Genomic DNA, 144,179 nt, shown 5'->3' on the forward strand with positions numbered 1-144,179 from the left:
GGGGGGCTTCCTTTACCTTTGGCGAATTTCTCTGAGGCAAGGTAGGCTTTATTTTCTATCTCTAGGGCTAGATAGTTCTTAGGCTGTGACGAGGCGCCTAGGTCTGGTCAGGAGCGCTCCACGGCTATTTCTAGTGTGTGTGATAGGATTAGGGCTTGTGGTCAGCAGAGCTCCCACATCCCAGAGCTCATCCTGTATGAGGTTTAACTATCAGGTCATTCCGGGTGTTCCTAACCACCAGGTCATAACAGCCCCCTTTCTGTATAGTACCATCCACACAGTATACTGACTCCTTAGTAGCCCCCAAACTGTTGCATGGCTCCAACAATGTATAATGACCCCCACACTGTAACCTCAATACTGTATGATGGCCCCTTAGATAGCCTCCATATACAGTAGCATAATGCACCAAATAGTCCACAATATAGTATAATGCAGTCCCCATAGGCAGACTCTATAGCATAAGGCAGCCCCCATAGGCAGACACTGTAATAAGGCAGCACCCTCATATAGGCAGACCCTGTAATAAGGCAGTACCCCCATAGGCAGACTCTGTAGTACAAAGCAGCACCCCCATAGGCAGACCCTGTAATAAGGTGGCAGACCTTGTAATAAGGCAGCACCCCCATAGTCAGACCCTGTAATAAGGCAGCCCCCATAGTCAGACCCTGTAATAAGGCAGCCCCCATAGTCAGACCCTGTAATAAGGCAGCCCCCATAGTCAGACCCTGTAATAAGGCAGCCCCCATAGTCAGACCCTGTAATAAGGCAGCCCCCATAGTCAGACCCTGTAATAAAGCAGCCCCCATAGTCAGAACCTGTAATAAGGCAGCCCCCATAGTCAGAGCCTGTAATAGGGCAGCCCCCATAGTTAGAGCCTGTAATAAGGCAGACCGCATACTCAGACCCTGTAATAAGACAGCCCCCATAGGCAGACTCTGTAATAAGGCAGCCCCCATAGTCAGACCCTGTAATAAGGCAGCCCCCATAGTCAGACCCTGTAATAAGGCAGCCCCTCATAGGCAGACCCTGTAAGAAGGCAGCCCCCATAGTCAGAACCTGTAATAAGGCAGCCCCCAAAGTCAGAGCCTGTAATAGGGCAGCCCCCATAGTTAGAGCCTGTAATAAGGCAGACCGCATACTCAGACCCTGTAATAAGACAGCCCCCATAGGCAGACTCTGTAATAAGGCAGCCCCCATAGTCAGACCCTGTAATAAGGCAGCCCCCATAGCAGGGCCGGCTCCAGGTTTTTGAGGGCCCCGGGCGAAAGAGTCTCAGTGGGCCCCCCCTTTAACACATACCCCGATTCATGATCGCATATAAACACAGCCATGTAGTATATAACACTGCCCACGTAGTATATAGCAGCCCACGTAGCATATAGCAGCCCACGTAGCATATAGCAGCCCATGTAGTATATAGCACAGCCCACGTAGTATATAGCAGCGCAGCCCACGTAGTATATAGCAGCGCAGCCAACGTAGTATATAGCAGCGCAGCCCACGTAGTATATAGCAGCGCAGCCCACGTAGTATATAGCAGCGCAGCCAACGTAGTATACAGCAGCGCAGCCCACGTAGTATATAGCAGCGCAGCCCACATAGTATATAGCAGCGCGGCCCACATAATATATAGCAGCGCAGCCGAGCCCACGTAGTATATAGCAGCGCAGCCCACGTAGTATATAGCAGCGCAGCCCACGTAGTATATAGCAGCGCAGCCCACGTAGTATATAGCAGCGCAGCCCACGTAGTATATAGCAGCGCAGCCCACGTAGTATATAGCAGCGCAGCCCACGTAGTATATAGCAGCGCAGCCCACGTAGTATATAGCAGCCCATGTAGTATATAGCAGCGCAGCCCACGTAGTATATAGCAGCGCAGCCCACGTAGTATATAGCAGCGCAGCCCACATAGTGTATAGCAGCGCAGCCCACGTAGTGTATAGCAGCGCAGCCGAGCCCACGTAGTATATAGCAGCACAGCCCACGTAGTATATAGCAGCGCAGCCCACGTAGTATATAGCAGCGCAGCCGAGCCCACGTAGTATATAGCAGCGCAGCCCACGTAGTATATAGCAGTGCAGCCCACGTAGTATATAGCAGCGCAGCCGAGCCCACGTAGTATATAGTAGCGCAGCCCACGTAGTATATAGCAGCGCAGCCCACGTAGTATATAGCAGCGCAGCCGAGCCCACGTAGTATATAGCAGCGCAGCCCACGTAGTATATAGCAGTGCAGCCCACATAGTATATAGCAGCGCAGCCCACGTAGTATATAGCAGCGCAGCCGAGCCCACGTAGTATATAGCAGCGCAGCCCACGTAGTATATAGCAGCGCAGCCCACGTAGTATATAGCAGCGCAGCCCACGTAGTATATAGCAGCGCAGCCCACGTAGTATATAGCAGCCCATGTAGTATATAGCAGCGCAGCCCACGTAGTATATAGCAGCGCAGCCCACGTAGTATATAGCAGCGCAGCCCACATAGTGTATAGCAGCGCAGCCCACGTAGTATATAGCAGCGCAGCCGAGCCCACGTAGTATATAGCAGCACAGCCCACGTAGTATATAGCAGCGCAGCCCACGTAGTATATAGCAGCGCAGCCGAGCCCACGTAGTATATAGCAGCGCAGCCCACGTAGTATATAGCAGTGCAGCCCACGTAGTATATAGCAGCGCAGCCGAGCCCACGTAGTATATAGTAGCGCAGCCCACGTAGTATATAGCAGCGCAGCCCACGTAGTATATAGCAGCGCAGCCGAGCCCACGTAGTATATAGCAGCGCAGCCCACGTAGTATATAGCAGTGCAGCCCACGTAGTATATAGCAGCGCAGCCCACGTAGTATATAGCAGCGCAGCCGAGCCCACGTAGTATATAGCAGCGCAGCCCACGTAGTATATAGCAGCGCAGCCCACATAGTATATAGCAGCGCCACTCACTCAGGCACTTTTAGGACTAGGAGCTCCTCCTGAATCTGCCTCATAACTTCAGCAGCACGGCAGCCAGCCAGGGGCGGAGAGCAGAGCAGAGAACTCTCTCTCTGCCCACAAACAATGTCACACTGGCTGCGTTCTCTTAACCCCTATGTGTGCCTGCTTGGCTGCACTGACTGAGTGAGAAGATGCTTGTGTCAGAGCTGGCACATAAGGGTTAAGAGAACGCAGTCAGCAGTGGCTTTGTGGGCGGAGAGAGCACGTTATCTCCTGCTCTGCTCTCCCAGCTGTATCTATGACAGCGTGAGTGGGCCCCCCTCTCTCCCCAGGGCCCCGGCATTTGCCTAGGTGCGCCGGGTGCTGACGCCGGCCCTGCCCCATAGTCAGAGCCTGTAATAGGGCAGCCCCCATAGTTAGAGCCTGTAATAAGGCAGCCCCCATACTCAGACCCTGTAATAAGGCAGCCCCCATAGGCAGACTCTGTAATAAGGCAGCCCCCATAGTCAGACCCTGTAATAAGGCAGCCCCCATAGTCAGAGCCTGTAATAGGGCAGCCCCCATAGTTAGAGCCTGTAATAAGGCAGCCCCCATACTCAGACCCTGTAATAAGGCAGCCCCCATAGGCAGACTCTGTAATAAGGCAGCCCCCATAGTCAGAGCCTGTAATAAGGCAGCCCCCATAGTCAGAGCCTGTAATAGGGCAGCCCCCATAGTTAGAGCCTATAATAAGGCAGCCCCCATACTCAGACCCTGTAATAAGGCAGCCCCCATAGGCAGACTCTGTAATAAGGCAGCCCCCATAGTCAGACCCTGTAATAAGGCAGCCCCCATAGTCAGACCCTGTAATAAGGCAGCCCCACCATAGGCATACCCTGTAATAAGGCAGCCCCCCATAGGCAGACTTTGTAATAAGGCGGCACCCCTATATGCAGACCCTGTAATAAGGCAGCCCCCATAGTTAGACCCTGCAATAAGACAGCCCCCATAGTCAGACCCTGTAATAAGTTGTCACCCCTTTATGCAGGCCCTGTAATAAGGCAGCTCCCACAGTCAGACTCTGTAATAAAGCAGCCCCCATAGTCAGACCCTGTAATAAGGCAGCCCCCATAGTCAGACCCTGTAATAAGGCAGTACCCCCATAGGCAGACCCTGTAATAAGGCGGCAGGCCCCCCATAGGCAGACCCTGTAAAAAGGCGGCAGATCCCCATTGGCAGACACTGTTATAAGGCGGCAGACCCCCATAGGCAGACAGTGTAATAAGGCAGCACCCCTAGGCAGACACTGCAATAAGGCGGCAGCCCCCCATAGGCAGACCCTGTAAAAAGGCGGCAGATCCCCATTGGCAGACACTGTAATAAGGCGGCAGACCCCCATAGGCAGACACTGTAATAAGGCAGCACCCCTAGGCAGACCCTGTAAAAAGGCGGCAGACCCCTATAGGCAGACACTGTAATAAGTTAACCAAAGAAATTGTAGGGACAAACAAAATCCTCCAGAGTGGATTCTCATAGAAAATAACTTTATTAAAGTACATAATTTGAATTAAAAACCATTAAAAATTGGAAATGCAACTCAACCACAATAATGATGAGAAAAAGCGCAAACACTGTACATGATAATGATATGGTACATAAAGTGCAACAATACAAATTATGCAGAATAGCGAACATCAAGTAATAATCCGACAGACAGTTTAAAGAGAGAAAAAATTGACAATATAAATGGAGTAAAGGTGAGTATAATATCAATACTAGTCATAGAAATAATATGGCCATTCAAGAATATGGTGTGAAGATTAGGTAAAGTGCATAGTGCAGACAATTTGCAATGAAATATATAGAGAGATAAATCAATCCAGTATCTAATTGCATATCAAATCTGTCCGTTTTTCATCTGAAGGCTAAGAATATAAAGAAAAAATTCTTATTTTAATTATTGAAGCAGTGTAGTAGGATCAATGAGAGCCAAAGCCTTCAAAGGAAAAACAGAGCATAATGTGCACACCATGACCTGAAATGGTTAAATAGACCGCTGTAGCAGCAAATGAAAGTATCAAAGGTAATCAAGGTACAACCTGTCTGAAGTCACGTACCAGTGTACCCCTTAACGCGCGTTTCGATATTCAATCTTCCTCAGAAGAGGTGCAAGACACTGTAATAAGGCAGCAAGCCAAGGCAAACAGGATCATGGGGTGCATTAAAAGAGGTCTGGATACACATGATGAGAGCATTATACTGCCTCTGTACAAATCCCTAGTTAGACTGCACATGGAGTACTGTGTCCAGTTTTGGGCACCGGTGCTCAGGAAGGATATAATGGAACTAGAGAGAGTACAAAGGAGGGCAACAAAATTAATAAAGGGGATGGGAGAACTACAATACCCAGATAGATTAGCGAAATTAGGATTATTTAGTCTAGAAAAAAGACGACTGAGGGGCGATCTAATAACCATGTATAAGTATATAAGGGGACAATACAAATATCTCGCTGAGGATCTGTTTATACCTAGGAAGGTGACGGGCACAAGGGGGCATTCTTTGCGTCTGGAGGAGAGAAGGTTTTTCCACCAACATAGAAGAGGATTCTTTACTGTTAGGGCAGTGAGAATCTGGAATTGCTTGCCGGAGGAGGTGGTGATGGCGAACTCAGTCTAGGGGTTCAAGAGAGGCCTGGATGTCTTCCTGGAGCAGAACAATATTGTATCATACAATTATTAGGTTCTGTAGAAGGACGTAGATCTGGGGATTTATTATGATGGAATATAGGCTGAACTGGATGGACAAATGTCTTTTTTCGGCCTTGCTAACTATGTTACCTCGTACACACGAGGCTCAGCTCTGTGCACCTCGCACACACGCAGCTCCACACACCTCATGCACATGCGGCTCTGCTCTGTACCCCCCTACACATGTGGCTCCGCTCCGTACACATGCGGCTCGCACACACGCAGCTCCGCTCTCTACACCTCGTACACACACGGCTCTGCTCCGTACACTTCGTACACATGCGGCTCTGCTCTGTACACCTCTTACACACGTGACTCCACTCTGTACATCTCGTACACACGTGACTCCACTCTGTACATCTCGTACACACGTGACTCCACTCTGTACATCTCGTACACACACGGCTCTGCTACATCCACACTGTAAACCCCTCCTGACCCCACACATAAACTTCCCCTCATCCAGCACCATGACAACCAGTACAGCAGAGTCCTGCATGCGCTGAGGCCCCTGATCATGTGACCCCTGACTCCTCCCCTCCTGTGACCTCATCACAGGTCCTGTGCGCACAGAGCAGCCATATATGTGGTGTGCGGCTCTGCAGGTGAAGGTAGGTGCTGGAGATTCACCATTACTGGGCGTGGGGGACATTAACCCCTTCAGCACTGAGGAGGCTCTTTTGGGGTCTTGGTGTGGTGTGTACAGTGACGTAACAGCTGCGGACAGAGGGGTCAAACTGGTTACAGATAAACCGTCGTCTATTAGAGCTTTCTGGTAAGCAGTGTTTTCCGTTTTCCCCCTCATATATGGAGATTTTGGGGTCCCCGTGGAACGCCCATCAGGACCGTGGAGTACTTGGTACCAGGTCCGGTACTTAAAGGGGATGTCACTGTGACAGCGACCTGGTCCGCGGCCCTGGGCGCCCATGTCCTTAACCCCTTAGTGACAGAGCCAATTTGGTACTTAATGACCTAGCCAATTTTTGCAATTCTGACCACTGTCACTTTATGAGGTTATAACTCTGGAACGCTTCAACGGATCCCGCTGATTCTGAGACTGTTTTTTCGTGACATATTGTACTTCATGTTAGTGGTAACATTTCTTCGATATTACTTGCGATTATTTATGAAAAAAACGGATATATGGCGAAAATTTTTAAAATTTTGCAATTTTCAAACTTTGTATTTTTATGCCCTTAAATCAGAGAGATATGTCATGAAAAATAGTTAATAAATAACATTTCCCACATGTCTACTTTACATCAGCACAATTTTGGAAACAAAATTTTTTTTTGTTAGGGAGTTATAAGGGTTAAAAGTTGACCAGCAATTTCTCATTTTTACAACACCATTTTTTTTTAGGGACCACATCACATTTGAAGTCATTTTGAGGGGTCTATATGATAGAAAATAATGAAGTGTGACACCATTCTAAAAACTACACCCCTCAAGGTTCTCAAAACCACATTCAAGAAGTTTATTAACCCTTTACGTGCTTCACAGGAACTGAAACAAAGTGGAAGGAAAAAATGAACATTTAACTTTTTTTTTGCAAACATCTTAATTCAGAACCAATTTTTTTTATTTTCACAAGTGTAAAAACAGAAATGTAACCATAAATTTTGTTATGCAATTTCTCCTGAATACGCCAATACCCCCCATATGTGGGGGTAAACCACTTTTTGGACGCACCGCAGAACTTAGAAGTGAAGGAGCGCCGTTTGACTTTTTCAATGTAGAATTGGCTGGAATTGAGATCGGACGCGATGTCAAGTTTAGAGAGCCCCTGATGTGCCTAAACAGTGGAAACCCCCCACAAGTGACACCATTTTGTAAACTACACCCCTTAAGGAACTTATCTAGATGTGTGGTGAGCACTTTGAACCCCCATGGGCTTCACAGAAGTTTATAACGTAGAGCCGTGAAAAATAAAATCGCATTTTTTCTACAAAAATGATATTTTGGCCCACAAATTTTTATTTTCACAAGGGTAACAGGAGAAATTAGACCACAAAAGTTGTTGTGCAATTTCTCCTGAGTACGTCGATACCCAATATGTGGGGGTAAACCACTGTTTGGGCGCACCGCAGAGCTTGGAAGAGAAGGAGTGCCGTTTTACTTTTTCAATGTAGAATTGGCTGGAATTGAGATCGGACGCCATGTCGCGTTTGGAGAGCCCCTAATGTGCCTAAACAGTAGAAATCCCCCACAAGTGACCCCATTTTGGAAACTAGACCCCCCATGGAACTTATCCAGATGTGTGGTGAGAACTTTGAATGCCCAAGTGCTTCACAGAAGTTTATAATGCAGAGTCGTGAAAATAAAAAATATATTTTTTTTTCCACAAAAAAGATTTTTTAGCCCCCAAGTTTTTATTTTCACAAGGGTAACAAGAGAAATTGGACCCCAGAAGTTGTTGTCCAATTTATCCCGAGTACGCTGATGCCCCATATGTGGGGGTAACCCACTGTTTGGGCGCACGGCAGAGCTCAGAAGGGAGGGAGCACCATTTGACTTTTTGAGGGCAAAATTGGCTGTCGTGTTTGGAGACCCCCTGATGTACCTAAACAGTGGAAACCCCCCAATTCTAGCTCCAACCCTAACCCCAACACACCCCTAACCCTAATCCCAACCTGATCCATAATCCTAATCACTAACCCTAACCATAATCACAACCCTTACCCCAAAACAACCCTAAGCATAACCCTAATCAAAACCCTAAATCCAACACACCTCTAATCCTAATCTCAACCCTAACCTCAAACCTAACCCTAATCCCAATACACCCCTAATCACAACCCTAACCTTAACCCTAATCCCAAACCTAACCCTAATCCCAAGCGTAACCCTAATGCCAACCCTAACCCTAATACCAACCCTAATCCAAACTCTAATCCTAATCCCAACTCTAACCCTAACTTTAGCCTCAACCCTAGCCCTAACTTTAGCCCCAACCCTAACCCTAGCCCTAAGGCTATTTTCACACTTGCGTCGTTTGGCAACCGTCGCAATCTGTCATTTTGGACAAGAAACGGATCCTGTAAATGTGCCCGCAGGATGCGTTTTTTGCCCATAGACTTGTATTGCCGACGGATCGTGATGGATGGCCACATGTCGCGTCCGTCGTGCACTGGATCAGTTGTGTTTTGGCGGACCGTCGGCACAAAAAAACGTTCAATGAAACGTTTTTTTGTACGTCGCATCCGCCATTTCTGACCGCGCATGCGTGGCCGTAACTCCGCCCCCTCCTCCCCAGGACATAGATTGGGCAGCGGATGCGTTGAAAAACTACATCCGCTGCCCACGTTGTGCACAATTTTCACAACGTGCGTCGGTATGTCGGGCCGACGCATTGCGACGGCCCCGTACCGACGGAAGTGTGAAAGAAGCCTAACCCTAAATGTAGTCCCAACCCTAACCCTAAATTTAGTCCCAACCCTAACCCTAAATTTAGCCCTAACCCTAACCGTAGCCCTAACCCTAGCCCTAACCCTATCCGTAGCCCTAGCCCTAACCCTATCCGTAGCCCTAGCCCTAATCCTATCCGTAGCCCTAGCCCTAACCCTAGCCCTAATTTTAGCCCCAACTGCTCTTCTCCTGCCGGCCGGCAGATGAAGACAGATGGCGGGCGCACTGCGCATGCTCCCGCCATTTTCTTTTGCCAAGAAGACCAGGAGGAGCAGCAGGAGGACCCAGGGACACAGGTGAGTATGATAGGGTCCCCGAATCCCCCTATTTCTCTGTCCTCTGATGTGCGATCATATCAGAGGACAGAGAATTACACTTTACATTTTTTATTTTTTTTTGCGGTCGCCGGTAAACAGTTAATTACCGGCGATCGCAAAACGGGTCGGTAAAACCGACCCCGATCATGTTCTTTGGGGTCTCGGCTACCCCCGGCAGCCGAGTCCCCAAAGATTCTCCTGGTGCCGGCCGGCGGGCGCACTGTGCATGCGCCCGCCATTTTGAAGATGGCGGCGACCATCGGGAGCCACGAGGAGCATCGGGGGAGATAGGTAGGTATCGGGCTACCTGGGACCCCTTTTCTCTGTCCTCTGATGTGCGATCACATCGGAGGACAGAGAAATTAAAAACGCGTTTTTTGTTTTTTTGGGATTGCCGGTAAAAGGTTAATTACCGGCGATCGCAAAAGCGGGGTCGGTAAAAAAAACCCCGAATCATGAGAAAATCCGACTCTGAGGGGCGCTATTTACTTCTTCCAAGGCGCCGTTAATTAACGGCGCTGTGGTTTAAGTTCCCTTAGCGGCCGCCGTAAAAAGGCATATCGGCGGTCGCTAAGGGGTTAAAGGGGTTTTGAATAAAGTTTGTGTTTGTGACGCCACCTGTGGTTCTCGGTCAGTGATAACTGACGCTGCTTAAATGGGTCCTCTGGGGGTGATGTTATGGCAGCTAAGATGGTATTACTTCCCACAGGTGAAGCTGGGTCCCCAGGGTGTATAGATGAAGATGGTCGGTGGTATAGCAAGAAACGATGACACAGGTTTTCAGTCTCTTTATCTGGTTTACTGAAGGATTCAGGCAGCCACAGTCCAGGGTACTGGATCACAGGTACAGGCAGGGTTCGGCCGGCTTAAAAGCCAGTTGGAAGTCCCCCTTACCAGGTGGGGTTAGAAGCCTTCCTTCTAGCGCTGTGGTGCTGTAATCTGGCTTGGGCCTCTCACAAGGTCCTCACGTGTTCTCTCTGTCCTCCAGGTTGGTAGGACACTACCCGCATGACAGGCAGCTTGAGCCTTTTTACAGGGTCTCTATCATGACCCAGGATCTATACGCTACTGTGTCCTCAGGTGTAAGGACAGACAGGTGACTTGTAGTCCAGCTGTCCTGCCAGTTTCTACTGTGCCACTTGGAGTACGATACAACCCCGTTCTTCCAGCTACGGGTATCTGCGCTCAGTAGGGAGGTAGTCCAGTCGCAGCTAACTCCCCAGTTCTTCAATCTCCTGCGTTTCTCTTCCCCCTCCACGCTCTCTACAGCTTGTCCAGCGTTCTGTTCTATCGCTTTCCTTTCAAGAGTTGCAGCACCCTCGTGACTGTACGGCTCCTTTATCATACATTCTGCCTCAGACTGCTCCAGCCTGCTGTCTGGCACTCACTGACTGACCTCACTTTCCCTCCCGACAGATTATATATAGGGGAGCCAAGCTGGATCAGAGCTCCCCCTTCTGGCCTGGAGTATGAACATGTTGTATGCTTGTGTTTACCTGATAATAGAGATCCTTCCTCGCTTCCAAGCGTGACATCACACTCCCCGTGAGGAAAGCAATGTCACTGTAACAACCAGGAACCTGGGGTGTTACAACTGCCATAGAACAAGCAGCATAGATTTTCCCATGTAACATCTGCCCCAGATTCCTGCGGCTCCTGTCAGCATACTTCCCAACTTTTGAAGAAGGCAAAGATGGACAAAGGTAGCGGTGGCAAATTTTAGGCCACACCCCTGGCCACACCCATTTCACAACTAGTCACACCCATATCCACACCCCAACCACACCCATTTAGCACTGCTGATTACACTGTTTCATAAACAATAATTATAAACAGAAAAAATATGGCCACACAGTGCTCCATATTGTATAATGGCCCCACATGATGCTCCATACTGTATAATGGCCCCACATGATGCTCAGTACTGTATAATCGCCACACATGATGCTCCATACTGTATAATGGCCCCACATGATGCTCAATACTGTATAATGGCCCCACATGATTCTCCATACTGTATAATTGCCCCACATGATGCTCAATACTGTATAATGGCCCTACATGATGCTGCGTACAGTGTAATGGCCCCACATGACAATACCAGTGTACAGTCCGGGCTGTAGATGTGTCCCAGTAGCTCTGTTTACAATGCAGTCAAAGATTTCACCACCTGTCGCTGTCCACACTGCTGCCTCACAGATCCTGCACACTGCAATGTAGCCCAGCTCTGCGAACTCTTCATGCACTCAGACAACACCACTATCTACTGACTCCACTCCATAACTGTTGTAGTATATAAAGGATATATATACATATATATACACTGTGCCTAGACTAACAGGCACTGCACTGGATTGCTTAACTGCTGCCAGTACTCCTGGTTATAATGCATTGTACTGTAAGCACAGCAAGGCCAGCTGCATGTATGTGTGCAGTACACACACACGTACCTCAGAATGTCCTCTCTGAACCACCATCCCGGAAGAAGAAGATATGGAGGAGGCGTGGCCTAATACAAGGGGGGCATGTCAGCTGCTTCTGCCGGCTGTGCGGGAGAAGTAGAGTCCTGTGCGGGACTGCGGGGCACAGCCTCAAAATTGGGACAGTCCCTCAGTATGAGGGACGGTTGGGAGCCTGTCAGTGATTGACCTTGTGCTTTGTTTCTCTGGTCTTAGTAAATACAAGTCGAATTGGGACCTGCAGATGCCTATAATGGGGGATGTGTCGCTTGGTAACAAGGGGTGAGATGCGAGATGGAAACATTTCCCCGTAAGAATAGTGGCCCTAATAACACTGGCTTGAGACTCGGACACACGACCTTGCGCAGTTACATAATTTCTGGTGAAGGTTCCTCAGTAACATTATAGGAGTTCCTATCCTTACAGTGAGCCCCTGCGGTGACATCCAGGAGACCCCACAGAATTCAAGAACTCCAATGGGGACATTCCAGCTTGTCACTCTCCATGACTGAAGAAATGGACATGTCTGTGGTCGCTGGGCCGGGCCGTCTCCCCTGTATCTGTAGATTATGGAGCTGACACTGTCAAGATTGTGTGATCACAGACCCACTGATGGGGGTTACAATTGTTACAAATATCATCAGGGGAAACTTGGTCAGTGACCTCCAGCACCGAAGATGACATTTTGCAAAAGACTTCTGGAAAGGAAATTCAGCCAGAATTGGAATCTTTAGGGAACCTGCCTTTTCCGTGGCAAAGTAGGTGGCGGGTAAATGTGTACGCAGAAGTATTTCCCATCCCGCATATTAGTCACCGTTAGCTTCTGAATATGTCTTCATAGATAAGATTTTAACCCCTTTCTGACATCAGAAGTACTATCCCGTCGAGGTGGAGTGGGCCCCTATGACCACCGACGGGATAGTACGTCATATGCGATCGGCAGCGCTCACGGGGGGAGCGCCGCCGATCGCGGCCGGGTGTCAGCTGCTTATCGCAGCTGACATCCGGCACTATGTGCCAGGAGCGGTCACAGACCGCCCCCGGCACATTAACTCCCGGCACACCGCGATCAAAGATGATAGCGATGTACCGGCGGTACAGGGAAGCTTCCCGCAGAGAGGGGGCTCCCTGCGGGCTTCCCTGAGCCCCCCGCAGCAACGCGATGTGATCGCGTTGCTGCGAGGGTCTTACCTCCCTCCCTGCCTGCTACAGCCCCGGATCCAAGATGGCCGCGGATCCGGGTCCTGCAGGGAGGGAGGTGGCTTCACAGAGCCTGTTCAGAGCAGGCACTGTGAAGCCTGCAGCGCTGCAAGTCAGATCAGTGATCTGACAGAGTGCTATGCAAACTGTCAGATCATTGATCTGTGATTTCCCCCCCTGGGACAAAATAAAAAAGTAAAAACATTTTTTTCCAAATGTGTAAAAAAAATAAAAAAAATATATTCCTAAATAATGAAAAAAAATATATATTATTCCCATAAATACATTTCTTCATCTAAATAAAAAAAAAAACAATAAAAGTACACATATTTAGTATCGCCGCGTCCGTAACGACCCGACCTATAAAACTGGCCCACTAGTTAACCCCTTCAGTAAACACCGTAAGAAAAAAAAAAAAAAAGGCAAAAAACAACGCTTTATTATCATACCGCCGAACTAAAAGTGGAATAACACGCGATCAAAAAGACAGATATAAATAACCATGGTACCGCTGAAAGCATCATCTTGTCCCGCAAAAAACGAGCCGCCATACAGCATCATCAGCAAAAAAATAAAAAAGTTATAGTCCTGAGAATAAAGCGATGCAAAAATAATTATTTTTTCTGTAAAATAGTTTTTATCGTATAAAAGCGTCAAAACATAAAAAAATAATATAAATGAGGTGTCGCTGTAATCGTACTGACCCGAAGAATAAAACTGCTTTATCAATTTTACCAAACACGGAACGGTATAAACGCCTCCCCAAAAGAAATTCATGAATAGCTGGTTTTTGGTCATTCTTCCTCACAAAAATCGGAATAAAAAGCGATCAAAAAATGTCACGTGCCCGAAAATGTTACCAATAAAAACGTCAACTCGTCCCGCAAAAAACAAGACCTCACATGACTCTGTGGACCAAAATATGGAAAAATTATAGCTCTCAAAATGTGGTAACGCAAAAAATATTTTTTGCAATAAAAAGCGTCTTTCAGTGTGTGACGGCTGCCAATCATAAAAATCCGCTAAAAAACTCGCTATAAAAGTAAATCAAACCCCCCTTCATCACCCCCTTAGTTAGGGAAAAATTAAAAAAATGTATTTATTTCCATTTTCCCGTTAGGGCTAGGGTTAGGGCTAGGGTTAGGACTAGGGTTAGGACTAGGGTTAGGACTAGGGTTAGGGCTAGGGTTAGGGTTAGGGCTAGGGTTAGGGTTGGGGCTACAGTTAGGGTTGGGGCTAAAGTTAGGGTTAGGGAATAGGGTTGGGATTAGGGTTAGGGGTGTGTCAGGGTTAGAGGTGTGGTTAGGGTTACCGTTGGAATTAGGGTTAGGGGTGTGTTTGGATTAGAGTTTCAGTTATAATTGGGGGGTTTCCACTGTTTAGGCACATCAGGGGCTCTCCAAACACGACATGGCGTCCGATCTCAATTCCAGCCAATTCTGCGTTGAAAAAGTAAAACAGTGCTCCTTCCCTTCCGAGCTCTCCCGTGTGCCCAAACAGGGGTTTACCCCAACATATGGGGTATCAGCGTACTCAGGACAAATAGGACAACAACTTTTGGGGTCCAATTTTTCCTGTTACCCTTGGGGAAAATACAAAACTGGGGGCTAAAAAATAATTTTTGTGGGGAAAAAAAAAAGATTTTTTATTTTCACGGCTCTGCATTATGAACTGTAGTGAAACACTTGGGGGTTCAAAGTTCTCACAACACATCTAGATAAGTTCCTTAGGGGGTCTAGTTTCCAATATGGGGTCACTTGTGGGGGGTTTCTACTGTTTAGGTACATTAGGGGCTCTGCAAACGCAATGTGACACCTGCAGACCATTCCATCTAAGTCTGCATTCCAAATGGCGCTCCTTCCCTTCCGAGCCCTCCCATGCGCCCAAACAGTGGTTCCCCCCCACTTATGGGGTATCAGCGTACTCAGGACAAATTGGGCAACAAATTTTGGGGTCCAATTTCTCCTGTTACCCTTGGGAAAATACAAAACTGGGGGCTAAATAAATAATTTTTGTGGGAAAAAATTTGTTTCATTTTTACGGCTCTGCATTATAAACTTCTGTGAAGCCCTTGGTGGGTCAAAGCGCTCAAAACACATCTAGATAAGTTCCTTAGGGGGTCTACTTTCCAAAATGGTGTCACTTGTGGGGGGTTTCAATGTTTAGGCACATCAGTGGCTCTCCAAACGCAACATGGCGTCCCATCTCAATTCCTGTCAATTTTGCATTGAAAAGTCAAACGGCGCTCCTTCCCTTCCGAGCTCTCCCATGCGCCCAAACAGTGGTTTACCCCCACATATGGGGTATCAGCGTACTCTGGACAAATTGTACAACAACTTTTGGGGTCCAATTTCTTCTCTTACCCGTGGGAAAATAAAACATTGGGGGCGAAAAGATAATTTTTGTGAAAAAATGATTTTTTATTTTTACGGTTCTGCATTATAAACTTCTGTGAAGCACTTGGTGGGTCAAAGTGCTCACCACACCTCTAGATAAGTTCCTTAGGGGTCTACTTTCCAAAATGGTGTCACTTGTGGGGGGTTTCAATGTTTAGGCACATCAGTGGCTCTCCAAACGCAACATGGCGTCCCATCTCAATTCCTGTTAATTTTACATTGAAAAGTCAAACGGCGCTCCTTCGCTTCCGAGCTCTGTCATGCGCCCAAACAGTGGTTTACCCCCACATATGGGGTATCGGTGTACTCAGGACAAATTGTACAACAACTTTTGGGGTCCATTTTCTCCTGTTACCCTTGGTAAAATAAAACAAATTGGAGCTGTACTAAATTTTTTGTGAAAAAAGTTAAATGTTCATTTTTATTTAAACATTCCAAAAATTCCTGTGAAGCACCAGAAGGGTTAATAAACTTCTTGAATATGGTTTTGAGCACCTTGAGGGGTGCAGTTTTTAGAATGGTGTCACACTTGGGTATTTTCTTTCATATAGACCCCTCAAAATGAATTCAAATGAGATGTGGTCCCTAAAAAAAAAATGGTGTTGTAAAAATGAGAAATTGCTGGTCAACTTTTAACCCTTATAACTCCCTAACAAAAAAAATTTTGGTTCCAAAATTGTGCTGATGTAAAGTAGACATGTGGGAAATGTTACTTATTAAGTATTTTGTGTGACATATCTCTGTGATTTAATTGCATAAAAATTCAAATTTGGAAAATTGCGACATTTTCATAATTTTCGCCAAATTTCCGTTTTTTTTCACAAATAAACGCAGGTAATATCAAAGAAATGTTACCACTGTCATGAAGTATAATATGTCACGAGAAAACAATGTCAGAATCACTGGGATCCGTTGAAGAGTTCCAGAGTTATAACCTCATAAAGGGACAGTGGTCAGAATTGTAAAAATTGGCCCGGTCATTAACGTGCAAACCACCCTTGGGGGTAAAGGGGTTAAACAGCTATTCAGCTAGTCTGCTTTGTGTTGCTCCATAAAGAAAAGGTTACGTTTGGCAGAAGTTACCTGTAACAAGTACCACTGTCTCCCCCATTAAGCGTTTGGATCCCCCAGATCTTTCAAGGTGCGATAGAGGACCTTGACCACTTTCTTGTGTGCCATGGTACATTCTTCCCAAACAATTAATTTGCAAGTCTGTAGTACTTTATCTTTCCCTGAGCCCTTAGTGATATTACAGAGTTTCCAAGAGCGCTAGATTTAAGGGCAATCCTAGTGCTGAATGAGCCGTGCGTCCTCCATCAATGAGAGTGGCCGCAATCACAGACTAGGCAACAGCCAAAGCAATGTTATTTTTTGAGCGAATTTCTGCTAGAAGCAAATTAATCCAGAAACTGTAGGAGAGATCAGTGCAAATAGGGTCTTAAAAGACACAAATCATAAATAAACAAGAACTAATTATTCTCAGTGCGTACATGTAATCCCTTAAAACTTCACTTTTAATAATCTATATATAAAACCCTGACCCAATGTAAAACTTGGTTAGATACCAATATAATAGATGCAAAATATATATACCACCGAAAGATAACCTGTTAAGGTCCTACACACAACCTACTGCTCAAACCTGCCTAGCTGTGGAGGTTGGCACCCTAAGAAACGATTTATTGGCGCCTACACTCAACGCAGGCTGTCCCTTACTTCCCTACAATATCCCTCTCGATACAGGTGGGAAAACAATATAGTGAAGAGCAGTGGTGAAGAAAGAACACAAAATGCCCACAGATACAAAAAATATCTAAAGGCCTTAACAGGCACCCCCAAATATTATAATGATCCAACACACCACAAAAATAGCTTATATCATAAACCACTGTACAGTCCAAAGGTAACTATGCTCGTCCCCTGTCTATCAAGGACAAATATTCATGTCATCGCAAGCCATAGCCCATTCAGGACCCCTATACAAAACTGAAATGATATTGAGAAAGATGATGAAGATGACTTAGCGTGTGCTGGTGTCGCCCCGACGCGTTTCCCCGTAGAGCACGGTTCATCAGGAGGAAATAGTGTGGTCATTGATAATACTGGATGCCATATAGATGAGTAGCATATACCGGCGGTCCAAATGTACGGACTTAAATAACTCACATTGAATCTGCGCGCCTGAATAGGCCCCGCCCCCTCATGAATACAGCGGGTTTTCAACCGGGTCATAATATCAAGTCCCCCGATATGGATAAAATAAAGATGCCCCCATTCCTCTAGTGCTTTGTAACAAAGAGCGATATGTTGCTATGCACAAAATGTGATTAACAATATTTCTATGCGGTCAGTTACCTCCGTAGTCCCTTCACTTCCGGGTCACCATCCAGCTATGCCGCATACATCCCCTTTCCTGTACTGCTCATGCGCATGACTCCTTAACACCGGAGTGAGACGCACTACCATCCTAATCTCAGATGGCTTGCGTACCACATGGAGCCTGCGCAGTGCTATAGAGAGGTGTGGTCTGTTGGCAATAGGCGTTACAGCTGGACATAATATATGAAATACCACTATCCTTTATAGATACCCCCTCCTATTCCCCAAGTATACCACTAGTTTCCTCCACACTCCATCTTTTTGGCTATATGCCTGCTCTGTATTTATTTATTATGTTATAATTTGTTAATATTGGTTTAAATAAAATTTGTATGATTTTATGATCATGGTTTTTGGGATTTTGTTGCTCCGTTCTCTTGTGCTGTGTATGTTTTGGAGCTCCCTGATTTGTCCTGAGGATTTGGACTATAGTACTAGGGGAGGTATACGAGTGCACTCCTGGCCACAAATACACTATAAGTTTTTTGAGTTTTGTGTCAAATATCCTTTATAGAGATTGCGTTTCACTACGTGACCATACGGCATGCTTATATTCTATAAGAACAATACAGAAGGTAATAAATAAATAAACAATTCGAGAAATCCGAGGAATAGAATTCATTCAAAGAAATACATGAGGATATGAATTCATGTTAGCTGCCATAAAGAGATATTGATAGCTTGCTTAGATCAAATTTATTTACTCAACTTTTGGGGTCACAAGACACCTACAATAAATGCTGAAACAAATGCTGAAACAAAAAAGCCCCAAACAGGCAATGTATCAAATTCATATCCCTTCAATCGGGCACATGTTCAAAGCATGTAAGGATATGAGGTTACTACGGAGGATAACCCAATCATCCTTTACAGTTTTATGGAAAGCTAGGACGAAAAACACAGGTAATCCATTTTAATGATTTTCAAATGAAGCATGTATAAGACAAGCACTCGTTGAGGCCCCTGGGAGACAATGATTGCATTCTATATATCCATTCAGCCTCTCTCCGCTGTATGGTTCTATCTAGATCACCCCCTCTAATTTTTGGTTTTACCAATTCAATCATACTGAATGAAATACAGTTAGGTCCATATATATTTGGACAGAGACAAAATTTTTCTAATTTTGGTTATAGACATTACCACAATGAATTTTAAACAAAACAATTCAGGTGCAGTTGAAGTTCAGACTTTCAGCTTTCATTTGAGGGTATCCACATTAAAATTGGATGAAGGGTTTAGGAGTTTCAGCTCCTTAAAGGGAACCTGTCACCTGAATTTGGCGGGACCAGTTTTGGGTCATATGGGCGGGGTTTTTGGGTGTTTGATTCACCCTTTCCTTACCCGCTGGCTGCATGCTGGCTGCAATATTGGATTGAACTTCATTCTCTGTCCTCCATAGTACACGCCTGCACAAGGCAAGATTGCTTTGTGCAGGCGTGTACTATGGAGGACAGAGAATGAACTTCAATCCAATATTGCAGCCAGCATGCAGCCAGCGGGTAAGGAAAGGGTGAATCAAACACCCGAAAACTCCGCCCATATGACCCAAAACCAGTCCCGCCAAATTCAGGTGACAGAGTCCCTTTAACATGTGCCACCCTGTTTTTAAAGGAACCAAAAGTAATTGGACAATTGACTCCAAGGCTATTTCATGGACAGGTGTGGGCAATCCATTCGTTATGTCATTCTCAATAAAGCAGATAAAAGGCCTGGAGTTGATTTGAGGTGTGGTGCTTGCATTTGGAAGGTTTTGCTGTGAAGTAAACATGCGGTCAAAGAAGCTCTCTATGCAGGTGAAGCAAGCCATCCTTAAGCTGCGAAAACAGAAAAAACCCATCCGAGAAACTGCTAAAATATTAGGAGTGGCAAAATCTACAATTTGGTACATCCTGAGAAAGAAAGAAAGCACTGGTGAACTCATCAATGCAAAAAGCCCTGGGCGCCCACGGAAGACAACAGTGGTGGATGATCATAGAATAATCTCCATGGTGAAGAGAAACCCCTTCACAACAGCCAACCAAGTGACCAACACTTTCCAGGGTGTAGGCGTATCAATATCCAAATCTACCATAAAGAGAAGACTGCATGAAAGTAAATACAGAGGGTTCACTGCACGGTGCAAGCCACTCATAAGCATCAAGAATAAAAAGGCTAGACTGGACTTTGCTAAAAACATCTAAAAAAGTCAGCACAGTTCTGGAATAACATTCTTTGGACAGATGTAACCAAGATCAACCTCTACCAGAATGATGGAAAGAGAAAAGTATGGCGAAGGCGAGGTACAGCTCATGATCCAAAGCATACCACATCATCTGTAAACCACGGCGGAGGCAGTGTGATGGCTTTGGCATGCATGGCTTCCAGTGGCACTGGGTCACTAATGTTTACTGATGATGTGACACAGGACCGAAGCAGCCGAATTAATTCTGAGGTATTCAGAGCCATAATGTGTGCTCAGATCCAGCCAAATGCAGCCAAACTGATTGGTCGTCATTTCATACTACAGATGGACAATGACCCAAAACATAAAGTCAAAGCAACCCAGGAGTTTATTAAAGCAAAGAAGTGGAATATTCTTGAATGGCCAAGTCAGTCACCTGATCTCAACCCAATTGAGCATGCATTTCACTTGTTAAAGACTAAACTTCAGACAGAAAGGCCCACAAACAAGCAGCAACTGAAAACCACCGCAGTGAAGACCTGGCAGAGCATCAAAAAGGAGGAAACACAGCGTCTGGTGATGTCCATGAGTTCAAAACTTCAGGCAGTCATTGCCAAGAAAGGGTTTTCAACCAAGTACTAAAAATGAACATTTTATTTAAAATTATTGAATCTGTCCAATTACTTTTGGTCCCTTTAAAAACAGGGTGGCACATGTTAAGGAGCTGAAACTCCTAAACCCTTCACCCAATATTAATGTGGATACCTGTTATGAAAGGCAATTCAGTACTACAATGGACATAGCGGTCAGAGCACATACAGTGATCTGACAATAACCCAAAATCATAGAACGAGCTCTGAGACGTGGGAACTCTGCAGACCGCAATCCCTAATCATCACCAAACAACACTAGAGGCAGCCGTGGATTGCGCCTAACTCTGCCTATGCAACTCGGCACAGCCTGAGAAACTAACTAGCCTGAAGATAGAAAACAAGCCTACCTTGCCTCAGAGAAATACCCCAAAGGAAAAGGCAGCCCCCCACATATAATGACTGTGAGTAAAGATGAAAAGACAAACGTAGAGATGAAATAGATTCAGCAAAGTGAGGCCCGACTTTCTTAACAGATCGAGGATAGAAAAGGTAACTTTGCGGTCTACACAAAACCCTAAAGAAAACCACGCAAAGGGGGCAAAAAGACCCTCCGTACCGAACTAACGGCACGGAGGTACACCCTTTGCGTCCCAGAGCTTCCAGCAAAAATTAGACAAGCTGGACAGAAAAAATAGCAAACAAATAGCAAAGAAGAACTTAGCTATGCAGAGCAGCAGGTCACAGGAATGATCCAGGGAAAAGCAAGTCCAACACTGGAACATTGACAGGAAGCCAGGATCAAAGCATTAGGTGGAGTTAAGTAGAGAAGCACCTAACGAACTCACCAGATCACCTGAGGGAGGAAACTCAGAAGCCGCAGTACCACTTCCCTCCACCAACAGAAGCTCACAGAGAGAATCAGCTGAAGTACCACTTGTGACCACAGGAGGGAGCTCTGCCACAGAATTCACAACAGATACCCTCAAATGAAAGCTGAAAGTCTGCACTTCAACTGCACCTGAATTGTTTTGTTTAAAATTCATTGTGGTAATGTCTATAACCAAAATTAGAAAATTGTTGTATCTGTCCAAATATATATGAACCTAACTGTATCTTGGAGGTTACCCCCATGGCAGCTATTCATGTGACGAGCAACTGGGGTGTTCCGTTTGTGCCTTATATTTCCAAGATGCTCTCCTACCCTCACCCTGAGTTCCCTCAGGGTCTTACCTATATAGTCCAACGGACAGGTACAAGTGGCTTTATAGACTACACCAGTGGACTTAGTTTCCAAAATCCCTCACTGAGAACACCTTCCCATTTGATGCACTTTTGAAGGTCTTTCCTTGAACCATGACGTCACACCTTGTACAATTACCTCATCTAAAGAAACCCAAAGGTCTTCTATCCAGCCACGTCCCTGATTTTAGGTGGTCTCTGGTATAGACTGTGCACTAGACGGTCCCCTATCGATCTACCTCTCCTGTATGTTACACTCGGTCTAGGGGGTAAATACTTTCTCAAAATCGGGTCTGCCAAAAGGATCCCCCAGTGTTTTTTAAGCACCTGGTAGACCCTCTCTGATTGTCCGTCAAAAGTGCCAATCAGCCTAACAATCCCCCCCTCTCGTGAATTGGAGGTATCCTTAGGTCTCAACAGGGACTGTCTCTCTGTTCTCAAAATCTCGTTGAATGGACCATCCAGAATTTTACAGGGATAGTCTCTTGCCCTAAAGCGTTGGTATAGATCCCTTGCTTGTTCCCTATATGAAGTCTCATCCGTACAGTTTCTCTTAATTCTCATAAACTGCCCCTTCGGTATTTCCCTCTTAAGGGGAACCGGATGGTGACTAGTCCATCTCAACAAGCTATTTGTAGATGACGGTTTCCGATATGTGCAGGTGCTGATACTTCCATCGAGTTCCTTGGAGATGGTTAAGTCAAGGAAATTAATGCTCCTATCATGGTACTCGTGAGTGAAACGAAGTCCGATATTATTGACATTAATTGTCTCCACAAATTGCTGGAGCTCAGCCTCTGGGCCAGACCACAACACCAGAATGTCATCGATGTATCTGGCCCAGAGGCTGATATAAGAGCTCCACCATGGTTTCTCCTCCCCAAAGATTATGGTTTCCTCCCACTAGCCCAGGAAGATGTTAGCATACGTGGGGGCACAAGGGCTCCCCATCGCAGTACCCCTGAGCTGGTGGAAGTACTTCCCATCGAAGAGGAAGTAGTTGTGGGTCAGACAGAATTGCAAGAGTTCCTCCACAAATAAATTATGCTCACGACATTCTATTGCTCTTGTCTGTAGATAGTGAGTAACAGCTTCCATCCCACAGCCATGTGGGATGCTGCTGTAGAGGGCCTCCACGTCTATTGATACAAGCAGAGTGTCAGTTTCCACTGAGATCCCCTCCAGCTGGTTCAATAAGTGTGATGTGTCACGGACATAGGAGGGCAAAGATGTAACAAAAGGCCTCAGGATCCTATCTAGATAGATCCCACTATTCTGCGTCACTGAGTCAATTCCTGATATAATTGGGCGACCTTTGAGGGGGGAGAGGCCCTTATGTATCTTTGATAGGGCATAAAATGTGGGCCTAACTGGATTATTTGGCACCAGAAACTTCCATTCGTTCAAAGACAATAGATTCCCCTCCTTGGCCCTATCTAGTATGTCCATCAATTCTTCACTATACCTTGTAGTTGGATCATGACTCAAGATCTCATAGGTATTTGCTTCATCCAACATCAGATGACACATTTTTAAATAGATAGACTGGTCCATGAGCACCAGGTTACCGCCCTTATCTGACGCCTTTATAATGACGTCTCTGTTTTTCTCCAAATTCTCCAGAGCCATACTTTCCTCTCTGGAGAGATTCGGGCATCCATGTTGATTGATACGAGGTATTTTACATAAATCAACCTCTACCAATTTGATAAAGATGTCAACACTTGTAGTTTCATTCATGGGCTGCATCCTGGTACTCCTATTTTTTAGATCCGTGAAAGGACCCTTACCTCTCTCCTGCTCATTTTCCCTCAATAGGTCAGATAGAGCCCGTAGACCATCCATATAATCTTCTGATAAACCTAATCTTTTGCACTGTTCTACATCGTGTTTCTGGAAGAACAACTTCCATTTTAGGTTTCTGCCAAATAAATTGATGTCTTTAACCCATTGGAAACAATTAAACGCCCCTGTTGGTACAAAATTTAAGCCCTTCTGTAAGACAGAATAGTCATCCCCAGATAGAGTGTATGATGACAGATTAATAATTTGTCCTTGACTCACAGTTGTCTTTTCCGTAAATCGTAACCTGTTGTCAACAGGCCTCGATCTAAAAAAGAAGATTGCGAAGGTGAGGATGAGGATGGTCCAGCCACACCAGTATCTGGCCGACCCCCTCTTCCAGTGCCTTTGTCTGTAATGATTCTTTGGTGTCCGCCATTTACCTCTTGTATATTTACTGTTGTGAGTTCTGTTTTTGGGCTCCCTCTGGTGGTTACTGATGGTACTGGGTGACTTGTCTTTCCTGGGTCTCTGGGTTCCACCTGTTCCATCAGGATATGGGACTTTCCTATTTAACCTGGCTTTGCTGGCATTTCCTCGCCGGTTAGCAATGTATCCAGTGTGTCTTGTTACCTCTGCTCCCTGCTCCTAGAATCTTCTGGTCAAGCTAAGTTTGGATTTTCCTGTTTTGGTGTTTTGCTTTATTTGGTTTTTAGTCCAGCCTGCAGATATGTGATTATTGCTGCTGGTTGCTCTAGTGGGCTGAAATTGCTCCTCATGTACCATGAGTTGGCACATGAGTTCAAGTAATTTCAGGATGGTTTTTTGAAGGGTTTTTCGCTGACCGCGCAGTTCACTTTTGTATCCTCTGCTATCTAGCTTTAGCGGGCCTCATTTTGCTGAAACTGTTTTCATACTGCGTATGTGCTTTCCTCTCATTTCACCGTCATTATATGTGGGGGGCTGCTATTTCTGTGGGGTATTTCTCTGGAGGCAAGAGAGGTCTGTGTTTCTTCTAATAGGGGAAGTTAGATCTTCGGCTTGAGCGAGACGTCTAGGATCATTGTAGGCACGTTCCCCGGCTACTTTTATTTGTGTGTTAGGTTCAGGGTCGCGGTCAGCTCAGGTTCCATCGCCCTAGAGCTTGTTTGTATCTGTGCTTGTCCTTTAGTGATCCCCTGCCATTGGGATCATGACAGTATAACCGGCCCACAAAGTGTTAATTGTATTGGGTGAAGTAGGAGGATAAGTAGTCTGAGGAAGTTTTTTTTTTTTTTTTTTCCCTCAGAGTTTGCTGCCTAGCCTTATTGCAGCCTGGCTACTTCCTCCTCCTCTTAATCTTTGAATGGCTCTGATCCCAGCTGTTTATCATGGACGTCCAGAGTTTGGCTTCCAGCCTGAATAACCTTGCCGCTAAGGTTCAAAATATACAGGATTTTGTTGTACATGCTCCTATGTCTGAACCTAGAATTCCTGTCCCAGAGTTTTTTTCTGGAGATAGATCTCGTTTTCTGAATTTTAGGAACAATTGCAAGTTGTTTCTTTCTTTGAAATCTCGCTCCTCTGGAGACCCTGCTCAGCAAGTAAAGATTATTATATCTTTCCTGCGGGGTGACCCTCAGGATTGGGCATTTGCATTGGCACCAGGGGACCCTGCGTTGCTTAATGCGGATGCGTTTTTTCTGGCATTGGGTTTGCTCTATGAGGAACCTAACCAAGAGATTCAGGCTGAAAAAGCTTTGTTGGCCCTCTCTCAGGGGCAAGATGAAGCAGAAATTTATTGTCAAAAATTTCGGAAGTGGTCGGTGCTTACTCAGTGGAATGAGTGCGCCCTGGCTGCAAGGTTCAGAGATGGCCTTTCTGAGGCCATTAAAGATGTTATGGTTGGGTTCCCTGCGCCTACTGGTCTGAATGAGTCTATGACTATGGCTATTCAGATTGATCGGCGTTTACGGGAGCGCAAACCTGTGCACCATTTGGCGGTGTCGTCTGAACCGTCACCTGAGATAATGCAATGTGATAAAATTCAGTCCAGAAGTGAACGGCAAAATTATAGGCGGAAAAAAAGGTTGTGCTTTTATTGTGGTGATTCAGCTCATGTTATATCAGCATGCTCTAAACGCACAAAAAAGGTTGATAAGTCTGTTGCCATTAGTACTTTACAGTCTAAGTTCATTCTGTCTGTGACTCTGATTTGTTCATTATCATCCATTTCCGTCGATGCCTATGTGGATTCAGGCGCTGCCCTGAGTCTTATGGATTGGTCATTTGCCAATCGCTGTGGGTTTAGTCTGGAGCCTCTGGAAGTCCCTATTCCTTTGAAGGGAATTGACTCTACACCTTTGGCTATGAATAAACCTCAGTACTGGACACAAGTGACCATGCGTATGACTCCTGTTCATCAGGAGGTGATTCGCTTCCTGGTACTGTATAATTTGCATGATATCCTAGTGCTTGGTCTGCCATGGTTACAAACTCATAATCCAGTCCTTGACTGGAAATCGATGTCTGTGTTAAGCTGGGGTTGTCAGGGGGTTCATGATGATGCACTTCCGATTTCTATCGCTTCATCTACTCCTTCTGAGATTCCTGTGTTTTTGTCTGACTATCGGGATGTTTTTGAGGAGCCTAAGCTCAGTTCGCTTCCTCCTCACAGGGATTGCGATTGTGCTATAAATTTAATTCCAGGCAGTAAATTTCCTAAAGGTCGTTTGTTCAATCTGTCAGTGCCAGAGCATACTGCTATGCGGGATTATGTTAAGGAGTCCTTGGAAAAGGGACATATCCGTCCATCTTTGTCCCCTTTGGGAGCAGGTTTTTTTTTTCGTGGCCAAAAAACATGGTTCCTTGAGGCCTTGTATAGATTATCGTCTTTTGAATAAGATTACCGTAAAATATCAGTATCCTTTGCCATTGTTGACTGATTTGTTTGCTCGCATTAAGGGGGCTAAATGGTTCACTAAGATTGATCTTCGGGGTGCGTATAATCTTATACGAATAAAGCAAGGTGATGAGTGGAAAACCGCATTTAATACGCCTGAGGGCCATTTTGAGTATTTGGTAATGCCTTTCGGACTTTCTAATGCTCCTTCAGTCTTCCAGTCCTTTATGCACGATATTTTCCGTGAATATCTGGATAAATTTATGATTGTGTATTTGGTTGATATTTTGGTTTTTTCTGATGACTGGGAGTCTCATGTTCAGCAGGTCAGGAAGGTGTTTCAGGTCCTGCGGGCCAATTCCTTGTTTGTAAAAGGCTCAAAGTGTCTCTTTGGAGTCCAGAAGATTTCTTTCTTGGGGTATATTTTTTCCCCTTCTACTATTGAGATGGATCCCATCAAGGTTCAGGCTATTTGTGACTGGACGCAGCCTACATCTCTTAAGAGTCTACAGAAGTTCTTGGGCTTTGCTAATTTCTATCGTCGTTTTATAACTAATTTTTCTAGTGTTGTTAAGCCTTTGACGGATTTGACTAAGAAGGGTGCTGATGTTGCTAATTGGTCTCCTGCGGCTGTGGAGGCCTTTCAGGAACTTAAGCGCCGGTTTTCTTCTGCTCCTGTGTTGCGTCAGCCAGATGTTTCGCTCCCTTTTCAGGTTGAAGTTGATGCTTCCGAGATTGGAGCGGGGGCGGTTTTGTCACAGAGAAGCTCCGATGGCTCAGTGATGAAGCCATGCGCGTTTTTTTCTAGAAAGTTTTCGCCGGCTGAGCGGAATTATGATGTTGGTAATCGGGAACTTTTGGCCATGAAGTGGGCATTTGAGGAGTGGCGTCATTGGCTAGAGGGTGCTAGACATCGTGTGGTGGTCTTGACTGATCACAAAAATTTGATTTACCTTGAGTCTGCCAGGCGTCTGAATCCTAGACAGGCTCGTTGGTCACTGTTTTTCTCTCGTTTCAATTTTGTGGTTTCATACCTGCCAGGTTCAAAGAATGTGAAGGCGGATGCTCTTTCTAGGAGTTTTGTGCCTGACTCCCTTGGAAATTCTGAGCCCTCTGGTATCCTTAGGGATGGGGTGATTTTGTCTGCTGTCTCCCCAGACTTGCGACGTGCTTTGCAGGAGTTTCAGGCGGGTAAACCTGATCGTTGTCCGCCTGAGAGACTGTTTGTTCCGGATAATTGGACCAGTAGAGTCATCTCCGAGGTCCATTCTTCTGCGTTGGCAGGTCATCCTGGAATATTTGGTACAAGAGACTTGGTGGCCAGGTCTTTTTGGTGGCCTTCCTTGTCGAGGGATGTGCGTTCTTTTGTGCAGTCTTGTGAGGTTTGTGCTCGGGCTAAGCCTTGCTGTTCTCGGGCCAGTGGATTGTTGTCACCTTTGCCTATCCCGAAGAGGCCTTGGACGCACATTTCCATGGACTTTATTTTGGATCTCCCTGTCTCTCAAAAAATGTCCGTCATCTGGGTTGTGTGTGATCGCTTTTCTAAAATGGTTCATCTGGTACCCTTGCCTAAGTTACCTTCCTCCTCTGAGTTGGTCCCTCTGTTTTTTCAGAATGTGGTTCGTTTGCATGGGATTCCTGAGAACATCGTTTCTGACAGGGGATCCCAGTTTGTGTCTAGATTTTGGCGGACGTTCTGTGCTAAGATGGGCATTGATTTGTCCTTTTCGTCTGCATTCCATCCTCAGACAAATGGCCAGACTGAACGAACTAATCAGACCTTGGAAACTTATTTAAGGTGTTTTGTTTCTGCTGATCAGGATGACTGGGTTACCTTTTTGCCGCTGGCCGAGTTTGCCCTTAATAATCGGGCTAGTTCTGCTACCTTGGTTTCTCCTTTCTTTTGTAATTCGGGGTTTCATCCTCGTTTTTCCTCTGGTCAGGTGGAACCTTCTGATTGTCCTGGAGTGGACATGGTGGTGGATAGGTTGCATCGGATTTGGAGTCATGTGGTGGACAATTTGAAGTTGTCCCAGGAGAAGGCTCAGCAGTTTGCTAATCGCCGTCGCCGCGTGGGTCCTCGACTTCTTGTTGGGGACTTGGTGTGGTTGTCTTCTCGTTTTGTTCCTATGAAGGTCTCTTCTCCTAAGTTCAAGCCTCGGTTCATCGGTCCCTATAGGATCTTGGAAATTCTTAACCCTGTGTCGTTTCGTTTGGATCTCCCGGCATCGTTTGCTATTCATAATGTATTCCATTGGTCGTTGTTGCGGAAGTATGAGGTACCTGTTGTTCCTTCGCTTGAGCCTCCTGCTCCAGTGCTGGTGGAGGGAGAATTGGAGTATGTTGTGGAGAAGATCTTGGATTCTCGTGTTTCCAGACGGAAACTCCAGTATTTGGTCAAGTGGAAGGGTTATGGTCAGGAGGATAATTCTTGGGTGGTTGCCTCGGATGTTCATGCTGATGATTTGGTTCGCGCTTTTCATAGGGCTCATCCTGGTCGCCCTGGTGGTTCTCGTGAGGGTTCGGTGACCCCTCCTCAAGGGGGGGGTACTGTTGTGAGTTCTGTTTTTGGGCTCCCTCTGGTGGTTACTGATGGTACTGGGTGACTTGTCTTTCCTGGGTCTCTGGGTTCCACCTGTTCCATCAGGATATGGGAGTTTCCTATTTAACCTGGCTTTGCTGGCATTTCCTCGCCGGTTAGCAATGTATCCAGTGTGTCTTGTTACCTCTGCTCCCTGCTCCTAGAATCTTCTGGTCAAGCTAAGTTTGGATTTTCCTGTTTTGGTGTTTTGCTTTATTTGGTTTTTAGTCCAGCCTGCAGATATGTGATTATTGCTGCTGGTTGCTCTAGTGGGCTGAAATTGCTCCTCATGTACCATGAGTTGGCACATGAGTTCAAGTAATTTCAGGATGGTTTTTTGAAGGGTTTTTCGCTGACCGCGCAGTTCACTTTTGTATCCTCTGCTATCTAGCTTTAGCGGGCCTCATTTTGCTGAAACTGTTTTCATACTGCGTATGTGCTTTCCTCTCATTTCACCGTCATTATATGTGGGGGGCTGCTATTTCTGTGGGGTATTTCTCTGGAGGCAAGAGAGGTCTGTGTTTCTTCTAATAGGGGAAGTTAGATCTTCGGCTTGAGCGAGACGTCTAGGATCATTGTAGGCACGTTCCCCAGCTACTTTTATTTGTGTGTTAGGTTCAGGGTCGCGGTCAGCTCAGGTTCCATCGCCCTAGAGCTTGTTTGTATCTGTGCTTGTCCTTTAGTGATCCCCTGCCATTGGGATCATGACAATTTCCCCCTTCCACGATAGCCAGAGAACCCCTCTGTACGTTCTGTATCTGAGGTATCGATATCAGATGACGATACCTCAGTGTACACTCTCGGTTGATATTCGTAAGCTCGATTCTCCTTGAACTCAGTAAGATCCCGCAAAAATTGATTATGCTTGTGGTCCTTCAAATTTGTTTGAAATTTTTCCACAAATGTCTGTAATGTATTCTCTCGTTTCACGAATTCAGGATCAGATTTATATTTCTGAACCTTCTCAATAAGACTATTAAGTCTCTTAGTGGATTCTTCAAAGAGCTTTTGTTCCTCCTTCAATAGGAGTTGCATAAAGCGAATCGAAGCTTCCACGGACTCTTTTGTCCACGCCGCCAACAATTGGGGATTAGCTGTACGTGGTGAGGATAACAAAGCAAAATCTGTGTAATAAATACAATAAATAATCCTATAAATAATCCCAATACAGCAAAAAGGACTAATAAAACGTAACTTTTAATACTCAAAAAGTAACCTAAAAAAACACACAAATCACCCAAGTGAAAAATAAACCATAACAGGGGCTATGTCTCTACCATATAACGTAATGGTCCATAGAGACTAGTGAGCCCTCTATAGGATAAAACAGAACTCGACTGCAATAACAACAGCCCGAATCCTGATTGCTGAGGCAGTGAATATGACAAAGCTGTGCCACCAATGTTTATATATGGACACAGCAAATCTACTGCACTCAGTCACATAAGACCAGAAAAAACAGTCCTAGCATATATTGTAAATAATACTTGCTGGTGTTTAATAAATATACATATAAATAAGGAACGGTCTCACCAATTCCAAAGCGAGGGCAACGGAGCACCAGATAATCCCCTGTTAGGTAGACATCCAGGATACGAAGGGATGACAGTCCCTATATCAATCCCTATGGGGCTATAAATAGTCTATCCTGTTGTGAATTCTGTGGCTGAATTCACTCCTGTGGTCACAAGTGGTATTGCAGCCTCTGGGCTTCCTCCCTCAGGTGTTTTGGTGAGCTCGTTGGCTGCCTTGCTATTTAACTCCACCTGAGTCTGTCTTCCTTGCTCCTTGTCAATGTTCCAGTGTTGGATCTGAGCTACTGCATCTTTCCTGTGGCCTGCTGCTCTGCTAGATAAGTGTCTTTGTTTTAGTTTCCGTTTTTTCTGTCCAGCTGTGCTATTCTCTTTTGCTGGAAGCTCTGAGACGCAAAGGGTGCACCGCCGTGCCGTTAGTTCGGCACGGTGGGTCTTTTTGCCCCCTTTGCGTGGTTCTGCTTTAGGGTTTTTTGTAGACTGCATAGTTCTCTTTGCTATCCTCGCTCTGTCTAGAATATCGGGCCTCACTTTGCTGAATCTATTTCATTCCTACGTTTTGTCTATTCATCTTGCTAACAGTCATTATATGTGGGGGGCTGCCTATTCCTTTGGGGTATTTCTCTGAGGCAAGTCAGGCTTGTATTTCTATCTTCAGGCTAGTCAGCTCCTCAGGCAGTGCCGAGTTGCATAGGTAGTGTTAGGCGCAATCCACTGCTGCTTTTAGTTGTGTGAGGATAGGTTCAGGTATTGCAGTCTGCAGAGATTCCACGTCTCAGAGCTTGTTCTATTGTTTTTGGGTTATTGCCATATCACTGTATGTGCGCTGATTACTGCACACTGTGTTGCCTGATAGCACAGCATAACAGTACAAGGAGCCAAACCAATGATTCTCAATAGAGGGAAAAAGGAAGTCCTGACATCATTTTTTTTTTTTTCTTAGCTCTGTCTTCAGTCTTTTTTTTCCCCTAGACATTAGAGTGCTTCAGGACACAGCTGTGGACATGGATATTCAGGCTCTGTGCTCCTCAATGGATAATCTCGTTATAAATGTACAAAAGATTCAAGATACAATTGATCAGAAATCTATGCTAGAACCAAGAATTCCTATTCCTGATTTGTTTTTTTGGTGACAGAACTAAGTTCCTGAGCTTCAAAAATAATTGTAAGCTATTTCTGGCCTTGAAACCTCATTCTTCTGGTAATCCTATTCAACAGGTTTTGATTATTATTTCTTTTTTGCGCGGCGACCCACAGGACTGGGCGTTTTCTCTTGCACCAGGAGACCCTGCATTGAGTAATGTTGATGCGTTTTTCCAGGCGCTTGGATTGCTTTACGATGAGCCTAATTCAGTGGATCAGGCTGAGAAAAATTTGCTGGCTTTATGCCAGGGTCAGGATGATGTAGAAGTATATTGTCAGAAATTTAGGAAGTGGTCAGTACTCACTCTGTGGAATGAATCTGCACTGGCGGCTTGGTTCAGAAAGGGTCTCTCTGAAGCTCTTAAGGATGTCATGGTGGGATTTCCTATGCCTGCTGGTTTGAATGAGTCTATGTCCTTGGCCATTCAGATCGGTCGTCGCTTGCGTGAGCGTAAATCTGTGCACCATCTGGCGGTATTGTCTGAGAGTAAACCTGAGCCTATGCAGTGCGATAGGACTATGACTAAAGTTGAACGGCAAGAACACAGACGTCTGAACAGGCTGTGTTTCTACTGTGGTGATTCCACTCATGCTATTTCTAATTGTCCTAAGCGCACTAGGCGGTTCGATAGCTCTGCCGTCATTGGTACTGTACAGTCTAAATTCCTTCCGTCCATTACCTTGATATGCTCTTTGTCATCGTATTCTGTCATGGCGTTTGTGGATTCAGGCGCTGCCCTGAATCTGATGGATTTGGATTATGCTAAACGTTGTGGATTTTTCTTGGAGCCTTTGCGGTGTCCTATTCCGTTGAGAGGAATTGATGCTACACCTTTGGCCAAGAATAAGCCTCAGTACTGGGCCCAGCTGACCATGTGCATGGCTCCTGCACATCAGGAAGTTATTCGCTTTCTGGTACTGCATAATCTGCATGATGTGGTCGTGTTGGGGTTGCCATGGCTACAAACCCATAATCCAGTATTAGATTGGAACTCTATGTCGGTAACCAGCTGGGGTTGTCAGGGAGTACATGGTGATGTTCCATTTTTGTCTATTTCGTCATCCATTCCTTCTGACATCCCAGAGTTCTTGTCTGACTTTCAGGATGTATTTGAAGAGCCCAAGTCTGATGCCCTACCTCCGCATAGGAATTGTGATTGTGCTATCAATTTGATTCCTGGTAGTAAATTCCCTAAGGGTCGTTTATTTAATTTGTCCGTGCCTGAACACACCGCTATGCGCAGTTATGTGAAAGAATCCCTGGAGAAGGGACATATTCGCCCATCGTCATCACCATTGGGAGCAGGGTTCTTTTTTGTAGCCAAAAAGGATGGTTCGCTAAGACCGTGTATTGATTACCGCCTTCTTAATAAGATCACTGTTAAGTTTCAGTATCCCTTGCCATTGATATCTGACTTGTTTGCTCGGATTAAGGGGGCTAGTTGGTTTACTAAGATTGATCTTCGTGGTGCGTATAATCTGGTGAGAATCAGGCAGGGAGATGAATGGAAAACGGCATTTAATACGCCCGAGGGTCATTTTGAGTTTCTGGTGATGCCGTTCGGACTTGCCAATGCTCCATCTGTTTTTCAGTCTTTTATGCATGACATTTTCCGTGAGTATCTGGATAAATTCCTGATTGTTTACTTGGATGACATTTTGATCTTCTCTGATGATTGGGAGTCTCATGTGAAGCAAGTCAGAATGGTTTTCCAGGTACTGCGTGCTAATTCCTTGTTCGTGAAGGGATCAAAGTGTCTCTTCGGTGTGCAGAAAGTTTCATTTTTGGGGTTCATCTTTTCCCCTTCTACTATCGAGATGGATCTGGTTAAGGTCCAGGCCATCCAGGATTGGACTCAGCCGACATCTCTAAAAAGTCTGCAGAAATTCCTGGGCTTTGCTAATTTTTATCGTCGCTTCATCTGTAATTTTTCTAGCATTGCCAGACCATTGACCGATTTGACCAAGAAGGGTGCTGATTTGGTTAATTGGTCTTCTGCTGCCGTGGAAGCTTTTCAGGAGTTGAAGCGTCGTTTTTGCTGTGCCCTTGTGTTGTGTCAACCAGATGTTTCTCTTCCGTTCCAGGTCGAGGTTGATGCTTCTGAGATTGGAGCAGGGGCGGTTTTGTCACAGAGAGGTTCTGGTTGCTCAGTGTTGAAACCATGTGCTTTCTTTTCTTGGAAATTTTCTGCTGCTGAGCGTAATTATGATGTGGGCAACCGAGAGTTGCTGGCCATGAAGTGGGCATTCGAGGAGTGGCGTCATTGGCTTGAGGGAGCTAAGCATCGCGTGGTGGTATTGACTGATCATAAGAATCTTACTTATCTCGAGTCTGCCAAGCGCTTGAATCCTAGACAGGCCCGTTGGTCGTTATTTTTTGCTCGTTTTGATTTTGTGATTTCGTACCTTCCGGGCTCTAAAAATGTGAAGGCGGATGCTCTGTCTAGGAGTTTTGTGCCCGACTCTCCGGGGTTATCTGAGCCGGCGAGTATCCTCAAGGAAGGAGTCATTGTGTCTGCCATCTCTCCTGATTTGCGGAGAGTGTTGCAGAAATTTCAGGCTAATAAACCTGATCGTTGTCCGGCCGAGAAACTGTTCGTCCCTGATAGGTGGACTAGTAAAGTTATCTCTGAACTTCATTGTTCGGTGCTGGCTGGTCATCCAGGAATCTTTGGTACCAGAGAGTTAGTGGCTAGATCCTTCTGGTGGCCATCTCTGTCACGGGATGTGCGTGCTTTTGTGCAGTCCTGTGGGATTTGTGCTAGGGCTAAGCCCTGCTGTTCACGTGCCAGTGGGTTGCTTTTGCCCTTGCCGGTCCCGAAGAGGCCTTGGACACATATTTCGATGGATTTCATTTCTGACCTTCCCGTTTCTCAAAAGATGTCGGTCATTTGGGTGGTCTGTGATCGCTTTTCTAAAATGGTCCATCTGGTGCCCTTGGTTAAATTGCCTTCCTCCTCTGATTTGGTGCCTTTGTTCTTCCAGCATGTGGTTCGTTTGCATGGCATTCCTGAGAATATTGTTTCTGACAGAGGTTCCCAGTTTGTCTCGAGGTTCTGGCGAGCCTTTTGTGGTAGGATGGGCATTGACCTATCTTTTTCCTCGGCCTTCCATCCTCAGACTAATGGCCAGACCGAACGAACCAATCAGACCTTGGAAACATATCTGAGATGTTTTGTTTCTGCTGACCAGGATGATTGGGTGTCATTTTTGCCGTTGGCTGAGTTCGCCCTTAATAATCGGGCCAGCTCAGCTACCTTGGTCTCTCCATTTTTCTGCAATTCTGGGTTCCATCCTCGTTTCTCTTCAGGACAGGTTGAGTCTTCGGACTGTCCTGGTGTGGATTCTGTGGTGGACAGGTTGCAGCAGATCTGGACTCAGGTAGTGGACAATTTGACCTTGTCCCAGGAGAAGGCTCAGCTTTTCGCTAATCGTAGACGCCGTGTGGGTCCCCGACTTCGTGTTGGGGATCTGGTTTGGTTATCTTCTCGTCATATTCCTATGAAGGTTTTCTCTCCTAAATTTAAACCTCGTTTTATTGGTCCGTATAGGATTTCTGAGATTCTCAATCCGGTGTCTTTTCGTCTGACCCTCCCAGACTCCTTTTCCATACATAATGTATTCCATAGGTCGTTGTTGAGAAGATACGTGGCACCTATGGTTCCATCTGTGGAGCCTCCTGCCCCTGTTTTGGTGGAGGGGGAATTGGAGTATATTGTGGAGAAAATTTTGGATTCTCGTGTCTCTAGACGGAAACTCCAGTATCTGGTCAAATGGAAGGGTTATGCTCAGGAGGATAATTCCTGGGTTTTTGCCTCTGATGTCCATGCCCCAGATCTTGTTCGTGCCTTTCATGTGGCTCATCCTGGTCGGCCTGGGGGTTCTGGTGAGGGTTCAGTGACCCCTCCTCAAGGGGGGGGGGGTACTGTTGTGAATTCTGTGGCTGAATTCACTCCTGTGGTCACAAGTGGTATTGCAGCCTCTGGGCTTCCTCCCTCAGGTGTTTTGGTGAGCTCGTTGGCTGCCTTGCTATTTAACTCCACCTGAGTCTGTCTTCCTTGCTCCTTGTCAATGTTCCAGTGTTGGATCTGAGCTACTGCATCTTTCCTGTGGCCTGCTGCTCTGCTAGAAAAGTGTCTTTGTTTTAGTTTCCGTTTTTTCTGTCCAGCTGTGCTATTCTCTTTTGCTGGAAGCTCTGAGACGCAAAGGGTGCACCGCCGTGCCGTTAGTTCGGCACGGTGGGTCTTTTTGCCCCCCTTTGCGTGGTTCTGCTTTAGGGTTTTTTGTAGACTGCATAGTTCTCTTTGCTATCCTCGCTCTGTCTAGAATATCGGGCCTCACTTTGCTGAATCTATTTCATTCCTACGTTTTGTCTTTTCATCTTGCTAACAGTCATTATATGTGGGGGGCTGCCTATTCCTTTGGGGTATTTCTCTGAGGCAAGTCAGGCTTGTATTTCTATCTTCAGGCTAGTCAGCTCCTCAGGCAGTGCCGAGTTGCATAGGTAGTGTTAGGCGCAATCCACTGCTGCTTTTAGTTGTGTGAGGATAGGTTCAGGTATTGCAGTCTGCAGAGATTCCACGTCTCAGAGCTTGTTCTATTGTTTTTGGGTTATTGCCATATCACTGTATGTGCGCTGATTACTGCACACTGTGTTGCCTGATAGCACAGCATAACACTATCCCCCAAAGCTCCTGCCCTTACAAGGGCAGTCCACAACTACCCCTATACATAGGAAGCCCTGCACTCTCCCTTATAAATTCATCCCTACGCGTTTCATCCAAGACAACTCTTCAGGGGACATGCTTGCTTGTAGAGAAGGAGTGCCTAAATATTAAAGTAGAGGGACATAAAGTCCTGCCGCCCTCTATGCTGTCAAGCAGAGAGTGGGGCGAGAGAAGGGCCTTATTAAAGGAGCCAGGATGTGAAAAAAAGCATCTACTGACCTCCCATAGGGCAGACAATTAGTCCACATTAGCATAACAAACTGTTACGGAAGGCAGCGAATACACACTGCAGATACTGTTGTGAATTCTGTGGCAGAGCTCCCTCCTGTGGTCACAAGTGGTACTTCGGCTGGTTCTCTCTGTGAGCTTCCGTTGGTGGAGGAAAGTGGTACTGCGGCTTCTGAGTTTCCTTCCTCAGGTGATGTGGTGAAGTCGTTAGGTGCTGCTCTATTTAACTCCACCTAGTGCTTTGATCCTGGCCTCCAGTCAATGTTCTAGTATTGGACCTGTTTCCTCCTGGATCGTTCCTGTGGCCTGCTGCTCTGCATAGCTAAGTTCCTCTTTGCTATTTGTTTGCTGTTTTTTTTCTGTCCAGCTTGTCAATTGGTTTTTTTCTGCTTGCTGGAAGCTCTGGAACGCAGAGGGTGTACCTCCGTGCCGTTAGTTCGGTACGGAGGGTCTTTTTGCCCCCTTTGCGTGGTTTTTGTAGGGTTTTGTGTTGACCGCAAAGTTACCTTTCCTATCCTCGCTCTGTTCAGAAAGTTGGGCCTCACTTTGCTAAATCTATTTAATCTCTACGTTTGTCTTTTCATCTTAACTCACAGTTATTATATGTGGGGGCTGCCTTTTCCTTTGGGGTATTTCTCTGAGGCAAGGTAGGCTTATTTTCTATCTTCAGGCTAGCTAGTTTCTCAGGCCGTGCCGAGTTGCATAGGGAGCGTTAGGCGCAATCCACGGCTGCCTTTAGTGTGGTTTGAGAGGATTAGGGATTGCGGTCAACAGAGTTCCCACGTCTCAGAGCTCGTTCTTGTTTTTTGGGTTATTGCCAGGTCACTGTATGTGCGCTGGCCTCTATGTCCATTGTGGTACTGAATTACCTTTCATAACAGTACTGGAGGCCAAAAGTACTAATGATTCCCAATAGAGGGAAAAAAGAAGTTCTGAGACCATTTTTTTTTCTTTGCACTGTGTTTTGCCTTTTTTTTCCCCTAGACATTTGGGTGGTTCAGGACACAGGTGTAGCAATGGACATTAAAGGTCTGTTTTCATGTGTGGATCAGCTCACGGCAAGAGTACAAAGTATTCAAGACTTTGTGGTTCAGAATTCTATGTTAGAACCGAGAATTCCTATTCCTGATTTGTTTTTTGGAGATAGAACTAAATTTCTGAGTTTCAAAAATAATTGTAAACTATTTCTGGCTTTGAAACCTCGCTCCTCTGGTGACCCAGTTCAACAAGTTAGGATCGTTATTTCTTTTTTGCGTGGCGACCCTCAGGACTGGGCATTTTCTCTTGCGTCAGGAGATCCTGCATTAAGTAATATCGATGCATTTTTCCTGGCGCTCGGATTGCTGTACGATGAGCCTAATTCTGTGGATCAGGCAGAGAAGAATTTGCTGGCTCTGTGTCAGGGTCAGGATGAAATAGAGGTATATTGTCAGAAATTTAGAAAGTGGTCCGTACTCACTCAGTGGAATGAAGGTGCGCTCGCAGCTATTTTCAGAAAAGGTCTCTCTGAAGCCCTTAAGGATGTCATGGTGGGATTTCCTATGCCTGCTGGTCTGAATGAGTCTATGTCTTTGGCCATTCAGATCGGTCGACGCTTGCGCGAGCGTAAATCTGTGCACCATTTGGCGGTATTACCTGAGCTTAAACCTGAGCCTATGCAGTGCGATAGGACTTTGACCAGAGTTGAACGGCAAGAACACAGACGTCTTAATGGGCTGTGTTTCTACTGTGGTGATTCCACTCATGCTATCTCTGATTGTCCTAAGCGCACTAAGCGGTTCGCTAGGTCTGCCACCATTGGTACGGTACAGTCAAAATTTCTTCTGTCTGTTACCTTGATCTGCTCTTTGTCATCGTATTCTGTCATGGCATTTGTGGACTCAGGCGCTGCTTTGAATTTGATGGACTTGGAGTATGCTAGGCGTTGTGGGTTTTTCTTGGAGCCCTTGCAGTGTCCTATTCCATTGAGAGGAATTGATGCTACGCCTTTGGCCAAGAATAAGCCTCAGTACTGGACCCAGCTGACCATGTGCATGGCTCCTGCACATCAGGAGGTTATTCGCTTTCTGGTGTTGCATAATCTGCATGATGTGGTCGTGTTGGGGTTGCCATAATCCAGTATTAGATTGGAAATCCATGTCTGTGTCCACCTGGGGTTGTCAGGGGGTACATGGTGATGTCCCATTTCTGACTATTTCGTCATCCACCCCCTTCTGAGGTTCCTGAGTTCTTGTCTGATTACCGGGATTTATTTGATGAGCCCAAGTCCGATACCCTACCTCCGCATAGGGATTGTGATTGTGCTATCGATTTGATTCCTGGAAGTAAATTCCCAAAAGGTCGACTGTTTAATTTATCTGTGCCTGAGCACGCCGCTATGCGGAGTTATGTGACGGAGTCTTTGGAGAAGGGGCATATTCGCCCGTCATCGTCGCCATTAGGAGCAGGGTTCTTTTTTGTAGCCAAGAAGGATGGTTCACTGAGACCTTGTATAGATTACCGCCTTCTAAATAAGATCACGGTTAAATTTCAGTACCCTTTGCCATTGTTATCTGATTTGTTTGCTCGGATTAAGGGGGCTAGTTGGTTCACCAAGATAGATCTTCGTGGTGCGTATAATCATGTGCGTATTAAGCGAGGCGATGAATGGAAAACTGCATTTAATACGCCCGAGGTCCATTTTGAGTATCTAGTAATGCCATTCGGACTTGCCAATGCTCCATCAGTGTTTCAGTCCTTTATGCATGACATCTTCCGAGAGTACCTGGATAAATTCCTGATTGTGTACTTAGATGACATTTTGATCTTCTCGGATGATTGGGAGTCTCATGTGAAGCAGGTCAGAACGGTGTTTCAGGTCCTGCGTGCTAATTCTTTGTTTGTGAAGGGATCAAAGTGTCTCTTTGGTGTTCAGAAGGTTTCATTTTTGGGGTTCATCTTTTCCCCTTCTACTATCGAGATGGACCCTGTTAAGGTCCAAGCCATCCATAATTGGACTCAGCCGACATCTCTGAAAAGTCTGCAAAAGTTCCTGGGCTTTGCTAATTTTTATCGTCGCTTCATCTGCAATTTTTCTAGTATTGCTAAACCATTGACCGATTTGACCAAAAAAGGTGCTGATTTGGTCAATTGGTCTTCTGCTGCGGTGGAAGCTTTTCAAGAGTTGAAGCGTCGTTTTTCTTCTGCCCCTGTGTTGTGTCAACCAGATGTTTCGCTTCCGTTCCAGGTCGAGGTTGATGCTTCTGAGATTGGAGCAGGGGCTGTTTTGTCGCAGAGAAGTTCTGATTGCTCGGTGATGAAACCATGCGCCTTCTTTTCCAGGAAGTTTTCGCCTGCTGAGCGAAATTATGATGTGGGCAATCGAGAGTTGCTGGCCATGAAGTGGGCATTCGAGGAGTGGCGTCATTGGCTTGAAGGAGCTAAGCATCGCGTGGTGGTCTTGACTGATCATAAGAGCTTGACTTATCTCGAGTCCGCCAAGCGGTTGAATCCTAGACAAGCTCGTTGGTCGTTATTTTTTGCCCGTTTTGACTTTGTGATTTCATACCTTCCGGGCTCTAAAAATGTGAAGGCAGATGCTCTGTCTAGGAGTTTTGTGCCTGACTCTCCGGGTGTATCTGAGCCGGCGGGTATCCTCAAAGAGGGAGTAATTGTGTCTGCCATCTCCCCTGATTTGCGGCGGGTGCTGCAAAAATTTCAGGCTAATAAACCTGATCGTTGCCCAGCGGAGAAACTGTTTGTCCCTGATAGGTGGACGAATAAAGTTATCTCTGAGGTTCATTGTTCGGTGTTGGCTGGTCATCCTGGAATCTTTGGTACCAGAGAGTTAGTGGCTAGATCCTTTTGGTGGCCATCTCTGTCGTGGGATGTGCGTACTTTTGTGCAGTCCTGTGGGATTTGTGCTCGGGCTAAGCCCTGCTGTTCTCGTGCCAGTGGGTTGCTTTTGCCCTTGCCGGTCCCGAAGAGGCCTTGGACACATATCTCTATGGATTTTATTTCAGATCTTCCCGTCTCTCAAAAGATGTCAGTCATTTGGGTGGTCTGTGATCGCTTCTCTAAGATGGTCCATTTGGTACCCTTGTCTAAATTGCCTTCCTCCTCTGATTTGGTGCCATTGTTTTTCCAGCATGTGGTTCATTTACATGGCATTCTAGAGAATATCATTTCTGACAGAGGTTCCCAGTTTGTTTCGAGGTTTTGGTGAGCCTTTTGTGGTAGGATGGGCATTGACTTGTCTTTTTCCTCGGCTTTCCATCCTCAGTCTAATGGCCAGACCGAACGAACCAATCAGACCTTGGAAACATATCTGAGATGCTTTGTTTCTGCTGATCAGGATGACTGGGTGTCCTTTTTGCCTTTGGCTGAGTTCGCCCTTAATAATCGGGCCAGCTCGGCTACCTTGGTTTCACCGTTTTTCTGCAACTCTGGGTTCCATCCTCGTTTCTCTTCAGGGCAGGTTGAGTCTTTGGACTGTCCTGGTGTGGATACTGTGGTGGACAGGTTGCAGCAGATTTGGACTCATGTAGTGGACAATTTGACCTTGTGCCAGGAGAAGGCTCAACGTTTCGCTAATCGCAGACGCTGTGTGGGTCCCCGACTTCGGGTTGGGGACTTGGTTTGGTTATTTTCTCGTCATATTCCTATGAAGGTTTCCTCTCCTAAGTTTAAACCTCGTTTTATTGGTCCGTATAGGATTTCTGAGGTTCTTAATCCTGTGTCTTTTCGTCTGACCCTTCCAGATTCTTTTTCCATACATAACGTATTCCATAGGTCATTGTTGCGGAGATATGTGGCACCTATGGTTCCATCTGTTGATCCTCCTGCCCCGGTTTTGGTGGAGGGGGAGTTGGAGTATATTGTGGAGAAGATTTTGGATTCTCGTGTTTCAAGGCGGAAACTCCAGTATCTGGTTAAGTGGAAGGGTTATGCTCAGGAAGATAATTCCTGGGTCTTTGCCTCTGATGTCCATGCTCCCGATCTTGTTCGTGCCTTTCATATGGCTCATCCTGGTCGTCCTGGGAGCTCTGGTGAGGGTTCGGTGACCCCTCCTCAAGGGGGGGGTACTGTGTGAATTCTGTGGCAGAGCTCCCTCCTGTGGTCACAAGTGGTACTTCGGCTGATACCCTGTTATTTACATCTTTTACTAGCACTTGCGGATTACTGCAAACATTTTTTCAAACTGAGTGTTTTTGGTTTTACTATTCTCTTTTGTGTCTTCAGGTTTCTTGGTGGTGTGTGAACATGTTCTTACAGACTTGTTCACTGTGCAAGTAGCCCATGTGTTCCTGTTTCCATAATTGTTCTCTTGTGTCTACAAGACTGGGGAGTTCCACCACTCCTCTTGGGCTATCTGCACAAAAGCTGTTCTACCCTGTATGCACACATGGATTTTTCCTCTCTGAACCCTGTTCACACAGGTAATATACAGATGATCAGGTTTTTAAATACATCAGATAGGGATTGCATACACTAGTTAGGATTGCTCTGATATGGGTATACCGTGAAGATTGGTAGAGCAGCTTAGTATACATTTTTTGCAAAAAACGTATCAACCAAATACCCTGTTATTTACATCTTTTACTAGCACTTGCGGATTACTGCAAACATTTTTTCAAACTGAGTGTTTTTGGTTTTACTATTCTCTTTTGTGTCTTCAGGTTTCTTGGTGGTGTGTGAACATGTTCTTACAGACTTGTTCACTGTGCAAGTAGCCCATGTGTTCCTGTTTCCATAATTGTTCTCTTGTGTCTACAAGACTGGGGAGTTCCACCACTCCTCTTGGGCTATCTGCACAAAAGCTGTTCTACCCTGTATGCACACATGGATTTTTCCTCTCTGAACCCTGTTCACACAGGTAATATACAGATGATCAGGTTTTTAAATACATCAGATAGGGATTGCATACACTAGTTAGGATTGCTCTGATATGGGTATACCGTGAAGATTGGTAGAGCAGCTTAGTATACATTTTTTGCAAAAAACGTATCAACCAAATACCCTGTTATTTACATCTTTTACTAGCACTTGCGGATTACTGCAAACATTTTTTCAAACTGAGTGTTTTTGGTTTTACTATTCTCTTTTGTGTCTTCTATTTAACTCCACCTAGTGCTTTGATCCTGGCCTCCAGTCAATGTTCTAGTATTGGACCTGTTTCCTCCTGGATCGTTCCTGTGGCCTGCTGCTCTGCATAGCTAAGTTCCTCTTTGCTATTTGTTTGCTGTTTTTTTTCTGTCCAGCTTGTCAATTTGTTTTTTTCTGCTTGCTGGAAGCTCTGGAACGCAGAGGGTGTACCTCCGTGCCGTTAGTTCGGTACGGAGGGTCTTTTTGCCCCCTTTGCGTGGTTTTTGTAGGGTTTTGTGTTGACCGCAAAGTTACCTTTCCTATCCTCGCTCTGTTCAGAAAGTTGGGCCTCACTTTGCTAAATCTATTTAATCTCTACGTTTGTCTTTTCATCTTAACTCACAGTCATTATATGTGGGGGCTGCCTTTTCCTTTGGGGTATTTCTCTGAGGCAAGGTAGGCTTATTTTCTATCTTCAGGCTAGCTAGTTTCTCAGGCCGTGCCGAGTTGCATAGGGAGCGTTAGGCGCAATCCACGGCTGCCTTTAGTGTGGTTTGAGAGGATTAGGGATTGCGGTCAACAGAGTTCCCACGTCTCAGAGCTCGTTCTTGTTTTTTGGGTTATTGCCAGGTCACTGTATGTGCGCTGACCTCTATGTCCATTGTCGTACTGAATTACCTTTCATAACAAGATACACTCTGTATAATGCAAAGGTAGAAAATGCCATGTTGGTATAAAAATACAGAGGAGGGGTAACACTTACTCAGACACCATAGCGTATGCCAGACTCCACGTGGGACGCCTGATTCCAGAAACAATACAAAAACTTCCTGTCTTGCCCAATGAAACAGGAGGTTGCCGCTGTCAGGAAACCACAAAGCGAGATGAATACTCAGCCTTAGATAATAATAATAATTTTTATTTATATAGCGCCAACATATTCCGCAGCGCTTTACAGATTATAGAGGGGACTTGTACAGACAATAGACATTACAGCATAACAGAAATACAGTTCAAAACAGATACCAGGAGGAATGAGGGCCCTGCTCGCAAGCTTACAAACTATGAGGAAAAGGGGAGACACGAGAGGTGGATGGTAACAATTGCTTTAGTTATTCGGACCGGCCATAGTGTAAGGCTCGGGTGTTCATGTAAAGCTGCATGAACCAGTTAACTGCCTAAGTATGTAGCAGTACAGACACAGAGGGCTATTAACTGCATAAAGTGAATGAGAACATGATGCGAGGAACCTGTTTTTTTTTGTTTTGTTTTTTAATGATCTATAAATAGGCCACACAGGGATCGTTAGGTTAATGCATTGAGGCGGTAGGCCAGTCTGAACAAGTGAGTTTTTAGGGTACGCTTAAAACTGTGGGGATTAATCGTATTAACCTAGGTAGTGCATTCCAAAGAATCGGCGCAGCACGTGTAAAGTCTTGGAGACAGGAGTGGGAGGTTCTGATTATTGAGGATGCTAACCTGAGGTCATTAGCGGAGCGGAGGGCACGGGTAGGATGGTTGACTGAGACCAGAGAGGAGATGTAGGGTGGTGCAGAGCCATGGAGTTCTTTGTGGATGAGGGTAGTAGTTTTGTACTGGATTCTGGAGTGGATGGGTAGCCAGTGTAATGACTGGCACAAGGTAGAGGCATCGGTGTAACGGTTGGTGAGGAATATGATCCTGGCAGCAGCATTCAGGACAGATTGGAGTGGGGAAAGTTTGGTAAAAGGGAGGCCGATTAGTAGAGAGTTACAATAGTGCAGACGAGAATGAATAAGTGAAACAGTAAGAGTTTTTGGAGAGTCGAAAGTAAGAAAAGGGCGAATTCTAGAAATGTTTTTGAGATGCAGGTAAGAAGAGCGAGCCAGTGATCGAATGTGGGGGGTGAATGAAAGGTCAGAATCAAGGATGACCCCAAGGTCATAGATAAACAAAGTCCGGCATACATCACCAGAATGACAGCTGAACAGTGATAAGGGATGACTAAACATATATAATGGCTGTACGTGGTGAGGGCTGTATATTTATACGTAACCCCTTAGGGACAATTTGGTTTTTTATATAATTTTCTAAACCTTTCACCTCCCACCACGATTTTATATTTTCTTTGTATCCCCAATAAAGTTCCTTTAAAAAGTGTTTTTAATGAGGAGTTCTCTGAGGGTAGTGTACTAGTGGAAAAAACCTGGTTGGCGTCCTGCGCCCATAAGTCAGTGTTGATTACCACCGAAAGATAACCTGTTAAGGTCTTATCCAAGAAATACAGTTAGATTAGCACTCAGATTGAACATGTGAGTTTAATCTATCTATTAAAGATGCATATAATATTGAAAATCAGCCACAGCGGATCCACAGGTCAGCAAGTAACCATCAGACATCACACTGTAGAGGGACGTGGTGGACAATATTCTGCGCTGTTGACCGAATGGAGATGTGTATCCAAGTACGGTACAGTAAGATGGTGGTTTATTTCAACGCATTTCGAAGTATATAACGTCTTCTTCAGGAAAAAACACAGTAGAAGCAAATAATGTTTTACCAGTACCTCCTGGTGCATCAAGGAAAAACAGTCTCCCATTTCCACTTTGAGTCTGAGCCATAATTGCCAAATACGCCGATCAGTGGTCTTCAACCAAAAGAGGCTTATTTATTGTGACAAATTCTTTCAACTTTTCCAAATCGTGGCTTTTTTTGTCTCAGACTATCTCTGTCCATAACACAAAAGGCTGGTGGAACTGATGCTGGTAAACCTAATTCTTAGAGTTTTGCTATTGATACATTTGCATCTTTCTTCTAGAGTCAGGAGGACTTTGTTGAATATGTTGGCAGTGAAATGTACGTCTAAGTCCGGATTAACTCTCCTGTGCACTCCTTGATATGATCATTAAGATATGTATTTGTCCCAAAGAGCATGAGGATTGGAAGGTGCACAGGTTGTAGTTATTATAGGGAATTGGTTTAGAAGTTGAGGTGGAAAGCGAATGAGGGATGTCTCCTGCAATGTCATGTCCCAGTGTGGATCATCTTCGATCAGTCCACACTTTTTTAGCATTCCACCCTGTAAGTTTGACACAGTTTACAATCACCTGTTTTTAAACCTGTGACAGATGCTGGCCCGAAGACAGTGTGAAGCAGTAAATGTAGGTAGTAGCAACTCTGCTTTGTTTGGATAAACTGTATACACGCATCCAAGAACATCACTGGAACGTCCGTTCCATCCTTGGAACCTTGCACCTTGTATCCTTTTGAAAATAGTTTTCTCAATTTATTCCATGTATAATATTTTGGAACGTCTGAATATAATAAACTCGCAAAAAGATCTGCTTAACACAGGAGAAAGAAAGCTGTTAGTGTTTTATTAGGTGGAGGAGCCACTCTTTCACGTGCATTGTTGGTAGTGAAATTAACTCGTCCATTTTCAAGTTGGACGCTTAGATGAATTACAGTCGGATGTCTTTCATGGATGGAAAAATATAGTAATCGCCACATGTATTCGTTAGTATTTATTTACCTTTCCAACTGATCACATTTTTTATTTGTGTAGCTGAAAAACTGCCGTATCTCTGCCCTTGTTAGCGTATTTGCAAGTATGTTTGATGGACTTCACAGAATTCCAGTATTTCACGTTAAATCAAATATTTTTTAAAGCAGTGGAGAGTAAGGTACAACCCATCGGTTATCCATTTCAATATCTGTGCACTGATAAACCCTTTTAAATCTGATAGTTGCGGTATGTCTTCCCTATCCAAGTTTCCATCTATAAAGATTATAACCATCATCTCCTGTCTGTGTTTCTTCAATCAAATGGTGAGATTACTTTTTAGTGCATTTTCCTTCCTTCATGCATGGCGATCTTGGGTTAAGTGCCCCACATGGCCCGTGGGTGATGTTTTTTGTAAATAGCTTCAAAAAGTACCATGTCCTCTTCTGGGTTTCGAATCTAAGCTGAAATAACGCTGTCCATTTGATCAGGGCATATCTTGTCCGTTAGCCATATCAGTATGTGTTGTCACGATTCCACCCCTCAGTGTGTCTGGGATGCAGTTCCTGACAGTTCGGCGATCCAATCTGGTACAGGGGCGTGCTGAAGCTCTCATTGTGTTGATTGACAGCTCGACTATCCATTCTGAGACTGGGAGTCGTCGGCTGTCTCCAAGTGTTCATTATTCCTGGTGATTGCCATGCTACTTAACTGAGCCGCTTCTCCCAGACCACTGCCAGACGTACATTCAGCTTGTGAGGTTTGTTTTTGTGTGCCTTGAGTGCTGTATGCTTGATCTTTTGATGCCTGACCTTGGACTTCGTTCAGACCATCCAACCGTTTAACTCCTTCTGCTCCGATCCGTTATCCTCTTTCTATTCTGAGCTCGGAACCTTATCTGACCACACTTTTGTTTCTTCCTTCTGTTCATGACATACCCTCCTGGCTTTTGACCTTGGACTAATTGACCATTTTGACTCACGGCTTGGCCGTGTGAAGTGACTAGCGTTACATGTGTGCATGTGGAAGACTTTTTGCCACTCAATAGAATACATCCAACATCGAGTTTCACCAAAAACGTGACACTTTGTAATTACTTCCATGACCTTGCTCAGTTTTTGTTTAAACACCCTTGCTGTTAAATCATGTCGATCAGAGGTGCAGTGACCATTCAGAAGCTCGTCCCTTATCTCTGACCAAGTTGGATTGCACGTAACTATAATAAACAAATCGTAAACCCAGAACAGAGAGACATACATACAAAGCAGGGATCACCATAAACAACACATTTTATTAGTACACTTAACACCACATATTAAAATTAAAATCATTTAAAAAAAGGGCATATCATATGCCCATTTACACGTAGAAGCTATGGTATACCAATACATTCATGATAAAGGAAACTTAGTCTCCAGAAACGCGTTGAGATTCCTACCTATATGGTTCGTGCTGAAGTCTGTATCCTCCATGTTTAAAGTTTGTGAATAAAGAAAATTCTTTTTTACGGATTCGGTGAAGCTGGACATTCCTTCTTTTTTTTATATCAACAAGCACCTATAGATAGTTTAAATGACAATAATATTTAAACTTTCTGAAATACTGCATAGGGGTTCATAAAGGTGATAATTACAGGAAATATTGTGGTTCAAAGTGGGTTTTTAGGAACCGTATTAGATCTCATTCGTCAAATAGGCAAAGGACATAATGATTGGCACCAAATACAAAGAAAAAGATAAATATTAATACGAAATAAATCATTACAATCAGCTCCATATATCTTAACCTACCAGATGAGCAATATAACAGTTTGCCATTAGTCACCAAGGCTACAGAGATGCTCACAGAACCAGATCCCTATCCCATATAAATTCCCACAGATTTAGGTACCGAGCTTACCAAGCTCTAAGTGTCTGTGGTCAATCACAAAAGTATCACCATGAGCTTCTGGAGACTTGATATATACCCATGAAACCAAACACAATGTGTGGTAATGGTGGTGCAGAGGCAGTGACCGGCTCCTGCCTTCCCAACGCATGTCGTCACCAATGTGACTTTATCAGGGGTGAGAAGTATGCTTGACTTGTGTACACATATCTATTTATACAAAGTTAGTAATGTATTGAATCCCAACAGCTGTGGGAGCGTACCCAATAGGAGCCATGTGTATCATCGGCACCTGCATTGATACGCCGGAAGTAACATGGGCATGTATCTATTCTCAGTGCGCAGTCGTGGCTGTTGTCTAGGAAACGAGAGCCGCGATAGTGTTGCGCTTGCGTGCCGTAGTTAGATGCTGTTCAGGGGAAGTAAGACACTTACGTTAGTCGTCCCCTCTGCGCATGCGACCAGGTCCTCCCGAGTGCAGTAGTGCGCAAGCACCATAAGAATAAATAACATAGGAGAAATCCGGGTATCGGCCCGCGATAGTCATAGATGGCGTCATTGAGTGACGGACCCTGGGACGCGGACTGCAGTGTTTCCGGGTCCGTCACTGCTAGCGATATGCCATATCGGCACTTGCGTTAACAGCAGCCCGTTAACGCATGTGTTGAAGGGCTGCTGTTAAGGCAATGTGAACCTAGCCTAAAGGCCCCTTCACATTAAGCGACGCTGCAGCGATACCGACAACGATCCGGATCGCTGCAGCGTCGCTGTTTGGTCGCTGGAGAGCTGTCACACAGACAGCTCTCCAGCGACCAACGATCCCGAAGTCCCCGGGTAACCAGGGTAAACATCGGGTTACTAAGCGCAGGGCCGCGCTTAGTAACCCGATGTTTACCCTGGTTACCAGCGTAAAAGTAAAAAAAAACAAACACTACATACTTACCTACCGCTGTCTGTCCTCCGGCGCTGTGCTTCTCTGCACTCCTCCTGTACTGGCTGTGAGCACAGCGGCCGGAAAGCAGAGCGGTGACGTCACCGCTCTGCTTTCTGGCTGACCGATGCTCACAGCCAGTACAGGAGGAGTGCAGAGCACAGCGCCGTGGACAGACAGCGGCAGGTAAGTATGTAGTGTTTGTTTTTTTTTACTTTTACGCTGGTAACCAGGGTAAACATCGGGTTACTAAGCGCGGCCCTGCGCTTAGTTACCCGATGTTTACCCTGGTTACCAGTGAAGACATCGCTGGATCGGTGTCACACACGCCGATCCAGCGATGTCCACGGGAGATCCAGCGACGAAATAAAGTTCTGGACTTTGTTCAGCGACCAACGATCTCCCAGCAGGGGCCTGATCGTTGGTCGCTGTCACACAGAACGATTTCCTTAACGATATCGTTGCTACGTCACAAAAAGCAACGATATCGTTAACGATATCGTTATGTGTGAAGGTACCTTAACCCCTTAGTGACAGAGCCAATTTGGTACTTAATGACCAGGCCAATTTTTGCAATTCTGACCACTGTCACTTTATGAGGTTATAACTCTGGAACGCTTCAACGGATCCCGCTGATTCTGAGATTGTTTTTTCGTGACATATTGTACTTCATGATAGTGGTAACATTTCTTCGATATTACTTGCGATCATTTATGAAAAAAACGGAAATATGGCGAAAATTTTTAAAATTTTGCAATTTTCAAACTTTGTATTTTTATGCCCTTAAATCAGAGAGATATGTCACAAAAAATAGTTAATAAATAACATTTCCCACATGTCTACTTTACATCAGCACAATTTTGGAAACAAAATTTTTTTTTGTTAGGGAGTTATAAGGGTTAAAAGTTGACCAGCAATTTCTCATTTTTACAACACCATTTTTTTTTAGGGACCACATCACATTTGAAGTCATTTTGAGGGGTCTATATGATAGAAAATAACGAAGTGTGACACCATTCTAAAAACTACACCCCTCAAGGTTCTCAAAACCACATTCAAGAAGTTTATTAACCCTTTACGTGCTTCACAGGAACTGAAACAATGTGGAAGGAATAAATGAACATTTAACTTTTTTTTGCAAACATCTTAATTCAGAACCATTTTTTTTTATTTTCACAAGTGTAAAAACAGAAATGTAACCATAAATTTTGTTATGCAATTTCTCCTGAATACGCCAATACCCCATATGTGGGGGTAAACCACTGTTAGGGCGCACCGCAGAACTTAGAAGTGAAGGAGCTCCGTTTGACTTTTTCAATGCAGAATTGGCTGGAATTGAGATCGGACGCCATGTCACGTTTAGAGAGCCCCTGATGTACCTAAACAGTGGAAACCCCCCAATTCTAGCTCCAACCCTAACCCCAACACACCCCTAACCCTAATCCCAACCTGATCCATAATCCTAATCACTAACCCTAACCATAATCACAACCCTTACCCCAAAACAACCCTAATGTCAACCCTAACCATAACCCTAATCAAAACCCTAAATCCAACACACCCCTAATCCTAATCTCAACCCTAACCTCAAACTTAACCCTAATCCCAATACACCCCTAATCACAACCCTAACCTTAACCCTAATCCCAAGCGTAACCCTAATGCCAACCCTAACCCTAATACCAACCCTAATCCAAACCCTAACCCTAATCCCAGCTCTAACCCTAACTTTAGCCCCAACCCTAGCCCTAACTTTAGCCCCAACCCTAACCCTAGCCCTAAGGCTACTTTCACACTTGCGTCGTTTGGCATTCCGTCGCAATCCATCGTTTTGGACAAGAAACGGATCCTGCATATGTGCCCGCAGGATGCGTTTTTTGCCCATAGACTTGTATTGCCGACGGATCGTGACGGATGGCCACACGTCGCGTCCGTCGTGCACTGGATCAGTTGTGTTTTGGCGGAGCGTCGGCACAAAAAAAGTTCAATGAAACGTTTTTTTGTACGTCGCATCCGCCATTTCTGACCGCGCATGCGTGGCCGTAACTCCGCCCCCTCCTCCCCAGGACATAGATTGGGCAGCGGATGCGTTGAAAAACTACAGCTGCTGCCCACGTTGTGCACAATTTTCACAACGTGCGTCGGTATGTCGGGCCGACGCATTGCGACGGCCCCGTACCGACGTAAGTGTGAAAGAAGCCTAACCCTAAGTTTAGCCCCAACCCTAACCCTAAATTTAGCCCCAACCCTAACCCTAAATTTAGCCCCAACCCTAGCCCTAACCCTAGCCCTACCCCTAACCCTACCCCTAACCCTAACCCTAATTTTAGCCCCAACTGCTGTTCTCCTGCCGGCCGGCAGATGGAGACAGATGGCGGGCGCACTGGGCATGCGTCCGCCATGTTCTTCTGCCGGCGGCCAGGAGGAGCAGCAAGAGGATCCAGGGACCTAGGTGAGTATGCTAAGGTCCCCGAATCCCCCTATTTCTCTGTCCTCTGATGTGCGATCACATCAGAGGACAGAGAATTACACTTTACTTTTTTTTTTTTTGCGGTCGCCGGTAAACAGTTAATTACCGGCGATCGCAAAACAGGGGTCGGTAATACCGACCCCGATCATGCTCTTTGGGGTCTCGGCTACCCCCGGCAGCCGAGACCCCAAAGATTCTCCCGGTGCCGGCCGGCGGGCGCACTGCGCATGCGCCCGCCATTTTGAAGATGGCGGCGCCCACCGGGAGACACGAGGAGCATCGGGGGAGCTAGGTGAGTATTGGGGGGCCACCTGGGACCCCTTTTCTCTGTCCTCCGATGTGCGATCACATCGGAGGACAGAGAAATTAAAAAGAGATCGCTTTTTTTTTTTTTTTTTTGCGATCGCCGGTAAACGGTTAATTACCGGCGATCGCAAATGCGGGGTGGGTTAAAACCCCCACGAATCATGTTCTCTGGGGTCTCGGCTACCCTCGGCAGCCGAGACCCCGGAGAAAATCGGCCTCTGGGGGGCGCTATGAACTTTTTCCACAGCGCCGTTAATTAACGGCGCTGTGGTTTAAGTACCCTTAGCGGCCGCCGTTAAAAGGCGTATCGGCGGTCGCTAAGGGGTTAAGACTGTTTTACAAATGTTTACTAACTGATTATGTTGATGGAAAAATCTTTGCAAATTCAAAACAATGTTTCAACTATAACTTCACAACGTCGATCAGGTCTCCTCTGGTCGTCTCCCAAATGGTAAATTTGTAAAAAATTTTGATTCAGCCTGTTTCATCTGTTTCCTTTCAAACCAGGACTCACATTGTTCCCTGTCTCAGCTATTTGAGAAAATTTTGCTTACTTAGATTTTGGATTAACTTGCCCAACAGATTATAGTTTTTTTGGTGGCATTTTAAAACAGTTCTTAGTATTATGACCCTTAGTAATCACTTAACACTGATCAGAGACCTAATAAGTGATTCTAATATATAAAGCTGAATGTGTGTGTATGTATGTGTGTATGTCCGGGATTGGCATCTGCACCGTCGCAGCTACAGCCACAAAATTTTGCACAGTCACACATCTGGACCCCGAGAATGCTATGTTGTGAGGCGAAATGTTAACCCCGTGCTATCCAATTCACCAAACAATTTTGCCCCTATCTACATAATGGGGAAAAAGTGAAAGGAAAAGTGTTGGAGGCGAATTGACAGCTGCCAGATGTGAAGAAGGGGGACTTAAAGAATGAGTGCGATGGCGCCAAAGAGTATATACCGTACAGTTGCTAAGGTGGGGCCCCGACATGGGATACTCACCACACATGGGGATGTGAACACACACACAAAATGCGCCACACACTACCACGTGCTTGAACACATAAACAACCCTCAGCACACATTTCACCACACCTACACCAACCTCGCCACATAAAAGTTGAAACACAAAAGTCGCCACTCAAAACTCGCCACGCGCAAAATTCACCACATGCAACACTTGCCACATGCAAAACTAAGCTCACGCAAAACTCGCCACATGTGCAAAACTCACCTCATGGAAAACTCGCCATAGGCAAAACTTGCACACGCAGAAAAATTGCCACATGCACAAAAGTTGCAACACATGAAAAAGTTGCCTCACACAAAACTTGCACATACTCAAAACGTACCACAAATGTACCACATAGGAAATAGGGCAGCTGTCAGTCACATGACCTGTCTATTATATGTATGCGTGAGCTAATATATACTGCCAGGGAAGAGGGCTTCCTGTTGGCTGGGGATTTATCAGGCTGCCAATTTAGCTTACAAATACTGAGGTGAAAATACTGAACAAATAACGTGTGAACGAGGTCTAATACAGGAGGAGATGACACACAGATATATACTATATACAGGAGGAGATGACACACAGGTACATACAATATACAGGGGAGATGACATACAGGTATATACTATATACAGGAGCAGATGACACACAGGTATATACTATATACAGGAGGAGATGACATACAGGTATATACTATATACAGGAGGAGATGACATATAGATATATACTACATACAGGAGGAGATGACACATTTATATACTATATACATTGTGATGCAGTGACCACTGTGGCAGCTAAGGGGCACTGTGTGTGCTCCTTGGGATGTGCATGGAGGCATATCTGTTGTTATAATGGTGGTGAAACAGTGATTGGCAGAATTGTGAGTGGCCGATGTGTCGCAGAGAGAGTCTGCGTGGTAAGTCTAATGCAATGTTGTTGTTCTGGGACCTGAAGTCCCTCAAGAGTGTGTATATGTATGGTGTAGTTGTAAGGGAGACTTACTAGGCTTGTTATGTGAGATGGGTGGGACAAACTAGCCACACATCCACACTCCCACCTAGGGGAGTGGTTAAGAGTATATAATGTGACCAGGGTGTGGGTCACATGTTCCTGTGTGGTTCCAGTGTTTGGACCTGAGTGGTGAAGGTCCTGGAAGGATGTGTTGGATTTCCTGTGATTAGGAGTCCTGAATAGCACACTGAATAACCTGTGTTGGATTTCCTGGGAGTAGGAGTCATGAAGAGCACACTGAATAACCTGTGTTGGATTTCCTGGGAGTAGGAGTCATGAAGAGCACATGGTGGGGCTTTGGACTTGCTAGTGGCCTGGGGTGTTGGACTGACGTCCTGAATAGCACCTGGACAGGTCATATGCCTGGAGTGTTGGACGAGGTCCTGAATAACACCTGGACAGGTCACATGTGCAGTTCATGTGTTGGGAGGTCCTGGGACTAGGATCGGATCCCTGAATAGCACACTGAACAACTTGTGTTGGAAGACTTGGGAGTAGGCTTCCTGAAGAGCACAATATGTGTTGGATTTCCTGGGAGTAGGAATCCTGAAGAGCACATGCTGGTGTGTTGGGAGGTCCTGGGAGTAGGATCGGATCCCTGAATAGCGCACAGTAAGACTTTTGGTTCTGGATGGTCTGTGTTGGGGAAGCTACCGTCCTTCGGTGGGTCTGGACTGACTGAGGTATGCCGCCCAGGCAGGTTGGTGGTCCCTGTGAGGCAGCTTTCCCAGAAGAGTGGACTGACAATGGGTCACCAGGTGGAGCGGGAGCTCCCGTCAGGTACCTATGCAGACAGTTGGTGCTTGTGATGTTCTATGAACTGTGTGGTCTCCCACGGTGACTGAACAGAGTGAGGTTCGGCGTGTTTAGAGACCGCGACCCAGTGTCATATGCGCTATATGTGACTTGGGACATTGGTAACATAGTAACATAGTTAGTAAGGCCGAAAAAAGACATTTGTCCATCCAGTTCAGCCTATATTCCATCATAATAAATACCCAGATCTACGTCCTTCTACAGAACCTAATAATTGTATGATACAATATTGTTCTGCTCCAGGAAGACATCCAGGCCTCTCTTGAACCCCTCGACTGAGTTCGCCATCACCACCTCCTCAGGCAAGCAATTCCAGATTCTCACTGCCCTAACAGTAAAGAATCCTCTTCTATGTTGGTGGAAAAACCTTCTCTCCTCCAGACGCAAAGAATGCCCCCTTGTGCCCGTCACCTTCCTTGGTATAAACAGATCCTCAGCGAGATATTTGTATTGTCCCCTTATATACTTATACATGGTTATTAGATCGCCCCTCAGTCGTCTTTTTTCTAGACTAAATAATCCTAATTTCGCTAATCTATCTGGGTATTGTAGTTCTCCCATCCCCTTTATTAATTTTGTTGCCCTCCTTTGTACTCTCTCTAGTTCCATTATATCCTTCCTGAGCACCGGTGCCCAAAACTGGACACAGTACTCCATGTGCGGTCTAACTAGGGATTTGTACAGAGGCAGTATAATGCTCTCATCATGTGTATCCAGACCTCTTTTAATGCACCCCATGATCCTGTTTGCCTTGGCAGCTGCTGCCTGGCACTGGCTGCTCCAGGTAAGTTTATCATTAACTAGGATCCCCAAGTCCTTCTCCCTGTCAGATTTACCCAGTGGTTTCCCGTTCAGTGTGTAATGGTGATATTGATTCCCTCTTCCCATGTGTATAACCTTACATTTATCATTGTTAAACCTCATCTGCCACCTTTCAGCCCAAGTTTCCAACTTATCCAGATCCATCTGTAGCAGAACTGCACGGCGTACGAACACCCATGGTAACTGGGCGAAGCGAGAGGTCCAGCATGTTTAGTGTCCGTGAGACAAAGCCGTATATGAAGTGTTAAAGATAAAGCTGCAAGTTAATATCACCTGTTGGTGCCTGTTGTGTTTTATGAACTGTATAATATGAACTGTGCACAACCTGGTTTATGACACTTTAATAAACCATATAGACTGTGTTTAAGCGAAAAATCCTGCCTGACTACATTAATCCCGTGCCAAGCGTGTCCCCCCCAATACATTCAGTAAGAGCAATCTTACAACATGAAGAGATGACATACAGGTATATACTATATAAAAGAGGAGATGACATACAGCAGGTATATACTATAAAAAGGGGAGATGACATACAGGCATATACTATATACAGGAGATAACATACAGGTATATATTATATATAGGAGGAGATGACATACAGGTATATACTATATTCAGAAGAGATGACATACAGGTATATACTATACACAGGAGGAGATGACACATGGGTATATACAATATACAGGAGGAGATGACATACAGCAGGTATATACTATTTACAGGGGAGATGACATACAGGTATATACTATATACAGGGGAGATTACATACAGGTACTGTATATACTATATACAGGAGATGACATACAGGTGTATACTATTTATAAGGGAGATGACAAACATGTATATACTGAGGGGAAAATGAGAGGTGTGAGGTAAAAATGAGAGGTGTGAGGTGAAAATGAGAGGTGTGAGGGAAAATAGTGGAGTGATTGGAAAATGACAGATGTGAGGTCAAAATGACAAGTGTTAGGGGTAATGAGAGGAGTGAGGGGAGAAAATGAGATGTGAGGGGGGAAATGAAAAAAAAAAAAGAGGGGGAAAATGAGAGGCATGATGGGAAAATGAGCGAAGTGAGGTGCTAAATGAGAGGCCTGATGGGAAAATAAGATAAGTGAAGTGCTATAACTAACTACAGATATTTACTATTTACTATGCCCAGGCAACGCCGGGCTCCTCAGCTAGTCTATATATAAGGTAGAAAATGTGTGACTGCCTCACAGGCAGACTGTGCTAGTTGTCCATAGCAACCAATCAGAGCTCTGCTTTCAATTTACCTCAGGAGCTTCAATGCTGAAAGCTGCACTCTGGTTGGTATAGTGTTGTGAATTCTGTTTTCGAACTCCCTCCTGTGGTCATGAATGGTACTTCGGCGAGTTCTGTCCATGGACTCCCTCTGGTGGCTGTGAGTGGAGCTGCTGCTTCTGAGGTTCCTTCCACAGGTGACGTAGTTTATTCTTTGGCTGGCTGTTCTATTTAACTCCACTCAGATCGTTATTCCATGCCAGCTGTCAATGTTCTTGTACTGGTTCAGTTCGCTCTTGGATCTTTCTGGTGACCTGTCTACTCCAGCAGAAGCTAAGTCCCTGCCAATTAATTATTTGTTCATTGTTTCCTTGTCCAGTTGGCTATCATGATTTTGTCTTGCTAGCAGGAAGCTCTGGGATGCAGAGTGGCACCTCCGCACCGTGAGTCGGTGCGGAGGTCTTTTTGCACACTCTGCGTGGTCTTTTGTAGTTTTTTGTGCTGACCGCAAAGATACCTTTCCTATCCTCAGTCTGTTTAGTAAGTCTGGCCTCCCTTTGCTGAAACCTGTTTCATTTCTATGTTTGTGACTTTCATCTTAACTCACAGTCAATATATGTGGGGGGCTGCCTTTTCCTTTGGGGAATTTCTCTGAGGCAAGGTAGGCTTTATTTTCTATCTTTAGGGCTAGTTAGCTCTTAGGCTGTGAAGAGGCGTCTAGGTCGTGTTAGGTACGCTCCACGGCTATTTCTAGTTGTGTGATAGGATTAGGGGTTGCGGTCAGCAGAGCTCCCACTTCCCAGAGCTTGTCCTGTGTGAGTTTAACCATCAGGTCGTTCCGGGTGCTCCTAACCACCAGGTCCATAACAGTATAGGTCGCCAGAACGATCTTACTGTGAGGTAATTTTCATAAATGAGGCCCGTTATTTCTGCAACATCCGTTGCTGTAATTACGGACATTAGTGTGACTTATCAGGTTGCTCTAATTCTTTAAGACCCTTTGGGCAAAACCTGTTGTTTTTGCATTCAACACACAGGTACCCATTTTATTGTTTATTTTATAGAGCATAAACTCGAGGGGCAAAATCTCGTGAAGGGGGGAATTTTGAGTTTGAATGTCCGCAGTATTTTTAGTCTGGTGTTAAAGACAGGCCATGCAAAATCTCACTAAAACTGGGTGAAAATGTCTTTTTGTATTCAACGGGCTACCGCACACAGATTTTCTGCTTCATATATAGAGAGGTTTTAAAAAAGAACACTAAATACTGTAAAATAATAAATTTCCTCATGTTTCCCTTATTATTTGTAGTAATTGTATTATTACACAGGATTTTTATGATGTTACATTGGCTCATCTTCTCATTCAGGTCTCTACAATATTTCATCCTCTCAGTGAAGATCTTCTATATAAGAGAATTTTCCTGATCTACCCATCAAAGATGGATATGGACAGAGACCAGATGGCAGAGAGGATATTACACCTCACCCTAGAGATCCTCTTCCGGCTTACTGGAGAGGTGAGAAATTCTGATGACATCACATTACATCACTCTTATCTATGGGTGTGACGGATAGCACAGGGGAAGGGGTGTGTCAACTTCACTCATCTCTGTGGCAGGGAGTGAAGGACCCAGCAGGGATCGGCTTTCTGGCGCCACCACTTGCCCCAGGTCACTCAGGGAACTGCACTGAGGGAAAATAGTCGCCGGAAAGGCTTCCCTTATAGGTACGAGTTATTGAGGCGATCCCAGTGAGGGGGATGTGTATCACCAGTCCAGGCTGGGGATATATATATAAACCTCCCAGCCGTCACGGACATAGGGATTCGTGAATCGAGATAAAAGAGCAGCCCAAGATTAATTTTATATTTAATCGCTGAAAAGGTGTGTATATATACAAGAACAACTATACAGGTATACAGTCAAGAGTGTAGTACAAGGGTAGGGTACAGATATGCTACATAACACGGTAATTGTAACCTATGACCACAAGGAGGCGCTAATGGATCACACGTCCAAATCTTAGTTACGTGGTTCCCTTGATGGCGTCTGGTAATGGGCCTTCTGCCAGTAGAAGAGCTAAAACCAAAATGAGGAGCTGCCTAATATCTCCTAGGCTGCTACCTCCCAAATGCTGCACCCACCCCTGGGCTGGACCGCCTCCCTCCTTCCATATCTGAGAGTATGATTTTACAGGCAGTAACGTGGATGGCACATAACTTTCCACCCGTAGCTCCAAATGGGTTGGCGGTGGCGCCACTGGGTTCCACTAGACTTTATCTGTGCAGGGAGACCAAATACAGCTACTGTATTTAAATCCTGGTAGCTATGCTTTATGACTCCATAAGGAAGGGTTCTGGAGGTGGCTAAATGGTATGGGCGTGTGGGGAAAGGAATGTCGATTCCGATTATGTGCTCGGCTAGGCTCAGAGATATTTCATTCTGTTATTATAGGTCATTTCCCAGATTCCATATTTCAGAGCCTTGCACTGGTTAGCCTGGGAGCTGTAGTGCCACAATGGCAACCTCACTTAAACAAAGCTGCACAAGAGTTCACACCCTTGTGATAATTGCTGGGGACACAGAATCTATGGCTTTCGGTCCCCCTCATTTTTTCTACTGCGGCAGGCAAATTTTTCTTGGTGAGGTCCGTTAGGGGCTTGGCCAGAGTACTATAGTGTGGAACAAACCTCCTATAGTACCCAGCAGTCCTCAGGAAGGGCATCACCGGTTTCTTGGTCCTGTGGGTGGGCCAGGATGCAATGGCATCCACTCTCCTGGGTTCTGGCTTCAAAACCCCCCCACCTACCCGGTGACCCAGGTAGAGGACCTCACCCATGCCCAGCTGGCGCTTTTCCGGCTTGATGGTCAAACTTGCCCGGTGGATCCGCCCAAGCACCTGCGTCAGATACTCTAGGTGATACTCCCTTGTGGAACTGAAGATGGCAATATCTTCCTGGTACGCAGCCGCGTACCCTTCAAGCCCCTGGAGCAGCGTGTTGACCATCCGCTGAAAAAAAGCAGGGGCATTCTTCATGCCAAATGGCATCATGGTGGACTCATACAGTCCAAACGGGGTGATAAAGGCAGAGCGCTCCTGGGTCAGCGGGATCTGCCAATATCCCCGACTCAGATCCATGATGGTCAGATACTTAGCCCCGGCAGGTCATCGATGCGTGGCATAGGGAAGTCATCGGTGAGCGTGTCAGCGTTGAGCCTCCGGTTATCCACGCAGAACCGGGTTGTTTGGTCCTTTTTGGGGACGAGGACTACGGGTGACGACCATGCACTGTTGGATGCCTGGATCACCCCCAGCTTCATTATCTCGTCAATCTCCTGATGCATCTGCTGCTGCACCTTGAAAGAGACCGCCGGATCAGGGGTTGATCCCCAGTGTCCACGTGAAGGACAGTCAACTAAGTCCTTCTGGGAAGGCTGCGGAACAGCTCCCGAAAGGGGCGTAGAGTAACCGCCAGATGGCACCGTTGGTCGTCGGAGAGCTGGTGTCCAACCTCTACATCCTCAATGGATCCACCCGCTGTGGCTTGGGTGAGCAGATCCAGGAGGGTTTCTGCCTCTCCTTCCTCGGGAAGGTTGCACACAGGGAGGGCACAGGCCTCCCGCTCATGATGGGCCTTCATCCTGTTCACATGGAAAGCCTTCCACCTTTCACGAGCGTGGTCTTGGGTGACCAGTTACGTGACGTCATTGAGCTGCTGGTGCACAAGGTATGGGCCCTCTCAGGCTGCCTGAAGCTTGTCCTGTGGTACAGAAACCAGTACCCACACTTTCTGACCCACCTGGTAGGTCCTTTCACAAGAATTCTGGTCATACCAGTGCTTCTGGTCAGCATGGGCCTCAGCCATATTGTCCTGCACCAGCCACGACAAGGCCGTCATTTTCTCCCGGAATCTCACGACGTACTTAACGACCGACACTCCAGGGGTGGCCAAGTCTTCTTCCCATGCCTCTGTCACCAGAGCGAGGGGCCCTCGTACACGCTGCCCATACGGGAGCTCAAAGGGGGCGAACCCTGTTGGGGCCTATGGAGCCTCCCTGTAGGCAAATAGTAGGTGTGGGACGTATCGCTCCCAGTCACTCGCGTGGGAGTCATCCAACATCTTAAGCATCTGCTTGAGCGTGCCAGTGAACCGCTCGCACAAACCATTAGTCTGACCACCAGATGTTGCACTTGTATTTGCTTACAAAGGGACTCCATCAGCTGCGACATGAACTGGGTCCCTCAGTCGGTGATCCCACTCAGGAAAAAATCTACAGTAAAACATTGGCCACCTTGTCGGCTCGAGTTGACGACAAGGCTACCGCTTCCAGGTTTCGGGTGGCATAATCCACTATAGTTAGTATGTAGCGTTTTCCGCAGCAGCTGGAAAAGGACAGCCGTCCGATGACATCCACAGCCTACCGTATATATATATATATATATATATATATATATATATATATATATATATATATATATATATATATATATATATATATATATATATATAATCTATATCCTCCCATCCGTCACTGTCAGGGTTTCTCACTAACTTGTTCAATATGCAAGCCCCGTCCGACAAAAGGCTTATATCGGGTCAGAAACCAACCGTGGGGTAGCGTATAATGTAACCAACTGAGCATGCGGACATGGTGATTCATGAATCGAGATAAAAGAGCAGCCCAAGATTAATTTTAAAAATACAGATATATATATACAAGAACAAATATACAAGTATACAGTCAAGAGTGTAGTACAAGGGTAGGGTACAGATAGGTTACAACTACCGTGTTATTTAGCATGTGACCACAGGAAAGTGCTGATGGTCCAAATCTTAGTTACGTGGTTCCCTTGGCCATGTCAGGTAAAGGGCCTCCTGCCAGTAGAAGAACTGAAACCAAAATGAGGAGCTGCCTAATATCTCCTAGGCGGCTCCCTCCCACACGCTGCACAAACGCAGGACTGGGCCATCTCCCTCCTCCCATATCTGAGAGTATGATTTTCCAGGCAGAACCGTGGATGGCCCATAACTTTCCTCCAGTAGCACCAAATGGATAGGCAGCACCGCCACTGAGTTCCGCTGGATTTTATCTGTGCAGGGAGACCAAATACGGCTACTGTGTTTAATTCCTGAAAAAAATCACAGAAAAAAGCAGAGATGATTACCTGCTCAGGCCTTCAAACAAATGCATTAACAGGCGCAGCGGACCCGATAAATGATGGCAGAAACACAGGTGCAGCAATACCGATGAAACAACCACTTTCAATGTAGTGTTGGCTGTTTGGTATATTAGTGCACAAAAGATAAAAGATAATAATCTGTATGCGACGTTATTCACACAGGCAATGCAGATGCGGCATTATTCACACAGTGTTGTTAATAGGCTGGTAACTAGATATTCTGAATTGCCTGTGTGAATAACGCAGCATACAGATTATTATCTTTTATCTTTTGTGCACTAATATACCAATGTTTTTCACATTTTTGGAGGATTTTCAAGTCCTCTTTTTGTGTCGGTGAGCTCTGTATTTAATTTCTGGTAGCTATGCTTTATAACTCCATAACGCAGGGTTCTTGAGGTGGCTAAATGGTATGGGCGTATGGAGAAAGGAATGCCGATTCCGTTTATGTGCTCGGCTGGGTTCAGCCGATTATTATAGGTCATTTTCCAGATTCCATATCTGAGCCTTGCACTGGTTAACCTGGGAGCTGTGGTGCCACAATGGCAGCCTCAGTTAAACGAAGGAAGCAAGTTGGCTCCTAGCTGCACAAGAGTTCACACCCTTGTGATAATTGCTGTGGACTTAAGGTACCTTCACACATAACGATATTGTTAACGATATCGTTGCTATTTGTGACGTAGCAACGATATTGTTAATGAAATCGTTATGTGTGACAGCGACCAACGATCAGGCCCCTGCTGGGAGATCGTTGGTCGCTGAATAAAGTCCAGAACTTTATTTCGTCGCTGGACTCCTGCTGACATCGCTGGATCGGCGTGTGTGACACCGATCCAGCGATGTCTTCACTGGTAACCAGGGTAAACATCGGGTAACTAAGCGCAGGGCCGCGCTTAGTAACCCGATGTTTACCCTGGTTACCATGCTAAAAGTAAAAAAAAACAAACACTACATACTTACCTACCGCTGTCTGTCCTCCAGCGCTGTGCTCTGCACTCCTCCTGTACTGGCTGTGAGCCGGAAAGCAGAGCGGTGACGTCACCGCTCTGCTTTCCGGCTCACAGCCAGTACAGGAGGAGTGCAGAGAAGCAGAGCGCAGCGCTGGAGGACAGACAGCGGTAGGTAAGTATCTAGTGTTTGTTTTTTTTTACTTTTAGCATGGTAACCAGGGTAAACATCGGGTTACTAAGCGCGGCCCTGCGCTTAGTTACCCGATGTTTACCCTGGTTACCGGCATCGTTGGTCGCTGGAGAGCGGTCTGTGTGACAGCTCTCCAGCGACCAAACAGCGACGCTGCAGCGATCCGGATCGTTGTCTGTATCGCTGCAGCGTCGCTTAATGTGAAGGGGCCTATAGTCTATGGCTTTCGGTTCCCCATGGAGAGAGCTTCAAAAGACTTGTTGCTTGGGTTAATTAAAGAAAAACAATGAATAGTCTTGTGGAATCCCAAGGGTGGGGGCTGAGTTTGGGAGCATGCATTCTGGGACAAAATGTATCTGACAAGGCCTTCCGTCAGATAGCAAAATGCTATCAATTAGATATTATTTTCACATATCTCAAATGGGAATAACAGATGGATAGAACTGGAGAGGTGAGGACTCTGGAAATGTCTGTAGTGAGATTTAATAATGTGTCTCTCCATAACCAGGATTACACAGTAGTGAAGAAGACCTCTAGTGAGCACTGTCAGGACCCTGTGTCTGAGGAATGGGGAAGACCCCTAAGCCCAATCACGGGAACTCCACCTCACCCCCTGATACATGAGGACATCAATGACCAGAAGATCCTAGAACTCACTTACAAGATGATTGAGCTGCTGACTGGAGAGGTGACACTGCTGGGAATGCTGGGACATTATACAGTAAGGCTATGAAGGGATCGGGGGATGACGGTATCATTGCATGTCTCAGATTCCTATAAGGTGTCAAGATGCTGCTGTCTATTTCTCCATGGAGGAGTGGGAGTATTTAGAAGAACACAAAGATGTGTACAAGGACGTCATGATGGAGGTTCCCCAGCTCCTCACATCACCAGGTAATAGACAGGACTAAATACACACGGCTTATAATTATCTGTTTGTAAAGAATGAATTCAGTCCCTGTATGTGTTTCCTCCAGATCTATCCAGTAAGAGGACAACACCAGAGAGATGTCCCCGACCTCTTCTTCCACAGAACTGTAAACAAGAAGATCCCAGTGTTCCTCAGGATCACCAGGTAGATGGAGAGAAGGTGTCATGAGATCTCCCCTATGATGTGTAGACGGCTGTGAAGATCTTTTGCTCAGTCTTGTTTTATCCATCAGTATTATATGTTTTATACTTCTGTAATGAGAATGGTGAAGATCGCAGGATTAGAGCTGATCATACAGCTCTGGCAAAAAATATGAGACCACCTCATCAAAACCCTGTCATGTGCAGCCCAATCTCCAGACCTGAACCCCATTGAAAACCTCTGGAATGTAATCCAGAGGATGACGGATAGTCAAAAGCCATCAAACAAAGAACTGCTTAAATTTTTCCGCCAGAAGCAGTGTGAAAGACTGGTGGAAAGCATGCCAATACGCATGAAAGCTGTGATTAAAAATCATGATTGTTCCACAAAATATTGATTTCTGAACTCTTCCTGAGTTAAAACATCAGTATTGTTGTTTCCGAATGATTATGAATTTGTTTTCTTTGCATTATTTGAGGTCTGAAAGCACTGTTTGTTTGTTTGTTTTTATTTTGACTTTTTCTTTGTCCGAAAAAAATACTAAATTTATTGCTTGGAAATTCGAAGACATGTTGTCAGAAGTTTATGGAATAAAAGAACAATTTACATTTACTCAAAAATATACCTATAAAGAGAAAAATCAGACAAACTGAACATTTTGCAGTGGTCTCTTAATTTTTGCCAGAGCTGTAGATGTGACTTCTCCATCTGTCTGTGACTTTTACAATATTTGTTTCAGGGTGAAGATCTGACCCATATTAATACTACAGAGACATATGTGACGAGTGATGAGTGGTGTAAAGAAGAGATTCCTACATATGACTACCCAGGTGAGTAATAACCACTAAATGCAGAGAGGTCACAGATTCTTCTCCGTCACCGACTGTGGCTGCTTTACTGGCAATTTAGGTCGGCCGTTACACAATCGTGTGATTGCAATTTTGCCTCTGGAGCATAACATTCTCCACTAGTTACTCATGCTTTACTGATGAAGACTGTTGAGTTTGATCATTTCAGTAGATGTTTGTGTCCATACTCAGTTTTTGACTACAGTTCTGTAATGTAAGATGACAAGAATAGGCAGCGGGGTCAGAGCCCGGAGGACAGCGAAAATACAAAATCTTGCAGCTTCCAGCAATATGCTTTGAGCTTTAATAGGGGGTGGTGCTTTTCAATTAACTGAAGCAGAGAGCAGATTACTTGAGTTGGACGGCACACACACCCATACTGCCAGAGTGGATGGTACTACTGGTCCCAGTATCCCTAATCTTAGTGGCTGGATTGAGTCTGCGCTGCCCAGAGCTTCTGGTTCCAACGGCTCCTCCATCACCAGCGCCGCCAGCCCAATGAATAAGGAGGCTCCTGGTGACAGAAGCAGATGTTGCAGGAGTAGATCCCAAAGATAGGGCTTTTGCAAATGATGTGTCCCAATATAGCAAAATGGCAGAAATGCAGAGCCGTAAAAATCTTTAGAAAGTGACTCCATTTTGGAATTTTTAACCCTCTGTGAATTAATCTATAGGAGTAGTAATTATTTTGATTACACAGGCACTTTCCAGAAATTGTCTCTTCAGAGAGGAAGAGGACTAGAACTCTAGTGCCACCTATTGGAAGTAGCAATCCTAACAGACAGTGTATGGAAATTGAGATTCTGGTGTGGTTTTTATCCTAAGTAATGTGACAAGGCTCGTTAAAGGGTCGACATTGACTGTTAGGATTGCTATTTCCAATAGGTGGCACTAGAGTTCTAGTCCTCTTCCTCTCTGAAGAGACAATTTGCATATTTCCGAGAGGAGCATTGTGGCTCTAAGTCTCCTGATCTTGACATGCTTAACATGTCATTCTCCGCAAGGAGAAACAATACTTCTTTTTCCAGAAATTAGCACGCTGTGGATGTTAGAGAGTGAAAATTGCAAATACACCATTTATTACCCAACACATAGTGCCCAGATTGTGCTCCAGTAGACACACACACACATCGTAAATTAAGTGGGTTCTTCTCACTGTAGTAACAGTTACTTGGATGTTAAATGTGGTTTGTGCACACGGCAAGGTTCAAAGGGAGGAGGAGATTTGATTTTGGGAGACCGGATTTTGCTGGATTGGTTTTCGGAAGCCATGGTGCGAGCGGTAGAGCCACTAATAATGTGGAAACCTCTGTTTTTCTACAGATGATGGACCTGAGTGGAGACTTGTTTTTTGTGAGATGAGTAGAAATTTCTTTTGGTATTATTTTTTGACTGCATAACATTGTTTGGTGGCTTTGTATTCAATATTTGGAAGGAAAAATGAACAAACAGCATGAACCAGTGGAGCGTGGGGTTCAGCTATGAGGTTTTCAATATTTTTACATAAACTGTCCATAAAAATGGCAAGTTAAGTAGAAATGTGTAAAAATATAAAATTCAGGGCATGGCCTAGCTATGGAGGCATGAGGACGTGCAGCCGTTCAGCTCCTGCCTGGGTGATGAGTGCAGACCCATATTAGAAGTGCTATTTGTCACCAAATGTCAGCTAAGAAGCATGCAGGTTATGGCCCATCAAGCAGCAGTCCTTAGGTGGTATCAGTGACAGGAATCTCCCGGTATTTCAGAAGCTCAGCAGGCTCCACTCAGAAGCTTGTGATTCCCAAGATGAGGATGGACCATGTTCAGAGTGTGCCAGAGGAAAAGATTGTGGAAGAAGCACCTGTAGATGTACTTCTCTCCTCCTGCAGCTCTGCAAAGCTATGTGCACACGTTGCAGATTATTTGCAGTTTTTTAGCATTTTTGCGCTATAAAAACGCTATAAAACCGCAAATAATCTGCATACATTAAGCATCCTATCATTTTTAATGAAATCCGCAATTTCTGTGCACATGATGTGTGTTTTTCCGCATGAAAAACGCATTGCGGAAAAATAATGAACCTGCTCATTATTTTTGCGGTTTTTTCGCGGTTTTCCCACTGTCTAATGCATTGGGAAGTGTCTGGGAAAAACTGCGCAAAAACCGCGCAAAAAACGCGCAAAAAAAGCATGCGGATTTCATGCGGAAATCTGGCAGAAATGTCCGGATTTCCACAGGAATTTTCTGCATGAATTCCTGAACGTGTGCACATAGCCTCAAGGAGTTGGCAGATAAGGAGCCCCAGTTATCAGCGGAAAGTCACATAAATAAGGAGGACAGGCTTCACACCATGGAGGCTTCTAAAGACAACATGCAGGGCAGAGGGGGATGTCTCTTCTTTCCTATTCACAGGCAGTGAGCACTTCCCTGCCCACACTGAGGGACTTGTCTCAAGGCATATCTACGCAACCAGAGGGCCTGGCATGTGGTGATTTAACACAGTCACATAATGTATGGGAAGACATTAAGGGTACCGTCACACTATACGATTTACCTACGATCACGACCAGCGATATGACCTGGCCGTGATCGTAGGTAAATCGTAGTGTGGTCGCTGGGGAGCTGTCACACAGACAGCTCTCCAGCGACCAACGATGCCGAGGTCCCCGGGTAACCAGGGTAAACATCGGGTTACTAAGCGCAGGACCGCGCTTAGTAACCCGATGTTTACCCTGGTTACCAGCGTAAAAAAAAACAAACAGCACATACTTACATTCTGGTGTCCGTCAGGTCCCTTGCCGTCTCTGCTTCCCGCACTCAGTGACTGCCGGCCGTAAAGTGAAAGTGAAAGCACATCACAGCGGTGACGTCACCGCTGTGCTCTGCTTTCACTTTACGGCTGGCAGTCACTGAGTGCGGGAAGCAGACGGCAAGGGACCTGACGGACACCAGAATGTAAGTATGTGCTGTTTGTTTTTTTTTAGTTTTACGCTTGTAACCAGGGTAAACATCGGGTTACTAAGCGCGGCCCTGCGCTTAGTAACCCGATGTTTACCCTGGTTACAAGCGAACGCATCGCTAGATCGGTGTCACACACACCGATCTAGCGATGACAGCGGGAGATCCAGCGACGAAAGAAAGTTCTAAACGATCTGCTATGACGTACGATTCTCAGCAGGATCCCTGATCGCTGCTGCATGTCAGACACAGCGATATCGTAACGATATCGCTGGAACGTCACGAATCGTACCGTCGTAGCGATCGAAATGGCAGTGTGTGACGGTACCCTTAAGGTACCTTCACACATAACGATTTCGTTAACGATATCGTTGCAACATCACGCTTTTTGTGACGTAGCAACGATCCCGCTAACGATCTCGTTATGTGTGACAGCGACCAACGATCAGGCCCCTGCTGGGAGATTGTTGATCGCTGGGGAATGATCAGGACCTTTTTTTGGTCGCTGATCACCCGCTGTCATCGCTGGATCGGCGTGTGTGACGCCGATCCAGCGATGTGTTCACTTGTAACCAGGGTAAATATTGGGTTACTAAGCGCAGGGCCGCGCTTAGTAACCCAATATTTACCCTGGTTACCATTGTAAAAGTAAAAAAAAACAAAAACCGTACATACTCACATTCCGATGTCTGTCACGTCCCCCGCCGTCAGCTTCCCTGCACTGACTGTCAGCGCCGGCCGTAAAGCAGAGCACAGCGGTGACGTCACCGCTGTGCTCTGCTTTACGGCCAGCGCTGACAGTCAGTGCGGGAAGCTGACCGCGGGGGACGTGACAGACATCGGAATGTGAGTATGTAGTGTTTGTTTTTTTTTTTTTTTTTTCTTACTTTTACAATGGTAACCAGGGTAAATATCGGGTTACTAAGCGCGGCCCTGCACTTAGTAACCCGATGTTTACCCTGGTTACCCGGGGACTTCGGCATCGTTGAAGACAGTTTCAACGACGCTGAAGTCGTTCCCCTGATCATTGGTCGCTGGAGAGAGCTGTCTGTGTGACAGCTCCCCAGCGACCACACAACGACTTACCAACAATCACGGCCAGGTCGTATCCCTGGTCGTGATCGTTGGTAAGACATTTAGTGTAACGGTACCTTTAGGCTCACATAAGCACTATCCCCACAAAGGAGGATATGGAGAATTACATTTCCCGGCTGGAATCCTCTTATAGAGCTGAGACTGCTGCTATTAGAGGGGAAGTTCAGCAGGTTTCTGAAAGGGTGGATAATGAAGGTTACACAGAGGCCATCGCTCAGGCCACGGGAACAGATAATTGCATCTCACTCACATCAGCTGGAGTGTTTGGCTGAACTGATGGACGATATGGAAAACAGAAGGAGACGTAATAATATCAGGATCAGCGGTCTGCCAGAGTCAGTGGAACAAAACAAGTTAGAGGAATCCCTGCGTTATATTTTTAATTCTGTACTGGATGTACCACGTTGACTCTGACATAGAGTTTGAGAGAGCTCATAGGTCCCTAGGACCCAAATCCACTGTTTGAGCTAGACCGAGAGATGTAATATTCGGATACATAGATACAAGGTAAAGGAGAACATTCTATCTAAGGCCCACACAATGGAAATCATCATATATAAAGAGCACATTATCCAAGTTATGCATGATCTGTCGTGGTGCACACTCCAGAGAAGACGTACTCTGAGACCCTTACTAGACATACTGTGACAACATATAATCCTTTGTTCTTGGGGCTTTCCCCTTTAAACTTCAAGTGAGACTGTCTAAAACTGTGCATGCTTTATTTACTCCAAATTCTTGTGTTACAAGAAACACACTTTAAATCTTATCATGTTCCTAAGTTAAAAGATAGGTACTTCAACAACTGGTTCCATAGCACAAATCCTGAATCAAAAGCCAAAGTTGTCTCCATTGCAGTTCATAAGTCATTAGCATTTTCTCTTATTGATACACATGTAGACATACAGGGTAGATATAATAATAATAATAATCTTTATTTTTATATAGCGCTAACATATTCCGCAGCGCTATATATATATATATATATATATATATATATATATATATATATATATATATATATATATATATATATATATATATATATATATATATATATATTTCAATTACCGGCTTTTGCTTTCTCCTTCCTAAAACCCGACATGATATGAGACACGGTTTACATACAGTAAACCATCTCATATCCCCATTTTGTTTTGCATATTCCACACTACTAATGTCAGTAGTGTGTCTATGCAAAATTTGGCAGTTCTAGCTAGTAAATTAAGGGGTTAAATTGCGGAAAAAATTGGCGTGGGCTCCCGCACAATTTTCTTCGCCAGAGTAGTAAAGCCAGTGACTGAGGGCAGATGTTAATAGCCTGGAGAGGGTCCATGGTTATTGGCCCCCCCCTGGCTAAAAACATCTGCCCCCAGCCACATCTGGAAGGTGCGCCTATTCTGGCACTTGGCCACTCTCTTCCCATTCCCGTGTAGCGGTGGGATATGGGGTAATGAAGGGTTAATGCCACCTTGCTATTGTAAGGTGACATTAAGCCAAATTAATAATGGAGAGGCATCAATTATGACACCTATCCATTATTAATCCAATACTAGTAAAGGGTTAAAAAACACACACACATTATTAAAAATTATTTTAATGAAATAAAAACAAAGGTTGTTGTATTATTTTAACGCCCAATCCAATCACTGAAGACCCTCGTTCTGTAACAAAAAAAAACATAATAAACCAACAATATCGTTACCTTCCGCAGATCTGTAAAGTCCAACGATGTAAATTCATCTGAAGGGGTTAAAATATTTTGCAGACACGAGCTTTGCTAATGCAGCAGCTCATGTCTGCAAAACCAGCAGGACAACCAGCAGAGGGCGCACTCTTATGAACTCGAGCCAGGGAGCTTTCTAGGAAAGTTCCCACGATCTAGGAACAGCCAGCAGAGGGCGCCTCACCGCAAATGCAGGTAAATATAGGTCATTGACCTACTTTACCTTCATTCTCCGGGGTTTTGCAGGACGGAGTAGCGCTGCATTAGCAGAACTCCTGCCTGCAAAATATTTTAACCCCTTCAGATGGATTTACATCGTTGGACCTTACAGTTCCTCGGAAGGTATGTATATTTTTGGTTTATTATTTTTTTTATTTACAGATCGAGGGTCTTCAGTGAGTGGATTGAGAGTAGAATAAATTAATACAACAACCTTTGTGTTTTTTTCATTAAATTAATTTTTAATAATGTGTGTGTTTTTTTTTTTTAACCCTTTACTAGTATTGGATTAATAATGGATAGGTGTCATAATTGACGCCTCTCCATTATTAATTTGGCTTAATGTCACCTTAGAATAGCAAGGTGGCATTAACCCTTCATTACCCCATATCCCACCGCTACACGGGAATGGGAAGAGAGTGGCCAAGTGCCAGAATAGACGCATCTTCCAGATGTGCCTTTTCTGGGGTGGCTGGGGGCAGATGTTTTTAGCCTGGGCTGGGCCAATAACAGTGGACCCTCTCCAGGCTATTAATATCTGCCCTCAGTCACTGGCTTTACTACTCTGGCGGAGAAAATTGTGCGGGAGCCCATGCCAATTTTTTCCACCATTTAACCCCTTAATTTACTAGCTAGAACGGCCAAATTTTGCATAGACACACTACTAACATTAGTAGTGTGGAATATGCAAAAAAAATGGTGATATGAGATGGTTTACTGTATGCAAACCAGGTCTCATATCATGTCGGGTTTTAGGAAGGAGAAAGAAAAAGCCGGTAATTGAATTACCGGCTTTAAAGCTATCTAGCGCTGTATGAAGTAATAATATATATACATATATGTGTCTACTGACATATATATATATATATAGTTTTTTTTTTTACACATGGATCCCTTGTCTAGCCGTATGTCTGTTTTGCAAGCCTGCGATAAAAACACGCATTACGGCTGCCATACGGATTACATACGGAGGATGCCATGCGCAAAAAACGGTGACACACCCTGCCTACGGAGGAGCTACGGACCACTATTTTCGGGACTTTTCAGCGTATTCCGGCCGTAATATACGGACCGTATTTTCATACGCTGTGTGTGACGCCGGCCTTTCAGTGAGACAGCTACGTTCTCTTAAAAGGGTTCTCCATGCCCTCCGACTGACAGATGTTTGGCGGATAATGAATCCTCAGGGGAAGGATTACACATATTATTCTCATATACATAATTCTCATAGCCGCATCGACCTTTCTCTTGAGCCACCATGCTTTGTCTTGGCAACCCAAGGCCACAATCGGAGATATTCTGTGGTCAGATTACGCTCTGATTTCTCGGTCCTTATGTCTGCCATCTCTTGTCCAACGTTCTTGGACTTGGAGATTAAATGATAACCTTATCAGAGATATTTCATGTGCTTCAGAGCTGAAGGAATCTATTGACTCCTTTATCCAAATACAAACCTCTGACTAAACTTCTGCTCCCTTGCAATGGGAGACTTTGAAATGCGTTATGAGAGGGATTCTGATAAAGCATGGTTCTAGGTTAAAGAGAGAGAGCTCGGAAAGAGGATAAATTATTATAGCAAATTCATTCCCTTGAAATTTCACACAAACAAACTATCTGCTTCCACGCTTGCTGACTTGACAAAAAAAGGAAATGAATTAAGAGAAATTTTAAATAAAAAATATCTTCAATCCATGGAAAAATCTAAACGTTTTTTCTATGAACTATCGGACAAGTGTGAGAGACCATTATCCAGACTTCTCCATCCAGGTGCGTCGGCTACTTTTATTCCATTTGTTAAAAAACAAAATGGCAGGGATACACACAACCCAAAAGAAATTGTGGATCTTTTTCGGTCTTATTATGAGAACTTATACAATATTAAGAATCAATTTGCAGATATGCCCCAATTAGACCTCTCCTATAAGATAAAAGAATATATTCAGGAAACAGTCCTACCTATGTTGAGTAGTTCAGTTTGGAAAGCTTTAGAAGAGGAGATTTCAATAGAAGAGTTTGACTTTGCAATACGGTCCTCTCAGTCAGGTAAATGCCCTGGTCCAGACGGATTCATAATGGCGTTTTATAAAAACTTTAGGGAACAACTCTCTCCAATAATGGCAAAAACTTTCAATGCTATTGATGAAAATACTGGATTTGTCCCCAATCTCTAGAGGCACACATTAGTGTGCTCCCTAAGCCAGGTAAAGACCCTTCAATAATTGCCAACTTTAGGCCGATTTCTCTCTTAAACATAGACATTAAATTATTTTCAAAAATCTTGGCTGAGAGGCTAGCCCCTTTACTTCCTTCCCTAGTCAATAATGATCAGGTAGGCTTCGTCATAGGACGAGAGGCCCAGGATAATACTATTAAGACATTACTTATCATTTCCAAGGCAAAAACTAGCTCCACGTCACTAGGTCTTTTATCTGTAGACGCAGAGAAGGCTTTCGATAGAGTCCATTGGGGGTTTATAGTAGGAAGCCTTGAGACAGATGGCTCTAGGTCCTCGCTTTCTACAGAAAATCTTAGCCCTAAATAATGGTCCAACAGTACAGGTTAGAGAAAATGGTTCACTATCCAGCCCATTTAAGATCAACAATGGAACCATGATAGATAAGTAACTTATCTATCATTTATCTACTGGTGTGGGAAACCTATCTTGTGCACCAACGCAGCTGTGCCACGATATACTTCACTATCAACAATGGAACCAGACAGGGCTGCCCGCTTTCTCCATTACTTTACGTAGTGGTAATGGAACACCTAGCCAACGCTATCAGAAATAATAGCAATATTCATGGATATACAATAGGACCTAACTCTTATAAAACAGATCTGTATGCAGATGATTTACTACTTTATATATCACAACCACAAATATCGTTTCCAATGATTTTAAAGGAATTTGATAGGATTGGATCACTCGGTAATTTTTAAAGTCAATTATTTCAAATCAGAAGCCTTAAATATATCCCTTCCTTAGAATGAGGTCCTTTAAGTCATGAATAAATTTCCATTTAAATTTTACAAATTGTCTCTTCAGAGAGGAAGAGGACTAGAACTCTACTGCCACTTATTGGAAGTAGCAATCCTAACAGTCAATGTCAACCCTTTAACGAGCCTTGCCACATGACTTAAGGTACCTTCCTTCACACATAATGATTTCGTTAACAATATCGTTGCAACGTCATGCTTTTTGTGACGTAGCAACGATCCCGCTAACGATCTCGTTATGTGTGACAGCGACCAATGATCAGGCCCCTGCTGGGAGATCGTTGGTCACTGGGGAATGATCAGGACCTTTTTTTGGTCGCTGATCACCCGCTGTCATCGCTGGATCGGCGTGTGTGACGCCGATCCAGCGATGTGTTCACTTGTAACCAGGGAAAATATCGGTTTACTAAGCGCAGGGCCGCACTTAGTAACCCGATATTTACGCTGGTTACCATTGTTAAAATTAAAAAAAAAAAACAGTACATACTCACATTCCGCTGTCTGTCACGTCCCCCGCCGTCAGCTTCCCTGCACTGACTGTCAGCGCCGGCCGTAAAGCAGAGCACAGCGGTGACGTCACCGCTGTGCTCTGCTTTACGGCCAGCGCTGACAGTCAGTGCGGGAAGCTGACGGCGGGGGACGTGACAGACATCGGAATGTGAGTATGTAGTGGTTTTTTTTTTTTTTTTACTTTTACAATGGTAACCAGGGTAAATATCGGTTACTAAGCGCGGCCCTGCACTTAGTAACCCGATGTTTACCCTGGTTACCTGGGGACTTCGGCATCATTGAAGACAGTTTTAACGATGCCGAAGTCGTTCCCCTGATCGTTGGTTGCTGGAGAGAGCTGTCTGTGTGACAGCTCCCCAGCGACCACACAACGACTTACCAACGATCACGGCCAGGTCGTATCGCTGGTCGTGATCGTTGGTAAATCGTTTAGTGTAACGGTACCTTTAGGATAAGAGCCAAAATAGATCTCAATTTGCAGACACTGTGTTTCGGGGTACTGCCCCTCATCAGTGCAAAGTGGAGATCTGGTTTTGCTGAATGAGAGGCTTCTGACCAGGATCCAAAAAGTATTGTTTAAATTTTAAGGAGAGTTATTGAAATATCTAGGGGTCGTGGTCCCTTCTGATCCTAATAAATTGTTCGAGCTAAACTATCAAACTTTATTAAGCAGAACATACAGAGACCTAGCGAATTATAGTAAATTTAAACTCTCCTGGTTTGGAAGGATGAATGCTATCAAAATGGACATTTTTACCCCGTTTCGTATACATTTTCCAGACAGTACCAATTTCCCCCCTCATAGTTTCTTTTGTAAATTACGATCAGCTTTAACCAAATTCATATGAGGTAAACTTTAACCTCGCATAAGCATACAGACCCTTTCTCGACCTAAATCTATAGGTGGTGCTGGTCTTCCCAATTTTAGGAGGTACTTCCAGGCTACTGCATTACTTAGGATTCTAGACTGGCACTTTCAAGCTGATGCTAAGCAATGGGTGGGGGTGGAACTGGAGGGTTTGCATGTCCCTTTAAGACATCTGCCGTGGTGTTCTGGGGAATCATTGACTATTGTCAATTGTAATTTAACTAGAGACACACTTAAAATATAGCACACTCTGAGAAAGAAGGGGTTCCCAGATAGGAATATTAGCCCACTTACAGCAATGTTTTTCAATCCATCCTTTCTCCCTGGATACTTCTGCTGATCTTTTCTCGGTCGGTGGGCAGTGGAGGATACCTGATTGTTTCAGGTGCTAGAAGATGGGGAGTTGCCTTCTTTTGTCTCTATACAGGCTCAGTTTCCAAATGAGAAAATTAGGTGGTTTGAATACTTGCAATTACAATCCTTCCTAGTGGCACATAATTTTGACAAAATTTTGATTTCAAACTTCACCTTTTTTGTGAAATTGTTCCTAGAAGAAAATAGGCGCCACAAGTTATATCAGTGATTTATGGGGGATTGAGCAGAGAAGGTGAAGCAGAGAAGTTAACATTTCAAAATGCATGGGAGAGAGACTTGGGGGTAAGCTTGTTTCCTCAGGAATGGAAAAGAGGATTTCTCTTCACTCAAACTTGCTAGCTCTGGGATTGCACAAGAGGAAAACTATAAAATACTTATGTGATAGTATCATTACCATTGGTATCACCAAGTTCAGTGACTCCCATCCCTCCCTGCATTTCCCCTGGCTCACTCTCCACATTCGATCCCATCACAGAAGAAGAAGTCTCCTGGCTCCTCTCTTCTTCTCGTCCGCCTACATGCACCACCAACCCCATTCCCTCACACCTCCTCCAGTCTCTCTCTCCAGCCGTCACAACTCACCTAACTACAATCTTTAATCTCTCCCTCACCTCTGGCATTTTCCCCTCCTCCTTCAAACACTATCATTACTCCATTACTAAAGAAACCCGCTCTCGACCCATCCTGCCCAAATAACTACAGACCAGTCTCCAATCTCCCCTTCATCTCTAAACTCTTGGAGCGCCTGATATACTCCCGCCGTACCGGTTACCTCTCCACTCACTCCCTCCTAGACCCTTCACAGTCCGGTTTCCGCCCCCTACATTCGACTGAAACTGTACTAATCAAAGTGACCAATGACCTTCTGACAGCAAAATGTAATGGTGACCACTCTCTGCTCATTCTTCTCGACCTTTCTGCAGCTTTCAACACTGTTGACCACCCTCTCCTACTCTCTAGGCTCCAGTCACTAGGCATTAGGGACACTGCTCTCTCCTGGTTCTCTTCCTACCTTTCTGACCGCTCCTTTAGTGTTCTATTCTCTGGCTCCACTTCCTCTCCTCTTCCCCTCACTGTCGGGGTACCTCAGGGCTCAGTCCTTGGCCCCCTTCTCTTCTTCCTCTACACGGCCCCAATTGGACAGACCATCAGCAGATTTGGCTTTCAGTATCAACTTTATGCTGATGACACACAACTATACACGTCATCCCCTAACCTTACCCCCGCTGTACTACAGAACGCCACTGACTGTCTGTCTGCAGTCTCCAACATCATGTCCGCTCTCTATCTGAAACTCAACCTCTCCAAAACTGAACTTCTTCTGCTCCCGCCATCTACTAACCTCCCTAAATCTGACATTTCCCTCTTCGTGGGTGGCACTATAATAACACCCCGGCAGCAGGCGCGCTGTCTGGTTGTTATGTTTGACTCCGATCTCTCCTTCACATCCCATATACAATCTCTTGCCCGCTCGTGCCGCTTACACCTAAGAACATCTCTAGAATCCGCCCTTTTCTTACCATGGAAACAACAAAAACCCTCACTGTTGCCCTGGTCCACTCCCGTCTGGACTACTGTAATGCTCTATTAATTGGCCTCCCCCTCACGTGACTTTCCCCTCTCCAGTCCATCCTTAATGCAGCAGCCAGGGTCGTCTATCTAGCTAATCGTTACTCAGACGCCTCCGCTCTTCGCCAGTCATTACACTGGCTGCCCATTCATTACAGGATACAATTCAAAGTACTTATTCTCACCCACAAAGCTCTCCACAGTGCGGCACCCCCTTGCATCTCCTCCCTCATTTCTGTCTATCGGCCTAACCGACCGCTGCGCTCTGCAAATGACTTTCGACTAACCTCTGCACTAATCCGTACCTCTCACTCCCGACTCCAAGACTTCTCCCGTGCTGCGCCAATCCTCTGGAATGCTCTACCCCAAGATATTAGGACCATCCACAATTTGCATAGTTTTAGGCGCTTGCTCAAAACACATTTGTTCAGAGCGGCCTATCACGTTCTCTAATCAAACTCATTTTATGTTTGTGTGTGTGTAGCCCATTCACTATCCCCATCTATCCCCCAACCCCTGAAAATGGCTGGACCATCATTGTAAATACATCATTGTAAATACACACCTGTGCTTTGTATCTCCCCCACCTCATTGTAGATTGTAAGCTCTCACGACCAGGGTCGTTTTATTTCACTTTAATTATTGTATTGTTAACGTTGTTACTTATGTCTGTTGTGTTTGATACTGTTAAGCTGTAAAGCGCTGCGGAATATGTTGGCGCTATACAAATAAAGATTATTATTATTATTACCCTTATAAACTACACTCAATATATCCAGCAGTTTCAAAGGTATGTTGGAAATGCTAGAGGGAGGTGGGCTCTATGATTCACGTTTGGTGGGAGTGCTCTAAGATCGAGCCATTCTGGGAGAAGGTTTTTGACAGTTATCAACGAATCATGGGAAACAGTGTAGCAAGGTCCCCTCAAATAGCTCTTCTGTCAATTTTACCTTCTTCAATAGGGATTCGGAAAAGAGGTATTCTTCGGTTTTGTCTAACAGCAGCACGAATAGTAATCCCATGGTTTTGGAAATTTACAACCCCCCCCGACATATTAGACTGGTATAAGGAAGTGGTCAATCTTTGTAGAATGGAGGAGCTGTCTACAGACTGCAATGGAACAAACAATTAATTTAGAAGGATTTGGAGTGGATGGATTTTTTTTCAGGACTCGCCTGATTTCCATAATTTGTTCCACTGACTTTTACAGTTACATAAGAATTTGTGTATGTATATATATATATATATATATATATATATATAGATATAGATATAGATATAGATATAGATATAGATATAGATATAGATATAGATATATATATATATATATATATAGATATAGATATAGATATATATAGATATAGATATAGATATATATATATATATATATATATATATATATCTATATATATATATATATATAAATATATACATTTTAAGGTCCCCTTTGTCCATAACCCCTTCTTGTTCCCTTTTCTTTTTCCTTCCCTTGTCTTTTCCCCCCGCTTTTCATATCCTATGTCTGTTTCTTCTACATAATATAGAGGATACATCCTTTCTTGACTACCTTGTTGCGTTCGCCATATGGTTACTGTTATTGTCTACCATGGTATGTTTGACTTACTGTTAAAAGTGGTATTCTCATTTTGAATACTAGATATTTTCTATGATTCTATATATTATAATTTTTCATATAATATATTTTTTGTTTATACTGTAAAATGCTTAATAAAATAGATTGAACAAAAAATATATAAAATTCAAGGATATATTATTCAAAAATAATTGGTTTTATTCTTAGCAGATGACTGTACCAGGAGATCAGAGGGACAGCTGACATCTTCAAATTTTGATGATCTTGAGATCCCACAGGATACAATTGAAGTGAAAGCCATTACTCCAGATATATCATCATCCCTTCACACCAAAGATCTATCATCTGATACATTGAATCAGGTCCTATCTTCTGATTTATTAATGAATACTAAGAGAAATCAAAGTCACAAAATAAGTATTACAAAACAAACTACTCCTAAAGCAAAAAAGCCATTTTCACATACAGAATATGGAAATAATTTTCCTTTTGAAAAGTTTTTTCTCAATCATCAACAAATTGACTCGGCTGAGAATAGATTTTCCTGCTCCAAGTGTGGGAAATTTTTTAACCAGAAATCAGATCTTGTTAGTCACCTGAGAACTCACACAGGGGAGAAGCCATTTTCCTGTTCAGAATGTGGGAAATGTTTTATAGAGAAATCAAATCTTATTGCACATCAGAGAAGTCACACGGGGGAGAAGTCTTTTTCATGTTCAGAATGTGGGAAATGTTTTGTATGGAAATCACAACTTTTTATACATAAGAGAACCCACACAGGGGAGAAGCCTTTTTCTTGTTCAGAATGTGGAAAATGTTTTATCCAAAAATCAGATTTTGTTATGCACCAGAGAATTCACACAGGCGAGAAGCCTTTTTCCTGTACAGAATGTGGAAAATGTTTTAACCGCAAAGCGCATCTTGATATCCACCAGAGAACCCACACTGGAGAGAAACCTGTTTCATGCTCAGAATGTGGGAAACATTTTAACCAGAAATCAGATTTGGTTAAGCACCAGAGAACTCACACAGGGGAGAAGCCTTTTTCATGTTCAGAATGTGGGAAATGTTTTAAACAGAAATCAGATGTTGTTATACACAAAAGAACCCACACAGGTGAGAAGCCTTTTTCATGTACAGAATGTGGGAAATGTTTTGTACAGAAATCACAGCTTATTACACATCAGAGAACCCACACAGGGTTGAAGCCTTTTTCCTGTTCAGAATGTGGGAAATGTTTTAACTGGAAATCGCTTCTTGACAATCACCAGAGAACCCACATAGGGGAAAAACCCTTTTCCTGTTCAGACTGTGGAAAATGTTTTGTATATAAATCAACTCTTGTTACACATCAGAGAACTCACACAGGGGAGAAGCCATTTTCATGTTCAGAATGTGTGAAATGTTTTAAGCATAAATCCAATTTTGTTAAGCACCAGAAAATTCACACAGGGGAGAAGCCTTTTTCATGTTCAGAATGTGGGAAATGTTTTATACAGAAATCAAATCTTTATAGACATCAGAAAATTCACACGTTAAAAATGTGAGAAATGTTTTATGCACAAAGCAGTTCTTATTATACTTTAAAAACTGTGTACTTATTTAGAATGCGGGATATTGTTTAATATGAAATAGCATCTTGTTCTACACCAAGTAACTCACACAGGGTTGAAACTATTTTTATGTTCAGAATGTGGAAAATGTTTTGGGAATAAATTATCTCATCACCAAAGAACCCACACAGGGGAGAAACTTTTTTCATGTTCTTAAAGTTGGACATGTTTTTTAACTTTTAATAAACATCAGAGAAGCCAGACAGGGAAGAAGCCTTTTTCATGTTCAGAATGTTGGAAATTTTTTAACCGAAAGTTACATCATCTTAAAATGCTTTTCCACTACTATGAAAACGCCTTGTCGTTCCTCATGTTTGGCCTTGTTAAAATAAAAACACTCATAGTCGCATTCTGTGCCACCGCTGTTCCAAAGGCAGGGCCTGCCATCAGGGCATTACTTCCCTTACTGGCGTATGGGGCCCTATGAGCAGAAGCGGGCCCCCTCTCCTCTGCTCCCCGGGCCCCAGCGGCAGGATTCTACCTGCTCAGTAACTGCCCGTGCATCCTCAGACGCACAGGCTGTTACAATTTGTCGCCGTGCAGGAGATTCCCGCACGGCAACAGCTAACAGCCGCCGGCCAATCTCTGGCCGGCAGCTGACATCAGCAGACACGTCGCCAGCATATGACGTCACTGTCATATGCCGGAACGACTCTGCATGCCTCAGATGTATCTAGCCGAGGACATCGCTGGATCGCAGCCAGGTAAGGAGAACCTTTTTTTATTTATTGTAAAGCCGCGGTATGTGGCTGCATTATACCCATATCTGGGAGAATTATACGCCTATGGGGTGCATTATATTGTGGGGGTGCATTATACCCCTATGGGGCTGCATTATATCCTATATGGGGGAGCATTATATGATGCAGCTGCATTATACACTCCCTGACAGAAGTTATGTCGCTTATCCATCTTATGCAAATAAAAGCTTATAACCTGACGTCAAATTCATCCATTGATTGTATAAATTATTCTTTTGAAAGCCGAGACCCTCCGAACTGTGGTTTAGGTAAAGAAAATAAATTGGCATCAATGCAGAAATATTGATCAGTTAATGGACCCAGAATGGTCAGATTTTGACAAGACAAACATTTTGCCGCCCACAGAAAGTAATGTGATATTCAAACAAATAATTAACTTAACCCCTTTCTGACATATGACGTACTATCCCATCGAGGTGGTATGGGCCTGTATGACATATATGAGGATAGTACGTCATCACCGATCAGCCACGCTCACGTGGGGAGCGCGGCCGATCGCGGCCAAGTGTCAGCTGACTACCACAGCAAAAAACAAGCTGCCATACAGTGTCATCAGCGAAAAAATAAAAAAGTTATAATCCTCAGAATAAAGCGATGCAAAAATAATTATTTTTCTATAAAATAGTTTTTATCGCTTAAAAGCGCCAAAACATAAAAAAATGATGTAAATGAGGTATCGCTGTAATCGTACTGACCCGAAAAATAAAACTGCTCTATCAATTTTACCAAGTGTGGAACGGTATCAATGTCCCCCCCTCCACCCCCCAAAAAAAAAGAAATACACGAATTGCTGGTTTTTGGTCATTCTGCCTCACAAAAATCGGAATACAAAGCGATCAAAAAATGTCACGTGCCCGAAAATGGTACCAATAAAAATGTCAACTTGTCCCGCAAAAAACAAGACCTCACATGACTCTGTGGACCAAAATATGGAAAAATTGTAGCTCTCAAAATGAGAAGACGCAAAAACATTTTTTTGCAATAAAAAGCGTCTTAATGTGTGACAGCTGCCAATCATAAAAATCCGCTAAAAAAAACAGCTATAAATAGTAAATCAAACCTGCATCCAAAACAAGAAAAAGTAACAGCGCTGTTACTTTTTCTTGTTTTGGATACATTTATGCAAACTGTTTTTCTCTGTGGAGCAGCACCCAGGTGGAGCTTACATAGCGATAACTTTTTTTCTATTGAGACTAAAGGCTTATACGGTGTGCTTATACCCCTGAAGCATAAAGGGTCTAACGTACAACGGCTGTGCGATTGCAATTTTTCTGGACTGTGGACTTGTTAGTAAATCAAACCCCCCTATTTCACCCCCTTAGGGAAAATAATAAAATTAAAAAAATGTATATTTTATCCTTCGCCACGACAGCACCCACATGAGAGAGAGGGATCCGCCCATAGGAACAGGAAACCTACAGAATAAAAGGAGGCAGTCCCCCTCTCCTCAGTTTTAGGTATCCTGTTCCTATAGGAATCCCGGAATACCTGCAGCGTGAAGAGGATTCCTGGGTCAAAAGCATCCGCCTGTGTGGTTTCCGAGGGAACAGCAGGGGCTGCGGTACCAGATGCAGCGATGGGGGAGCCCCTGCTTGCAGCCTCCTCCTTAGTCTGTCCACCGATCCGTGGTCCGAGTCCGGGGTGGGCCGCCCGGTTCCACGAGGACGCACGCTCGCAGGGTAGGACACTGGGTCGGCTTTTCAAACTTTCGGCATCTACCGCGCGGTGAGGAGAGCGGAGCGTCTGACCCGGAAGTAACCGGAGTACTTCCGGGGAGGCAGGAGATGTGGCGCCAAATTTAAAAATGGCGGCGCGCGACGGAGCTGGTGTGTGTGACATGTCTTCACCGGCAGATGAAGCGCACCTACCCGCAGCAGCGCAGCATCCTCCCAGCAAGGAGGGAAGCGCTAAAAGTGACAGCACAAAAAGCAGTGGTCGCCCTGGAGAACAGCAGTCCACGAGCAGACAGCAGGGTAGAAAGGACGAACTACCTAAGACCCGGGTGTCCCTGCCTCCAGAACCAGTACCTTTCAGCTTCACAGGCTGAGTGTAAATATCCTTTTCCTATTAAGCTGATCAATTCCTCCTGTATTCCCCTCTACTTTTAGATTAAGAAACGGACACACAAGTCCGAACATAAAGAATGTGCCCTATGCACGAAGCTCCTTCCAGATTCGTATATTAAAAACTTATGCCCCGACTACATCAATCTAACCTTACGGGAAGAAAGGGTAATGACGCCAACAGATGCAAGGCAGGCTTTGGGGCAGGCCAGCGGTTCAAGTACACGCTTACTGAGTAGATCCCTTTCACCAATTGCCAGTTCAGTTTCAGATGATGCGCAGGATAAATCCTCTGATACTCCAAAATCCCAGTCGAGTTCATCAGAATATGAAGGTTGTCTTTGTCTTCCTGATAGCAGTATAGATAATTTAATTAAATCTGTCAGAAATACAATGGGATGCACTGAAAAAAAATTGATCTAAGTCCACACAGGACATAATGTTTGCTGGGCTGGCTCAGAAAAAACATAGAACTTTTCCAATAATTTCAACTATAAATAAATTGCTTAAAAAGAAATGGGATAAGCAGAACCTAAGGGGGTTTTTATTATCATCCTCTAAGAGACGCTATCCTTTCAGTGATGAGGAACTAAATTTCTGGTCTAAGGTTCCCAAGGTGGATGCCGCTGCCAGTACTGCCAGTGGAAGATTCAGGGGTTTTACCGGACCCTCTGGATCGTAAGGCAGAAAACATGTTAAAAAGATCATGGGAGGCCAACACCGGGGCATTCAAACCTGCCATTTCTAGTACATGCAAGGTCATTACTAGTTTGGGTGGCTCAGTTGGAGGAACAGATTAGAGGTAAAATACCCAGAGAAAAAATTCTGCCGACAATCCCTCTAATTAAAGAAGCTGTGGCATTTCTGGGGGATGCATCAACAGACTCCCTACGTTTGGCAGTCAGGTCAGCCGGCTTGGTGAGCACAGCCGGCGAGCACTCTGGTTAAAGAGCTGGAAGGGGGACAGACAGACAAAAGCAAAACTTTGTGCAATCCCATGCCAGGGTGAGTTCTTTTTTGGAAAGACGTTAGATGATGTTCTGACCAAAGCGGGGGAGAGAAGCAAGGGATTCCCTTATCAATCTCTTCCTTCCTATAGGAGAGCCTTTAGAAGACGACTCTTTAATAGGAATAAAGCATTTGAAACCCAAAGAGATCGCTGGGAGACAAAGGACACAAAACAGAAAGGTGCCTTGTTTAGTGGATCCTTTGGGGAAAGACGTAATAAATACCATTAATCCCCAAGTTGGTGGTAGACTAAAAAAAAATTTCAAAAATGGAAACTTACAACATCAAGTCAGTGGATCCTTGACATCATAGGGTCTGGATTAAAACTAGAATTTGAACGAATTCCTCGGGATTCATTTAGAGTAACATCTCTTAAGGGGCCGGAACAACAAAAGGCTCTTGAATTTGAGATCCTGTCCTTATTATCCAAAAAAGTTTTGATAGAGGTTCCCAAAGATCAGGAAGGAAGGGGGTTTTATTCCCCTTTATTCCTGGTCACCAAACCCGACGGTTCATCCTGAACCATTATTAATTTGAAAAAAATTAAATTCCTTTTTGTATAACTGTACCATTGGTTCTACTATCAAACTTGTATTTCCTAGATGTGTGATGGCGGGAATAGACTTAAAAGATGCCTACTACCATCTTCCCATACACACCAAGCACCAACTGTACCTGAGAGTGGCAGTCAACCTGGCAGGACAGATTCGTCATTTCCAATATGCAGCAATGCCCTTTGGTCTTTCGATGGCTCCTCGTGTATTCACAAAAGTAATGCTTACCTGCGCCAACAGGATACGTTAATTGTACCCTACCTAGATGATTTTCTAGTGGTGGGAAGGTCTGTCTCTCAGTGTGAGGATCATCTATCTATAATAATAATAATCTTTATTTTTATATAGCGCTAACATATTCCGCAGCGCTTTACAGTTTGCACACATTATCATAACTGTCCCCGATGGGGCTCACAATCTAAATTCCCTATCAGTATGTCTTTGGAATGTGGGAGGAAACCGGAGTACCCGGAGGAAACTCACGCAAACATGGAGAGAACATACAAACTCTTTGCAGATGTTGTCCATGGTGGGTTTTGAACCCAGGACTCCAGCGCTGCAGTGCTAACCACTGCGCCACCGTGCCGCCCATATCTAATACAATTTCATCTCTACAGGAGTTAGGATGGATTGTCAATTTCCAAAAATCCAGATTGGTTCCAGAAACCTTCCAGTCCTTCCTAGGACTACATCCAGACTCCGTAAGTCGAAGGTGTTTTCTTCCAGAGTCAAAAAAATTGACTATAATATTGAAGGTGACACTAGCAAGGAAGAATCCTAAGATGTCACTAAGGGAAGCTATGTCTTTACTTGGATCCCTAACCTCGTGTATTCCAACAGTTCTATGGGCCCAGTAATATATCAGGGCCTTACAACATGAAATCTTATATGTTCAGGAAATCTCACAGTGACATCTAGAAAGGAAGATGACTCTTTCCCAAGATGTAATAGAGTCCCTGGCCTGGTTGTTAGATATGGACCACCTTTCCAGAGGAGTACCCTGGATAATACAGCCTTCCAGGATAATCACCACTGATGCTAGCCCCTTGAGATGGGGTGCCCACATGGGGGATAATCTAGCACAGGATCTCTGGAGTCCTGCAGAATCACTCTATTCTTCCAATTGGAAAGAGTTAAAAGCAGTTGATCATGCTTTAAATCATTTTCCTCCACAGATTCAGAGGACACATGTAAGAATCTTGTCAGACAATTCCACCACAGTGGCATATGTGAACCATCAAGGTGGAACACGATCAGAAAGGCTAATGTCGATAGCAGCAGATATTTTCCAATTTGCAGAAACCCATCTTTCATCCCTAACAGCCCTTCATATCAAAGGAATAGAAAACACAAGAGCAGATTTTCTCAGTTGAAACATGCTGCACCAGGGAGAGTGGACTCTCAACACCCACATATTCAAAAAGATAGTAAAATTATGGGGTACTCCACAAATAGATCTATTCGCCACCAGAGAGAACAGAGAGTACAAAGGTTCGCTTCCCTAAACAAGATAGACCATCCGGACATGTTGGACTCGCTTCAGTTTCCTTGGAAGTTCGATCTAGCGTATGCCTTTCCTCCAATTCCGCTAATTCCGCTGATGCTCAGGAAGATCAGGAGGGAAAAAGCAAGAGTGATCCTTATCGCACCCTTTTGGCCAAAGAGACCGTGGTTCTCTTGTCTCCGAACCATATCACTATGCGACCCTTGGATTCTTCCATCAGACCCGAAGCTGCTATCTCAAGGGCCATTCTTCCACCCTCAGGTGAAGGGACTACACTTGATGGCGTGAAATTTGAGAGGCAGCTATTAAGTTCAAGGGGCTTCTCTGATGACCTTGTAAACACTCTGTTATTAAGTAGAAAAAAATTACTACATTAATATATAGCAAGGTGTGGAGAAAATTTCTAAACTTTCATATGGAACCTTTTACTAGACAGGCTCCAATCTTGGCCATCCTAGAGTTTTTACAGAAAGGTCGAGAACTGGGGTTATCAGTAAGCACCTTAAAAGTCCAGGTTTCAGCCTTAGGGGCCCTGTATGGGTGCAATATAGCAGGAGACAGATGGGTCACAAGATTCATTAGGGCATGTGAGCCAAGTAACCCGGTCCACATTCCACGTTTACCACCATGCAATTTGAACCTAGTCCTCGATGCCTTAACTAGTTCCCCATTTGAGCCGCTAGATTCTATCCCCTTAAATATCATTTCATATAAGGTAGCTCTGTTAGTAGCTGTAACATCAGCCAGAAGGGTCAGTGACATCCAGGCCCTCTCCATAGACCCACCTTTCCTGTTAGTATTCCAAGACCGGGTAATCCTTAAACCAGACCCCTCATACCTTCCTAAAGTCGCATCTAGCTATCATAGGTCACAGGAGATATTTCTTACTTCCTTCTTTGATATTCCATTAACTCCAGAAGAACAAAAGTTCCATACCTTAGATGTTAAAAGAGCCATCTTGACCTATATAGACAACTCAGGCCTGGAGGCAGAGTAGGGCTCTGTTTGTGTCCTGTCAGGGCCACAGGAAAGGACGTGGGGTCCCAAAAGCTACCTTGTCCAGATGGATCAGAGAAGCTATCTGCTTGGCTTAGTCGTCAAAAGGCGAAGTTCCTCCAGAAGGCATTAAAGCACACTCTGCACAGGCATGGCATCCTCCTGGGCAGAGAAAGCAGACGTGCCAATTGATCTAATATGTAAGGCCGCAACTTGGTCAACACCTTCCACTTTCTACAACCACTATAGGCTCGATCTTTCCACATCTTCTGACTTGGCTTTTGGTAGAGCTGTCCTTAGTACAGTAATCCCACCCATGTGACGGTTCTCTGAAAGTCTCTTATGTGGGTGATATTGTGGCGAAGGGTAAAAAGCCGGATTACTTACCAGTAATGCTCTTTAAGAGAGTCCACAACAGCACCCACTCACTACCCTCCCTAGTCATACACGGTTTTTCCCTTTTAAACTGACAAATCTATTACTGTATAAAGTATTTTAATGCATTTAACATTGTCTGATTTGAATTGAACTAAAACCTTGCGGTTCCTCTCGTTCTCTGAAAACTAAACTGAGGAGGAGAGGGGGACTGCCTCCTTTTATTCTGTAGGTTTCCTGTTCCTGTGGGCGGGTCACTCTCTCATGTGGGTGCTGTCGTGGACTCTCTAAAAGAGCATTACCGGTAAGTAATCTGGCTTATTTCCATTTTCCCATTAGGGTTAGGGTTGGAGCTAAAGTTAGGGTTAGGGCTAAATTTAGGGTTAGGGTTGGGGCTAAAGTTAGGGTTAGGGTTGGGGCAAAAGTTAGGGTTGGGTTTAAAGTTAGGGATGGTGCTAAAGTGAGATATAGGGTTTGGATTACATTTACGGTTGGGATTAGGGTTAGGGGTGTGCCAGGGTTAGGGGTCTGGTTAGGGTTATGGTTGGGATTAGGGTTAGGGGCGTGTTGGAGTTAAGGGTGTGGTTAGGGTTGGGATTAGGGTTAGGGGTGTGTTTGGGTTGGGGTTATGGTTGGGATTAGGGTTAGGGGCGTGTTCGGGGCGCGGTTAAAGTTATGGTTGGGATTAAGGGTTAGGGGTGTGTTTGGATTAGGGTTTCAGTTAAAATTGGGGGGTTTCCATTGTTTAGGCACATCAGGGGCTCTCCTAACGTGACATGGAGTCCAATCTCAATTCCAGCCAATTTTGCTTTGAAAAGTCAAACGGTGCTCCTTCCCTTCTGAGCTCTACCATGCGCACAAACAGTGGTTTACTGTTATGATCTGGTGGTTTAGGAGCAATATGGGACAAGCTCTGAAGGAGGTGGTACCTGTACTGACCGCAGTTCCTAAGCTCAACACCACACTAGAAGCAGCCGTGGGATGTTTCTGTCACTCCCTAGACACCTCGTCACAGCCTGAGAATTAACTACCCCTAAAGATAAACAGGAAAGCTATCTTGCCTCATAGAAAATCCCCAAAGAATAGATAGCCCCCCACAAATAATGACTGTGAGTGGAGAGGGAAAAGACATACGTAGAATGAAACCAGGATGTAGCAAAGGAGGCCAGTCTAGCTAGATAGATAGAACAGGACGGAATACTGTGCGGTCAGTATTAAAAACTAGAAAAATCCACCACAGAGTTTACAAAAATCTCCACACCTGACTAAAGGTGTGGAGGGTAAATCTGCTTCCCAGAGCTTCCAGCTTAACTGAATTAATCCATACTGACAAGCTGGACAAAAACATAGAATGTACCGAACAATGAAGTCCACAACATGTGAAGAGCAAAGCAAGGACTTATCTTTGCTGATTTGGTCAGGATATCAGGGAAATCCAAGCAGAGATGTGAATCCAACCAGGAACCATTGACAAGTGGAACAAGCTGAAGGGAAGAGCCAGGCTAAATAGCCGAGCAGAAAGACAATTAGTGGAAGCAGCTGCTGACTGCTAAATCCAAGGAGCAGCCATTCCACTTAAAACCACCGGAGGGAGCCCAAGAGCAGAACTCACAAAAGTGCCACTTACAACCACCGGAGGGAGCCCAAGAGCGGAATTCACAACAGTTTACACCCACATATGGGGTATCAGCATACTCAGGACAAATTGCACAACAACTTTTGGGGTCCAATTTCTTCTGCTACCCTTGGGAAAATAAAAAATTGGGGGTGAAAAGATCATTTATGTGAAAAAATGATTTTTTATTTTTACGGCTCTACATTATAAACTTCTGTGAAGCACTTGGTGGGTCAAAGTGCTCAACACACATGCAGATAAGTTTCTTAGGAGGTCTACTTACCAAAATGGTGTCACTTGTGGGGGGTTTCAATGTTTAGCCACATCAGGGGCTCTCTAAACTCGACATGGCATCCAATCTCAATTCCACCCAATTTTGCATTGAAAAGTGAAATGGCGCTTCTTCCCTTCCGAACTCTGCCATGCGCCCAAACAGTGGTTTACCCCCACATATGGGGTATGAGCGTACGCAGGACAAATTGCACAACAACTTTTGTGGTGCAATTTCTCCTGTTACCCTTGGTAAAATAAAACAAATTGGAGCTGAAGTAATTTTTTGTTAAAAATTCCCCAAATTCCTGTGAAACACCTGAAGGGTTAATAAACTTCTTGAATGTGTTTTTGAGCACTTTGAGGGATGCAGTTTTTAGAATGGTGTCACACTTGGGTATTTTCTATCATATAGACCCCTCAAAGTGACTTCAAATGTGATGCGGTCCCTAAAAAAAATGGTTTTGTAAAAATGAGAAATTGCTGGTCAACTTTTAACCCTTTTAACTCCCTAACAAAAAAAATTTGGTTACAAAATTGTGCTGATGTAAAGTAGACATGTGGGAAATGTTACTTATTAAGTATTTTGTGTGATATATCTCTGTGATTTAAGGGCATAAAAATTCAAAGTTGGAAAATTGCGAAATTTTCAAAGTTTTCGCCAAATTTCCGTTTTTTTTCACCAATAAACACAGGTAATAACAAAGAAATTTTACCACTATCATGAATTACAATATGTCACGAGAAAACTGGGTCAGAATCATCAGGATCCGATGTAGCGTTCCAGAGTTATAACCTCATAAAGGTACAGTGATCAGAATTGCAAAAATTGGCCCGGTCATTAACGTGCAAACCACCCTTGGGAGTAAAGGGGTTAAAATACAAAAATATGTTTCATAACATTGGTGAATGAAGTTGTGGTGCTATTAGAGTCATATTTAATATTTTGTGTGACTTCCATGAGCTTGAAGGACTGCATCCATGCAGTTCAACAATGATTCATACAATTTATTAATCAAGTCATCAGGAATAGCAAAGAACTCTGGGGGGCATGTAAGTACATTCATCTAGATTCTTTGGTTTTGTCTTCCAAGCTTCCTCTTTCATCCTACCCCAAAAATGCTCAATGATGTTCATGTCTGGTGACTGGGCTGGCCAGTCCTTGAGCACTTTGATCTTTTTTGCCTGGAGGAACTTTGTTGTAGAGATGGATGTATGAGATGTAGCACCATCCTGTTGCAGAATTTGACCCCTTTTATGATTTGGAATATAAAAGGTAGCTAATACTTCTTGATATTTTAGGCCATTGATATTGCCTTCCACCTTGCAAATGTTTCGCACACCCCCATACTGAATGTAACCCCAGACCATTATCTTTCCACCACCAAATTTAACTGTTTTCTGGGTATATTTTGGATCCATACGGGCTCCAGTAGGTCTCCTGCAGTATTTGCAGCGGCTGTGGTGTAATTCTACTGAAGATTCATCAGAGAAATCCACCTTCTGCCACTTTTCCAGCGTCCTTCTGTTTAGCAGGCTGTGGGACTTTGCAAATGCCACACGTTTTTTTATTTGCCTTTTGTTTAGTGCTGGCTTCTGGGCACTGATTCGACCATGGAGGCTATTTCTAGACAGAATCCTACAAACTGTTCTAGTTGACACAGGGACTTGAGGTGACCAGGCCTGTTGGAGTTCTGCTGCAGTGGAAGAGGGGCTTGCTTTGGATTTTCTAACCAACAAATGTTCCTCCTGAGCAGTTGTCTTGCGGGGTCTGCCGGACATGGGCTTGTCAAACACATCTCCAATCTCTTCAAATCTTTTTTTAATTCTTTGTACTTGACGCTGAGACACATTAAAGGTGCCAGCCACGTCTGCAGGGGATCTGGTCTTCAGCCTCTTGATTATCCAGGCTTTGGTCACAGGGTGGATTTTTGGCATGTTGTCGGAGCTCAAGTTGCAGTTCAAGTGAAGGTCTGAGGTGCTGGGTTTCTTTTAAGGGTATGTGCACACATAGGTAGGATTTCTGCGGATTTTTCCGCACCTGTTTTCGTAAATCTGCAGGTAAACCGCACTACGGATTACCTGTGGATTTACTGCAGAATTACCGTGGATTTACTGCATTTTTTGTGCGGATTCCACCTGCGGTTTTACACCTGCGGATTCCTATTATGGAGCAGGTGTAATCCGCAGTGGAATCCGCACAAAGAATTGACATGCTGCGGAATAAACAACGCAGCATTTCCACAAGTTTTTTTCCGCAGCATGTGCACTGCGGATTTTGTTTTTCATAGGTTTGCATTGTACTGTAAACTCATGGAAAACAGCTGCGAATCCGCAGTTTCAAACCCGCTGCGGATGTGCAGCAAAATCCGCAGCATGTGCACATAGCCTTATACACACACACTAATTAACCGATCAATTACTGAGCACAAGTGAGGATGTAAACTACGATTGGGTGCTTTATATGTCCAGTGGACAAAACTTTTGTCTTGCCAAAATCTGACCATTCTGGGTCCATTAACTGATCAATATTTCTGCATTGTTGCCAATTTATTTTCTTTACCTAAACCACATTTTGGAGGGTTTCAGCTTTCAAAAGAATAATTTACACAACCAATGGATGAATTTAATGTCAGGTTGTAAGCTTTTATTTACATAACATGGATAAGCGACATAACTTCTGTCAGGGAGTGTACAGCTGTGGGGTGCATTATATTATAGGGGTGCATTATACCCCTATGGGGCTGCATTATACCCCTATGTGGTGCATTATACCTCTATGGGATTGCATTATACCCCTATGGGGAGTATTATATTATGAGGATGCATTATACCCCTAAGGGGATGCATTATATTCCTATGGGGAGCATTATATTATGGGGGTGCATTATACCCCTATGGGGCTGCATTATACCATGGAGTGCATTATACTGCTATGGGAGTGCATTATACCACTATGTAGGTGTATCAAATTATGGGTTGCTGTCACGATATGGTATGAAATATCATAAGTAGTTCTTTTGCTAGCCTGCGTGGGCTAAGCCCCCCTTCTGCTGCAAATTCCTGGCTTTCCTTCTCAGAGAGTGTGGGGGTTAGGAGAGCCAAAAGTATTTACAACCGGCATTTCCTGTGTAAGCTCTTGTTCAGCTATAAGTGAAGTAGAAACTTCGAGGATCCATGAAAGATTCTTTGTTTAGTTTTTGTTAGATATTAGGCAAACGATTTAAGCTAGAAATACGAAAATATATATTCTTATTCTCACTCGGTGTATCTACCCATCCCGCGAAACCCGGGCTTCTAACTCCATCTGGTAAAGAAGTAGGGATTTCTCTGTAAATATGTATCCCAGATAGGACATATTTAATCTCATTAGAATGCTCACGTTAATCCGAGATGAATGATGGATTTGTTAGGACTATAACATGTTTTGTAGCGGAGTTATCGAAAGTAGATATAAATTAGGATAGAATGAGTTATCTGAAGAGGTAGGAGGGACGAGGTGATCCAACCCCTTTCTGGGATGTTACAGGCTTAGCTATAACTGTCTGCCCAGATCCCCAGCTCCTTCTTCTTGTCCTTTTTTTCCTGGAAGAGCTGAGTACATCCCATGAGCTGGGACGTATGGAAAACTGCCCTAGCCTGGGGGCCTGCCATGCGTTGAACATGTGAGTGTTATCTTTTCTCCTTTATTCCCTTTATGTTATAATTACCCGTGTACATATTTGCAATTGTCTCATTTGTAATATCTTTATAAAATATTTTTTATAAAGCACTGCCTAATTTTTTATGGGATATAATATTTAATATTAGTTCGTTCTCCTGTTCTAAACCGAACCCTAAGTCTTCTGAAGGGAAATACGCTACTGTTACTGTTGTGTTGGGTTAGCTTCGGACCCGTTTAATCGAAGCTGGTGGCGGCGATACCGTGTGCAGACTTTTGAGTGATGGTGCGGCGACTGCGGCGTTGATAATTATTGTTCCTGCCTGAGTGGGAGTAGTTATCGCGTCGCTGCAGCGTGCCCAATAGCCAGTACATAGCAGGCAGCCTTTCTGGCGACTAATTACCCAGGATGCAGTACCTAATCTGACCTGAGAGTAAGGGGGGCGCCAGAGAGCTGCAAGTGTTAAGTGGAACTGTAAGTGGGATATACATAAATCCCTGCAGTTTGTGGTATATTGAAAGCAGTGGGATACCTAGAATAAGCCCCTGCTGAAAACTAAGAGGTCAATAGCCTTGTGTGTGTTTTCTCATCACATTGCTAGCAGTGGAGGGATAACTAAGATAAGCCCCCCTGCACATGTGATAGTTGTCTGTTGGCCTAAAGTCACCCCGAATCGTGACAATTGGGGCCAGCGATCAGGGGAATCTTGACATTTGGTGGCAAGGCGGTGGGATATCTTAGAGCATTAGTGATTTGGTTTGAGTAATCATTCCTCTCACTAAAAACTTGCAGAAAGTTCTTGCGAGGACTCTGCGCAAATAAGTTTGGAGAACGAACTCAGTGTTTTATTAGTCTTGAGACAATTGCGTACTGGTAATTATCCCCTCCCTTCTCTTCGTTTTTCTATCCTATCTTTTATTTGGCAACCATGGCTGCGAAAGGGGAAGCCTGGTACAACCAGCAGAAGAAGGACATTCTTGCTGGGATATGCATGTACCATGGCCTGAACCCCCAGGACAAGTCCAAGGCTCAAATGGTCGCTGACCTGGTGCAATTCGAAGCAGACCAAGCCAGGTCACAGAGCCCAGAGGCCGCAGAAGCCAGCACCAGCGAACATGGTGCTGCAGCAGAGGTCCAACCACTGAATGCCGGCCCTGTTAGCAATCCGGGCGAATTGGACCCCCACCTGCAGGCGGCCTTGAAAGAATTCCACACTGACGACCATGAGGGACGCCGGCAGCTGATTCAGCAATACCGGCAGGAGGCCCAGGCCCAGCAAGCCGAGAGAGAGGCCCGAGCTGAGAGAGAGGCCCGAGCTGAGCGAGAGGCCCAGGCCCAGTGAGCCGAGCGGCAAGCGGAGCGGGAGTACTAGCTGCAGATGGCCCGACAGCAAATGCAGGGGTCGTCCCAGTCCAGCCATGAGCCCAGCAGCGCTCAGATGCCTAAGCCCCGGCCCGATCACTTCCCTGTTATGGAGAAGGACGGAGACTTGGACACGTTTCTGCGGGCCTTTGAGAAAGCCTGCAGACAGTACCGGCTGCCTACAGATGAATGGGCACGATACCTGACACCAGGGCTGAGATGTAAAGCTCTGGAGGCGTTTGCTGCCCTCCCTCAAGAACAAGATGGTGACTATGAGGCCATCAAGCAGGCTCTGATAGCCAAGTACCAGCTTACACCCGAGGTGTACCGTAGAAAGTTCCGGACCCTCCAACGGGGCCCACACGACAGTTACAGTGATGTGGTGCATGGACTGGGGACCCACTTTGACCAGTGGATCCAAGGACTGTCAGTGACCACCTTTGCACAGCTGCGAGACCTGATGATCAAAGACCAGTTCTTTCATCTTTGCCCAGCTGAGGTGCGACAGTTCGTGATGGACAGAGAACCCAAAGACGTGACGAAAGCAGCGCAGATTGCCGATGCCTGTGAGGCCAACCGTAGATCGGAAGTGCGGAAGCCAGTCACCACCAGCTGGAGAGGGGGTAAGCCTGCAACCAACGCCAGTATCCCTGCCAGCCAGCACTCCAGAGGTCCTGTCCCCGTAGCCAACAGCACCAGACCTACCACCGAACCTCGCAAGTGTTTCACCTGCCATCAGACTGGTCATATCAGTCCCTCCTGCCCAACCAAGCAGAAGAACACTCCAGCCAAGGCCCCAGGGCCTAATGCAGCAGTTCTTTTGGTGGGTGGTGTGGTTGGGAGGGTGTGTGACAACGTACAGCACGTCACTGTGGGAGGCCATGTTGCTACAGGCCTCAAGGACACCGGGGCTGAACGAACCCTCATCCGACCCGAACTGGCGGCCCCTGAAGAAATCATTCCGGGGAAAACCCTAACTGTCACTGGGATTGGGGGCATCAGCTGTCCCTTACCGATGGCCCGGGTTTTTATTGATTGGGGTGCCGGGAGCGGGGTGAATGAAGTGGGGCTGTCTGATAATTTGCCCACTGATGTTTTGTTGGGGACTGATTTGGGGAGGTTGGTTGCATACTACGTCCCTGACACCCCTCCCCAATCTACTAATAAGGGTAAAGTTAACCCTGATGATGATGATGATGATGGGAAATCGCATGTGTTACCTGACCATGCTTTATCTTGTAATGATGCATCTGTTAACCATTTTTGTCCTAGGATTGATGGTGAAAATGTTGTACCTGTGCCAGCTGAACCTGATGATGATTTTTCTGTGAAGGTTAATGTGTCCATAGGTACAGGTGTGCTCAGCCACGTCGCTCTGCGGAGTGAGACGGCTGAGGAACCCCTAACAGGGGCAAGTGTCGGTGCTACAGGAAACGGGGAGAAGCATGGGAACCGTGAGAAAGGTGACGCCATGAGAGTGACCAGTGCCACCTAGGAAGGTAACTGGCCCCTAAGTAGCACTGCCCCTGGAGTGTTGGGGGTGGATGGGGAGGTAGAGCCCATAGCAGCGCCGACTGATGGGTCTTTAGGAATCCCCGGGGAGACAGCCTACGTAGCTGCTGTCACCCGCAGTCAGAGTGCCCGGAACGCAGATAACTGTCAGCCTTCCGGACCCTCCTCAGTCACCACTGTGACTGAACCAGAGGTGGACCCAGAGCAGGTCCAAGAGGGTTCCCGTGGGGAAGGGACCCTGACATCGCTGCTGGCTTCCCCTAGCCATTAGTTTCAGGCCGCTCTGCACACAGATGCGAGCCTAGAGAGTTTGAGACAACTCGCCGGGACGCGCTTCTCCGAGACTGATAAGGAGAAGGTGTTCTGGGAACAAGGAAGGTTGTACCGGGAGACAGTACCCGGAGAATCACAAAAGGAGTGGTTGAGGGAAAGACAGCTGGTCGTCCCGCAGCAATTCCGGGGTGAGTTGTTGCGGATTGCCCATGAGATCCCGCTAGCCGGACACTTGGGGATCAGCAAAACTAAGGCCCGGCTGTCTCAACACTTCTATTGGCCTAAGATGGGGACAGATGTGTCAAACTACTGCCGCTCCTGTATCACTTGTCAAAGATTGGGGAAGGCGGGGCCTGCTATTAAGGCTCCCCTGATCCCTTTGCCAGTGATAAAGGAGCCTTTCCAGAGGATCGCGGTGGACATTGTGGGCCCGCTGGCCGTCCCCAGCAGCTCTGGAAAGCAATACATCCTTACTGTGGTAGACTACGCTACCCGGTACCCAGAGGCAGTAGCTCTGTCTTCAACTAGGGCAGATAAGGTGGCGGATGCCCTGTTGGCCATCTTTTCACGTGTAGGATTTCCCAGGGAAATGCTTACTGATCAAGGGACCCAATTTATGTCTCGCCTAATGGAGGCTCTCTGTAAGAGAATGCAGGTGAAGCACCTGGTATCGAGTGCGTATCACCCACAGACCAATGGCCTGTGTGAACGCTTCAATGGTACCCTCAAACAGATGCTACGCATGCTGGTTGAGACTCAAGGGCGCGACTGGGAGCGGTACCTCCCACACCTGCTGTTCGCTTACCGAGAGGTTCCGCAGGCCTCGACGGGGTTCTCCCACTTCGAGCTCCTGTACGGCAGGCGAGTCCGGGGACCCCTTGGGTTGGTAAGAGAATCCTGGGAAGAGGAGCCGAACCCTTCTGAAGTGTCCATAGTGGAGTATGTCATGCGCTTCCGTGACAAGATGCAGACCTTGACGCAGTTGGTGCATGACAACATGACGCAGGCTCAGGCTGATCAGAAGCACTGGTACGACCAGAACGCCTGGGAGCGGACCTACCACGTGGGTCAAAAGGTGTGGGTGCTGGTCCCCGTACCAACGGATAAGCTTCAGGCAGCCTGGGAGGGCCTGTACGTCGTCCACCAACAGCTCAACCCGGTCACTTACGTGGTCACGCATGACCACGCTCGGGGTAGGCGAAAGGCCTTTCACGTCAACATGATGAAGGCTCATCACGAACGTGAACCTTTCGTCCTACCGGTCTGCAGCTTGCACGAAGACGGTGAGGAAGACACCCTCCTGGACATGCTGGCCCAAGCCAAGGCCAATGGGTCCATCGAGGATGTGGAGGTAAGCGCCTCATTAACTGAACCCCAGCGGTTGCAGTTGCAAACCACACTGGAACCCTTCCGGGTCGTGTTCTCCAACCGACCTGAGAGGACTGAGTTAGCCGTCCACGAGGTGGACAACGGGAATCACGCCCCACTACGGCAAACACCCTATCGAATCTCTGACCAGGTGCAGCAGATTATGCGCCAAGAGATCGATGAGATGTTACAGGTGGGGGTGATTCGACGGTCAAAGAGCGCGTGGGCATCACCTGTAGTTCTTGTGCCAAAGAAGGACCGGACCACCCGGTTCTGCGTGGACTACAGGGGGCTCAATGCCATTACAGCCTCTGACGCGCACCCCATGCCGCGCATCGAGGAGCTGGCGCAGATTACCTAACAATAATGGATCTGAGTCGAGGATACTGGCAGATTCCCCTGAGCCCTGAGGCACAGGAGAAGTCCGCCTTTATCACACCCTTTGGACTGTATGAGTCCACGGTCATGCCCTTCGGCATGAAGAATGCCCCTGCCACTTTCCAGCGGATGGTCAACCTCCTGCTTCAGGGACTGGAGAAGTATGCAGTGGCGTACTTGGATGACATTGCCATCTTCAGTTTCTCCTGGGAGGAACACCTGCAGAATCTCGAGGAGGTGCTCAGGCGAATTCACCAAGCAGGACTGACTATCAAGCCCGGAAAGTGCCAGATGGGCATGAGGGAGGTTCACTACCTGGGGCACCGGGTAGGCGGGAACACCCTGAAGCCAGAGCCTGACAAAGTGGGAGTGATCGTGAACTGGCCCACTCCCGTGACCAAGAAACAGGTGATGTCCTTCTTGGGCACTGCAGGGTACTATAAGCGCTTCGTACAGCACTATAGTAGCCTGGCAAAACCTTTGACGGACCTCACCAGGAAGAAGCTACCCCACATCGTCAACTGGACAGATGGCTGTGAGGGGGCCTTCCAGGCGTTAAAAACCGCACTGTGCAACGCCCCTGTGTTGAAAGAAGTCGACAGCAGTCGACCGTACTTGGTGCAGACCGATGCCAGCGAGTTTGGCCTTGGTGCTGTGCTAAGCCAGGTTGACTCGGAGGACCAAGAGCACCCCGTGTTATACCTGAGCCGGAAGCTTTTGCCGAGGGAAGTGGCCTACTCCACCATCGAGAAGGAGTGCCTGGCCATAGTCTGGGCCCTGCAGCACTTGCAGCCCTACTTGTACGGTCGCCCCTTCACTGTGGTGACCGACCACAACCCTCTGCGCTGGCTAAACGCCATGTGTGGAACCAACGGCAGGTTGCTACGCTGGAGCCTTGCTCTTCAGCAGTTTGACTTCACCATTGAACACAAAACGGGCAAAGAGCATGGGAATGCAGATGGACTCTCCCGCCAGGGTGAACCTACTGAGGTGCCCATGGAGGCATAACGTGGGGTACTGCCTCCCTAGCGCACACCAAAAGGGGGAGGTGTCATGATATGGTATGAAATATCATAAGTAGTTCTCTTGCTAGCCTGCGTGGGCTAAGCCCCCCTTCTGCTGCAAATTCCTGGCTTTCCTTCTCATAGAGTGTGGGGGTTAGGAGAGCCAAAAGTATTTACGACCGGCATTTCCTGTGTAAGCTCTTGTTCAGCTATAAGTGAAGTAGAAACTTCGAGTATCCATGAAAGATTCTTTGTTTAGTTTTTGTTAGATATTAGGCAAACGATTTAAGCTAGAAATACGAAAATATATATTCTTATTCTCACTCGGTGTATCTACCCATCCCGCGAAACCCGGGCTTCTAACTCCATCTGGTAAAGAAGTAGGGATTTCTCTGTAAATATGTATCCCAGATAGGACATATTTGATCTCATTAGAATGCTCACGTTAATCCGAGATGAATGATGGATTTGTTAGGACTATAACATGTTTTGTAGCGGAGTTATCAAAAGTAGATATAGATTAGGATAGAATGAGTTATCTGAAGAGGTAGGAGGGACGAGGTGATCCAACCCCTTTCTGGGATGTTACAGGCTTAGCTATAACTGTCTGCCCAGATCCCCAGCTCCTTCTTCTTGTCCTTTTTTTCCTGGAAGAGCTGAGTACATCCCATGAGCTGGGACGTATGGAAAACTGCCCTAGCCTGGGGGCCTGCCATGCGTTGAACATGTGAGTGTTATCTTTTCTCCTTTATTCCCTTTATGTTATAATTACCCGTGTACATATTTGCAATTGTCTCATTTGTAATATCTTTATAAAATATTTTTGATAAAGCACTGCCTAATTTTTTATGGGATATAATATTTAATATTAGTTCGTTCTCCTGTTCTAAACCGTACCCTAAGTCTTCTGAAGGGAAATATGCTACTGTTACTGTTGTGTTAGGTTAGCTTCGGACCCGTTTAATCGAAGCTGGTGGCGGCGATACCGTGTGCAGACTGTTGAGTGATGGTGCAGCGACTGCGGCGTTGATAATTATTGTTCCTGCCTGAGTGGGAGTAGTTATCGCGTCGCTGCAGCATGCCCAATAGCCAGTACATAGCAGGCAGCCTTTCTGGCGACTAATTACCCAGGATGCAGTACCTAATCTGACCTGAGAGTAAGGGGGGCGCCAGAGAGCTGCAAGTGTTAAGTGGAACTGTAAGTGGGATATACATAAATCCCTGCAATTTGTGGTATATTGAAAGCAGTGGGATACCTAGAATAAGCCCCTGCTGAAAACTAAGAGGTCAATAGCCTTGTGTGTGTTTTCTCATCACATTGCTAGCAGTGGAGGGATAACTAAGATAAGCCCCCCTGCACATGTGATAGTTGTCTGTTGGCCTAAAGTCACCCCGAATCGTGACAATTGGGGCCAGCGGTCAGGGGAATCCTGACAGTTGCATTATACTATGGGGTGCATTATACCACTATGATGCTGCATTATACCGCTATGTGGCTGCATTATACCACTATGGGGGTGCATTTTACCATTATGGGGCTGCATTATACCGCTATGGAGCTGCATTATAATGCTATATATGACTATGGGATACATTATACTACTATATATGACTATGGGATGCATTATAATATTATGGATGACTATTAGGGCAATATGGAGAGACATGAGGCACACTGGGTGGACATGTGGGTTCCAGAATGGAAGGACATGTGGGGTCCAGAATAGGGGGACATGTGGAGACCAGAATGTGGCATATGATTACTGTAGGGGCTAATTAAAGGATATTATTTTTGAGGATACTGTTTTCAGTGTGGGGAAGGAGAGGTCCTGTTACTGTGTAGGGTGACACTATCACTTTTTTTCTATACCTGGAGTAGTATAGAAGTTGGGGATAAATTGTGGAATGTGCTCTAGATAACTGTGTTATTTTCTGCAGAGCCGAGTCCTGGCTGGAAGAAGTGACGGTGGTCTGAAGAGGATGAAGAAGAAAGTGGAGATGAAGGACTTCAATTAGAGATGTCACCGGTGAGTCAATGTGTTACCAGGGATTCAAGCTTGAGGAGGCTAATTTGCATATTCCAGGTGCCTTCTGGGAAAAGCGAAGTCTCCCTAAGCTAGAAGATCGTTGGGTACAGCCGGGACCAGCTGCTTGGAAAGCATCACCAAACCAGGGATTCAAGCTTGAGGAGGCTAATTTGCCTGTAGGACATTATTGCATGAGAGCTTCGCTGAGTAGATTACACAAGAAGGAAAACACACACAGCAAATCAGCAGGATCTAGGAGCAACATGACAGATGTGACAACCTACATGGTGAGCTGCAGCATGTGCTACATGTTCGCAGATCGACCAGAAGAAGAATCCAATTTCACCTGTCAGAAGTGTAGACTAGTGGCCCTTTTAGAAGAAAAGGTGCGGGGTCTGGAAGAAAGAATAGCAACTTTGAAACTCATCAAAGAGAATGAAGACTTTCTAGACAGAACAGAAGCATCTCTACTGGTCACAGAAGGTGAAAAAAGTGTCAGAGAACCTCCAAAAGCAGATGAGTGGAAGCATGTGACCAAAAGAAGCAAGAAGACCATGGAGAAATCACAAACCACACAACTGAAGAACCGATATCAAATCTTTGTAGAGGATGAAGATGGCACACCTAAGGATGAAGCAATACCAGCAAGCAAAAAAGAAAAGGGCACACAGCAACAAGTGACAGCAAAAAGTACAGCCAAGAAGCAACGAAGAGTGGTGGTGGTGGGAGACTCACTACTGAGAGGCACAGAAGCAGCCATCTGCAGACCGGACATAACTGCAAGAGAAGTATGCTGCCTTCCAGGTGCGATGATCAAGGATGTGACCGATAGGATACCAAAGCTCTTCAGCTCCAAGGACGTCCACCCATTTCTTCTGATACATGTTGGCACCAATGACACGGCAAGGAAGGACCTACCGACAATCTGCAAAGACTTTGAAGAGTTGGGGAAGAAAGTAAAGGAACTGGATGCACAGGTAGTTTTTTCTTCTATCCTTCCAGTAGACGGGCATGGCACCAGGAGATGGAACAGGATCCTTGATGCAAACAACTGGCTAAGACGATGGTGCAGACAACAAGGATTCGGATTCCTGGACCACGGTGTGAATTACTGGTACGATGGACTCCTCGCCAGAGACGGACTACACCTCAACAAACCTGGGAAACACACATTCGCCAGAAGACTCGCTACACTCATCAGGAGGGCGTTAAACTAGAAGAAGAGGGGACGGGAAGAACATCATTAGACTCGACCAAAGAAGACCCAGGAAAACATACTCAGAAGGGAGGTAAGAACATTTCTAAAAAAATCCACAGCAAGGAGATTGGAACAAAACAAAATCCTCTAAACTGCATGCTTGCAAACGCCAGAAGCCTGACAAACAAGATGGAAGAACTAGAAGCAGAAATATCTACAGGTAACTTTGACATAGTGGGAATAACCGAGACATGGTTAGATGAAAGCTATGACTGGGCAGTTAACTTACAGGGTTACAGTCTGTTTAGAAAGGATCGTAAAAATCGGAGAGGAGGAGGGGTTTGTCTCTATGTAAAGTCTTGTCTAAAGTCCACTTTAAGGGAGGATATTAGCAAAGGAAATGAGGATGTCGAGTCCATATGGGTCGAAATTCATGGAGGGAAAAATGGTAACAAAATTCTCATTGGGGTCTGTTACAAACCCCCAAATATAACAGAAATCATGGAAAGTCTACTTCTAAAGCAGATAGATGAAGCTGCAACCCATAATGAGGTCCTGGTTATGGGGGACTTTAACTACCCGGATATTAACTGGGAAACAGAAACCTGTGAAACCCATAAAGGCAACAGGTTTCTGCTAATAACCAAGAAAAATTATCTTTCACAATTGGTGCAGAATCCAACCAGAGGAGCAGCACTTTTAGACCTAATACTATCTAATAGACCTGACAGAATAACAAATCTGCAGGTGGTTGGGCATCTAGGAAATAGCGACCACAATATTGTGCAGTTTCACCTGTCTTTCACTAGGGGGACTTGTCAGGGAGTCACAAAAACACTGAACTTTAGGAAGGCAAAGTTTGACCAGCTTAGAGATGCCCTTAATCTGGTAGACTGGGACAATATCCTCAGAAATAAGAATACAGATAATAAATGGAAAATGTTTAAGAACATCCTAAATAGGCACTGTAAGCGGTTTATACCTTGTGGGAATAAAATGACTAGAAATAGGAAAAACCCAATGTGGCTAAACAAAGAAGTAAGACAGGCAATTAACAGTAAAAAGAAAGCATTTGCACTACTAAAGCAGGATGGCACCATTGAAGCTCTAAAAAACTATAGGGAGAAAAATACTTTATCTAAAAAACTAATTAAAGCTGCCAAAAAGGAAACAGAGAAGCACATTGCTAAGGAGAGTAAAACTAATCCCAAACTGTTCTTCAACTATATCAATAGTAAAAGAATAAAAACTGAAAATGTAGGCCCCTTAAAAAATAGTGAGGAAAGAATGGTTGTAGATGACGAGGAAAAAGCCAATATATTAAACACCTTCTACTCCACGGTATTCACGGTGGAAAATGAAATGCTAGGTGAAATCCCAAGAAACAATGAAAACCCTATATTAAGGGTCACCAATCTAACCCAAGAAGAGGTGCGAAACCGGCTAAATAAGATCAAAATAGATAAATCTCCGGGTCCGGATGGCATACACCCACGAGTACTAAGAGAACTAAGTAATGTAATAGATAAACCATTATTTCTTATTTTTACAGACTCTATAGCGACGGTCTGTTCCGCAGGACTGGCGCATAGCAAATGTGGTGCCAATATTCAAAAAGGGCTCTAAAAGTGAACCTGGAAATTATAGGCCAGTAAGTCTAACCTCTATTGTTGGTAAAATATTTGAAGGGTTTCTGAGGGATGTTATTCTGGATTATCTCAATGAGAATAACTGTTTAACTCGATATCAGCATGGGTTTATGAGAAATCGCTCCTGTCAAACCAATCTAATCAGTTTTTATGAAGAGGTAAGCTATAGGCTGGACCACGGTGAGTCATTGGACGTGGTATATCTCGATTTTTCCAAAGCGTTTGATACCGTGCCGCACAAGAGGTTGGTACACAAAATGAGAATGCTTGGTCTGGGGGAAAATGTGTGTAAATGGGTCAGTAACTGGCTTAGTGATAGAAAGCAGAGGGTGGTTATAAATGGTATAGTCTCTAACTGGGTCGCTGTGACCAGTGGGGTACCGCAGGGGTCAGTATTGGGACCTGTTCTCTTCAACATATTCATTAATGATCTGGTAGAAGGTTTACACAGTAAAATATCGATATTTGCAGATGATACAAAACTATGTAAAGCAGTTAATACAAGAGAAGATAGTATTCTGCTACAGATGGATCTGGATAAGTTGGAAACTTGGGCTGAAAGGTGGCAGATGAGGTTTAACAATGATAAATGTAAGGTTATACACATGGGAAGAAGGAATCAATATCACCATTACACACTGAATGGGAAACCACTGGGTAAATCTGACAGGGAGAAGGACTTGGGGATCCTAGTTAATGATAAACTTACCTGGAGCAGCCAGTGCCAGGCAGCAGCTGCCAAGGCAAACCGGATCATGGGGTGCATTAAAAGAGGTCTGGATACACATGATGAGAGCATTATACTGCCTCTGTACAAATCCCTAGTTAGACCGCACATGGAGTACTGTGTCCAGTTTTGGGCACTGGTGCTCAGGAAGGATATAATGGAACTAGAGAGAGTACAAAGGAGGGCAACAAAATTAATAAAGGGGATGGGAGAACTACAATACCCAGATAGATTAGCGAAATTAGGATTATTTAGTCTAGAAAAAAGACGACTGAGGGGCGATCTAATAACCATGTATAAGTATATAAGGGGACAATACAAATATCTCGCTGAGGATCTGTTTATACCAAGGAAGGTGACGGGCACAAGGGGGCATTCTTTGCGTCTGGAGGAGAGAAGGTTTTTCCACCAACATAGAAGAGGATTCTTTACTGTTAGGGCAGTGAGATTCTGGAATTGCTTGCCTGAGGAGGTGGTGATGGCGAACTCAGTCGAGGGGTTCAAGAGAGGCCTGGATGTCTTCCTGGAGCAGAACAATATTGTATCATACAATTATTAGGTTCTGTAGAAGGACGTAGATCTGGGGATTTATTATGATGGAATATAGGCTGAGCTGGATGGACAAATGTCTTTTTTCGGCCTTACTAACTATGTTACTATGTTACCTGTACACTTACACTATATACAGAGCTCCTGTGTATAATGTCACTATTGCTCACTGTATTACCTGTACACTATACACAGAGCTCCTGTGTATTATGTCTATGGTGATAACTGTTTTACCTGTACACTGACACTATATACAGAGCTCCTGTGTATGTCACCGGTGATCACTGTATTACGTGTACATGGACACTGTATATTAAGTACAGATCTCCCGTGTATAATGGCAGTATTGTGTTTTTTTATTAATGATAAATATTGTAGTATTCTGTCACTATGTGGTGGTAATATGTGATCTGCTCATGGTGTGGTGATATTTGTTCCTTGTATGTGGTATTATTGGTTTCCATGTGGTGGTAATATGTTGTCTGGTCATGGTGTGGCAATATTTATTCTCTGTATGTGGTATATTTGGTCACTGTGTTGACATGGTGCGGTGGTATTTGTCCCTTGCATGTGATATTATTGGTCATTTTAAACATTGAAAAATAAATAAAAATATACCTAAAATTGTATTAGGTATTTTAACAAATATTTAATAAGTTACAGTAGAATAGGACCCGGCCAGAAGAGTCGACTTTGTCATGGTGGCAGATTAAAAAATCTTTTGCCAAAACAAAAGCTGCTGGCTATGTACAGTACAGACCAAAAGTTTGGACACACCTTCTCAGTTAAAGATTTTTCTGTATTTTCATGACTATGAAAATTGTAAATTCACACTGAAGGCATCAAAACTATGAATTAACATATGTGGAATTATATACTTAACAAAAAAGTGTGAAACAACTGAAAATATGTCTTATATTCTAGGTTCTTCAAAGCAGCCACCTTTTGCTTTGATGACTGCTTTGCACACTCTTGGCATTCTCTTGATGAGCTTCAAGAGGTAGTCACCGAAAATGGTCTTCCAACAATCTTGAAGGAGTTCCCATAGATGCTTAGCACTTGTTGGCCCTTTTGCCTTTACTCTGCGGTCCAGATCACCCCAAACCATCTCGATTGGGTTCAGGTCTGGTGACTGTGGAGGCCAGGTCATCTGGCGTAGCACCCCATCACTCTCCTTCTTGGTCAAATAGCCCTTACACAGCCTGGAGGTGTGTTTGGGGTCATCGTCCTGTTGAAAAATAAATGATGGTCCAACTAAACGCAATCCGGATGGAATAGTTCCAGGCACGAGGTATCGATCATGTCCTCTGTGGGATAAGAGGAGGTGATATTAAAAACACATTAGCACAGCGGGAATGCCGCTGGATCACCCTGCTGGGTACCATGGCCCCAATGGGTCTTAATGAAAGCCAGGGGTTTTCTTCTTTTTTGTAAATTATGCTGGGTACGCTCCTTTGCCATTTTCCCATCGATTTTAATTTGTTTCTCTGTTATTAATTTTAGAGTGTTGTCTACCTGATCTTTTCCACGTGCCTTTCACGGTCGGGCATATCTATATGAATATGGGATAGAAGTTACCTACACCTCAACGATTTACATGAAGCCGCAAAACAAGACCGCAATATGGACAATTAAGTGTCATGAATGACATGGGTTTCATTGCTATTTATTTATGATGGACTTTGCATATGGATCTGTTGAGGTCAATATACTTATTAGATAATTGTTTGTATAGTTATATACGGACACAGACTCATCATGTTCATTTTTGCCCGAATGTACTTGTGAACGGACAGTGGTTCTGATCATTTTACAGTGTGTCTTAACATGTTTTATAATTGCCACATTATGTAATAGCACATCACTGTTTTTCACGATCACTTTTTTTTGTATTTCGTATGTTTATTTTTTCCGGTTTTTTTGCTCCATTACATTTTAGGATATGGTATCCGTATCCTTTTATCCTTTCCTATATTTGTGGGGGGTTTCAGTTCAGGGGGAAGGGTGAACTGTACCCCAGGGGAGAGGATTGGATCGCTTTTTGATATGTCAGTCGATCGATTGTGTGGTCAGCTGCAGACAATTATGCACATATGCACTAGTCACTTTCTCACTTACAGTCACTGTATACGCTCCTGGTTCCGGCCCCTTACTCGCCGGCGACCGCTGATCACGTGATGTGGGCGTGGCGCTGGCCCGCTCACGTGACGGTGGGGAGTCGAACAAACATGAGGGTTGAGACGCATGGATGCGGTTCACGCACGCGCATTAACACCGGCACAGTCGCCGCTTCATTAGCGGCGACCTATATATAAACCGGATGGAGATTCAAATTTAGCCACGCCCCCTGAGGAAGCGGTATTCACCAGACGCGAAACGCGCGTTGGGGCAGCCACACAAGGACCAGGACAGGACCTGCCACATCTACTATGGGTAATACAACCTGGATTGTACTGTTTTAATGTTACCATCTTGAGCGCATGATCGGCCGGGTGGCATAGCTGTTATTAAACATTCTCTGTCATTGCACACATTTACTCTGATGGACAGTCTGAATGCCATGGCCAATTAGTAGCTCAGCACTTGCTATTATAGCACATTAGCTGCATGTTACATATAGGTATACCGGGCAGAGATCTGATCTATGATCTTTGTTTTTTTGATGTATCTACGGAATTATCACATAATAGTACATAAGTGGTACGTTTTTAAATGTTAATGTTGTTGTACAGTTGTATAAATTATCAATAAATATAGTTTATGATTGAACATACGTAATTTTGGCTATTTTTGGACTCTTGGTTCTCCTTTATATATGATTATGATTTGAGTCGCCAGCATTTATCTTTGGTATTTTTTGCTGATGTTTTGTTTATATAGAAATTGATGAGTGTTTGGGTGGAAGAATGGGACAAAATCACACCTGAACTTTGCATATGATTAGTTTCCCCATACTGGAGGTATCTTGAAACGGTTATCACCAACAAAGGCTTTTGTACAAACTTCTAAATAAATGTCAGAAAGCGAGTTAAATACTTTTTCCCTGTGTCATTTCTTGTTATTACTAGTGATGGGCAAACCCCTGGATGTTCGGGTTTGGCTGAAAAGTAAAAAAAAGTTTGGTTCAGGTAAAAGAAAAAGTACCCTAACCCGGACCACATTCATTTGAATGGGGGACCAGAACTGTGCCAGCGTGGCAAACACTGCATATGATCCCCAGTAAAATCATTACTACTGGTCAGACAGCTGCGGCTCCCACATTGTCAAATGTGCTGCATGTGTACCATGTGACTCAAGTCAAGCTCAATTTTTGTGTTTTTTTTCTTTGTATTATTGCATTCTGTGCATACTGGGATGTGGCCTCCATTTCCTGAGCTGGAAATTATATATAAGGCTTCCAGAGACTGGTGTTCCACTGGTTGAGCCCAGTCATTTTGTCTGCCCTTATTCATACACTGAGGTCAACTTTGACACTTGGTAAGGTTTTTAATATTAGACAGTGTAGGACTATCACAATCAGAGTTTCCTTGTTGTGGTGGGATGGCTTTTATGCTGTTTTTGATCAAATCAGTATTACTAAGAACTCTGTGTAATTTAAATGCACTTTTTGCACTTTATTTACTTAGTTACAGCAGGGTGTTTGCTCATTTTTTCTCTTGTAGGTTTTATGTCCAATGTGAACATGTGTTTATGTGCTGCATGTGTACCAACTCAAGTCAAGCTCAATTTTTGTTTTGTTTTTTCACATTGTCAAATAACAGCGTGAGCCCACAGCTGTGCCTGGAGGTAAAATGTTTACCTGTGGTCAATGGCGTAAACTGAACCATCAGATTTTCCGTATTATTGGACAGTCAATGAAAAGTCTAGCTTCCTTCTCAGCAGCTTATTGGTGACCTGGAGTCACCTCTGGTTCCAAGTAAAAAAAACTGCAGCATTGACATAACTCAGACTGTACATTGCTTCCCAATGGGAGAGATTGGTGGAAACAACCTTGCAAAAATTGAAAAAAAAAATCCAACTGTTGGGGAAAAAAAAGGTAAAATTATCTGCAGATAATATAATTTTTTTTAAAGGGATATTCCCAATTATTATACAATGATGTAAATAAGCTCAGTTATGGGTCAATTCTTCATCATTTTTACTGTCAAAGTGGCACTGCTGTATAGGGAGCTGCTCCGTTCACTTATATAGGGCTGCGTTGCACTTCCCTACACTGCAGATAGATGGCAGTGCTGCTGTGGAGGGGAAAAAATGCTGCTGCCCCTGTTCTTTTGCAAGGTCCTGACAATCAGACCCCCTCTGATCAGTAAGTAAAATACTATTATGTTTAATGTTGGGGGATCTCCTTTAGGTCGGAGTCACACACAACGTATTAAAAAAAAAAAAACGGTCCGTTTTACATGGATGACAATCGCAGAAATGTTCCCTGAACAGTGGTCATGAATCCCCTTACCATCACAAGTACCCAACCAGACCGAAGTAAATGATTTTGCAATCTCCAGTCAGACCAAACCAGAAATTGAGCCCTCCTCATCTGCACTACAGGTAATTAATCTTTCTGAACATGTACTAACTAATGCAGAATTGTCTGTTCTACAGACAGGTCTTACCTTTGTTCCCACACATGTAGTAGATAAATTCACCCTAGTAAAGGATCTTTATCTTTTTTGTAGAAACCTTACCTTCTAGGTTATTTATAAAAAGCCTGACCTTATACAAGCGATCCCTACGGATGAACGTCAGACGATTCAAGACTTACTGGAATTGCTGGAGGAGAATGAGTCTGGTCTGAATAGGAGGAAATTTCCATATAAAAACACCTTCTTTTTCCTTGGTACCTGCCATCAAAATATTTTTTGAAGTGGTCAAACGTGATATCCTTGCAATGCCTAGTCAGGTGAGTGGACCCTCTAACCTCAATATAGTTGAAAGATGTGCCCTCTTTGACCTACAAAACAACAAGGGATTCGTTATTAAGGAGGCGGACAAAGGGGGCAACGTGGTGTTATGGTCTACCCAACTTTATGTAACCGAGGCTAAGAGACAGCTCGGTAATGTACAGTTTTATCAGAAACTTCCATCAGATCCCACGTCGGTATTTCTCTCAAAATTTGAATTGTTGCTTTGCAGGGCTCTACAGTTGGGCATCATCACTTCTCAAGAAAAAAAGTATCTGTGGGTAGAACATCCAGTCATTGCAACATTCTACATGTTGCCAAAAATCCACAAAGACAACAAGAGACCTCCTGGTAGGCCCATCTTCTCCAGTGTCGGCAGTATGTGTGAGAAAGCGAGTGAGTATCTCGATTTCTTTTTTCAACCCTTAGCCTCCTCTCTTCCTTCTTTTGTTAGGGACTCGGCCCATTTTATCGAAATTTGTGGATGTATTGAACTATCAACAGAATTTGTCTTGGTCACTTGTGACGTTGAGTCATTGTACTCTAATATTAATCACAAGGATGGTATCGAGGCAGTAACCTACTTTTTGAACAAGAATAGATTCACTGATCGCGGACATGACTCCTTCCTCTTGGATCTATTGGGGTTCGTTCTCCACCATAATTTCTTTCTATTCGACAGAACCTTTTTTCTACAAACGTCAGGAGTGGCGATGGGCGCGAAATGCGCACCGGCCTACGCTATCATCTTCTTAGGCTGGTGGGAGGAGAAACATGTATATCCATCCCCGACCTTCCAAAATCAGGTCCGTTTTTGGCATCGTTTTATAGACTATATATTTTTTGTATGGCTGAGCACAAGGGGAGATTGCATTGAATTTCTTGATGGACTTAATATCAATCCCCATAACATCTTCCTCACATATTCTATTTCTGACAGTGTGATCACCTTTTTGGACCTGAAGGTGTTTGTGCAGGACAACCGTTTGGCCACGGATCTCTTCCGCAAACCCACCGCAACGAATGCACTTTTGGACTTCACTAGCTTTCACCCCTGGCACACCAAGGTGGGCGTACCCACGGGACAGTTTTTACGTGTCCGGCGCAATTGTACCCTTGACCGTGATTTTTCACTACAGGCCCGGGACCTCACGGACCGCTTTAGACAAAGGGGGTATCCTAAACATGTGATCTTAACAGCCTTTCAACGTGCAAGACAACATGACCAGACATCACTCCTGTCACCGAAGGGACGTGACCAAGAGGCACAAACAAGATTCATTATGGACTACAATTGGAGGCAGGTGAGAGATATCTTATCTAGACACTGGCAGATACTTCGAGCAGACGCTCAAACGATGGAGGTTACTAGTGACAGGCCGCTATTAACAGCAAGGAGAGCACCAAACTTAAGGGATCTATTAACCAGGAGTCACTTTTCTAGACCCACAGTGAGGTTAAATAGAGGGATCATTTTAAAGGAGTCATTCCCATGTGGGGATTGCAACATCTGTCTTGTAGATTGTGAGCCCTCGCGGGCAGGGTCCTCATTCCTCCTGTACCAGTTATGACTTGTATTGTTTAAGATTATTGTACTTGTTTTCATTATGTATACCCCTCCTCACATGTAAAGCGCCATGGAATAAATGGCGCTATAACAATAAATAATAATAATAATAATAATAATAATCTGTCCCTACATGGCCCCGACTCGAGATGTATTTGAGCACCCAACCAGGCATAGCAGGCATTCACTGAAGGCTTACATTAATTGCAAGTCCAGGGACGTCATTTAAGCCCTTATCTGTCCTTGTGACATGATATATGTGGGACAAACGTCCCAAGAACTGAGAAAGAGGGCTCAGAAACATGTATCGACTATACATCTGGCTACCACGGACCTAAGAAAAGGAAAAACCCTCACCCCAGTGGCCGCTCATTTTTTTAACGGCACATGGAGGCTCCCCCTCAAGTCTGAGGGTTGCGAGTTTACAGAAGATAGCCTCTAATGAGAGGGGTGGCAATAGGCGTAAACATCTTCTACAAATTGAATCCAGATGGATTTTAGAGCTCCAGTCGGTGACACCTTTAGGGTTGAATGAGGAGCTTTTATTTACGGGCTTCTTAGGTTGAATGAGAAGACGAGGGAACATCTGAATGGATTTGTTTATTAATGTATACATGTTCTCTCATACATATTTTTCCTTGCATTTATACATCTATTAGGCTTGTGGTGGAACACGTCCCATTGCATTAATAAATCATCTTTGGACTTGGATATAATTTTGGACATCCATGAAGAATTTAGGAGGGTTACTAGCGCCAAAGAACTCAAAGCACTTGGAAGCCCGACGGACCAGTGTACTAAATAAGGGGAAGGAAGACCTATGTGGACAACAATAATGGAGGACATCAGCGGGTATTACATCACAGAACATTCATGGATTTTGATATAATAATAATTTTATTTATATAGCGCCAACATATTCCGCAGGTCTTTACAAATTATAGAGGGGACTTATACAGACAATAGACATTACAGCATAACAGAAATAACAGTTCAAAATAGATACCAAGAGGAATGGGGGCCCTGCTCGCAAGCTTACAAACTGTGAGGAAAAGGGGAGGCACAAGAGGTGGATGGTAACAATTGCTTTAGTTATTCGGACCAGCCATACTGTAAGGCTCAGGTGTTCATGTAAAGCTGCATGAACCGTTTAACTGCCTAAGTATGTAGCAGTACAGACACAGAGGGCTAATAACTGCATAAAGTGTATGAGAACATGTTGCGAGGAACCTGATTGTTTTTGTTTTTTTTTTAATGGGCCACACAGGGATAGTTAGGTTAATGCGTTGAGGCGGTAGGCCAATCTGAACAAATGAGTTTTTAGGGCACGCTTAAAACTGTGGGGATTGGGGATTAATCGTATTAACCTAGATAGTGCATTCCAAAGAATCGGCGCAGCACGTGTAAAGTCTTGGAGACGGGAGTGGGAGGTTCTGATTATTGAGGATGCTAACCTGAGGTCATTAGCGGAGTGGAGGGCACGGGTAGGGTACTAGACTGAGACCAGAGAGGAGATGTAGGGCGGTGCTGAGCCATGGAGTGCTTTGTGGATAAGGGTAGTAGTTTTGTACTGGATTCTTGAGTGGATGGGTAACCAGTGTAATGACTGGCACAAGGTAGAGGCATCGGTGTAACGGTTGGTGAGGAATATGATCCTAGCTGCAGCATTCAGGACAGATTGGAGCGGGGAGAGTTTTGTAAAAGGGAGGCCAATTAGTAGAGAGTTACAATAGTCCAGACGAGAATGAATAAGTGAAACAGTAAGAGTTTTTGCAGACTCGAAAGTAAGAAAAGGGCGAATTCTAGAAATGTTTTTGAGATGCAGATAAGAAGAGCGAGCCAGTGATCGGATGTGGGGGGTGAATGAAAGCTCGGAATTAAGTATGACCCCAAGGCAGCGGGCATGTTGCTTTGGAGTAATGGTGGACCCGCACACGGAGATGGCAATGTCAGGCAAAGGTAGGTTAATAGAGGGAGAAAACACGAGGAGTTCAGTTTTTGACAGGTTCAGTTTCAGATAGAGGGAGGACCTGATGTTAGAGACAGCGGTAAGACAATCACTGGTGTTTACTAAAAAGGTCGGCGTGATAACAGGAGAAGAAGTGTATAATTGGAAAAGGAGGAGGCCTAGGACTGATCCTTGAGGAACCCCAACAGTATGGGGAAGGTGAGAGGAGGAGGAACCAGCAAAAGATACAGTGAAGGATCGGTCAGAGAGATAGGAGGAGAACCAGGAGAGAACGGTGTCCTTGAGGCCGATGCAGCGGAGCATAGTGAGGAGGAGCTGATGATCCACAGTGTCGAATGCTGCGGAGAGATCCAAGAGAATTAGCATGAAGTAGTGACCATTAGATTTAGATGTTAGTAGGTCATTAGAGACTTTAGTGAGGGCAGTTTCAGTAGAGTGTAAAGAGCGGAAAACAGATTGAAGAGGGTCAAGAAGAGAGTTTTCTGAGAGATAGAGGGTAAAACGGGAGAGGACCAGGCGTTCGAGGAGTTTAGAGATGAAGGGAAGATTAGAGACAGGTCTATAATTAGCTACACAGTTTTGATCGAGGGATGGTTTTTTAAGTAATGGATGTATGATGGCATGCTTAAATGGGGACTATATGGACTTTATTATAAACATGGGCCCACAAATGGTGACCAAAAAGGAGAAAGAAAAATTCTTAATATATATCTGTTTTTGTTTTCATCTTCCATTCCCCTATATGTCCTTCCACAGTTGTGACCTTTATATTGGAATAAATTCATTTGGCAGCATATGCATCTATATTTATTATGCATATAATTTTTCATATTATTAATTGTCGATATGCCTAATGAATTGACTCATTAATTAACTTCTGAATTGCTTTGGTATTATGTATATTATATAGGCGTAATAATTTATGCAAATTCATAGGAGACTTAACTCATTTTTCTATAGAATTTATATGCATGATTTCCTTAACCATGTGAATTTTTTCCTTCATTAGGCAAATTACCATTGATCCCAGTGATTATTTTGCCCCAATATGCGGTTATTTGCAAGACCATTTCTTATTGTCTTATAATTTACATCTTGCCCACTTATCCTTATTCAAATAGGCGCTTGCGTTCTTTCCTCCCTCCATCTCCCGCAGTTTTCTGCCTTTTCCCTTCCACTTCACCGGCGCATGCGCAATGCGACTTAGCTGCAAGTCACAATTGCGCACGCGCAGTTATCTCCATGGAGATTGCATACACTTCTGCTTTACCATCCAGACTCCTCCACACGGCCGGCGTGCTCCCTGACTCATACTTCCTGATCAAGCTGCCACACAGCGGTATGTCTTTATACTTGATTGTTATACAAATTTAAACCGGTCATACTCACCTCAAGCACACTTCCCCTGACGAAGCTGCTGCGGTAGCAATACGCGTGGGGCTCCTTTCCCACCCCCCACTCTGGCTTCCTCTGGTTACTCATAGCGATTATGCCAATTACATCATTCTTTCTTCAGAAGCCTTTTTTGGTCTCCTTCCCCTGTAAACCGGCCATATGGTGACACAATGTATACCTTTGGGGCTCTGTGACTTATTTAGCCGCCTTGACTACTTAGGACTATAGTGTATCACCTTGGAATCGACTATCAGGTTGTATATTTGCATGGTACTGACTCCATGGGATCCCAAACTACTTATTATACAAGAGGTTTATTCAAATTGTCCTGATATAGGCTGGTTATGCACATACAAGGGGAGATAAGTGCTGTTGTGATTTATACCACTTTCTAGTGTTGTTATTATATATGGTGATGTTTCCTTTTGAAATACATATAAGTTGATATGGCACATGTATTCTCAGGAGTGGGGGTGCGGTTTTTGTATATTGCATGTTTTTAATTGTTTTTACATGTTCATTGAGGTGATGATAATAAAGGTTTTTGTATTTTACTTATATGTGGTTGTGCAAGCTTCTCTAGTCCAGTCTTTCCTCTGTGGTTTTGGCCCTGAACAGTGATCCGTATGTCATGCGTGTGCAATGCGAGGATGCGATTTTCTCACATGCAAGCATCCATATGGCATCCGTATGGTGAGATTTTCTCACCAGCTTGCAAAATGGACGTATAATGGATCCATGGGCTCAAATATTCGTGAAAACATATATATGAGTAAAACATATATATGAGTACCATAAAGAATAGTTTATGTATATATGTAAAGTACCTGGATTATGCAGGCATATAATCCGTGCAATCCTACAGAATAACGTGCATGTGCAGTATTAGACATCAAATATAGACAATGTCAAATATGTTAGATAACTTGTAAAATCCCATGTAATAATAACATGAAAAACCACATACTGCTGGCACAAATAGATAAAGAGAAAAGATATTAAGAGAGTAAGCCCTGTTACCTCTCTCATAGTATCTCTGTTTGGTATACACTAGCATCTTTTCTACATTCATAATAGAAAGGTCTTTCAGTTGCCCTTGGACATCAACGATGTGTATTTCTTGTAGGGTGCAGGGACATTTTGTATTCTAAAGTTTTACGGCGTGTTGAAAGTACTTCATGTTGATGATGTCTTTTTTAAAATATGAGTCCAGTGAGATACAGTTATCTTTCATCACTGAGTTATGAGCCTCCCAAATGATAAAGTAGTCCACTAATTGTTGTTGGAACCCATTTCTGTGGACTGGATTCTTAAGTAGGTAGTCATTTACTCTCCAATGGCATTCCCTCCTCGGAGAGGAGAACGGAAGCAGGTCTACCAAGACTGGTGCATGATCTGATCAAGATATTCAGCCAATATCTATAGATAAAGACAGTCTCAAAGCAGGGAGATTGCCCCCCAAAAAATCAGCGTATGTTTTTAATGGGGATGTGAATAGAACGTGTATTGTCTGCCAGTTGGATTAGAGATGCGCCTGAGGTCATAGAGACTATGTTTACTAATCAATTTGCGGAAGGCTGTCTGAGTAATGTTACAGGAGTTGGGAGATTGTCCATAGAGAGCCTATCCCCACTTCTGAGAAAGGTAAATTAAAATCACATCCAATATATAACGCAGATGGTGGAAGATGATTTAGTCTCGCAAATACACGTCTCAAAAAGGAGAGCTGTCCAGAATTAGGAACATACAGCTCTGGCAAAAATTAAGAGGCCACTGCACAGTTTTATAAAAATCATCTTCTCTACATGTCTGACAGCCATTCTCTGCCAGTGTCAGTTGAATTCCAACCAAAGTACACCTCATTCTACTTAATGTGCTTCTGATTAGGTAATCACCTGAACCAAATCTTATTTAACGAAGGAAAGTATAAAAAAAACACTGCTGTGGTGTCCACAATCCTCTTGCAATAGGACAAGCTGGATGGCAAAACAAGTGCTAGTAATATCCCAAAAGTAATAGGAATAGTAATGAAAAAATAACTTTTAACCATGCTAAAGGAGTTGAAAAGAAAAGTCTTGAGTGAGGAAAAGAAGGGCTCAATTCTGGCTTTAACAGCAGAGGGATATAGTAAGCGTCATGTTGCCTCCATCCTTAAAATGTCTAAGACGACAGTCTATTACAACAAGGTGAAGCAACAGACATTGGGGACAACAAAGCTACAGACTGGCAGAGGGCGAAAACGACTATCCACTGACCGGGATGACAGTCATCTTATTCAAATGTCAGCAACCGCAGGACGACATCAAGCGACCTACAAAAGGAATGGCAAATGGCAGCTGGGGTGAAGTGCACGGCAAGAACAGTTTGTAACAGGCTCATAGAGGCAGGACTCAAGTCATGTAAAGGTAGAAAAAAGCCTTTAATCAATGAAAAGCAAAGGAGACACAGGCTGAAGTTTGCCAAAGACTATAAGGATTGGACCATAGAGGACTGGAGTAAGGTAATCTTCCCTGATGAGTCTAATTTTCAGCTTTGCCCAACACCTGGTAGTCTAATGGTTAGATGGAGACCTGGAGAGGCATACAAGCCATAGTGTCTTGCACCCACTGTGAAATTTGGTGGAGGATCGGTGATGATCTGGGAATGCTTCAGCAAGGCTGGAATTGGGCAGGTTAATCTTTGCGAAGGACATATGAATCAAGTCGCATACAAGGTTATCCTAGAAAAACAGTTGATTCCTTTTGCTCAGGCAATGTTCCCCAACTCTGAGGACTGTTTTTCCAGCAGGACAATGTGTCATGCCACACAGCTAGGTCAACCAAGGTGTGGATGAAGGACCACCACATCATATCCCTGTCAGGGCCAGCCCAATCTCCAGACCTGAACCCAATTGAAAACCTCTGGAATGTAATCAAGAGGAAGATGGATAGTCACAAATCATCAAATAAAGAAGAACTGCTTACATTTTTGTACCAGGAGTGGCATAAGGTCACCCAAAAGCAGTGTGAAAGACTGGTGGAAAGCATGCCAAGATGCATGAAAGCTGTGATTAAAAATCATGGTTATTCCACAAAATATTTATTTCTGAACTCTTCCTGAGTTAAAGCATTAGTATTGTTGTTTCTAAATGATTATGAACTTGTTTTCTTTGCATTATTTGAGGTCTGCAAGAACTGCATTTTTGTTATTTTGACCATTTCTCATTTTCTGAAAATAAATACAAAATTTATTGCTTGGAACTTCGGAGACATGTTGTCAGTTGTTTATAGAATAAAAGAATAATTTACATTTTACTCAAAAATATACCTAAATCAGACAAACTGAAAATTTTGCAATGATCTCTTAATTTTTCGCAGAGCTGTATATAATGCACAAAGTAATTGGGGTTCCTCTCAGAGTGCCTGATAGGATAAGATATCGTCCATTAGGGTCTGAAATGGAGTTAGTGACTTGTAAAAGGCAATTGGGTGACCAGATATACTAGCAAAACCAAAGAATGTGTGCATGTACCCTCATGAAAATAAATAAGTAAAAAAGCAAGTGCATTAAATAACTAACATAGGGTATTTACAGTATTAAACACTGTTTTTGATTTAAAAAAAAAAAAAAAGCATTAAAAAAAGCATAAAGCTGTCCCACCACGACAAGGTATACCCAATTGGGACAGTGCCTACATTCTCTAATGTTAAAACCTACCTAGTGTGAACAGTGGCAGAGAGATACTGGGTCCCAACCGGATACCCAGCTTTGGAGGGACTATATATGACTTGCCCAGCTCAGTGAAAAGGGGACCACATCCTATTTGTACTGAATACAAAAAATACTGACGAAAAGAAAACTGAGCCGTAGTATGACTTGAAAACATGCATGATGTAAAAGCATGTTCACACTAGCCATAGAAACAAACAAAACCTGTCGTGATGAGTCTCCTGAAGAAATGCAACATCAGCTTTTAGAGTTATCAACTCCTGATGGAGCAAACGCCTCCTAACATCAGTGTTACAGTAAGTTACGTTTAATGAAATATGACGCACCATGACAGATCTATCGTGTGTGCATTTTGTTTTACTCATTTATATAGCGCCATTAATTCCACAGCGCTTTACAGACGTTATCATCACTGTCCCAGATGGGGCTCACAATCTAAATTCACTATCGGTATGTCTTTGGAGTATGGGAGGAAACCGGAGTAAGGCTGCAGTGCTAACCACTGAGCCACCGTGTCGCCCAACATGTGAATAGTTGCAAATTTGAAACATCGAAAACGGACAACAGAACAGCTTTTTTTTTCCTATTAATAATGATTAATTAATAAAAGTTAGGTAATACGTTGTAAGTACCCCAACATGTTGCCGCTGACAAATACAACTCACATTGGAAAAATCAAACCCGGAGCTACATTGCTTAAAAAATAAAATACTACTAAAATTGATTTGTCCTAAAGGCCCAAAATGGGCAAAAAATTTATGTGTTTAATGAGGAGTGTTTTGGTATTAACCCCTTCATGACCCAGCCTATTTTGACCTTAAAGACCTTGCCGTTTTTTGCAATTCTGACCAGTGTCCCTTTATGAGGTAATAACTCAGGAACGCTTCAACGGATCCTAGCGGTTCTGAGATTGTTTTTTCGTGACATATTGGGCTTCATGTTAGTGGTAAATTTAGATCAATAAATTCTGTGTTTATTTGTGATAAAAACGGAAATTTGGCGAAAATTTTGAAAATTTCGCAATTTTCACATTTTGAATTTTTATTCTGTTAAACCAGAGAGTTATGTGACACAAAATAGTTAATAAATAACATTTCCCACACGTCTACTTTACATCAGCACAATTTTGGAAACAAAATTTTTTTTTGCTAGGAAGTTATAAGGGTTAAAATTTGACCAGCGATTTCTCATTTTTACAACGAAATTTACAAAACCATTTTTTTTAGGGACCACCTCACATTTGAAGTCAGTTTGAGGGGTCTATATGGCTGAAAATACCCAAAAGTGACACCATTCTAAAAACTGCACCCCTCAAGGTGCACAAAACCACATTCAAGAAGTTTATTAACCCTTCAGGTGCTTCACAGCAGCAGAAGCAACATGGAAGGAAAAAATGAACATTTAACTTTTTAGTCACAAAAATGATTTTTCAGCAACAATTTTTTTGTTTTCCCAATGGTAAAAGGAGAAACTGAACCACATAAGTTGTTGTCCAATTTGTCCTGAGTACGCTGATACCTCATATGTGGGGGTAAACCACTGTTTGGGCGCACGGCAGGGCTTGGAAGGGAAGGAGCGCCATTTGACTTTTTGAATGAAAAATTGGCTGCACTCTTTAGCGGACACCATGTCACATTTGGAGAGCCCCCGTGTGCCTAAAAATTGGAGCTCTCCCACAAGTGACCCCATTTTGGAAACTAGACGCCCCAAGGAACTTATCTAGATGCATAGTGAGCCCTTTAAACCCCCAGGTGCTTCACAAATTGATCCGTAAAAATGAAAAAGTACTTTTTTTTCACAAAAAATTTATTTTTGCCTCAATTTTTTCATTTTCACATGGGCAACAGGATAAAATGGATCCTAAAATTTGTTGAGCAATTTCTCCCGAGTATGCCGATACCTCATATGTGGGGGTAAACCACTGTTTGGGCACACGGCAGGGCTCGGAAGGGAAGGCGCGCCTTTTAACTTTTTGAATGGAAAATTAGCTCCAATTGTTAGCGGACACCATGTCGCATTTGGAGAGCCCCTGTGTGCCTATGCAATGGAGCTCCCCCACAAGTGACCCCATTTTGGAAACTAGACCCCCCAAGGAACTTATCTAGATGCATACTGAGCACTTTAAACCCCCAGGTGCTTCACAGAAGTTTATAATGCAGAGCCATGAAAATAAAAAATAATTTTTCTTTTCTCAAAAATGATTTTTTAGCCTGGAATTTCCTATTTTGCCAATGGTAATAGGAGAAATTGGACCACAAATGTTGTTGTCCAGTTTGTCCTGAGTACGCAGATACCCCATATGTGGGGGTAAACCACTGTTTGGGCGCACGGCAGGGCTCAGAAGGGAAGGCACGCCATTTGGCTTTTTAAATGGAAAATTAGCTCCAATCATTAGCGGACACCATGTCGCGTTTGGAGAGCCCCTGTGTGCCTAAACATTGGAGATCCCCCACAAATTACCCCATTTTGGAAACTAGACCCCCAAAGGAACTAATCTAGATGTGTAGTGAGGACTTTGAACCCCCAAGTGTTTCACAGAAGTTTATAACGCAGAGCCATGAAAATAAAAAAAAAATTATTTTCTCAAAAATGAATTTTAGCCCGCAATTTTTTATTTTCCCAAGGGTAACAGGAGAAATTTGACCCCAAAAGTTGTTGTCCAGTTTCTCCTGAGTACGCTGATACCCCATATGTGGGGGTAAACCACTGTTTAGGCACATGCTGGGGCTCGGAAGTGAAGTAGTGACGTTTTGAAATGCAGACTTTGATGGAATGCTCTGTGGGCGTCACGTTGCGTTTGCAGAGCCCCTGATGTGGCTAAACAGTAGAAACCCCCCACAAGTGTCCCCATTTTGGAAACTAGACCCCGAAAGGAACTTATCTAGATGTGAGGTGAGCACTTTGAACCCCCAAGTGCTTCACAGAAGTTCATAACACAGAGCAGTGAAAATAATAAATACGTTTTCTTTCCTCAAAAATAATTTTTTAGCCCAGAATTTTTTATTTTCCCAAGGGTTACAGGAGAAATTGGACCACAAAAGTTGTTGTCCAGTTTCTCCTGAGTACGCTGATACCCCATATGTGGGGGTAAACCACTGTTTGGGCACACGTGGGGGCTCAGAAGGGAAGTAGTGACTTTTGAAATGCAGACTTTGATGGAATGGTCTGCGGGCGTCACGTTGCGTTTGCAGAGCCCCTGGTGTGCCTAAACAGTAGAAACCCCCCACAAGTGACCCCATTTTGGAAACTAGACCCCCAAAGGAACTTATCTAGATGTGTGGTGAGCACTTTCAACCCCCAAGTGCTTTACAGAAGTTTATAACGCAGAGCCGTGAAAATAATAAATACGTTTTCTTTCCTCAAAAATAATTTTTTAGCCCAGAATTTTTTATTTTCCCAAGGGTTACAGGAGAAATTGGACCACAAAAGTTGTTGTCCAGTTTCTCCTGAGTACGCTGATGCCCCATGTGTGGGGGTAAACCACTGTTTGGGCACACGTGGGGGCTCAGAAGGGAAGTAGTGACTTTTGAAATGCAGACTTTGATGGAATGGTCTGCGGGCGTCACGTTGCGTTTGCAGAGCCCCTGGTGTGCCTAAACAGTAGAAACCCCCCACAAGTGACCCCATTTTGGAAACTAGACCCCCCAAGGAACTTATCTAGATATGTGGTGAGCACTTTGAACCCCCAAGTGCTTCACAGACGTTTACAACGCAGAGCCGTGAAAATAAAAAATCATTTTTCTTTCCTCAAAAATGATGTTTTAGCAAGCAATTTTTTATTTTCTCAAGGGTAACAGGAGAAATTGGACCCCAGTAATTGTTGCGCAGTTTGTCCCGAGTATGCTGGTACCCCATATGTGGGGGTAAACCACTGTTTGGGCACACGTCGGGGTTCGGAAGTGAGGGAGCACCATTTGAATTTTTGAATACAAGATTGGCTGGAATCAATGGTGGCGCCATGTTGCGTTTGGAGACCCCCTGAAGTGCCTAAACAGTGGAAACCCCTCAATTCTACCTCCAACACTAACCCCAACACACCCCTAACCCTAATCCCAACTGTAGCCATAACCCTAATCACAACCCTAACCCCAACACACCCCTAACCACAACCCTAACCCCAACACACCCCTAACCCTAACCACAACCCTAATTCCAACCCAACCCTAAGGCTATGTGCCAACGTTGTGGATTCGTATGAGATTTTTCAGCACCATTTTTGAAAAATCCGCGGGTAAAAGGCACTACGTTTTACCTGCGGATTTTCCGCGGATTTCCAGTGTTTTTTGTGTGGATTTCACCTGCGGATTCCTATTGAGGAACAGGTGTAAAACGCTGCGGAATCCGCACAAAGAATTGGCATGCTGCGGAAAATACAACGCAGCGTTCCCGCGCGGTATTTTCCGCACCATGGGCACAGCGGATTTGGTTTTCCATATGTTTACATGGTACTGTAAACCTGATGGAACACTGCTGCGGATCCTCAGCCAAATCCGCACCGTGTGCACATAGCCTAATTCTAAAGGTATGTGCACACGCTGCAGAAAATGCTGCGGATCCGCAGCAGTTTCCCATGAGTTTACAGTTCAATGTGAACCTATGGGAACCAAAAATCGCTGTACACATGCTGCGGCATGTCACTACAGCATGTCACTTCTTTCTGCGGATTCCGCAGCGGTTTTACAACTGCTCCAATAGAAAATCGCAGTTGTAAAACCGCAGTGAAATGCGCAGAAAAACCGCGGTAAATCCGCCATAAATCGGCAGCGGTTTAGCACTGTGGATTTTTCAAATCCGCTGCGGAAAAATCCGCATAGGACCAGAATATGTGTGCACATACCGAAACCCTACCCCTAACCCTACCCCTAACCCTACCCCTAACCCTAACCCTACCCCTAACCCTAACCCTAGTTCTTACCCCAACCTTAGTGAAAAAAAAAAAAATTCTTTATTTTTTTTATTGTCCCTATCTATGGGGGTGACAAAGGGGGGGGGTCATTTACTATTTTTTTTATTTTGATCACTGAGATAGGTTATATCTCAGTGATCAAAATTCACTCTGGAACGAATCTGCCGGCCGGCAGATTCGGCGGGCGCACTGCACATGCGCCCGCCATTTTGGAAGATGGCGGCGCCCAGGAAAGAAGACGGACGGATCTCGGGCGGCTAGGTAAGTATAAGGGGGGGGGAGATCAGGGCACGGGGGGGGCGTCGGAGCACGGGGGGGTGGATCGGAGCATGGGGGGGTGGATCGGAACACGGGAGGGAGGATTGGAGCACGGGGGAGGATTGGAGCACGGGGTGAGGGATCGCTGTGCGGGGGGGGTGGATCGGAGCACGGGGGGGGTCGCTGTGTGCGGGGGGGGATCGGAGTGCGGGGGGGTTTGATTGGAGCGCGGGGGGTCTGATTGGTGCACGGGGGGAGCGGGCAGGAGGACGGGGGAGCGGAGCACAGGACGGAGGGGAGCGGACCACAGATCGGGGGACTGGGGGGGCGATCGGAGGAGTGGGGTGGGTGCACATAAGTGTTTCCAGCCATGGCCGATGATATTGCAGCATCGGCCATGGCTGGATTGTAATATTTCACCAGTTTTTTTAGGTGAAATATTACAAATCGCTCTGATTGGCAGTTTCACTTTCAACAGCCAATCAGAGCGATCGTAGCCACGAGGGGGTGAAGCCACCCCCCCTGGGCTAAACTACCACTCCCCCTGTCCCTGCAGATCGGGTGAAATGGGAGTTAACCCTTTCACCCGGCCTGCAGGGACGCGATCTTTCCATGACGCATATGCTGCGTCATGGGTCGGAATGGCACCGACTTTCATGACGCAGCGTATGCGTCAAAGGTCGGGAAGGGGTTAAAAGAAAATAAGCAACTTTTGTATTAAACTTTACTTTTAATGTTTTTCTTTGGCTCCTAGTATAGACTTCTTTAGCCAAAATGAATAGTGAATTCTGAAGATCATGTTGTCCTACAATTTCCTCATACCTCCACTCTAAAACGGTTGCCATGCCTGTGTTTTCCTATGTGATGTCACTTTTAATATGTCTGTTCTCATCTAGGTATACAGGTGTTCCAATACTTTTCATTTTTAGATCTCAGTTTTTGCCATTGTTTAATATATTATCCATCATCCAGCTATTGTAAGCCTGTCAAATAATGCCTCTACTAAGCGCTGTTGTGAGGCACCTTGTTGATATATATCACTATGGTGACATATCTAATGTGCTGCACCTGCCCAGTGCCAAGAATGATCAGCCACGGTGAACTTCCTCTCTCTGATGACATCAGAAGCAGAGATCCAGTTCTACATACTGGCTGATATTGTCTCCATTTCGCTCTGTATCCCATTGCTGGGCCTCTTGCACATTCCCCGTGAGTTTTCTCTGACGAAACACGTCAGGACAAGGGAGGAATGGGGCTTATGTCTATTTAGTTGTAGTTATACATTTTGGGTACTGCCCTTGTTTGGCTGGAAATCACTGCGGGACATGACAGGGTTAGCATTTAATTAAAGGGACACATGATATGGACCCACTGGTCCTCTGCTGAGATGATCACTGATTATGTCACACAACCACTACAGGATTGGATGAGATTTATATACAGTCATGGCCAACATTGTTTGCACCTTTGAATTTGCTCCAGAAAATTAACTATGTCTCCCATAAAATTATTGCAATTAGACACATTCTGTTATACACCTTTATTTCTTTTGTGTGTATTAGGACAATCCAAAAAACTGAGGGGAAAAAAGGATAATAGGGTAGACATAATTTCACATAAAACCTCCCATATTGGGTGCATCATGAGTATGTAGAAAAGAAAAATTACCCAACTCACTCCCATCCAATCTTGAACATTGGCGAATAGGATGTCCCACCAGACTGCCCATTCCACAACAGGATATGTCCTTGCTGATTGTACCTAGAAAAGGGGGAAAGATGGGGGCGAGAGTGAAGAGGGTAAGGGAAGTATAAGGTAATTCATAGTAGATGACATAACTTGTGCCCACAAATAAAATTGTTTATATTTGAGCTCTGGAAAGGAAACCAGATCCAAAAAGTGGCTACAAGAAAAAATAAAAATTTACAAAACTTGTTGAAGTCCATCTCTGGTATAAGAACCAACATCAGAAAACTGGAAATAGAATCCATTCCTTCTATAATGGATGCCTTTAATGAGTTGGGAGCAGGCTTTGGCCATCTTCAAAACTACCAAAATACGGTGTCCGTTCACTTTCCCCTTTTAGTGGAGGAGGGAATCCTTGCAGTATCTTGGGGTATGTCTACCCTCAAACCCCCATTACATTTATAAATTAAATGTTAGACCCCTCATTTCAGCGGTTGTGCAGGAAATAAAATCTTGGAAATCTCTTAACCCTAGAACGCATACCTGGGGCCTCGCAGGCCTGCCAGGTTACTTGTTTTCTATTTTCTGTAAAAGTACTTCAGTTAGAATTTTGAAAATCTAGGTAATCCTCAGGTATATAGTTGTTAGTAATTTCCAGGTATTCATATATTTTTATGTTACAGACATTTCGGTATAACAACCTTTTTTTGGGACTACCCCATATTCATGCACCTGGGGCCTTTTAGGCCTGTACTAGGTTTACATGTGATACTCAGTCTTTTTGTCTGTATTGTTGCTGGGGAAGAACTTTTATGACTCTGCTATTGCTGGGAAGAGTGCGGAAGGAAAACGTATCGCGTCAGGAAGAAAAAAAACATGGAAAAATATAACTAAAGAGGAACTATATGCTTATATTGGCCTTACTCTTCTGGCAGGGTCGACAAAATCATACGATGTTCCAATCAGAGAGTTATTTCAGAACCCATTTGCAGATCCACACTACAAAGCTACTATGTCCATCAATAGATTTGAGGGTATTCGGAGATGCCTTCGTTTTGATGAAAAGGGAACTCGCCCTGTGAGGTTGGCAACCGATAAATTAGCCCCTATTAGCTATATCTGGAATCTTTTTTTATCAAGAACTGTACAAAGCTTTACCATTCCAGTGATAATGTGACAGTGGACGAGCAACTTCTTGCCTTTAGGGGACGTTGCAAATAAATTCAGTATATGCCCAGTAAGCCAGCTAAGTATGGCATAAAAATTTTCTGGATGTGTGATTCAGCAAGCTATTATGGGATGAATGGTCTTATTTACTGTGGCAAAGAAGCTGATGCTCCAGTCCAGAAAGACCTATGTTCCGACATTTGCTCTACCAATTTTCAATTCAGGAAAAAATATTACAATGGATAATTACTTTACCAATTTTGAAATGGCCAACTTTTTGCTTCAAAAGCAACTTACACTTGTTGGTACTATGAGGCCAAACCGCCGTGAAATTCCTCCAATCATGAAGCACAATGCACAGCAAACAATCTACGAGAGTGTATTCGGTTTCTGCAATCAAGCAACAATGGTATCTTATAAAGCCAAGAAAGAAAAATCCGTGATATTACTGAGTACAATGCATCATGATGGAAGTATTGACACCAATGACAGGAAAAAAAACCTGAAATCATACTGCATGATAATAAGACAAAAGGAGGTGTCGACAAGATGGACGAAATGATTGGAGAGTATTCGTGCAAAAGGCAGACTAAAAGGTTGGCCTGTTGCCCTTTTTTCCAATATCCTTGATGTGTCAGCTCTCAATAGCTACATTGTTTATTGTCAAACTAATCCAGAATTCCATCCCAACAGGAAAGACGAGACGTCTATTTTTGACAGAACTTTATGAACTTTTGATGCCTACTATGATGGAGAGAAGCAGCATGATATGCTTATCAAGGCAAATTACGGAGGCAATGATCCGATGTGGAATACGCTTTCTGGAACATCCAGAGCAAAGAGAAAAAAAAGAAAGCGCTGCTATATTTGTCCAGCAAAGAAGGAAAGAAAATCGGAGCGTTTCTGTTCTACTTGCGGACAAAATGTATGCAAGGAACATTCAGCTGAAAAAATATGCGAGAATTATCAGGGGAATATGTAAAGTTACAAATAAATATTCCTGCACCAAGTTTGCTACAACCAAAAAATGTTTTCATAACAAAATTGCATATAGAATGCCTATATTTGGCGTGCCCATTTACTTACTTTTTTGTTGTTTTATGCACATAATTATGTTTTGAAATATACACATCTTAGGCTGTGTTCCCAGTAGCGCTGGGGTTTGCCAGAAGGGGATCCATAATAGATCTGACCTCCTGGTAACTCCAGCTAAGGCTGCCAGAATGGCGGGATTCCGCCAGCCTTAGCTGGGGTCACCAGGAGGTCAGATCCATTACGGATCCCCTCCTGGCGGACCCTAGCGCTAGTTGGAATGCATCCTTACCTTGCAATTGTAAAATAAATTTTGAAAAGTATTTTTATTTGAGTTATTCCGTGTTATTTGCACACAGGCCTAAAAGGCCTCAGGTGCGTGAATATGGGGTAGTCACAAAAAAAGATTATATCGAAATGCCTTTAACATAAAAATATATGAACAACTGGAAATTACTAACAACTATATACCTGAGGAATACCTAGAGTTTCAAAATTCTAACCAAAGTAATTTTACAGAAAATAGAAAACAAGTAACCTGGCAGGCCTGCGAGGCCCCAGGTATGCATCCTCCAACCTTAGATGGGGTCACCAGGAGGTCAGATCCATTACGGAATCTTGTCCTGGCGGACCCCTGCGCTAGTGGAAATGCATCCTTACTTTGCAATAAACTTTGAAAAGTATTTTTATTTGAGTTATTCCATGATAATTGTAAACAGGCCTAAAAGGCCCCAGGTGCGTGAATGTGTAGATTTCTATGGGTATGCGTTCTAGGGTTAAATTGTCCTTTGCAGGTAAGGCCCATCTGATAAAAATGATTTAGTTTCCTAAAATATTATATCCCTTACAGACTTTGCCGGATCTGTTATCTAAAGCTGATAACAGGTTTCTGACAAATGTTTTTTGTCAATTTATTTGGGGCTCGAATTGGGGCTCTAGAGTCAGTATTTTTAGACTACAACACACTAAATCTTTAGGTGGTCTCAATCTCCCTATACAATATAGCGGCTGCCTTTCGTCTCTCACTGGACTGGATTTATGCTTTTACCCACTTTACCAATACTCCTTCAGCTTTACTTCACTTATGCCAGACTAAGATACCGGTGGAGATTAGGGATAATCCCCAACTGTGGTCAGTAATTTTGGGATGGCATCATGCTAGACAAATTAGTGGACTCGATCTACATATTTCAGTGTTTCTTCCCTTCCGAGGCAATCCCTCCTTTCTACAGGCAGGCCTCCTCCCATCTATCATGTGCTTGAAAATAATGGTTGTTGACTGGTTCGTGACATATTAGCAGACAATCAGTGTCCCCTCACTTTGGAAGACATTGTTTTAAAATACCCATTCCTGGTAATAGATTATTTTAGTATCGCCCAAATTAGACATTATATAGGCTCGATTATGTGGGATATACCAAGACAACTCTAGAATACACCCTCTAAACTTGATCTCCTCTGGAGCTCACATGGGAAATTATTCTTTAAGTCTGGTTTATAAATCAATAAAACCTTACATACAGTGGTCAGACTCTTCACCAGGCCCGGGAAGATGGGTATCTCAGCTAAGCGGCTTTCAGGTAAAAGACCTTTTGAAAGACACATTATGCATTAACTCTGTTACCGTATGATAGTTATATAAACATGACTCTCATGATATTTCATAGGGCATGTATCTCCCCAGAAATTAAATCTAAAATGTCCCTCACAGGCGATTTTCCTTTCCCTAAATGTCCACATTCTCCAGCTGATATTTTTAATTGTCTCTGGTACTGTCCAAAAATACGGGAAGTTTGGGATACACTTTTGCAATATGTCATTAACACTTTTGGTATAAATTTTTCTCTCTCTCCGGAGTGGGCCATATTCAACATTCTCCCAAGAGATCAACTGGCTACGCTTCATACATGCAGGGCTCTGCTTTGTACACCTTGTAAATGCACGGCTCTGTACATATATGGCTCCGCTCTGAACCCCTTGTACACACACGTGGCTCTGCTCCCTACACCATGTACACACACGCGGCTCCGCTCCGTACACCGTGTACAAACACTCGGCTCTGCTCCGTACACCGTGTACACACCCGCTGCCCCACTCTGTACACCTTCTACACACGCGGCTCCACTCCGTACAGCTCATACACACACTGCTCCGCTCACACACAGCTCCGCCCCATACACCCCGTGCACACACGGCTCTGCTCCGTACACCCCATGCACACAGGTGTAAGAGGGTGGCGCTGTTATGGACAGTAAGGAACACTGTCACTTTAAGAGGCTGCATCCCCTTGTCTGGCGTGATGGAATGTTCTGCTTCTCCCCTGCAATAATCGTTGTAATGAGCTAGTCTGCACAGAGTGCAGGTGTGGAGCTGGAGCAGCGTGTGTGAGCTGAGGCTGCTGGAGAGAGGACTTTTTGTGCTGATAGCTGAAAGAGAGAAGAACTGTGTCCTGTTATAGCTGCAAGAGAGCCACGAAGATACAGAGAAAGGAATTTACAGTTTCCAAGAGCATCCCTAGGATCCAGAAGCAAGGAGAAGACCACGTTTCACAGAGCTGACAGAAAGCTGTGCGCACCACCGTATTAGACTGCTGGGGGCCCCCTGGGACTGGACCTGATTCTCCAACATCACCGTGAGTCTGTTCCTGTTTGGTGCACCTGTTAGGGCCTAGTGTAGGCTTCAATAGTCAGTACATGGGAGCCGTGTGGCCTGCTTAGTAAAGGCCAGGGAGGTTATACGTAGAGTAGCATCATCACTCGTTTATTGTTTACATTTGCTTGTTAGACATATTTTGAGTCTGTTATAGCTGGAGCACCGTGCTATTTTACGGAAAAGATAAAGTTTATTACTCTTGTAAATTGTCTATTGCCATACACACGGCTCCGCTCTGTACACACGCGGCTCTGCTACATCCACCCTGTAAACCCCTCCTGACCCCACACATAAATTTCCCCTTATCCAGCACCATGACAAACCAGCACAGCAGAGTCCTGCATACACTGAGGATTGTGGCTAAATCCCAGTGGGTTAAAGGAGCAGGTCCCTCTGTCCACTGGGATTTAGCTTTCTCAGTGAGAGCTGGCTATTTCCCATTGGGCAGAGGGACTTGGTCCTATAACCCCTATACCCCAGAGCTTTTTTCGGTTTTGCGTTTTCATTTTTCGCTCCCCTTCTTCCCAGAGTCATAACTTTTTTATTTTTCCGTCAGTAGGGCCATGTGAGGGTTTATTTTTTGCGGGACAAGTTGCACTTTTGAATGACACGATTGGTTTTACTATGTCGTGTACTAGAAAATGAGAAAAAAATTCCAAGTGCTGTGAAATTGCAAAAAAAGTGCAATCCCACACTTGTTTTTTGTTTTGCTGTTTGCCTAGGTTCACTAAATGCTAAAACTGACTTGCCATTTTGATTTTCCAGGTCATTACGAGTTCATAGACACCAAACATGTCTAGGTTCTTTTTTTTATCTGTGGTGAAAGAAAATTCCAAACTTTGCTAAAAAATTTAAAATTGTGCAATTTTCCGATACCTGTAGCGTCTCCATTTTTCATGATTTCTAGTTGGGTGAAGGTGTATTTTTTGCATGCTGAGCTGACGTTTTTAATTATACCATTTTGGTGTAGATACGATCTTTTGATCGCCCGTTATTGCACTTTAAAGCAATGTCACGGCAACCAAAAAAAGTAATTCTGGTGTTTTGACTTTTTTGATCTCAATGCTGTTTAGCGATCAGGTTAATCCTTTTTTTAATTAACCAGGCGATTCTGAACACGGCGATACCAAATATGTATAGGTTTAATTTTTTTTATTTTATTTTGAATGGGGCGAAAGAGGGGTGATTTAAACTTTTTATTCTTTTCAGATTTTTAAAAACATTTTTTTTTACTTTTGGCATACTTCAATAGCCTCCATGGGAGACTAGAAGCTAGCATAGCCTGATCGGCTCAGCTACATAGAGGCGATGCTCAGATTGCCTCTATGTAGCTAAATTGCTGCATTGCTATGAGCGCCGACCACAGGGTGGCGCTCACAGTAATCCAGCATCAACAACCATAGAGGTCTCAAGGAGACCGGTTGTCATGCGCACATGTTCGGCGGGATGGCCGGAAGCGCTTGTTAAATGCCACTGTCAGAGTTTGACAGCAGCATTTAACTAGCTAATAGGCGTAGGTGGATTGCGATTCTTCCCGCGCCTATTGTGGGCACATGTCAGCTGTTTTGAACAGCCCACATCAAAGTGGGGGGTACTGCCATCAGACGTACTATTCCGTCGGATGGCAGTAAGGGGTTAAACCACTGGGATTTAACTTTCTCACAGTGAGCCAGCTATTTTCCAATGGACAGAGGGACATGGTCCTTTACACCATTTGAATTTAGCTTTCCCACAGCTGGCTATTTCCCAGTGGACAGAGGGACCTGGTCCTTTACACCACTTGTATTTAGCTTTCTCCATGAGAGGCGGCTATTTCCCAGTGGACAGAGGGACCTGGTCCTTTACACCATTGGGGTTTAGCTTTCTCACAGTGAGAGCCGGCTATTTCCCAGTGGACAGAGGGACCTGGTCCTTTGCACCACTTGGATTTAGCTTTCTCACAGTAAGCGCCTATTTCCCCGTGGACAGAGGGACCTGGCCCTTTACACCACTTGGATTTAGCATTCTCAGTGAGAGGCGGCTATTTCCCAGTGGACAGAGACCTGGTCCTTTACACCAGGGGTCCCCAACTCCAGTCCTCAAGGCCCACCAACAGGTCATGTTTTCAGGATTTCCTTTGCATTGCACAGGTGATGCAATTATTACCTGGGCAAGACTAAGGAAATCCTGAAAACATGACATGTTGGTGGGCCTTGAGGACTGGAGTTGGGGACCCCTGCTTTACACCACTGGGATTTAGCTTTCTCACAGTGAGCTGGCTATTTCCCAGTGGAAAAAGGGAACTGGTCCTTTACACTACTTGGATTGAGCTTTCTTAGTGAGAGCTGGCTATTTCCCAGTGAACAGAGGGACCTGGTCCTTTACACCAGGGGTCCCCAACTCCAGTCCTCAAGGCCCACCAACATGTCATGTTTTCAGGATTTCCTTAGTCTTGCCCAGGTAATAATTGCATCACCTGTGCAATGCAGAGGAAATCCTGAAAACATGACCTGTTGGTGGGCCTTGAGGACTGGAGTTGGGGACCCCTGCTTTACACCACTTGGATTTAGCTTTCTCACAGTGAGCGAGCCGGCTATTTCCCAGTGGACAGAGGGACCTGGTCCATTACATCACTGGGATTTAGCTTTCTCAGTGAGGACCGGCTATTTCCCAGTGGACAGAGACCTGGTCCTTTACATCACTGGGATTTAGCTTTCTCACAGTGAGCCGGCTATTTCCCAGTGGGCTATAGACACTTACTGTATATAAATACACTACTCAAAAAAATAAAGGGAAATGTAAAATACCACATCCTAGATATCTCTGAATGAAATATTCCAATTGCAAATTTTTATTCATTGCACAATGGAATGTGTTCAGAACAATAAAACATAACAATTATCAATGTAAATCAAAATGAATATCCCATGGAGGTCTGGATTTGGAATGATACTCAAAATCAAAGTGGAAAATCAAATTACAGGCTGGTCCAACGTCAGTGGAAATGCCTCATGACAAGGAAAAGATGCTCAGTATTGTGTGTGGCCTCCACGTGCCTGTATGACCTACAGTACCTACTGTATAATGCCTGGGCATGCTCCTGATGAGGCAGCAGATGGTCTCCAGAGGGATCTCCTCACAGACCTGGACTAAAGCATCTGCCAACTCCTGGACAGTATGTGGTGCAACGTGACGTTAGTGGATGGAGCGAGACATGATGTCCCAGACGGATTCAGGTCTGGGGAATGGGCGGGCCAGTCCATAGCTTCAATGCCTTCATCTTGCAGGAACTGCTGACACACTCCAGCCACATGAGGTCTGGCATTGTCCTGCATTAGGAGGAACCCAGGGCCAACCGCACCAGCATATGGTCTCACAAGGGGTCTGAGGATCTCATCTCGGTACCTAATGGCAGTAAGGCTACCTCTGACGAGCACATGGAGGGCCACCCCACACCATTACTGACCCACTGCCAAACCGGTCTTGCTGAAGGATGTTGCAGGCAGCAGATGCTCTCCATGGCATCTCCAGACTCTGTCACATGTGCTCAGTGTGAACCTGTTTTCATTTGTGAAGAGAACAGTGCACCAGTGGCAAATTTGCCAATCCTGGTGTTCTGTGGCAAATGCCAAGCGTCCTGCACGGTGTTGGGCTGGAAGCACAACCCCCATCTGTGGATGTTGGGCACTCAGACCATCCTCACGTAGCCACTCTGTTAGATCCATGTTAAAAAAATCAGATTTTGCCAGATGCTTCCCGCCCTGGAAAGGGATCTGCAAATACTGGAGTATCGAAACACGCTTTTACAGTACCTTAAGAGCCTTTCCCCAAGACAGCAGGGAAGTACCCAATGTGCATCACAGCTCTAGACTTTCAATCTCCGGCACGTCAACCCGTCAATGCCAAAACAGTTGTTGCAGCAGCAGTGTAAGTGAAAGAAGCAATTTCTTTGAGTCCTTTGACACTTTTTTTTAGACCAGCTCATGCACCAACACAGCAGAGTTACATGTGGTGAATGGAGAGGATGGTGCAGGAGTATCTAGAACTGAATATCAATAATCATCAGGTAAGGTTTGGACAACAACTCCATTATGAGCAGGTGTCACCTATTGATGTGGTATTATGCTTAAAAATGCATCCCCAACGGTGCACCCTACTGTAATCCCTCTCTTAGGAGGGGATCAATATAACACAAAGTCAGCATACTTTGGCAATATGGAAAGTTCTCACCAAATGTAGAGGTAATTTGTTTGCTGACCCCCCAACCGGATTCTATGGTGGATACTTCCCCCTTCTCCCATCTTCAGCGCTGTTGGTGGTATCCTGACAGATAAGTGCATCAGGCTGTCCCCTGAAAGTGTAGACCGCCTAACTTTCATCAAGATGAACAAGTCATGGATCTCCAAGGACCTTTGCACCCCAATTGCAGACTGTACAGAGTAGGCGATGCTGCATTTTTTAGTATGCTGCATTAATCTTGTGTAACTGCACTCTGTTATATCTTTAGTGTGGCTTCTGTGCCGCAGCTGAATGATTTACATTTGTTAGCCAGCTTGATTACATGTGGGGACTCCCTAGCAACCAGTCAACCCCCCACATGTGCTTATGCTGGCTCATAGCTGTAAATCATTCAGCTGTGGCGATGAAAACTAAATCTCCGAGCACTTACAAATACTCAGAGGACACCCGAGCGTGCTCGGGAAATCTCGAGTAATGAGTATATTCGCTCATCACTAGTGTCAGGCCCTCATTTTTTTTTAAACTCCTGGTTGGGTCTCCTTTATGTGTGTTGCCTATAGCAGTAGGCTTCCGAAACCATCAGGCCTACACTTCATTGGAGTCAACTGCCCATGTTACTACTATCCTTAGATTTTTCTGACAATAGCAGACTACAAAACAGATATTTATGCCACCTGAGTGTGGCTGAGCATGAAAGCAGGTTGAGCTGTTGTATGTGGTATCAGGGCTCCAAGCACAGCAGGCCTACACCAATCCCTCACCCACCTCATCTTTGAGGTGCATGTTGTGAATTCTGTGGCAGAGCTCCCTCCTGTGGTCACAAGTGGTACTTCGGCTGATTCTCTCTGTGAGCTTCCGTTGGAGGAGGAAAGTGGTACTGCGGCTTCTGAGTTTCCTTCCTCAGGTGATGTGGTGAAGTCGTTAGGGGCTGCTCTATTTAACTCCACCTAGTGCTTTGATCCTGGCCTCCAGTCAATGTTCTAGTATTGGACCGGTTTCCTTCTGGATCGTTCCTGTGGCCTGCTGCTCTGCATAGCTAAGTTCTGCTTTGCTATTTTGTTTGCTGTTTTTTTCTGTCCAGCTTGTCTATTTGTTTTTTCCTGCTTGCTGGAAGCTCTGGGACGCAGAGGGTGTACCTCCGTGCCGTTAGTTCGATACGGAGGGTCTTTTTGCCCCCTTTGCGTGGTTTTTGTAGGGTTTTGTGTTGACCGCAAAGTTACCTTTCCTATCCTCGCTCTGTTCAGAAAGTCGGGCCTCACTTTGCTAAATCTATTTCATCTCTACGTTTGTCTTTTCATCTTAACTCACAGTCATTATATGTGGGGGCTGCCTTTTCCTTTGGGGTATTTCTCTGAGGCAAGGTAGGCTTATTTTCTATCTTCAGGCTAGCTAGTTTCTCAGGCTGTACCGAGTTGCATAGGGAGCATTAGGCGCAATCCACGGCTGCCTCTAGTGTGGTTGGAGAGGATTAGGGATTGCGGTCAGCAGAGTTCCCACGTCTCAGAGCTCGTTCTATGTTTTTGGGTTATTGTCAGGTCACTGTATGTGCTCTGACCTCTATGTCCATTGTGGTACTGAATTACCTTATCATAACAGGTGCAGTTGAAATCTATAAATGCTGACCTACACCACAATACCTCATGCATGGCTGATTGAGGAAGTGCCATGGTACAATTTGCACCGTGGGTGAACTGAGGCCACTTTCATGGTGCCTGTGCCTCATTTGATGTGTTTTGGCAGCATTTGGGGCCACTACAAGGTGTTTTGCATGCATTTGCTTTTGCGTCCCATTGACTGTAATGATGTTTGGTGAATATTCAACAAATAAATAGGTGAATATTGCAATTTCAGAGATCGTAATCCGATCCAAACATTGAAATACTCACTCATCTCTAATCCTAGTTATTAATGCACATAGTAAACTATTACATTAAATCTTAATATTTATTTGAATATTTCCCAACTACACATAACATAACACTTTATAAACCATTTTATAAATAGGATACATAGGATAAATATTGTATCTGAACTCTGAAAAAGTTGAAGTCTCTCAGAAATATTTTCATTGAGGCTACAAGCTTTAAATTACACAAACTGAAAATAGGGGTATGGTAACCTTATTATTAGTCCAAAGTTCAAATGTCACATGTTGCGACTGTAAAACATGGCATGCTGTAAAGTTATAATCTGATTCAGTTAGTTATACTGTATATTAATGTTAAATACATAAAATCATGCAGTTATGTCTTTATTTACACATATAAGAAGTTCTTTTTATTAAATCCTGGTTTGAATTGAAAATTCTAAGGACAAATAAAAGCTAATATTAAATATCAAATTCATACAGAAACAAAACAATTCAATATATAAATCTACAAAAACTACGGAACTACAGAAATATACACTCACAGACCTGTTAGTTTTTTGTTTAAGAAGTCGTCCTACTCTGCACTCATTAGCTTCAGGAGAAGGCAACAACTGTTGGCACAATTATTAGAAAATGGAAGAAACACAAGATGACTGTCAAACTTCCTCGGTCTGGGGCTCTATGCAAGATCTCGCCTCATGGGGAAAGGAGGATTCTGAGAAAGATCAGGAATCAGCAGAGAACTACAAGAGACGACCTTGTCAATGACTCGAAGAAAGCTGAAACCACAGTCTCAAATATTACAGTTACTAACACAGTATGCAGTCATGGATTAAAATCCTGCAGGGCACACAAGGTCCCCCTGCTCACGTAAGCACATGTCCAGGCTCGTTTGAATTTCACCAATGACCATCTGGATGATCCAGAGGAGGCATGAGAGAAGGTTATGTGGTCAGATAAAACCAAAATAGAACTTTTTTTTTGTATCAACTTCACTTGCTGAGTTTGGAAGAAGGAGCATTCGTATCACCCCAAAACACCATCCCAAGCATTAAGCATGGCGGGGGAAACATAATTTTGGGATGCTTTTTTGTGCAAAAGGGACAGGAGGGATGGATGGGGTCATGTATTGTGAGATTTTGGCCAAAAACCTCCTTTTCTTACCAATAGCATTGAAGATGGGTTGTGGCTGGGTCTTCCAGCATGGCAAAGACCTAAAACACACAGCCAGGGCAATTAAGAAGTGTCTTCGTAAGAAGCATTTCAAGGTCCTGGAGTGGCCTACAAAGACTCCAGACCTGAACCCAATAGAAAATCTTTGGAGGGAGCTGAAACTCAATTTTCCCCAGCGACAGCCCCAAAACTTGAAAGATATGGAGATTAGTGATGAGCGAATGTGCTCACTAGGGTTGAGCGACTTTTACTTTTTTAGGGTCGAGTCAGGTTTCGCGAAACCCGACTATCTCTAAAGTCGAGTCGAGTGAAATCGGCCGATTATGGCGAAAAGTCGGGGATCGACCGAAACACGAAACCCAATGCAAAGTCAATGGGAATCCTCTCATTCTCTCTCTCTCTCGCACATATTGAATAGTGTCATATCTCTGTCAGACGCCTGGTCTATCTGTGCTCTACAAATAGTTGCTTTTCAGCCCTACATTCCACTTTTTTGGCTGTCCGCTACCCTAGGTCTATACTGTATTTTGGGGTAAAAAATTATAAAAAAATAAAGGCCACATATTTAACAGTTTGCTATCTCCGTCAGATGCCTGGTCTATCTGTGGCCTACAAATTGTATCATTAGATTAGAGTCAAGGCTTGCATTTACCTTTTTATTAAAATAAGCAAGGCGAGTGGCAGGGGACAGGGAAGTGGATGTGATGGTGTATGCAGAGGTCGAGGCCGTGGGCAAGCTGAAAGTGGGCCACAACAAACACCTGCATCTTCTCGCAACAGATTCCTGTCAGAATTCATAGGGCACAGCAGAACAGCACTCTTGACACCAGAGCAGTGTGAAAAGGTAGTAGGTTGGATGGTGGATAATGCTTCCAGTCACTTTGCCGTGACCGCCAGCATCCTGTCTTCCACATGGTTAAGTCTGAGTAGCCGTGACTCTGGACTGCATATTCCTGACCCTGATTCTCCTACCATGCTGAGTGCCCTGAGAGAACTGATCCAATGCTTGGACACTACGAAGAGTTGTTCACTTTTCCATTTATCAATTCGGGTCTCTTTCCCTGTCCACTTGAAGCAAGGCAAGATGACATTCCATGTAGCGATGCCCATATATTTGAGCAGTCACGGTCACACGAAGGCAACAGTGTTAATGTGTCACAAGAGGTGGACGATAATTAGATACAATTGCCAGAAACTCAGGAGGAGGACCAGGGTGCGGAAGTGGAAGAAGAGGTGGTGGATGATACAGTAACTGACCCAACCTGGCAGGAGGACATGCAGAGCGAGGACAGCAGCACACAGGTGGATGAAGGTGTAGCACCCCAACAGGCAGGAAGACATAGTGTGGTGACCGCAGACAGAAGGCGGGCAACCTTTCCATGCAACACGAACATTATGGAAGTTGGAAATTCAACTGTTAGGTCTTCCCGAGTCTGGTTGTTTTTTAAAGACTGTCGATAACCCCAAACAGGTCATTTGCAACCCCTGCCATGCCTGCTTCAGCAGGGGTCGCAAAACTACCAGCCTGACCACCACCAGCATGATCAGGCACATGGCAGCAAAGCACCCGACTTTGTGGGCCGAACCACAGGCACCCGGAAGTGTCTGCGGGTAAAACCATTCCTTCCACTGTTGTGTGTGAAAGCCAGTCCCCTGTCCACGGTGCATGTGAAAATGCCTCCTGCCCTGCACTTGCCATTACCCAGACTCAACTAGCACCATAATAATAAAAATCTTTAAGTTTTATATAGCGATAAAATATTCCACAGCGCTTTACAATTTGCACACATCAGTATGTCTTTTGCCCATCATCGGGCATGTCCATGTCCTTGTCCCAGTGCAGCCCTCAGTTGTCCATACCACAGTCATTGGAACACAAACAGAAGTACACCTCCAACGCCCCACAGGCCACAGTACTAAATTCACAAATTTCTCATCTGCTTGCGCTCGAAATGTTGCCTTTTAGGCTCGTGGAGACAGAAACTTTCCGCAGCTTGATGGCGGCAGTCCCAAGGTATTCGGTCCCCAGCCGCCACTATTTCTCCCGGTGTGCAGTCCCAGCATTACATAAGCATGTGTTCCACATTAGCCGTGCCCTCAACAATGCTGTTACTGGGAAAGTCCCCCTAACCACGGACACATGGACAAGTGCTTGTGGGCAGGGATGGTACATCTCGCTGACGGCGCACTGGGTTAACATAGTGGAAGCCATGACCCAGTCGGATCTTGGGATGGTGCACGTCCTCCCAACCCCGAGGATTGCGGGCCCTGCATCAATCTGGGTTGCCTGCACAGTCTACAGATCCTGCACCTCCTTTTCCGTCTCCTCTTAAGCCTCTATCTCCAAAAGTAGCACATCAGTCACAAGTTGGAAGCACTGCCCCAGCCAAGTGTTAACAGGCTGTGCGGAAGCTAATCTGCTTAGGTGACAAACCGCACAATGCTGAAGAGTTGAGAACAGTTCTAAAAGAGCAGTCAGATCTGTGGCTGACACCGCTTAACCTACAGCCAAGCATGGCCGTATGTGACAATGGCCAGAACCTGAGGCGAGCTCACACATGTGCCTTGCCTAGCCCATGTACTTAACCTCGTGGTTCTGCATTTTCTCAAACCCTACCTGGAGCTGCCGGATCTGCTTATGAAAGTATGCCAACTGTGTGCCCATTTTAGAAAGTCAGCTACAGCTTCAGTCGTGCTTCCGGCTCACCGACTGATGTGTGATGTCCCAACGCTTTGGAACTCTGCACTGCATATGTTGGAAAGGATTTGTGAGCAAAAGAGGGCAGTTATTGGCTACCAGCATTAGCAAGGCCATCAGTATTCAGATCAGACTCCACACATCAGACCTCAGGAGTGGACATGGATGTCAGACATCTGTACCATTCTGCAAAACTTTGAGGAGTCCACCAAGATGGTGAGCGGCGATGACACCATAATTAGCATCACCATCCCACTTCTCTGCATTGTGAAAAGCTCTCTGCTCACAATGAAAAAGGATGCATTCCAGGCGGAGAACGAGGACATGGAGCAAGTAACCATGCAGGGTGATTACACACAGCCCAGCCTCATGTCATCCCAATGTGGATTGGTTGACAATGAGGAAGAGGAGGAAGAAAAGGAGCTACTTTCATGCGGTATAGACGGTACTACAAGCACAGATGTCATACCGTCTGTTCAGCGTGGATGGCCTGAGGACAGAGGATGAAGGAGTACACCTTGGTCACTTGTCCTGTTGAGGACACAGAAGGCATTCTTGTTACCAGTCTGGCACACATGGCTGACTTTATGTTGCGCTGCCTTACCTGTGACCCTCGTATTGTAAAAATTTTGGGTGACAGTCATTACTGGGTAGCGACACTTTTAGACCCAAGCTACAAGGAGAACTTTAAATCTCTTGTTCCAGAGGCAGACAGGTGTACTAAAATGGTGCAGTATCAGGGGGCCATTGTTGCGTAATTATTTAAAAAATTTCCATCTGAAAATGCTGGCGGAAGACGTCACAGTGCATTAGACAACAAAGGAGTACAAGCTAGAGAGACACAACTCCAATCCAGCAGTGGCAGGGCAACAATTGCAAAGTTCTGGGACAGTTTTCTCAGACCATCCCATCGCCCTGGCCCAGAGGAGCAGGGTAATGTCACAAGGAATGGAATGTTTGGAAAGATGGTGAGGGAGTACCTTGCCAACCGTACCAACGTCTTCCGTGATTCCTCTGTGCCTTTTAATTATTGGGTATCCAAGCTGGACATGTGGCATTAACTGGCTCTCCATGCTTTGGAGGTCCTGGCTTGCCCTGCTGCTAGCATTTTGTCAGAGCAGGTTTTTAGTGCCGCTGGTAGAATTATAACAGATAAGCGAATTCGCCTGTCATATGAAAATGCAGACAGGCCGACTCTTATAAAAATGAACGGGGCTGAATTGGGACTTCTCTACACCACCAAATGACAGCGAAACATAACCTCCACTACAGTGTCTTTTTGGGAGGTATACACTTCCTGATTTTGGCTATTTCGGGTCTTCCTCCTCCTTCTCATCCTCCTCCTCCTCCTCATCTACCACCACTAGAATGCCAGGATGAACATGTTCTGTGATGCTACAGCCAGTCTATTTTTTTTCAAGGGTGTCTATGAGGCCCTTAAAATTTTTTGAAAAAATTTACCCCCCCATGGGGAAATGTTTGTCAGCCCATGCACTTAGCAGACCCGCTCCTTTAAATTGGGAAAACATTCATAGTAGGACATCCTGCACGTCTCTTCAGACACCACCACTAGAACACGAGGGTGTACATATTCCGTGATGCAGCAGTCACTCTAATTTTTGGCATGCGTGTTTCTGATGTATGTGGGCCAAAATATGGAAAAATTGTAGCTCTCAAAATGTGGTGATGCGAAAACTATTTTTTGCAATAAAGTGTCGTAGCGTGTGACAGCTGCCAAACATAAAATCCCACTATAAGTAGAAAATCAAACCCCCTTTATCACCCTCTTGGGTGGTGGGCCTCTCTGACCTTTCCCGGCGCCTGCGCACTGCAGTACTTTGCTCTGCCCTCAACAGGGCGCTGGAGCCGCAGCTTGGAGACCAGAAGAAAATGTCATCTGATGAAGATGGGAGGCGCCGGACCCGGACCAACAGCGGGAACGCACCTGGGTGAGTATAATCTAACGTCTTTTTCTCATCTTTTAAGATACATCGGGGGCTTAGCTACAGCATTACCGAATGCTGTAGATAAGCCCCTGATGCCGGTGGGCTTAGCTCACCCGCGATTTTGGGGGTGACAGGTTCCCTTTAAGGGTAGGTAAATCTTAACATTGAGAGATAGAATATCAAAAATAAAATCCAGAAAATCACATTGTATAAATTATAGAAATTTGCATTTTGCAGTCAGAAATAAGTATTTGATTCCTCTAGCAAACAAGACTTAATACTTAGTGGCAAAACCCTTGTTGGCAAGCACAGCAGTCAGAATTTTTTTTATAGTTGATGAAGTTTGCGTACATGTCAGAAGGAGTTTTGGTCCACTCTTTGCAGATCATCTCTAAATCATTAAGATTTTGAGGTTGTCGCTTGGCTATGGTTGAGCGAAACTGGTCGGGCATTTTCAGAAGTCGCCGACTTTTGGCAAAGTCGGGTTTCTTGAAACCCGACCCGACCCCTGTGTGGGGTCGGCCATGAGGTCGGCGATCTTCTGAATCTAGTATCGGAATTCCGATACCGAGTTCCGATATGTTTGCAATATCGGAAATCGGTATCGGAATCCATATTTAAGTGTAAAATAAAGAATTAAAATAAAAAATATTGCTATACTTACCCTCTGACGCGCCCTGGTACGAACCGGCAGCTTTCCTTCCTTAGAATCAGCGCGTGAAGGACCTTTAGATGACGTCGCGGCTTGTGGTTGGTCGCGCGACCGCCCATGTGACCGCTCACGTGACAAAAAAAGCACTCACATGACCATATTGAAAGAAAAATTTAAAAAAAAAGTTATGGCTCTGGGAAGGAGGGGAGTGAAAAATAACGCAAAACCGAAAAAAGCTCCGGGTGTTAAAGGGGTTAGTGCAGGTAACGAGTTGATTAGGAGCGTCTAACTGGTCTGTAGGAGACAGAACTCTAAATGGTTGGTAGGGGATAAATGATAATTACTTACAGGTAATTTGATTTTCCAGATTCATGACAGCACCGTTACATGAGAGATGGTCCTGCCCCCAAGAACAGGAAACCTGCAGAGGAGATAAATGATTGGGGCGGCACCTCTCTCCTCAGTTTGTTTACAGAGAATGTAAGGTAACCGCTTTGTTAGTCTTAGGCATATATTAATCTCTGAAGACTATTTATTTATTGTTATATTACTTGGTTATTACCCCATCTTACGTATGTATATTATTTTTTTTTTGTGAGTCACACAACCATCAACAAGATAGGGCGGGAATTAGAGCGGTGCTGTCATGGATCTGGAAAATCAAATTACCCATAAGTAATTATCATTTTTTCCCTTCCCCATGACAGCACCGGTACATGAGAGGAAGAAATAGAAAGAACCTCTAGGGTGGGATAACAGCAGATAGCACTTTTCTCCCGAAGGCGAGATTTGATAGCTCCAGATTTAATCTATAATGGCGGAAGAAAGTAGAGGGTGAAGACCATACTGCTGCATTACAAATTTGCCCTTTCTGCCCAAGATGTGGAAATAGCCCTAGTAGAGTGGGCCGTAACACCAGGTGGAGGGACCTGCCCCGAAGAGGAATAGGAAAGTGATATAGCCATACGGAGCCACCGTACAATGGTTGATTTTGTGGCCTTTTTACCCCTGTTTGCCCCCTGGAAGGAGACAAAAAGGGCTGAAGAC

The 144,179-nt window shown here is 44.6% G+C and overlaps 1 protein-coding gene across 5 annotated transcripts; it reads left to right on the forward strand.

The window, feature by feature from the left end:
- The first annotated feature begins 6,219 nt into the window (after positions 1-6,219).
- Positions 6,220-108,104, forward strand: LOC138663674 (oocyte zinc finger protein XlCOF22-like). 5 transcript variants are annotated; one of them, XM_069749966.1, is made up of 8 exons: positions 6,232-6,273; positions 58,106-58,255; positions 63,568-63,747; positions 63,830-63,953; positions 64,037-64,134; positions 64,871-64,961; positions 79,080-79,985; positions 106,841-108,104. In XM_069749966.1, the coding sequence occupies exons 1-8, from the start codon at positions 6,247-6,249 to the stop codon at positions 106,906-106,908; spliced, it is 1,644 nt and encodes a 547-aa protein (XP_069606067.1). In that variant the 5' UTR covers positions 6,232-6,246; the 3' UTR covers positions 106,909-108,104. The 5 variants fall into 5 exon arrangements, with proteins under 5 accessions (XP_069606064.1, XP_069606065.1, XP_069606066.1 ...); XM_069749963.1 differs by lacking the exon at positions 106,841-108,104 and having other exon boundaries at positions 6,220-6,273; positions 79,080-82,009; XM_069749964.1 differs by lacking the exon at positions 106,841-108,104 and having other exon boundaries at positions 6,230-6,437; positions 79,077-80,926.
- The last annotated feature ends 36,075 nt before the right edge of the window (positions 108,105-144,179 follow it).

Source organism: Ranitomeya imitator, chromosome 2 (assembly GCF_032444005.1).
Source record: "Ranitomeya imitator isolate aRanImi1 chromosome 2, aRanImi1.pri, whole genome shotgun sequence".
NCBI classification, from domain to species: domain Eukaryota; kingdom Metazoa; phylum Chordata; class Amphibia; order Anura; family Dendrobatidae; genus Ranitomeya; species Ranitomeya imitator.

Bases quoted from the DNA above. Each gene is read 5' to 3' on its own strand.
- LOC138663674 (XM_069749962.1), top strand. From the start codon at position 6,247: ATGTGGTGTGCGGCTCTGCAGGTGAAG. The intron at 63,954-64,036 runs GTAATAGACAGG...TGTTTCCTCCAG, and splicing joins CCAGCTCCTCACATCACCAG to ATCTATCCAGTAAGAGGACA. The intron at 64,135-64,870 runs GTAGATGGAGAG...TATTTGTTTCAG, and splicing joins GTGTTCCTCAGGATCACCAG to GGTGAAGATCTGACCCATAT.